Genomic DNA, 122,986 nt, shown 5'->3' on the forward strand with positions numbered 1-122,986 from the left:
TATATATATATATATAAACACTATCACCTCTATGCCTGTCGTATTCCTACATCAATCATACTGTTTCCAAGTGACAGAGTTGCCAGGGCTATAAGTGTAAAATATGTATGCTAGTGAGGGAGGTTCATATTCATTACGGTGTCAGGCCGATATCTCGTACAGCCGACTGCCAAAAGATGGTCCACCAACCGAAATCTACCAGAAGGACAAGTTGATGGTTTATAAAGGCGTTGCTTTTTCACATGAGAATGACAGGATCTGGTCACTAGAAGAATTATATGAACGCAGGTTTCTTCCAGTATGATAAAAACTTTGAAAATCGAACCAATGGATGCTAGTTGGTATTCATAGTTTTCTAAATTCACTAATCCGTTACATAAACACAGTTGGTAATATGAGGTTTCTTGGCAAGAAAAGAAATGAGTATTCGAACTTGCTGTCACATTTCATGACCCTCAAGGCAGGCAGGCTCGGATATCTTGAGTTAATGCCTAATTCGAATTTGGAAGGCCGGAAAATCAGTTTTTGTGTCATGCTGAACTTGTACAATTTTCTTCCAGATGATTGTTTTCTGTTGGGTGAATAATTGGGGACGACCATTCGACGGAAGCAAATTGATTTGTTCTTGTGTTTCGGAAAGCCTGAGTGAGTAGCGCATTATCTTTTATAGGCATTCCACGGTGTGCTGCTATATGAAGCACACACCCGAACAGTTAGGAGTGCCTCTATTAACTGTTTGGTCAGTCTGATAAGGTTGGTCAACACAACTGTCTTCCTGTGTGGTAAAATCCCAAACTTTCATGGGAATCCGGCGGTGGAATGAAACTCCATTAGCTAGATTTAGAATTTAGATACCACCCGACAGACAAAACACGATTCAAGTCCCATATATACCGATCTAGGTGTGCACCAGACAATGTTCAGCAAGGTGTTTTCTAAAATGTCTTTAAAAAATAGTAGTCTCTTGCTTCCTATGATTAGTGAATGACTGGTGCAACATGAACCCTCCTCGTGTCATTTTCATGTCAGATGCGATCCAGACATTATTACGCTCCAGACGCATCATTCCTCGGCTTTCTGGTTTATCCCGGTATTCTCCAGTGCGTGATATCACATATAAAAATGATCGCTCTCTCTTGTAGTCTTCCACATTCTATGACTTCAAGGTCGCGCTGGAGTGAAAAAAAGAGGAAACAAAGACTATTTGTTATTTAACTGACATTTGAATAAGCAACCCAGTCATTGTAGTGGTAAACCATATCTGTGGACGGATTGAATTTTTCACGCACAGACAGCCCAATAATAAATCAAACAGGCATCCAAATCTACAGTCTAATCGATGCTGTTGATTCAATTGTGTCCAATTACAGCTATTTTCCTTCTGGTCAATTACTTTCGCTCACCGATCTTAGATTGGATTAGGTCCGCATCACTCAAGTTCTTTAGATATGTTAGTATCAGCCCATGCATTAGTAAAGAAATGTAATAATCGAAGAGAGTTTCAAACGTTGCTCATTTTTAAAATGTCACTAAACCGCATAAGCAGTGCATATTAGCTATCAGCTGGAATTTCTTCAAAGATTGGAAATACTATCCCGGCCCTTATGGAAATAAGTTAACATTTTCGTTAGGTGCTATTTTTGCGGGACTAGAGCTGTTCTGTAGGGCAAATATTTGAGGTTAGACAGTGGGAAATATCATGTCAGTGGCTGGTAAAATTTGGCACTATTAAAAATGTCACGGCATGTCATGCAGTTGTGTTTTACAAGTTCGAGCGCCTAAATTTTCCGTCGTTCAACTTACATACCAAAATGCGCGTTCGGTATGTGCGGGCAAGGGGGCTACGTGAGGGAAAAAATTTTGTGAACGAGACTGGTTCGTCCGACACGTACACCAGAACAATATCGATTTGCGATACTGCTAAGATTGTGAATTAGAATTTTTCATGACCATTACTATCAGGATGGGCGTTTTGCATCTCTGCGACTGGCAACACACCTGAATTGAATTAACTTATTCGACTACAAGTAATAGTTTTCTGCCCCAGTTAGACACCTCTTTTGAAACAAATAAACAAATTATACAACCCAGGTGAAAATTCAATGAGGCCGAAAAGCTTTATGCTGAGGAGAGGAAGAACAGATTTTACTACAGCTTTTCTTAGATGTTTGATGTAACCTCCTATACAATCGATTGCCTCATAGTACGAGTGCTGTTTAGCACTTTTAGCTGTAATCAGTATAGTAAACGGTAAACTTTTGCGGTGGGAGTTCTGCATGTCCATCGTCCGCCTGTTGTGGAGACCCGAATATGCCTTACACCTTCGTTCAGTTGCAACCTCTTGTGATTCATGTGGTCGCGATGACAAAATCTTTAGTTGTCAGAGAGTGTGTACTCTTAAACCATAATTCATGATGCCAATCAAACCTTTGGCAGCAAGTGTTTCATTTGATGGTCCCAGTGTAGCCCGGTGTGCAGTCTTGCAACGTGCCAACTAACATAACTTTAATTTTAAAAGTAAGTGCAGACAGCCGAATGTCTTGGAAAAAATGCATCCATGTAGCCAAGTTGGGTTTTATTTCTTGTTTCTTTTCAGAGGACCAGAGCAATCTTAAGCACATTTGAGAGCAACGATAACTGCCATTCGTTTTACCCAATATTGTTGCTCAGTAAGTTGGCCATTTGAAGATTTACAATCAACTGATCTTGAGCGATCGATCACAATCCATAATGGGGCATGCATGGTTAGGAATTAAGGACCTTGAAATACACATTCTCTGTAGCAGCAAAGAGATGCATATAGTCTACATACTATGGTTACTTAACTGGTTTCAGGTTTTTACGAGAGATTGGAGACGTGAACATTCTTCTTGAGTACCTCACAGTGAACATAATAGCTGTGATGATGTAATGAAAGACGTTTCGGACCCTGAAGCAGTGGCTCGCCGCAAAGTTCGGCTACTCAAAGACACACTGATGATGTCACAGCGTACTTTAACGAAAAGTGTAGGACGAAAATACACAGCTCAGCGAACAGATCAATAGCTACCAACACAACCTGAGATGCTGACGTTCTCATCGATAGCAAAATCGAGAGAGACAAGAATACATCACATAGCAGTTAAGCCGAATGTCATTAGGGCGCAGTCTTGTGCATTTGTCAATGTAAAAGATCACGCGTTTGACTTTTATTTTCTTATTTGTATGGAGGGATTGATAAACAGCAGAATACTAGTGTGGATGATAGCATCAAATGGGAACTTAGAAGAATAGGGCGGTTTTTGTTTCGTTTTGGTAGTGAGCGATTAGAACAGTGGTTGAGCCGAGTGTGAATCCATTCACGTCTTGCTGCAGTCAGATAACCTTGATAGTCAAACCAGTCGGAATTACATTGTGAATATTTATGACAAATGGTGCTGCAATTTCTTTGTTCTTAAACGCTGAGGCTTCAAGATTCCACTCAACGGTATTCCATAGAACCCACGTGCTTGATATAAGTCACTTGAAGGATAAGGTGTCCGAAATGGAAAAACGGATTCCTCATTATTGAGATATCTTGTTGAAGTAGAGAATTCGTAAGAAACGTTCATCGCATCTTGTGTTTTTTGTAAATCCGCTTGACAGCCTATAACCAATTTTGTCATTCTTAGTGCCCATCACATAGGCAAAGACCCCAAGTTTGCGTGAAGTTTACGTTCTATCTTAACTTGAACTATACGGAGTGCGCGAAGTGCACTCAGTTGCATACCCCATCTGGTTGTAACGAGAGATTCAAACTAATTTTAACCCAATCTTTCGTTTTAATATTATTCAAAAGGGAATTCTTTATAAAGTCCTTTTCATGTTTTTATATCCGATAACCATCAACAAGAGGTTCAGAAGGGACTCAGTAAATCGAATAATGTGAAAATTAATGTAGTTACAGAAAATTCACTACGATTCTGTTTCACTCCAGAGACCCATACAGCTTCAAGCTGGTTACTAACTGGAATTGTTCGGGAGGCAAATCGGGTGAGACTCAGGCAAGTCTTATGCAACTTCCGTCTAAGCTGACTAACTAAAATCAGAGAACCTGAAAATTGCACCTCCGGGAGGGGTGGTTTGTGTCCATGCGTAGGCTTAGAAGTAGTTGGACAAGAAATAGTTTATCCTCTGTTTGCTTTTGTAAACGGAGATAGATGCTTTCTCATAGCCATAAACCTAACAACCTTGAGTACGATTGTCTAAATTGATTGATTAACGGGCTTAGGAATACCAGTTTTCACATAACACACCCAACAAAAGCCAGATAGACATTGTGATAAGCCTGTCTTGATGAACACACCAAGACTGTGCTCCACCCCTGTGCACGTCTGCAGTGCACGACTGTTTTAAATGGGACTGCGGTGGCGACGCATGTGTCTGGACTTATGAGATGTTTCTGATAAAAATGCAACTCCTCCGTCGGAATTTGTTGGCATCATCATACTCTAACGTCCAACATGCTGAGCTGAAGTGTAATAAAGGAATGTCTGAAGATGATCTTTTTTTAGCACGATAAATAAAGCGAAATTGCTTTCTGGGTCAAATTTCAAAAAATCACGGGCATAGCTTTCAATGGACTGAAGGCTAGAGACAACGGACTGTAGATGCTTCACACGCAAAGTGGTGGTTAGATCAGGGGAGGTTCGGAAAAATGAAATGAAATGCATCTTGAAAGAAATATGTGGAGCGATAAAAACGAAGGCCCGGTTGAACTGTTGTTCACTCAGAACCAGTGTAGCACTTCATCAAGTTACTGGTAAATTTGCTTCAGACCTTCGTGAGCTATAGGCTCAGCTGTACAGCACTAAAATCTGATACAAAAAGTTCGTTAGATATATGACCTACCTTCTGTATCAAATGAAAAATAAAAAATCTGTAAGCGAGCGAGAGTTTACGATGTGCTCTCCAAAAACTTCCCTACAAAAAGTAGTGTCAGACATGGATGAGCAATCTCCCCATTCTTGTCCAACTTCGTCAGTGATGAAATGCTGAGGCAAACACTTGATGGTCTTTCAAACCCCAGTGTTCAAGTCGTTGTTATTGAGAGTCTTATCGATCTAGAATACACAGATGACATCGCCATCAACTTTGAAGACCAAAGCGAAGCACAAGACATTTTGAGATGCGCCTTGCAACTTCAGGCTTCAGAACGTGTAGTCTGCGAAAATATCCACTACATGTCAAGGAGGATCGTTGGAGGTTGTGGAAAATTTTACATACCTCCTTAGTCGTATTGCATCTAACGGAAATGTGTCTGATGAAATCAGCGCAAGAATCCCAAAGGCTTGAAACACGTTTGCTTATTTGCATCACTTGTGACGTCAAAAGGCATGTCACTGGATCATAAGGGCACAGTAAAGGCTGTGTTTTTGTATGGGTGCGAGACAGCCTTTGCGGACGGATGAGATGAGGTGTCTTCAGGTTCTCGACCAGCGGTGCTTCAGAATCCTGGCTGGTTTTGGATGGCGTCAGCGTGTTAGTAACGAGGTGATTAGAAAACGGGTATTTGGTTTTGCTTCGTGTACTTCAATCGGAAATAGATTCAGCACCACCGGCTGTGATTGCTCGGTCATATGCCACGCACGCCGAGATACCGTCTATCGAGACGATTGTTGTTGTCCGTGCCTCTTTCAGGATGGCGCAAGCCATGAGGTGGACAACCCATGACTTAACAGAAAGGCATGAGACAGATCATAAAGAATTTGGGTGGTGTTATTGTTGTACGCCTCGTTACCCCACCCGTTACCCCGCCTGGACTTAGCTGGAGACCTTGCGAGAAATGGCGTCTAATCGATGTCGGTGGCTTTTGTGCTGTCAGTAACTTTCCAGATTGTCTGATTGGGCACCCCAGAACGCTTGACATACGGCAGCACTGTTTCCTCTCCCCACCCACTCTTCCCTGACGTTGCTGTCCATGATGATGATGATGACTATGCAGATCCATAAACGACCGGATTAGGGGCTGTTCATTTATCACTCAGGCGGTATCACACTCTGATTTTCGATACTTTAAGCCTCTATCAATCTTTGCTGTCGCAGCAAGCAGATAGTGATACCCTGAATATTTACCAGACGGTGTTAATTATTCCAGTGAAAAGCCGTTGTTGCCACCTTTTTGCAGCTGGTCTACCACTAACAAACAGATGTCTAAATAATTTTTAGTATCTTCTCTGCCCCGACTTTTCGCACGGAAGTGATAAAAATGTATGCTGCAACAAACATTTCATTATGAGCTGAGTACACGTGACCATGTGGTTTAAAGTAATTTAATGAATGAATTTGAAAAGAGTGTGGCAAATTTAGAAAATTAGGTCACGATATTTTGATCAACAGGCACACATATTTTCGACAGGTCTAAAGCATAAAGGGAATCGCAAAACACTGAAAATCCTCATCAGCTATACTATAATATACCCGCTGTGTGCAACACAATTAAAACTTTAAGAAAGCAAATAACTCTTGAATGTCACGGCGGAACATTACTGAGTACGGCTTTGTTTGTAAAAAAAAACCATAGAATAGGTAAAACATACAGATGTAGGAAAAAAGATCACAGAGGACGGTAGGGATAGGTGGTAGATATTGTAGGACTAGTTGTGACTTATTCTTGGTTTTGAAATGAATCTAATCTGTAAAGAGAGATTTAAGGATTGTTTCTTTCGACACTAAACCACTCACTGACAGAAACCATAATGTAACTTTTCCAACACAAAACGAAATACCCACATTGGTTTGGCAAAGTTTAACAACTGTTTTCGACGAGCCGGTAGCTGAGTGACAAGCGATGTGGTCGCAGACTTCTAACGTGTCATCTTAGCATTAGAACAAACCACTCCACGGACTGAGGTAATATGGTGGAGTTATGACAAATTACACACTGCAGACTGATTCGACAAGATACTTGCGGTTGACGGGAGTGGAGGTAGATGAACATTCCGTAAAATCGCACATCCCAATGTCTATGGGACGGTGAGCTTCCGTTAAACAATCTATGTATTTCAATGGCATATTCCTACGTCTCATCACAAAATTCAGCATCGAATAAAGATTTATTCACATCCTTTCTGTTTATCACAGAGATAGCCTTCTAGTTGCAGAAGTTAGGGACTTAGTTTACCATGAGCCAGGTTCTTTTGACTGACTGTTGAATTTATTGGCCACAACCCAATCGCTGCTTTCTGCGGCGCCAACTCAGCCCAGATATTTTATCCCTTATTTCTTTGTGTGAAAATGCTCCATAATATTGGATTGCACCTGTAATACAAGGCACCTTGGGCACAAAAACAGAAGATGGTCTGACTAGGATTCAGCAGCATGTCAAAGATTCTGGCCTCATAGGCACAGCAAATGTCGCCAGTGGTTTAGTCGTTTGACGTCAGACCCAAAGTGGCTGCCAAATGGTATTTTCGAAAGCATTTATTTTTTCTACCTCACGTGAAAAGGTAACACTAAAAGATTTCAACAAACTAAACCTCAGTCAACAACAATTTGTTCTTTTTCATAATTTATACACAATCGAAATGAAAAATAATAGGGTACGTCACCAATGGGTGTAACCCAGAAAAAAAACAAATACACGGAAGAATCAAGAGTGATACAATGTACAACAGGCCACATAGACATTACTTGAGCCTAAAAGCATAAGGGTAACTATTCATTTGTCATTTGAGTTAGGATAAAAACGGTACAGATCAGGCGACTCTACTCTCCCAATAATCTGTGCTGCTGCAGGTCGCAGAGTACACTCCTCCATTTAGGCAAAACGACAGTCTGCAACACAGCATAGTTTTCTCAGGTTTCATGGTTACACCTGGCATTCACACAAAGAAAGTCATTCGCGATGTGTATATCAGCGCTCCTGATCCAGGCGACTCTACTCTCCCAATAATCTGTGCTGCTGCAGGTCGCAGAGTACACTCCTCCATTTAGGCAAAACTGCCCTATCAAAAAGTGCGTAAATTCCGATTGTGATCAGTTGGTCGGCAGAAAAAATCCGAAAAAATTCATTAAAGTCACGTACAACCTGAACCGAAGGATGTCAACGGGTTCAAAAATACCAACGATTAGTTTTAAACACCCACCTCTAATGAGAGATGAATAAATATTTGACGAAATTATGACGTTAACCTTATTTTATATCTTTTCGGACTCAAACTGGGTTTCAGAAAATTTAAGAACAATTTCAAGTGATTGAAAAGTATTTTTATTTTTTTATAGTAACAACATGACTATAAAAAACAATAAGGCATTGGATTTTTTATAGTAACGACTATAAAAACAATAAGGCATTGGATTTTCTATCTGAACATACTTCTGACGAGACAAATCGGTGTTCCTATTCGAAAAGGAATGTAGCATAAGGCAAACTTATGGTTAACATTCTAAACAATAAAGAACATGGATACGTCGCTGCCGAATAATTATATAAATTTATGTAATTTAGGAAAAAACTGGGGAAGATAAAAAAGCTTGGGTGGTCTACCACAAAGGTGCGAGGTTCATACGTCTCCAGCAATCAGTCAGGCGATCTGGAAATAAGCTGACAACATAGACCTTTTTGACATCGTTTGCACGCCACAAATTCCGGGGTCTCCAGTGAAGCACAGGGGGAAGTAAGTATATCCCACCCTATGAGGAAAATATATCTTCTGCTTCTCCGACTCAGGCATAAAAAACAACAGCCTTCTCGGCAGACAGCAACCTGGTACGCGCAGATCACGGCTTGGGCGAATCTTGGGTGCGGTGCCCCCCATTCCATCAAAGCCTATTTTCTGATCACACTGTGAATTCGCTGATTTTTCTACTGGTGGAATATCAGTGTTCAGAGTGATCAACCAAATTTAGCACCCAAACGCGCCGCATAAGAAGTATGTATGTACTCCAATCTGATGTATATGGCACGCCTACGTTATACTACAGGTAGTGCAAATCAGATAATACATGTCTGCTCTCCTAGTATGTACGTTTACTTTTTCTCCTAGAGAGAAAATGTAAACTTTACGCTAACTATCACTGCTATTCTGTTAGACTTTTGTACCAAAGACTTCTGTTGGGAACCTCAGTTGTCCTTGTTCTGACGGATTTGCCAAGTACAATCACAAGTAGCACAACATACATTGCACCAGTTTTCATGGCATTATCTCTTTAAAACAAGGAAACCTATTCACTGTTTGGTTAGAATACCTTAAAGAATTTGCTCCGATAGCATCCTGGAAAGTAAATCCTATGCCATTATGGACGGCCTGGGAGAACTTTCTACATTAACAGGCCTCCCAGAAAACAAAAGTGACAGTCGAACCCAAGTGAATGTCCCAACAGTATATTTAAAAAGTGACCGAATAGGTAATACGTCAGCTAGAGAGATTTTTACAGCAGCGAGTTTCAATTGCAACCCCACCACGCTTCAGACAACCTTTTGTTCTTCGAAAACTATGAGATTGATGGCGTTTAAGGATTCATGACCTGCTTTACAAGGTGTCTAGGCGTTTATACTGTAAAATAGTAAAGAAGATGGGATAGCCTGACACCTAATTGTGATATCCGTGCGTAAGTGATAACTGCACAGCCAGTTCTCACACACTGTGCACGCATTCAAGTGGATGACATCAGGTCCATGGTGACAATCACATAACAAACTGCCTCATAACTACTCACTTCTGAGTTTTCAGTTCGGGTTCGCAACACACTAATGTGGCAGAACCATTCAGTTTTTCTCCAGAGCTCGAGGCATTTGAATTAAAAATTGCAATCATGCAGTGCTTTTTCACTATAGAACATGAAGAGTAACCTCAGTCTCTAGGAAACAACGGCCTACGGGGAGCCGAAGCGCGTGGCTGCGTTTTTGGACGGAAGCAAACGAGCATCTGTTCAACCGATACTAAGCTAATTTGCACTGAAAAGTCCTTTCCTTGCTCATGGTCTCAATACTGATTGTCAGCTTTTTCGTCCGCTTCACTATCACCATTAACGTTACCTTAATCGCCATTAGTACCAGTACCCTTGTTCTTATACCCGCCAACGTCATCACCAACATCGCAGTCACCATGATCAACACAGCTGTTATCGCCAACATCAGAAGCAGCATCGACAGCAACGACGTCAGCATGATTCTCTATGGATAGAATGATGGAGATCTAGCTCATTTTTGTGGCGATTTGAACTTAGACCACGCTAGTTTCTTGGCGCAATCGGAACGTGGCTTCTGCACCGGGGGTGTGAATGCTAGCATTACAATATCGCTGTGTTGTTTGCTTGTTATTTGATTTTCACCAAATTTACCTCCACAAAGGGCTTGCATTTTGTGCTGCGTGGTTCCATTACTAAGGCTGGGACCGAAATCCAAGTGGAGATTTCGGGAACAAACGGCACGGGCGGAAGATTCTTTGTTCCTATAGTATCAATGCAAATTTTAATAAAAACGTAGTTCAATGTAGGAGGTGTATCCACGTCGCGTAGAATATCCAGGAAGTGGGTACAGATACTCAAACAAACGTCACAGTAGGACTGGGAGTGATCAGTGATTAAGGCACACTGACTGACCACTGTACAGCTACATCTCTGGTGTCTGGCCAAATAACAGTCACGGTTTTTTTAAATCGATCACTTTTCGGATAAGTTCACGTGACACGAATACCCACCTTAAACTAACCTACGTGCTTCTAACTAAAATGTGCATTGATACTATCTCATCAAACAATACTTCACCAACGTCCTTTATTGAGTCAGTTCTGTCTGTTCCCACTGTCACTGCCTAGGATTCTCGAACCCTAGATAATCCTAGCATTGGAGCCATCAACAAAATGCGACACCTGAATATATGGATCAGGATAACCCGAAATTTGACCGGCAAAATTTCGTCTAAATGTGAAATGCATGGGGCTAAGAAACACGGTAAACCTTACTTTCGACAACGGAATGTCCTACAATTTGGTTGATCTACTACACTTTAGTCTACGTGGTTTTCAATGAATCCATATTTTATTCAATTGTTCCGCTGCAGTTAACTTTGTAGCCAAAAACAAGCTTAGCTTACTTCGGTGAACCAGGCAGGTTCCACTAAATGTGATGGTGTCTGTCTGTAAATTTGGAGATTTTTCATAACAGGACTAGTTTGAGATTCAAGTCTTTAAAATCCGTGCTCGCATAAATAGCTCTCTTGTTCCAGCTTACAAGCCGGGAAAATGAAACTTCCTATTAGTTTCTGGTTTGGAAAATACATAGGGAGCTCATATCCTGTTTTATTACGAAACAAACCTTTTACTGTATGAATGTGGGATCAACAAGTGTGGGATCATTTACATCACGTGGCGCTTCCGAAACACAGACTCTCAACCAAATAGCTCCTCAAATACTAGCATTTGAATTGCTCTTTAAACACCTCAAGTTCAACTTTTTTCATGTTTAGATGTACCAAGCAACTGTTGGTGTATTTTGGAACATGAGGTAGCCTTGGCTGGAAAGTAAAATTTCGGGAATTATTTTTTCGCTTTGTTATAGGTCTCTTACATAGGATGTCAACAAATGTTGAATAACTTCTATCTTACAATATTATACTGTGCTTTGGTCTGCAAATTATTTTCTAGGGCAAGGCAGGTCTCCAGAGCTAACAAAGAAAATATTGTGGAAAATTTTCAGACTGCCTCTGAGGGGCAATAAATTGATCAGAATGGGAAATAAGAGATGTGCAGTTTGCCAAACGGACAAAATTCATAACCAACTGATAACGAAGGCACTAAATGGATTATACAATTAAACTCACAAAGCTGCATCATTTTTGTGTCCATGAAAAAATGTAATTTCAGTTTGACCGATTCTTCTTTCCTCTGCAACTGATTTTACGCTTCTGGTTACGTTTAGTTTCATTGGGAATATCTTCAAAAGTCCTCAGAACAATTAGCATTACGACCAAGTTTGATTTTTATGATTTTTATCAGACCAAAACTACAAATTTATGCGAAAATCTGCAGAGATGACTACATCCTCATCATTTGCAAAGGTGTAGTGGGACCGGCTGTTGGTGTTGTTCAAATATCATTCTGACATCTCAATGCAGAGCTTCCAACGGCCTTCACAATCGACAAAATTCATAATCTCTGAATTGCATTTTAAATGCATCTACCAGATGACGTGAAGGCAATAGCTCTTTCTGTAAAAAAACGGTGTGAAGCGATAGCCCTTTTACTTACATTCTGTGTCTCACGCCTCAGTTGAATGTGCCTGTGAGGTCGTATTCTGTCAGAGGAACACCTTGCCGTACAACCAAAAACCGTGTTTGAAACAAACTATATGGAATGAATGAATGCGGGTGCCGATGACAGCTTGCCTTGCGTTGGGAAGTGATGGCAATGTTAGAAGTGAGACTTTTTCTTTGGTTAGCGGGTGAGGTAGAGAATAGTTTTGCAAATACAATATCAATTAAAATGGGGCAGTTCCAATGATAAATGTTGAAACTGAAAAATGATTAAGCTTTAAAAAAGAAGCACCTTTCTTTTCGTTTACTTTTACATGACTCCGTTGGAAAACAGAGTAGGTTGTAAGAAATGCAATACCGTTGAGGAACGTCTGAGAGTTTTTTTGTCCTACAGCTAAGAGAGCTGTTTGCTGTTTGAAAGCGAGGTAGAAAAAAGCAATGTTTGCCCTGAATGTGGGAGAAATCGGTGATTTGTCTGTTGAAGTAGCGGCTGAGTTTTACAAATGGAGTCATGCAAAAGGAAGTAGTGACTTGTGTCATTGTAGGATTCGCCATCTTAAGCCTACTCCGCATATCCACCATAACTAACGTTTGCAGCGTCATTATGTTTCTTTACCTTTCCTTGACCATGGTCTCAATACTGATCGTTAGCTTTTTCGTCCGCTTCACTATCACCATTAACGTTATCTTCATCGCCATTAGTACCATTACCCTTGTTCGTATTCTCGTCAACGTCATCACCAGTATCGCATTCATCATTATCAACACAGCTATTATCGCCAACATCAGAAGCAGCATCGACAGCAACGGCGTCAGCATAATTCAAATCGTTCTAATTATAAACAAATTCCGCCCAGTAACCGTCATTGCAATCATGATCAACATGGGGGGATCCAATAACATCCGCATATCTGCACACCGCCCGCACTCTCAACTATTTTTCATCGGTTTACAACGCTAGTAATGCGACGCTTCTGAGCGACATTTATCACCACAGAACAGAAGTGAGTTTGTCCCGGAAGAACACTCATCTTATGCGTTTCCTTATTTAATATTGTTTTTGAAATTTTTTGAATTAATATCAGTTTGAGATAAACCCCCACAAATGAACAAAGTTAAATATCATTGGATATTCTTAGCGCAAGGGTATGAACTAAAAAAATCAGAGCAGTTTCGAAAAGATCTACGATATTTCGTCCCATCATATGCTTTCAGCCGAATAAAACAAACAAATTTGTGAGGAGGTTACCAAGTCCAGTTATTACTCTGCAACTTACCACGTTTATACTCTGTAAAGCCGTATCCCTTATGCCGATTTGGCCTTTATTTCTAAATTTCGGCGGCCTCAGAATACTTCAGAATTCAATCTCTTATTGTACTGAAAATAATATCAAATGCAGTTGTTGGATCAATGTTGCACGTACCAGAGATGCAAATCCCGTCTTTACCAGATTCGCCTATTAGGTGAACGCCAATGAAAGGATGACACAAGTAACTGCATGAAATATATCAGAATAGGCCGAATAAAAGGCAATCAACTTAAGTGGTCTCGCTTTATATTCTATACTAAACAAACGTGTACAACGTTGGAATTCGTTGAACCTGGTTATATGGAAAGTTTCGGCCTTTCAGGTTTTTCTGCTTTTGCAACATACTAGTCGTATGTTGTTCATTTTCAGCTTTAGATATCGGGAAAAACATACTTGATCAGCTCCATAGTAAAAGGGATTTTTTGAAACCAACTACAAATATGATGAAATAATGGTGATAGCCTGAGCCATAATACAAACAGCTTTGCTAAACGAGCCATGAAACAGGGCAAAAATCCGATTATGCTAAATGGTGATGTATATTACACCGGTTGGACAAACCGACTTTGCTTTTGTTTTAGCCCCCGTGTAAATGGTATACCGAGATATGTTAATTAATCTTATATGCAGTTATATATATTACGCCAAATTCAGTGTGACGAAATAGTGCACTATTCTGTTACAGGTAGTTACATCCTTTAATGGAAAGCTGACTATGGTTTTTTGGGGAAAATCCCGCGTCACCGAAATACAGCAGAAATTACAATTAACGTCATTTTTGCTTTCCATGTCGAGTTAGTTAGGTTTGCCTATAAATGTGGCGATTTGGAGGCATGCAATCACTCAAGACATAATGGAGCTAATGTGCTTTTCCTACGCTTTGGTGGTAAGTCACATAATATTTCAGTTTGTTTAAATCCTAGATATTTAAAGAGGATTCGACGAAAACGACCAGATAACATCATGGCATTCAGCCTGTCACTCGGTCTATTGGGTCTAGTTCGAGTCACAACAACAGAGTGAATTTGCTATTTAACGGCTGGCTCACCCGAATACGTAGTGTAATCATATGACGCGGAATTCAGTTGACGTGGTGCTCTAACCCCGAATGTGAGTGATGTAGATTTTGACAGAATATTTTTACATATTTCACTCACGTCATGGTGCAGCGTCCACACTGAATTAGAGCCAAACTTGTGAAATGGCCGACTTATTGATACCTGCTGAATTGAACGACCGGGAGAACGTTTTTTCCTGTTCCTGTTTGTCTTTGTCCTATCAACGAATTTGTATCGGAGGATAAGAACAAGCTGATGGGTTATTTTCGATTGACGAACTGACGCACGGTTACAATCTCGGTGAGAGTGGGTTGCATGCAGCCTTTTTGAAAATCATACAGGTTGCAACACTGCGTTTAAGGTGTGTCCGGATATATTTCGCTTGGATGCACATAGAACGTAGCACAGATTTCTTTGAGACGGCTTATATCCAACCACATAATTCATTTTTCATGTACGCGGACATGCACCTTAGATCGGTTAAAGTTATTCCGATAAAATTACCGCTTAGCTGATTCGATCACTTGCTTTTCAATGCGCCTCTTAAACAGCTTGCTATATAGATTGAAATTTGCCAGCAAATTCGTACATTTTGCTCTTTGAGAGGAAATGATTTGTGTGTGTCCAAACATACTAGCTTGTGATATTGATCCAACTCTACCATTTTGAGATATCTCACAAATCATTAATGTTTCACACGCAATATTTTCCACACTTGTGAAAGCCACTCTCGACAGAAATCGTTTACGGTAACACTTCAAAAACAGCCTTTTTGGAGAACAGGCTGCCTTGCAGAACAAACCGCTTCTGATCAATAAATGGACGATCTTTCAAGAAGGGAATAAATTTTTGTCTCATTTCGATGAGGTTGGAGTAATAGGTCGTGATTAGTTTTTGTTTAGCAATGTAGACTATATAGTTGTCGTATAGCGTGATCTTACGTAAAACAGTTCTGGGGATCTCAATGTATCTTTGACAACAAGATGTCTTGCATTGCTTTGCAGCCTGTAGTAGTTCGGAATTAAAAACTTGCTTCACAAGCCATTGTGCAAAACAAGACACGATAGCAACCCTTTTTTAAAAATAGGTCGGGTTAACATATATATTCCATTGGGTTTCAACAGATTAATACTGATCTGTCCACCTATTTGTGATCTCTTTCGTACATCGCTTTGGAGCTTCAATGGATCCATTCGCTTGGCAGATCAATCCTAATTGATGGAAATCCATTGCGGCTTACATAGTGCTCTCCAGAGTTATGCACACACTGCTGGGGAAGTGATTCGTTGAGGTTCGCTTTTCAACACAATTATGAGGTTTCATCATCGTCCGAGGTGCTACTCAATAGATTTGGACCGTGAGTTGAGTATTGGTGCGCGTGTGTTCAACCATGTGTGATTGTGAAGGGCTTGGTCGTCGATTGGCCTTGGTTAATCCAGTGAGAAATTTTATCCATCGGACTTTCAGTGTATCTGTGATTGACCTTGGAAATTGATACTTCAGACCAGCGTCCTATGGTTTATGTGGTACTCCAATTGATCCCGTCATCCGGTCCGTTTGTCTGTTGCTCGCTGGCGTTTGTGTAGTTCCATTCAGTTTGGGTTCTCTTCCTCGTCAAGTTGCATAGATTTAATCCAGATCAACTTGTCGGTTGACTGAGTTAGTTGTGGAGTACTACTACTCCACAAATTTTTCTTTTGGGGGTCGGGTTAGAATTTACAATAAGCTAGCAGCACAGAAGCTGCTTTGGCTGCCTTCTACCTTATTTGATATAGTTTGAAGTAGATTTTCTTTTGTTTGAGCAGCTGTGTCCTGTTGTCTACTCTATTAGATAATGCTTGTAGTTTATCAAAAAATGCTTTGAAATAAGGTCTGATTGTTAGCTGTCTCTATTATGTGCTCGTAAGCGTTGCACATATTTAATGAAGTTACTGGTGAGCCGGTTCCAGACAGGTATAGTTACTTCCAACCACTTCTCATCGTTCAGAAAATAACTGACTGAAATTCGAACAAAGCGATACTAAAAACAACAGAGTGTGGTCAGATGGAAATTTGCAACGGTGCTATTGGGTGAAATGTTGAAAATCGCTGTTTGGAGAAAATACAGCGAAGGTTTGATCGAAGCATCAACGCCTCAATTATACGCTTATTTAGACGAATACATCATTTTTCAAATCACTGTGGTTTTAGGGACTCAGCTGAATTTCTCGTGACAGATTTTCGGCTGTCGAAGTGTTTTCAGCAACCTTGTGAGTAGTTTATTTTATGCGTTCATTCTGAACAAAACTCGGCAGTTGGTGTCACTCATTTGAACTTCCGGTTGGCCAGCCGGGGAGTCAACCCATATGAAGATAGAGAACTACGGAACTACTGCGGACCAGTAGTCGAAATGCAAGAAGAAAATTGGCAAGAGCAAGTTGCACATGTAGGCTGATATGCATGCTAAATCGTTTTGGATAGGTTTTGTACACCATCGGTGTCCATAGTTATTTATTCGCTCATCTGACATAAACATGGACAGCATGCAAAAACCGCTTAACTGGCCGTTCCGTCACAGAAATCAACCACATCTGCCGGCACGCAGAAACTGATTACTGAGTTGTTATGACTGACAAATATGCTACTGAACCTGACAAGGAAATTCAACCGTGGAGCTCTTGCTCAGACCTTATTCTGTCTTTTGTTCGGTGCATATTGTATCTTCACACTACGCACACAATACCTCAGTTTGGTCACACTTTTAAAACTGCATACTACCCTGCGATACCTGGTGATATTGATGCAAAGGCTGGTGAAATGTGCGGGATGGGATTTGTGCTCAGAGCATTATGCGGACACGCGCAGTTGTTCACCTTCCGTTGACGACCTACCGGCTGGTGCAAAGCTATTCAGTTCAGCACCTACTAAGCGTTTCTATGGCACAACAGCCTTACATTGAGTTGACTGATAAGCTTCCAGAACTGGACTGGTAATGTGGCCCCAGTGATGATCTTGACGACGGTTTGTGAGAGATAAAAGAACATATGCTGGCAGATTTTGAAACCGTCTGTCCGAGATCGCACGTAAACCCCAGCAAATGCTGGATCTTGTCATGTCCAGTTACTGTTTCTGAAACCAAAGAGACAACACAAGCAGCAAGCGAACCTAATGGGGAGCACAATTCACCCTAGCCTCGAACAGTAACGAGCCTATGGATTGACAGAGAGTGTTGATAGCTCGCAAATTCCAGGAAATAACGACTGAATTTGAAGGGTTGACAAGTACATTCCAATTCACATAATATTACCACATGGTTCTAGTTGGGTGGTTCTGATGGAACTATCTTAGAAATAAATCGGACCTCAATCCCTTCACATAAAGTCCTCTTGAACAAAGGGTCCACCATAAAGGAAACTACTCACAAGGTTGCTGAAAACTCTTCGACCTTGTGAGTAGTTTCGTTTATGAAAATATCGTGCCAACTGACAGATGAAGCGGCCTGTGTACAGCACATTCACTTGTAGAATATCATAAACGAGAGATTCAGCTGAGACTCTCGTGAAACCAAATTGATTTGCAAATGAGGGTATTTCTAGGAAAGGGTTCAAAACCTTAAAGTACAGTTCAGCAGACCAAATTAGCTCACTCTTGATACGGACTAATTTAGCCCTAATGGAATCTGGGTACAAGTTGGCCATCAATAATGGCAGTCTGGCGTGCCCTGTAATTATTTCTGCGTAACTCAACACCTTGACCAGACTAGGTTGCAGCTTGCACGTTTCAAAGCAAGTGGCTAGCCTCTTGTGGTTGTGCTAGCGAATTTACTCGATCATTTCTGAAAAACGGTAAATATTGCAACACATTGGAATGCCTCAGCGGTGATCTCCTAATTCGACTAGGATACAAGAAGCTTGTATGAAAACCAACGGGTTATCAGTTTGAAAGATGTAGCTTCCAATATTCTCTATAATGTCATCAAACGCAGGCTAACCCGCTTTCGGTGAACAATAGTGATGTAATTTTTTAAACCCGTCGTTTGTCAGAATCTGTGGTAGCGATCACTGGTGTTCCTTCCAGTTTATTGTTTCTGACACTGGCTCTACATGCCTCTTCTCGTGGATACGTAAGCCGCAAATTTTCTACCAAGTTCTGTGGTGTCGGAAAAGGATGTCCCTGTGTCCTTTTTCACTCTCCCTTTTCACAGTCCTCATCAGTGTGCTTCCTCAGTCTTCCTTGCTTAACTCTAACACATCAGGGATGACGATACTAGCTGACATTTACTCACGAACCTTGAGTACTCCACTCTTGTTCGAAAAGACCATTTAGAAATTCAACTGAATTCATGTAACCCAAATAATACTGCTGCACCTTTCGGTCGGCATTGTAAGGTGCTGCTGCGAGATTGTAGTGGATCAAACTCAAAACTCATCCTTGCAGGCGAACCGATCGATGTGGCAGAAAAGTTCGTATTCCTGATCAGCCCCACGAGTCCCTGAGGTTTGGCAAAAGAAGCAATCGCTTCGTAATTTCCAACGGCAGGCGCTTGCTAAACTACGATAGTTGCGGGGCTCACGTAACACCAGGCTGTTTGTCGGCGGTAGATTGTACAATGCCGCGGTCCGATATGTTCTACTTTATCGGTCAGTGACATGGAAGCTGCGTTTAGAAAACCCACGAAGGCTGTGTTTGTCAGTCGGTGCCTCCAAAACACTGCGCAAACACCAAATCAGTAATACTGAAGATAATTTCTCACTTGAAAGATCAGGTGGTCACACTCTACTGGTTACTCTGGGTAGGTTGTGTGCTTAGAATAACTAACGAGGGTTTGTCTTGTAGAGCTCATTTTTCCCAGCTTTGTTTCAGATGGAGAATACTCAGATGTAATAGCTTCGTGGCCTGGCAATAATGTATGGAATTTCTTACCACTCAGTTGATTTCGTTTGGAAATGTCATCCTCCCTGATGGGAACCGCGTGACAAGACAAGTCAGTTGTTCGTAACCCTGACAAATATGACTGTGCCACGCAATATGTGGCGAACTTGTATCAAAACAATCGCTTTCGCTGCGGAGGTGTCCATCCCAGCCACTCGGAACAAGAGGAATCTTTCGATGTCAATTGATTAATTAGATCATCGCCAACAACGGTGTCTGGTATTCACTCAGTCAGCGAATGTCTTCAATGAAAGAACCAATGGGTTTTGGTGCATGATTTGTGTGCAAGAAAACCGAACTAAACTGAAATGATTGTATAATACAGGCTTTTGATTGATTAATCTAATGGAATAAACTCAACTCTCTACGTGTGCGTTAGCATTTGTATGACCTGCTACGAGAGACGGATCTTGCTTTCATCAGCAGGTTATTTTTGCATGCTCCAAGCAGCCGAGGATTCGAAGTTGACTATCTTGTAAACGGTGTCTTCTGACTGTTTTTATGGCCTGTGGTCCTAAACGAAGATTTCGTGTGACTTGAAACCGAGGCCACAGAAGTCAATATTTTCCACAATCTGTCGTCCGATAAGGGTTCTCCATGAAATATCTCAACAGTGGCATTTTCGTCTCTCCACGTGTTCAAACAAGAAAAAAAAGGTCCTTAAAATTTGCTTCACCTGTTCATTTCAATGGGGAAACTACATCATTCGAAATGTTCTGCTTTGGCATTTAAAATTCATTCTGTTACACTCGCACAATTTAACATGTGTTTGCATATCTATCCCCTGGGACGAATAGATATTCACAAAGTAACAACAAAGCATGATTGGAACATAAATATTTTGATACACGCTGTGAAATTTCCTTCTTGTTGTCTATCCTTCGCGTCAGACGGGTGAGTTTTCAGAAAAAACAAACTTTATTGTAATCAGGATTCTTGATGCCAAGAGTTCAGTTTCTAGAGAAATCACCCAAAAGTCGATAGAAGATTTCAGGCCTTACTGAACCACAAGCTTCGAGTTAGCCCCTTTGGTTTCTGTGCGTATTATTCGTAAATTCATCTTTTTTGGGGGAAAGTTATCTACATGAGGGTTTCAAGAGATTGGGTGTTCCAATATTTCCGGTTGATGCCACCCACGAAGGCTGTGTTTGTCAGTCGGTGCCTCCAAAACACTGCGCAAACACCAAATCAGTAATACTGAAGATAATTTCTCACTTGAAAGATCAGGTGGTCACACTCTACTGGTTACTCTGGGTAGGTTGTGTGCTTAGAATAACTAACGAGGGTTTGTCTTGTAGAGCTCATTTTTCCCAGCTTTGTTTCAGATGGAGAATACTCAGATGTAATAGCTTCGTGGCCTGGCAATAATGTATGGAATTTCTTACCACTCAGTTGATTTCGTTTGGAAATGTCATCCTCCCTGATGGGAACCGCGTGACAAGACAAGTCAGTTGTTCGTAACCCTGACAAATATGACTGTGCCACGCAATATGTGGCGAACTTGTATCAAAACAATCGCTTTCGCTGCGGAGGTGTCCATCCCAGCCACTCGGAACAAGAGGAATCTTTCGATGTCAATTGATTAATTAGATCATCGCCAACAACGGTGTCTGGTATTCACTCAGTCAGCGAATGTCTTCAATGAAAGAACCAATGGGTTTTGGTGCATGATTTGTGTGCAAGAAAACCGAACTAAACTGAAATGATTGTATAATACAGGCTTTTGATTGATTAATCTAATGGAATAAACTCAACTCTCTACGTGTGCGTTAGCATTTGTATGACCTGCTACGAGAGACGGATCTTGCTTTCATCAGCAGGTTATTTTTGCATGCTCCAAGCAGCCGAGGATTCGAAGTTGACTATCTTGTAAACGGTGTCTTCTGACTGTTTTTATGGCCTGTGGTCCTAAACGAAGATTTCGTGTGACTTGAAACCGAGGCCACAGAAGTCAATATTTTCCACAATCTGTCGTCCGATAAGGGTTCTCCATGAAATATCTCAACAGTGGCATTTTCGTCTCTCCACGTGTTCAAACAAGAAAAAAAAGGTCCTTAAAATTTGCTTCACCTGTTCATTTCAATGGGGAAACTACATCATTCGAAATGTTCTGCTTTGGCATTTAAAATTCATTCTGTTACACTCGCACAATTTAACATGTGTTTGCATATCTATCCCCTGGGACGAATAGATATTCACAAAGTAACAACAAAGCATGATTGGAACATAAATATTTTGATACACGCTTTGAAATTTCCTTCTTGTTGTCTATCCTTCGCGTCAGACCGGTGAGTTTTCAGAAAAAACAAACTTTATTGTAATCAGGATTCTTGATGCCAAGAGTTCAGTTTCTAGAGAAATCACCCAAAAGTCGATAGAAGATTTCAGGCCTTACTGAACCACAAGCTTCGAGTTAGCCCCTTTGGTTTCTGTGCGTATTATTCGTAAATTCATCTTTTTTGGGGGAAAGTTATCTACATGAGGGTTTCAAGAGATTGGGTGTTCCAATATTTCCGGTTGATGCCACTGCGAAAATGAGACAAAATTCGTCGTCTGCTTTTGTGTAACAAGATATTTTTTGCCTTTCAACATGGGATTGCAAAGATATCGGAAGTATGTAAAATATGGTGCACTCAAACTGTTCTCTTTGGGGGAATACTGCGAAAGAATAATGGAGGAAATGTGTCTAATAAGTGATGGATTTGATTGCTACTCTCAATGTGGTAGAGAACATAAAAGTTGCAAATGCAGACGCAACTAAGTTGACAGCAGATTCCGATGGCATTGGGTCTGCGAAAGCACTGAAAGCACTTAACATCACATCACTTTAGAGATAAAAATTGAGATATGGACTAATGAACCGGCCTTAGGTTCAGTACTGTATGCCAGTTGGGAGAGCTCGTACAATTGGAAACTATTTCTGAAGCGAATTCACCCTCATCCGTGGAGAAACATTCAGTTGACGCGAAAGCGTCCAGCTGATAATTCAGGTGTCTTATGGTATGATGCTTCCGTAGCCTCCATTCACTAATTCTCCATCTTATTCATGCGGTTAGTTATTCCATCCCGACTACCTAAATAACTTTTGAGTTCGTTTCCTTATGTTACTCACCGATCATGAACCTAAAATTTAACAGCTGAATGAGGAGCTATTGCAGAAGAAGCAGTGCCCAGTTACAGCGTATTTGAGTTTGAAAGTGAGGTTTGAAACCAAATGCACAGGCTGTTACTCGAGAGCCCTAAATGGACAGCAGCATTTAGAATTATGTCCTGTCTGAGGTTTCATGGGTTTTTCTCATCTTAAACACTTGTACACACGTGTTTCTCTGCGAAACTCTACCAACGCGATCAATCAAACATGCTGTAATGAACGCTGTTCATAAATATTCATCGTTTGCCGCAAAAGTTGAAATATTTATTTGTCTAGTGTGGAATGAATCTCAGGCTCTGCCCTAGAGGTACCACACATGGGTAGATTAGTTTTCCAATTAGACGGCTTCAGTGCAGCCCCTGTTTTTATGCCAGCCATTCCACTTATCGTACAAATGATGGATACGAACACACCCGTAAAGTAACAGTTGTAGAGAGCCTTACAAATGGTGCAGAGCAAAACGTGGCGGCACTGAATGGGGCTAGGTGGAGAAGAACCTAGTTTTCACATTTTCTCAAATATTTGTCTGCAGATTATATACTTCCGTCACTTGAATTCCGTATTTGCCGAGGGAATTTTAGTCATTTTAATATAAGTTTCATTCCAAATATGAAGTTAATCTGCTATCGAATACCATTCATATGGAACCATCAAGGTGAAGAGAGCCCTGTCGAACATCGCTTTCACAATGTATGTAACTTCTAAGAAAATAAATATTCACATCCAAACTCATTTGGTTTTAAGACGGACAATAGGGTTCCTTACATTTTGATTGCGGGTCTGTGATGTGGAACCCATCGGCTACTGGAAATTTCGCCGCAATTTTCGCAACTTTTGTGCCCAAAAGCACCGTGCTACAGAAGCTATCATATATTTTCATCAAACAATTACAGTATTTCATCTCTCCAAATATTTTGGCCTTTTTAATGGTTCCCTCCATTCACGACGCATCATTGCGAGAACTGATGCGAAGAATTTCTAGGCCTCCTCAACAATCATTTCCAAATGAAAGTGCCTTTTGCTGGGTGGGCCAATTTTGTGATTCTGAGCGAGACGGCAACATGATGTTGAATATTGTCAAGTGTGGCGAACACTCGAAAAATAATACAACAGTCAAGTAGTGATTGAGACAACTGAATCAAAACAGAATGATTTCCATGATAAAATGTCTCTTCCTCGATGTTCAGACGAAAACACCTATGCGAGCTTTTCACGCTTGTTCATTTTCAGATTCATTTACGGCCTACTTCTGGCTGAAAAACTAATTTCGGAAAACTCATATGTTTTTACAAGAACCACTGAAATGCATACTCACATTGTATTTTATCTTTTTCTGGTACCCTTGGGCACTTAACACAAAGCGATGGCAGTGGTTCCAGTTCCGACCTTATTCGTATCGTTGACATGTTTTGCAACTTATCAACAGTACTTACTATTTTCAAGCTTGGCGGTAGCAATTATTTCTTTGCAATGATGACCAATGAGTTGGCATCTATTGATAGTCAAGGGTTTTTACTAACTACTACGTCCCTGATGCAACGAAAACTACACAGTACGTGTCCGCTTTGCTCACCAAATTATGAACGACAAATGCTGCAGTGGATGGAACCACTAGAATATGAACAGTATGATTTTTCATAAACAGCTTCCCGATATGACAGTGTAATTTAGAACTGCAAGCCTTTTTTGTAACTGAATTTCAAATGACGACAAGAAGCCGGTAATATAATGCACTGTGATTACAACCGGAAGGTTAAAACCTATTTGGATTTTAAACTTTCACTAGTTTATGCTTTATTCCTTCAAACCAATTTCAGGGGGTATCAAATGTCAGTATTTTGCTTAGATTGCACCCGTATTAGAACAACTCATTGTGGGAAACGAAGTTGTTAAATGGGATAAATCATTAAACAGACAGAGAGGTTTATAGAATTTTGAGGACTCGGCCATGTTTTAAAACTATATGTATGAACTGACTTATTTGTCAAAACCTAGTAGCTGAACGTTCCAAACAAATATTCCAATGAAGTCGCACATGTTAAATTTCTTTTAGTAGTGTATCAGTAAAGTCTGACACTGTTGGAGCATTAAATATTTGATGAAGGTGGCACAAGTTCCAGCGGATTCATGTGAATATCAAAGGACGAACTCCGAATGCACTTGGTTTTTACAGAAACTCTCAGGTTTAGCTTGAGCTAACCAGTATTCACACTTTTCGATCCTGTTATACTGAAAGAAGTGCCAAGTACGCTATCCGTCATCGCTTTACGAGATTTCATCTTCAGATGCCATTACTCTGACCAGTGGATTAAGACCCGATATCCAGCAGCGTCGTCTTTAGGGTTCTCCTGTAGAGATCTCATAAATCGGGCATTAATGTCGTCTAGATACCTATGTGCTCGGAAGAATTTTAGCCGATTACAGGATCGCTGGTTTGAACTCACTCTCGGGAATGCAGTTTTGTTCAGATTAGGTAAATTTCCTCGTTTAATTTGTGGTTTATTTTTGGCTTTGACGCAGACACTAACGTCTTTAAATTTGTTTGCGTTCAACGCGATCATCAAGGTAATTATTTGCAGTCTAAGGGCTGCACCAATCGTGTGGTACCGCGAACTTCTCGCACTGTTGGACTGTACATGTTTTTGATTATCCTTATACCCTAAATTGCACGTTTTATTGGATTGATCGAAGAATTGTGGTTACAGATATCAATGTGATAAACACAAGTTGTGCACATCCTGCATAATTTGGCTTCCTTTTGAATAGTCATCAGTTGATTATTAAATGCTATTTAATTTAAAACAGCACTCGTAAGTAATGAAGTTTCAGGTATAGTTTGCTGCTTAAAAATCAAGCGACGAAGAGACAAAACATCTAGCAAGTAACTCTGGTTCATTTTGTGCTCACGAAATTTTAAGCGTTGCCATTGTCTCGAAAAAAGTGCAGCAAGACGCGATATGAACTTATATCATCAGTAAATTCAAGCTTGGTCAAACCAAGAGGTTCTTGCGTCACAAGTTTGATGAACTTCGAGCGCATTTGCATGAATTTCAAACGAAGCCAATTTAATGAATTTTGCAATTACTTTAAATTAGTTTTAGGGGTGAGAAGTTGTGTTTGTTTTTTGTTTCAAATGAAAGCTTTCCAAACAACATTTCGACGTTTGTCATCAGCATAGCGGAGAGTAAAATACTTTTTTTAACAAGAAAGACAATGACTGGTTCGTAGGGTCGCACGCCCTCTAAAGTCTTCCCCGAATAATGAACAATATGGTCTGTGTTGTCTTTGCCGGTCACCGATGGTCTGATTCGATTACATTTTTTCCTTTTTAAGGAAAATGCACCGAGAAAGATTAGAGCGTGACTTGAATTTCAGTTCATACAAAACTACTCAAAAGGTTTAGCTGTTTTCTCAAATAGGGTGAACTACGGTCGAGTCAGATATAAGACCAGAATGGAGCTAAGTACGAATTCACAGCCGGGAAAATACCGGTTGCTGTACAGGAGTTTGACACCATTTTAAGATCAGGCAAGCGGACTAGACTGAATTTCCTCCAGGTTTTAGGTTTAAATCCAAGGGTGACGCAGGTAAACAATTCCAAGTAAGTTTGGGTCAGAAATGGCCCTAGTGGAACTAATACATAGAATGCACACAGCTCCTTGAAGGTCCCATTGCGTCCTGAAAATTTCCGTTTCACTCATATACCCATATTTTACGCAGCATCACAATCACCGATACCTTATAAAGGCCAGCGTATTTCCTTTTGTCTGTCCACTTCCAGTCAACTTAAAAATTTTCTACGTGCAAAAATGGCGAAGTGGAATTTTGGTTTACCACACTTAAGGTAAACTTTCAACATCGTACCGCTTTTGTTTTGATCATTGTTGACACTTTCCTTCAAACTTCTTATTGATTTGCACTTGCCTTGTCACATATTCTATGAAAACTTTCATGGCCAAACGTCCAGCGTTCTGGTATCTCATTCATCCAAATTTGTTGTTTTGGACTATGGTAAATTTTGATGATCTTTCTCTGATATATACCACCCCTATAGGCAAATTTGCATCCGTTCTTTAACAGGGAGGATTTGTCGTCATCGACTTGGACAGGTGATTACTTTCGGGGATTAGAATTTATAGGACATGACGTCTAAGCCAAGTCAAGCGTTGATGACGGAGACGGCCAAAAGCTGTCCAAAATGTTGTTGGTCCAATCAAACCAACTGACTGAACAGAACTCTCAGTGAAATTCAAGCGGTTCCTTAAACTTCCCGGAACATCTATAGCGGTTCAGGGAAGATAACCCCTTCATCCTCAAAGACTATATAAAAACAGTTGGTCTCGTGGCCTGTTTGCGTATCTCATAAAGATAATTTATCTCAGCGAAACACCCTCATTTTCAAACTGGTTTGGTTTTTTGAGCGATTCACCCAGAACCAGGCTGAGTCTCTCGGTTTTAATGTTTTCGGGCAACTGCATGTGCTACACCAGGCTGCATCACATTTCATTCGCTACGATATACGAGATATCGCGATACATGTATATTTGTAATGCACTGAAACATGAGGCGGCCTGGTGCAGCACATTCAGTTGCCTGAGAATATCACAAACTAGAGATTCAGCTTGGTTCCAGGTGAGTCTCTCGAAAAACCACATTAGTTTGCAAATGAGTGTATATTCGCCAATTTCGCGCAAATTTGGTTTCAAGTAGAACATAAGGTTGACGGAGACTTAAGACTGCGCCTACCTGGTGAGCCCCGAAAAGGGCGAAACCGGTCGTGGGTTGCCGAGGAGTTTTGAGTAGTGCATTACAAAAGTGGATAATTCGTCTTCCCAGTTTTCTTTGTTTTGAGGTGACGGAAGGTCTTCAAAATAAAAACGGAACAAACGATCTGAAAGCAGTGTTTGCTCAGGCAATGAAGATGAGTAATTTTGCGCTCATAAGCTGGAGAGCCTACACCCACGTGCCCTGGCAAGTTGGTTAAATAAGGGGTCACCTTAGGTGTCCAAATAAGCTAGAGGAAAGTGAAACAGCAAACTATGTACTTCCAACTAAGTCGGTATGATTCGCAGTAATTGATAAATTTAACAGAGCTTGAATTTGGCCCTACAAACACAACTTAACGTCACACCATCTGCGCAAAATTATACAGGCTCGCATTTACCAAGTGGCCTGGCAAGCGGTTCATCACCAGCAACTGTGAAATAATCAAATCAGATAGTCAAAATCACTTGGCAAATGAATATGGTAAAACAGAGAAGTGCACTGACCGTACAAAAAAGAAAGGATAGAGTTTGTTCCAGCAGCACTCATGGAACACGAATCTGGCTACAACCCAACTCTTAACCGATACAGCCATATTAGGAAAATGGCTGTTGTTGTGATCTAGGTGAACAATGGTCTTCCGGATTGCTTTCACGCTCGGACTCAGGCACAGATAGATGCAAACACAGAAGGCATTAGTTCGAATTTATTAAAGTAATCCCAATATCTTGATCTTTAAACTCACAGCACACAAGCTCATTGTACAGCCGCTGGAAAGATACACCTTACGGGTTGGATGAAACGACATGTCGATAAACATGGTAAAACTAGGGTCAGAGTCACTTTGGAATACGTCGGTACACACAAGCTTCCAAAGCATAGATGATGTCTAAGTTCATCATTGAATTATGTTGCTCAACAGGCATCTTAACAAACGGAGCAAAACTGAGCCTGACCACTCAGTACAATTGGCCATGCCACTATTGTCCATTTCTGTTATAGGATTTGCGGGCTTCAAGCGTCTGTACCTGACTGGTAAGCCCTGACAGGCAGGTCGATCGACCGTCACAACCAAAACTGTCACTGGATCGTCGTTTGATGATGAGTCGGGCACACCAATAACACTGCTCAACCGTAAACACGTTCACGGTCGGATGTGAAAATGCAGATGCGTGCGCCTTGCGCTGGTCGAGTAGTGGTAACAGGCTCGCCTAGCGTGTCAGGTCTCCGGCGTTCAAACCCTATCATGGGCATTGGATACGCACTGCTGTTCAGCTTTAACAAGCGTTTCCCCCTGTTTGGCGTGGACTTACCAGAATAATTACGTCGGGACACGAGGACGACTGTTCAGACGAGAATGATGTTACCGCACGCAAAAACGCTCATCATTGAAGGCTGACAATGCGCATCCGTACTGTGCTTCGGACTGTGTTCCCGGGTGATTGTTGCTTCGATTCTAGACAGTGCCTACTTTTCTGTGAAGGTCACCGTGGACATTGGGGAACGTTTTGCGCTGTTCTACATGTCTTGAATCGCGATGTGTAGTTAGGGCACAACGGAGATATATTTAAGGACTTCGCAATGAAATGATTTGCTTAATTGCTACAAGCGGACGTAACATTGTAAATTGGGGGCTTGGTTCAAATACACTTTGCTAAAAAATTCATATTCACGCTACTTTCGGGCTGCAGTGCGCAGATACTGAAGCGTTTTATGAATTTCAATCTACAAATCAGTATGTAAAAACAAGTACAATTTTGGACCAACTTTATTCATGGAATAGCGAAATGATAGTTATAGAGAGAGAAGCTATCCAACGTGCGTTTTGGCTATGTGGTGACTTGCTGCCCTTCGGAACCTGGTCGGTTTGAAGTCTGCGCCTGAAGATCTATGGGCGTTTAAAGAGAACTTATTTCCGTGAAAATTTGATTCTTGTCAACTAAACAATCTGTGGTTTTGGCCCCAATTTTCTTAAATCCGAGGTAGCTTAATGCTTTCATTTATATCTGAAACTAGTATCTAAATGATGCATGGTTTCAGGAGGGTAAATATTTCTGCCGGTAAGTTTGGAGGCTTTAGAACAAATGAGAACTCTTTCAGGCCTCGGGTTCCTTTTCTATGGAAACATACTCATTCTAAACTGAACGCATTATACCTTGCGAGAACAGATAAATATACACCATTAATCCGTTGACATACCTGTACTCATTGTAAATTTCTTGTCAAATTTTCAATGCTACCAGACAAAACACCAGAATCCTCTATAGCAAACTGGTAATTCATTGTCTCAGGAGGGATTGATAAACTATCGATAATTTCTCATTGGTAATTTATGCATAATCTATGTTTAAAAATATGGCAGTTCTTTTCGTACAAATCCGATTGGCTTATCTTCATCTCAACCAGGAGGGATTTACAAGGGCATATAAAACTTATAATCAAAGATTCTGGGTAAAAGTATCACGAGTTTGAAATATAAGTCGGCCATGTCAACGAGATGCAGGTGTATTGATCAACAGATACTAAAAGCCAATGTTGAAAGAAGCTGCTTAACACATCAGTCCTAATTAGGTTTGTTGGAAGCTGAAACTTGTAGAACCCTGGATAATCGTTGGAGAAAATCTCAGAAATCCCTTCAAAGACGAATTGAATAATAGTGAACGTGTACGAAGAAAACGGCCAAAGACAATAAAGTTACGCAAAAGCTAATCACAAAGACGGATTTACTGGTCGTGACGATCGAGTGACCCGCCTGTCAGGACTCCCAGTCAGGACTTCACCGGACAAAAGCGGTACTTCCCGCTTCGAAAGCTTTTTGACTGCCCCAATTATGCGCACTGAATTCCAATTTGCTGAACAGGGTAGGAGCAAGTCGTATTTGTGATTTTCAAATCACATCTCTAGCTTTCATATGGAACGAATTGAGACAAATGAACATCAGTCTTATACTGCTGGATTTCTTGCATCATCATCAGCGCTAAACATTAGATTTTAGTACCATTTCATTATATCATGTCTTTAATTTAAATTTTCTGAAACGAAGGACTCGGTTAAGTTAGTTGACATTTTGTATCTGATAGAGGACAAATTTCCACTCGACCAAGAAACCCGAAAAGCTGCCTGGTCGTACTTCATCGGATGCTCCCACAGGGTTGCGTTTCTGAAATTTCTTTGGATGGCAGGGGCATTTTTTCGTATAGCCCTTTCACTATTCTTGAAAAGAATTGTGCTTGGTCTCGTTCGAAAAATTAGATTTGTTTCTGTATTGTGAGAATCCCAGCTAAACGAATCGCCGTCCTCTCACTAAGCCGCTAATGCTTCATTTGATTTAGTGCAAAACAGTCAATCGCAGATAAAAATCAAACCTTGCTGGCCGGTCATTAAGGTTATATAGGCACCACAAGTCCTCAGCCTTACCCACAGGGATCTGTCAAACACTGAGGGCTTTCCTTTAAGCGCCCTCAAATATCAATCATAAAATGTTTACAGGAGAATTGCCATTCCTTAAATCCAACACAATCGCGCAGTCAATGCCAACATACGTTTTACTTAAACAAGTGTCAGAGCTACCAACAGTCACATCTCTGCGTTAAATGGGGTGCTTTCTAAGCTTAGGTGTTCAATCGTCACAATTTAGTTACCAGAACGCACTCGCATTTATGCATCTGCAAACTCACGAATCAAAAAAATAACCGGTCGCTACGAGGTCACTGCTTCTGCAAGTGAGCAATGCACCATCGAATGGAGTGACGATTCCCGGCCACTCGAAACATCGTTTGATATTGCTTGCTGCTGAAAGTTTTTCGGCAGCAAAAGGCTGATTAGTGTCCAGACCTGAGACTTGTTTCAGTTTCACTTGGAAATTAAGATAACAAGTAGGCGAAAATATTGAAACCCGAACGAGAAGTGAAAATAACTGGGTGGTTTCACTTAGTAGCTAAGCCTCTTGCTTTTTTCCACTAGAGCAGAGTATCACGCTCCCGCATTCATTCACTGGCGCATGTATAGAAGTCATCTAAACAGTGCTGTATATTCCAATGTCGTACGCTTAACTGAGGCGCGCAAGAGCCTACGCTTTGATGTCCTCTACATTTGGGCTAGAGATAGCATCACTTGGAATTTCGCGACAGGAAAAACAACTGATCTTAAGTGGAAAATTCTGGCGGGCCTATTCGACATGTTGGATTTGCAAGACTGCCACTTGATGTTTCGGGGCAGCCAAGTCAATTCAATTTTCCTACTTAGTCATTGGTTTCATTGAAGTCGCTCGTTCCTAAGTTCATTTTTGGGAGAAGTGAGAAATGCCGCGATAAATACGGAATATATTCACACTGAGACAGAAGATACTGAGCTTCGCGTAGTCTAACTAAATCAGTATGCTGGATAACTCTCCGACGGATCACCATATGGAAATCCTGAGAGTTGATTTCGTGGGATCTTGACAGATTCCTGATGAACCAGGAACCTCCCACGTATTGCTGTTTCTACCAGCTACTATTTCTTTCCACTGTCCTATCAGGTTACATTCAGTTTTTGAAATGTAAGAATCGGGAACACAAAATCCATTCTTTCAAGTAATATGAAGAGGATGAAGAAGGATATAACTGAGAAGATTTTGAAATGGTGCAGACTGGAAAACCTACTTGAAACACGAGGTCCTTCTCACTCTGCCTGTCTGTGTGCAAGCCACTTCAACACAGCAGCAGAGTGCGCATTGACTATTTCTGTTTTCATGACGAACTTTTATGATCCATTTGCCAAGCCAAAACAATTGTCACCAGCTAAATGACGCACCCGAGTCATGAATACTACGTTACATTGCCAATTATTACTTTCACATTTGACAATGTGGGCGAATGTGTTTCGTCACATAAATTTCGTCTTGTTGCTCTTTGCCACAGGATGAAAAATTTCTTCCAGGTAACACGTGTGGAGGGCGCAACTAGGTGGAAAAATGCAGTGAGTTATAAGGTTCTCCCTTAGAACTTGTCCACTAGACCGTGATTTTTTTCAGCTTACTTTGGCTGGAAGGACGGGACCGTAGACTATAAAATCATGACCATGTATTGATTCACATATTTTTAGGAGCGAGAAAGTCCACCACATACAGACTGTTTGCGCACACTTGTTGTCACATGGTGCGGACATCAAAAGATGTGATAAGTTGGCTTGTTCATTCTAGTTCCGGACTTCAACATGGTATTGCCAAAACTAATCCCCATGCGCTACATCTTTCAAGAAAAATGCACACAGGTCACCAATACATTAATACCTAAGTATTGTTTTATAGGACGTTCAAATGTGATTTTATCCACTTGTTCCATATCTCGTTTTACCAAATCATTTTGTGGTTCTACTGGTAAGTTCGGCTCGCTGTTATGCCAAACATGGATCGACAAAATACAGTTTATTGTGTACTACAACTAATTGCTTGGAAACCGGTTTGCAAACCAGTCGCAAAGCGTCAAATGTCAGGGCTGAATTGTTTGGTGGGAAAATAAATTTTCTAACATGAGGGGTAACGTGAAAATATATTATATTGTGCAGGCTTTATCCTTTTGAAATCCGATTACCAAACTTGATTGCACCGCGCAGTCATTCCCAATTTTATACGGATGAAAGCGCATGTGGACGTTAGGAATTCAAAGTCTCAATGTTTGTTGCAGTTTAACTGATTGGTCAAGGAAAAAGATCCTCTTGGGGGGCACAAGCGGTAGACGCGTACTTCTGAGAGAACTAATTTGTAGTCTGACCTTCAAGCCAGATTAGTTTATTGGTATTCAATCACGAGACAGTTATTAGGTTCACATTAAGTCCCTGAAGCTGACACGGTGAAATAAAAGTTTATGTGGTCGAATTGGCTGCATCTCTTCAGGTGTGTGCTAAAGGAACTGTGTTCTGTGCGGTGTAAAAGACTTTTATCTCGCTTTGAGAAATCATCATTTAATAGGAAATTGACTGAGATTACTGAGCATGCAATTTGAAGTTCCACACAGAACCATCCCTAGATGTTTTTTATTTGTTCACCGATTGGGCAGCTCATTTTCTGGTAGTTAATCAACAACTTAAAGGGAACCGTCTGGATATTTTAAGATACGTGTTTTAATAATACCTGGTTACTAGGTTGTAGACATAAACGTATAACTTTATCATTTTCGTCTTCTTCGTAAACTTTTGTTTTGAATGTGACTCCAGACGACAATTATTTTCTGACCCAACTTTTCTTAAGGGAGAAAATCTTGCGGAAGCTATCTCGTCTGAGGCACCGTGTAATTCAGCTACATTAGGTGCAAGACCGTATTAATGACTTGCACAATGTGGGCTATGTAAAAGATGGGGAGGTATAAGGCTACTTTGTCAAATTTATGAAATGAAAGATGAACAAAGTCAAATGAAAACCACTTTACTGTGATTGAGTCTTTTCAGCAATCTGTTTGACTCTGCAAATGGCCTCCTTTTCGCTAAGGAAACCGGTAGGGGTCTTTCTGAATAAACCGAATGGTTCAGTGGAGAGCAGTAACCCACACTATGGTAATTGGATTTGCGGTGGAACACAATGAAGTCTGTTCCATAGATCTTATTTGGCATGGGGATTGCTACTGAATAAATGACTTTCAAATGTCAGCTTGTATATCGCAGCTTACAGCGTGGAAGTGGTGTTAATGCCGTTTTCAATTATTAATTTCAGAATGTGTCACCTATCAAACTGGTTGGGAAGAAAGACCATGTGTACCATTAAACGTCATGTGTTGTTTTGTTCAGGATACATCACAGGCCACTTTCCACGTGATAACGGTGCTTGATGCTTGCATTCTCTTGGAACTGTTGTAAGAATTTCGTAGCTGAAAAAGGTTATCATCTAATTTGTTTTATTAATATGTGAAAAACGTTCATTTTCCACATTTAAATGTTGAAAATGCTTTTTTCCTAACCGCATTTTAAACAACCACATACAACCATTAGTATACAATCAGTGGTCTGTTCTACGAGCGTATCGTTTTCCCATTCGTCTCTCTGAGACAACGCTGGCACCAAAACCGGTACATAAAACAACCCAACGAAAGTTTTTATCCAGTTTTTAATTTTGGAACAGTAGAAAGTGACAGACGAATTAGCAATGGCAAATATCCATTGAAATCTGGATATAAGACGAGAAAGCAAAATCTTCACCCAAGCTACTCGCTGATAAGCGGGGAAAGCAATGAATTAGTGATAGAGTCCAAATTGTGTTCCCGTTGATGGTACAAAGCACATCTGGCTTACATTGGACAGACTGCAAGTGTGCGTTCCAGGCTTCTGTCTGGTTTTCACCTAGCAGATGTAACAGTAAGGAACAGAACCAAGTAGCAGGTTTCAAACCATCATCTTACAATCCGACAAACCCCGTCTCTTGACTGAAAATCAGTTTCCCTTTTTTGATCACATGTGTGATGAGGCTTTCAGCTTCGCCGAATTGATATATTATATTCTCCCACCTAAAACAGAAACCACATGGGGTACAAAGAATTCCACCTGAAACCGATACAATTTTCAGTGACAATATTCTGAGACATTTAAGGATGAATTCATTTAGTGGAACGAGATAAAAACATGATACACAAACGACTTTTGGTGTCCGAAGCCGTGTGCAAAATGTGTCCGTCAGACAAGCTAAATGAAAAAATATTAATCACACATCGAAGGTTTTGATTAGTTTCTGGTTTCTGTAACACTCTAAGCAATTATAAATAATGAGTTGGAGTTAAAAACCGGAGGCCTAACACTACAAATTATTCATCCAATTTTTACCAATAAAGTTGCTATTGAGATTTTATTACTACTAATTTCTCAATATATTCTTTAACAGGTAGGTTGATTAGTCAAGAGTATTTTGATCGCCTACTGTGCCCCAATCGAGGTATCACTCATTTAGGAATACATTTGGACTTGTGGTAGCTGTGAGTAAAAAATCTAAGCTCCCTGATATGCTGCTTTGGCGTTCTGACCCTCGTCAATATCTGCACGCTTATTTGGCAATTCGTATTGCACCATCTGGACTAAAACATATAACTTAAATGCAATAGCCCTTTTAAAGAGAGGTCGTCACCTAAACTGGAGCCTCTGTCCCCGCTGAGTTAACCGTTTTCAAATTTTAAGCTTTTTTCTAACCTCGCTACATTGAGTCACAAAATTGCACAATTTTTTAAATCATATCTACGTAGCACAATCTTCAGTCACGTGTCCTGGAACTTGCTCCCATGTAAGCCTATTACATGCAATATTAGAGAAAACCCTAACCGGGATCCGGCATTAGTCAGGAGCTCATTCACTGTATTCAGTCTCTATTAAAATGAGTGACCATACTGAATGTCTGGCGTATACAAATTACCTTTCACAGTCTAATCATCTGCAGTGCAGTTTTGGCAGATGGGCAAAGACAGAAAGAGGGTGAATCAGTAAGTCCATTTGAATGAAAACTTATAGGTTGATAGCAAACCAAAGTTTTCGTATGCAGCCACAAAAGCAGTCTGGATATGGATTAAATTAAACTGCCCAACGGTGTTTTGGAAGATTAAAAACCAGCGATGCGCAAGCTTGCTCAAATTAGTTATTCAATGAACAAATTATCCCGAAAAACGTAGATCGGAATCTACAGTGACGAGGCACATGGAAATCCTAATTTGGAACTTTTTTGTCATTTATCCAACGCAACGCCATGACTTTGGAAGAATCCATCTTGGAAATGTTAGGCTGATCATGGAGGAAGTAGAAGCATACCAAAGCTTTGTGGCTGTTATGTTAAGAGAACTAACCCAAATTTATGATCTCTACTAGAATAACCAACTCACAAAAACCGCCCTGTGAATCTCTAATTTTATTTTAAAAAAACAGAAGTTTGCACGTGTCCAATGGTGTTACAGAAAACTTTAATCAAATAGTAACACTTGCTTTTAGTAAAACGTGATCTCGGGTCAAATAGTTCTCAGTGAATTCTCAAGATTGTCTGACTGGCTGCATTATGCATCGATCATTTTCATCTAAAACCACTGAGACATGATAGGAATTTTTGCTTTTCACTCGACACCCTTCGGATAAAACCATGTGACCCTGGATAAACTTTAACACGTGCTTACAGAAATGATGATATCTGCGCCAGCAAATATCAAAAAGTGAATTCTCCTACATAGCTCAGCAGCCAGAAGAATTGTAATTGTACAGACGTACTGTAGTTGTACCGACGTTTTAGTCAGTGCACGCCAGGAATAAACGTTCGAATAAAACCTGTAATAGCCCCCAAGCACGCCTATGTATGTAAGACATAAAGACAAATTGCAATCTTCCTGAACGACAAGGCTTGAGTCAGCTGAAATAATACTGCGGCCCAAACCTAGTATATTCATACTGTGATGAATGAAATAACCCAGAAGACTACTGAAGTTCGCTACATCAAAAGGAGCGATTTCAAAATTTCCCATTAAATAAAGAAGAGGATAGAAAACTATGTTAATTTTACAGTAAGCGTGACATTCAATGACGATGAACCTATCAAGGATTAATTTATATTCGAGCTTGACTTGGACTCCATTGAGTCTCAGCCTACTTTTTGTGGTTTTCGTAAGAAGAAAACTGCCCCGTAGTCCATTTATCCATAATGGTCGGATGAAAAGTTATGATGTGTTAACATCTCAGATCACATTCGTCAATTGCACACACGAAGCATATTTGTACGAGTTCAATACGGCAAACCACAAACTGTTTCTTAGAAAGGAGTCCTTTGCCCATGTTCACTTGATTCACGGAAAGCCATTAATAACATATTTTGTTTCTATAAGGGTAAGATTGAAGGATCCACACTCTACGTTAGGTGGTCTGTTCGTGTACCACTTTCCACACAACGATTGCCAGTACAATCTGGCGTTGATTAGGTGTGCTTCATGGCTGTAGCAACTGATTCGGTCTACGTTCCAAAATAGTTCCAGAAAATCTTCGACAAGTTTTATATTTTTTGGTTGCACATTGTCCATAATTTTGTGACGCTTTATGTCCGAAAGCAATGCAAGCAATCTGAAATGTTGTTATCTTACAGCTTGTCCTCTGGCTTTTCTGATGAGTTTTTTATAATGTGCTCAAATATATCCATTGTGCACCTTATATTAACAAACATATTGGGGTAGTGTGAACATCCAAAACTCAATTGACCAAAACACATACACAACAGGTGAGTTTTATTAACTTTGTTGTATAATCACAACAATCGTTATCCTATTTCTAGGAATGGACGAGCGAGTAAGTGAACAGCTCGCATAAGTGCGGATCCTCGAGGATCGATTAACAATTACTCGCTGAATACTCCACGCCACAACATTGGCTGCAAACATCGAATACCACCACGAAATACGTCGCCTAAATATAAGTTCTACTAAGAATTATATGCTCCAATGCATTATAAACGCAAAACAGTTTTCATGTCCGTTTCCGTAAGATATCAGTAGATTTTAATTCGGAGCCACATAAATGAATGCACCATAAACGCAAATGAGGTTGTAGTTGAATGCCACCGAATTTTGGAGATCTCGAGATAGTACACACAAGGATCTATAGACTGATATAGTCAGTACCACAAACCGTGCTCTTCAGCCAAGTATCAGTAGCAAATTTAGCTGGAACAAACCTCTCAAAGGAATAGGCAGTTTCAGAGATTCTTCAGAGTTACTGTTGCCACGGATTCGGTGTGCATCAGGTTCTAACCTCCACGGTAAATGCATATAAATTAGGGATTCTGTTGCACCTAGTAGTTAGTAACGGCAGTAACCGTCTATAGAAGAACCAAGAAAAGTTCTGTAAGTCAGCATTCGATTGTAATGGTTTATTCACTTTGAAAATTTAAGTGGCAGTGTGGTAAACTGCTTTTTTTCAAAACTTGAATAAATTCTTTTTTTCCGTAATCTCTTGGACCATTTTTTTAATTTTTGCACAATAGTGGCCATACTGGTAAGTTGGGTGTTATGTTTTAACTCTCTTCCAGCTGTTTTTCAATCCAGAAAAAATTTATGAAATGGTAGAATGCTGCAAAGTAAGGACTCGGGAAACGGTCAGTGGAGCAAAGGGAGTTTATAGCATTGTTTTCCACCAAGACAACTTCAAGGGCGTGGGGGAATAAAATTCTGCCAAAAATAGTCGCAAAAGTGATCGTTTTGCACAATTTTGCTGTCACTGATAAATGACACTAAACAGATATAATGTATTTCTCTTTTAAGCGGCATCCATTACTTCCAATTATTTTGGCCCTGACCAACAATACTGGAAGTGCACTTAAACTTATCATCTCATGCACCATTGAAACCCGTTTTGCCTCTGCTTGATTAGTTCTATATCAGGTAATTTATTGCGACCAAAATAATAATTTCCCTCATTAGATTGCGAACACGTCAGCTACATCCAAAGTCATTGGTGGTACTTAAAATCTAACGGGCAAAATGTTCTCTGAATTTCCAGTTCTCACTCGTTAGGAACTCTTGTTAAGTCGTTCTGAGGTCACGGCTAGATGATGAGACGCGGTGGTCTAAATTTGATAAAGAAGTTAACCACGTTTGGAATGTATGCAAGTCTACCGTAGATATACAATTTGGTGCGACTACAACGGTCCTGTTACCTTTTCCGCCACTCCGCATTCCTACTTATGCACATTACGGAATATTTAGCAAAAATTAACTTTCTTCGTACACACTTAAGGTCAGTAATTTCCTGTTGCATGCTGAGCATAAGATAAATTTAACTGTTTTCCTCCCATAATTTGCAGATGTGTTTGTTGTTCGAATTATTGGCGAGCAATAATCCATCATTCATCTGAACTGTCAAAGAGTCTGCTCACAATTTTCACCTAAAGGTTTACCAAGCCACCAACCCTCCGTGAATTATCCGTTCAGACTTTTGCGTGACGAGCAGCCTAAATTGTTAGTTATCAGCTAAGATGACAACAACATTTGCTTTTACGGTATTTTAAACGGCATTTAGGGATAATTGTAGTCTTCTCAAGATTGCTTAACAATAAAAGGGTTTGTTATCTTGGCTAGTATGCATTTAACTCAGTTCATGCAAAAAAAACATTCGTTCAAGGTCTAGTTTTCCCAAAAATAAACAAGCCCCGTAAAATTTTATTTAGAGTCGTCCTGCTCTTAAAGCCCCATATTCGACCGTAAAACACGCTCGTACATTCGACTTCGCATAAACAACATTTAGGCACTTAGAGTCTTTTGTTGGTGAGGTTGCGTCCGCAGCGTCCAGAAATAACCTAAAAAAACTTACGCAAGCCGATAGCTTGCAAGTCTTAATCTGTTTGAGCATCAGAGAAGCACCGTTGGATACCTAATTCCATTGTCTAAAATCAGAGATCAACGTAGACGGTATACTGGTAGCACTTAAACATAGATTTTGAAAATCAACATATTTTCAGTTACCCTGTATTGCTGGACGTAAAGCGCATTTGGTTTCAATCAGTCTCAGTCAACTGGAGACGTTCCAGTTGCCTGATTGGCAGAGTGTTTCGAAAGCCTAGAGTCCAAACCTAAAGTTTGATGACAATTTGAATATGTTTAGGATTAAGGTGCTATCAATACAAAGCCAAAAGCCAAGATGGAGGCAAAAGTCGTGCCGTAATCAGTTCACACTACTAAATTAACGGTCACATTTGGTATACGAACAAGGATACATTCGCACTGTTTTAGTAAGTCTTGAAGTAAACACAACAACTCATTGACAATTATAGCTTGAATGGTTCTTTCGGTAAATGTACCGTGACCGATTATTTACCCTGAGGTAATTTCCTCTCCTCAGTTAGTCAGCATAGAAAATCCAATGTGTAAACAAATCGTGACCACTTTATTATTCATCACGTGAATGTTTACGACGGAAAGCAAAACCGCTGCATGACGGAGCAGCAAGCAAATTATGAGGAAATAACCGGTTGAGCCAATGGGTATTCCAGTTTGTTGTTTTCTTAAAAAGTTTCTGTAGTCATCCGCTGAGCAAAGTCACCGTCAGACAAAGGCCTTGAACACAATCCATACCTATAGACTGCTTGTGTGAGCAAATATCAGACCTTTTGAGGAACAAGTTACCTCTTCCTTCTCCCATGGACCTCGGTAACCGCCATTTGAAATCTGCTATTTTTTATCACCAAAATTTTACTATATTATTTTCACGACTAGCAGTCAGTTTTATATTTTCTTGTCTAATGTTTTTTCTTGTTTTACTGCGAAAAATGTGGACTCAAATAGCCCTAATGCCAAAATTATTGTCAGTCAAGCAAAACCTAATCTTGTATATTCAAACAGCAGAGTGACATTTTTTAGTTCTCGCAGGTCAGCCAAAATTTTCGTTATCATTGCTATCTCCTTTATGATATATAGTAAGTCCTGACGTGGTTGCTGTGACGACTACAGTGTAGCCAAAGGAAATCATTCCAGACAGTAGCCGGAATCGAGTAAGCGTGACCAATTTGATTTTTGCTTTCCGCAACACATCCGGCTCGAACAGACATAAAATCGTTCCTTTCGAAATTGCATCCAGAAATGTCAAAATTCTGGTTCTAAAGCCGTTTGAAACTGCTGGCAAAACGAGTCAGCATACTTGAGGAACATAGTCAAAACAAAAAATTAATAGTGTTATCTCTCGAGGAAGATTTTAGGCAGTGTCAAACTCTATTTGAACCAGCTATGTTTGTTTTGGTATACGTCTGTCCTATGACCGATAGACTCTACTGATCAATTTTCCGCTTAAATATGTACTGATGGAAACATTTCCAAATTTTCTGCATTGTTTTATCAGAGGTCAGCTGATAGTGGAATTGATTTTTGACAAACAGAGGATGTTTTGCGTCCGTATTTTATTAAGACAAATGTGGTAGAATCGCAATCGAACGGTACCTGGATTGACTTTGTGCAGTTGCTACATGTCTCAGGTTCTAAGCAATTTTCTATTCGAGGAAAACTAAATACAGTGCGAATTGAGAGCGTTTAACGCCGTCGAACAGATGTAGGGTACAATTCGATCGGGGGATCTTGGAAATGCATAACTGGGCTTCACGTTGACAGTACAGGTCAACTCAGATGCAGCGGTCATCGCCATTTCCCCGGATGGAGATACCCAGACCGTAGGCACCGATGTTCAGAGATGTCGACATATGTCTCAGTCACGCTTACGTAACTTGCTTGTATCCGTGTTCTTACCTTTAACATGTAGCTTCCTGTCCTAATGAATATTCCACAATAATCCCTGATCTACGCCTCCAGTGCACACCGTACCATGCCAGGTCATTGGCGAACGAAACTATGGTAGCTGCGCTTGTTTGTAGAAAGTAATAGGAAAACTTTGCTCTCGTTAGAATTATTCAGATGAGCAAAATATGACAGTTAATTGGGTACTGCATTGTATAATGGTCAATGGACGCTTGACCTGATTCCGTTCTTGGCACATTGTTTGCTCTTGTCCAGAATTGGGTTAGATTTGTAGCGTAAATGCATCACATTTTTCGCACTTATTCCAAATAAAAATGAAGATAAACCAAATAAAAAAATGAATACAGGGCTCTGTAAGTCTGGGTTTGTGACTATCTCATCAGTGACGCGCAGTGTGTCTCAGCGTATCGCATCATGCAGAAGAAATTCTTACCAAAGAAACTGTAAATAAAAACTCTCCACTAATCTCCAGAGAGTTATAAGTTGCGATCCTGCCCACTGAGTTCGACAGCCAGTGTAGAAATACCTCATCAGCTTTGGAAAAGAAACCATCAGTTGGCTGTTGAGCGTGCATAGACCACTTCCCTTTGCACGTTGACTTAGCCCCCACACACCTATTGCTAAGCTCGTTATACTTGGTGATCCAATCAGTAGTATCAATAATCTCCAATAACCGAACATGAAAGACAAAAGGGAGAGATTAGACAAATGCGCTATCACTTTTGCATTACAGCGTCACTGCGGTTACGGATGGTTTATTTAATTAATACCAATAAGTCTTCACTCAGTGCCCAATAATGTGACCGTAATAAGAATGATAGTAATTATTTATCTATATACCGAGTGCTACAGCAATGAATCTGCAGTCCAGTAGCAACATTAGATTTTTTACATTCTTTATTTTCATCAACGGTGTTGGGTGGTGTTGAGGAATGCTGATGGCTCTTGTGGATTCATTTGATTTAGACTGTTAGCCAGTGAAATCAGAAGGCGATCCCAACTCATGCGGCTACCCAAAACGGTATCATATCAACGGAGTCACCGCGAAGCCGGTCGTTGGCGTTCCTGTGAACTGTCAGAAAGAAGTGGATGTTATAGATTATGTGTCCGTATAACTTTGAATTTAAAAGTTTTATTTTGTGGGACGTTCGTGCGCCATACCAAATAAGTCACTGTATGTAAGAGATTCCTGAACAAAAATCACTCTATAGAACCATAAATTCAGTTACTTTAAGGAGTTTGGTAAATGAGTCTGTGAGGACAACCGCAATTATAGTAAGGTCGATCCATTTAGGCAACACGGCACTGGAAGTCAACTTACAAATGTCGGAGTCTAGGGTTGTTTATTTTTAACGGGTCATTTTTCAGAGAGTAAACCTATAATTTCTTCCACCTCCAGCTCCAAATAGTATTTTACCTGGTATAATCAGACTTTGTGCAAATTATGTTTCCACTAGTAATGTTCACTTAGGTGACGCGCTGAAAGAAGAACCCGTTTCCACAATGTGAGGAGTTGGTTTTATATAGATTATTGACAACTGTCAGCTTTGTGACCACGGTGATTTTGATTAAAGTGGATAGCACCACACTATATATACACAGATGATGGATACCTGTTGTGTAGTGTTGTTTGATGGTTATGTTACTTTAAAACGGTTTTATATTTGGTTTTTGTTTTAGAAGACCTACATCGTTGAGTGATAACCCAAGTTTAGGTTTGGAAAAATAAAGTCCATTTGTCTAGAAGGGGCTCCACAAGATCGTCCAATAAAGAACATCTGCGCGTGATTTATCATACTTGTGTCTTAACGGTCTACTGCAGGTGCTTTTTAAGAGCCTCACTTATGTCGCACTAAGAGGCAGATCTCAATACCGCCAGACCCTCCAAAGTAAATGACCTTAATTGGATGCTGTACTGATAGCTCACTTATCAGCAGGTATTTTTCTTATGTAAAGAATCATATGGGAAATACGAAGAGTAGTAACAGACTCATGATTATTGTCGGCTGCAGATCACCAATGGGTCGAAAATGGACCCGCCGAACGACAGCTGACACCACCTGTCCGCAGTTGGACAAGTGCAGCCAATGAAATTTATAAAATGCTTGTTTCTTTTCGACACCCAGTGGCAAATTAGATGAGACAGCTTGTAATTAGCCAGTTTATTTAGTCTGACTAATCGTGGATTCTTACTGAGACTTGATTATTGTCAAGCTGTATGACTGGGGTAGCACTGACTGTGAGTGCCAAAAACAGCTGATCAAATACAAAAATACTCTGTTTTAACGAGATACTGTAAGGTTGTTGTGATTCGGGGGTTCTGGTGATTTCTTATGAGCCTGGTAGCATTTGTTCTGAGTCCCTCAATTAACGTAAGATAGGCAGCCGAATCATCGTATTAAACAGTGCATTAAGAAGAATGACTTTATGATCATTCCTTGGGAACAGGTTCAAAGCATTCCGAGACGGGGACGACAGTGTATAATCTCATATCTATAAATAGAACACTGATATGTTTTCATCTGGCTTGTCAGTGGAAAACACTGTTGCAGAACTCAAGGTTACCTACTAATATCACATTCCCAGCTCATATGAAAACGCAACTAATCGTTTGGGAACTTGGGATTTATAACCCCTCTTTGGGCTTATACGTGATACGATTGGCACTACCTATTTATGCATACGGAAGCATTTACTTGTGTTTGTTGGGTCTGTTGTTTCAACAGATTAACTCGCCACTTCGTACAAAACAATTTTAGTCTTGGAATCATTATTTATAGGGCTTTACATGATAGCCAGATATCTGATGCTCCATATTAAAATGAGCTGATGGCCACTTAGAATATCTCCAACCATCAAGATACTCAGGATATTGTTAACCAAAAACATGTCCATAACAAACAGCAGATTAGCTGACTTAGTAATTCGCGAGCTGTTGACGGAAGTGCGTAGATTTAGCTCAAAACTGTCACCTGTAACTCCACAGTTTGTCTAGACAGACGGCTCAATGTTGAATGTCCCTTTCTACTGATATTTGAACTCTACGAGGTAGATTTGGTAAACAGGCTCTGTGCGGTGATCATGGATCAAAACGAGATGTCGACGCTAAACATCCTCTGACCTAATTAATATTTCCAATGGAACCGTAGTGAGATACTCCCTCTTGGAAACTAAAAATAAAGCTTGCTTCCGAGCCCTTATGCACATATAAAAGAAAGGATAAACAATTTTACCATTCTATACCGATAAACGCAAGCAAAAATAACGGGGACTGTAAACCATCGGTTGCCAACGCCTTATTCTTTGTGCGCCATAACGACAGTCAAGTGAACCTTGGTCGGTAGTCACATGCCACCTAAAACAACAGTTGTGCACTACCCGAATGGTTTTCTGCGGTACGAATGGTGACAACATGTTGTGTACACAAACAGACGATGGCACCAACTTTAAATTTCTCAACCGCTTATATATACCTGACCCACAAGTCCATTAAATTTGCGCATAATAATCACCTAAACCTGTACGTTGTGAATTCTTACAAGAAGCTTTTTAACATCGGCTGATTTTGGCTTATTTAAGGGTTGCACAGAGATAAAAAAAACCACTTATGTGATTCAAAACTGATCTGCAACACGCAAAGTGCATAAACGAATCAGCTGCATTTAGCGCTTTTAAAGAGCAGCAGATATTAATTGCTTTTATTGCTAATTCGTTTTACCTGGATACTGTCGAATAGATCAGTGATAAAGAATAATAAAGGGTCTACCCATTAAGTCTCCCGGGGATGATACTTATTTACTTCTTCACGCGGGGCTGAAATGAGCTTACAACAAATCAGCAATTATATTACTCGACTTAACATTTTGAGAAGTATTCTCGCAACTTTAATTAGACCGCATTAACACTTTCTGGGAACGCACACGATGGAAATGCACAAAACGTCAGGAATCCACCAGGTGAGTCATTCAGAGGAGGACACTCGTAGAGTAAGCACAAACTAATTGCTACAGAATGAAGCCTTACCGTGATGTCCAATCACAAATTGAACGATGGTTTGGTAATTGGTCATTCAATGTAATATATGCAAAAGTATTCATCTCTGGATCTTGCGGTATACGAAATGAATGCGTTTTTAAAGACTGTTTGACACAAAACTCAAAATGGCCTAGTCATTGTTGAAACTAGACTAAGCATTTATTCATTAGAAAAATCCGAGTTCGTTGTTCAGTCTGAAAAAGTGATTTATTCTGGTATGCACACAGTCAGCTGTTTATTTCAAAGGCTTGCTCTCATCTAGTTGGTGATATCAGGATTACTGTTGTAGTTAAGCATTCCACCAGTTAACATGTACACCGGCGACCTAATTCTCAAATCCATGTGAACACTACACCGTCAATCGACTGTCTGATTACCGCGATCTTAATCTGTCATTTCCGGTACATATCACTCCGGTCGACCGTGATCACCTACCTCGTGTAATTATGCCCAGTTATTTCGAAACCTAAAGTTTTTGCAGGACGCAACGACCTCTTGATCTTTAAGGAAAAAATTTAATGTTGAGTGGAATCAACATTAGGTCATAACTTAATGAGATATAATTTGAAAATGAACAATTCAAAACATCATCCGGAATGCGCAATAGTTCAAAAGTGTTTCAGTATGAACGTCACCCATCGGTAAGTTTGCTGCACGTCTGTTAATTGAAATACAATTGTGTTTTTGGTTAAAATCGTACAAACTCATCAGTACTGATACAGTGATTGACAACCCCAAATATCCTTCCCCCCATATTCTGTAGCTGGTAGATCCTATCGGGCACCTTTTAGTATGCCTTATTCTTGCAGTCAGTTGTAAACAAAGGAAGTGTGCTCCCGCCAAAGTGCCAATGAGGTCGGCACAAATACATGTGAACGGTATTTTAACCCCCATAACCCGCAGATATACATTTAAATATATATATATATAATGCATTATATTTTATGGGATATTTGTAGCCCCAAACCAGTCGGCACGTTATTGCTAGCAGGCAAAAGATGGTGATATGAATACCCTCAAAAGCGTCCTGAAGATGGCAGTTGGCAAAACGACAGAACGTTCCTATTTTGTTTCACCACAAAATGTCACTCTAATAGGGATATAATGACAGAGTTTTGGCTTCGAAAACGGAGACAAGCTAATTATAATCTTACGTTTGTTGTTTAGCATATCAAGGAAATCTCTACTCGACCTATTTTCCTGTACCCCTCACACACTAGAAATTGGTTATTTGCCGTATGTCTAATGGCTGCTTCAGCAATAGCCATCCCATTAACTCACGAAAACCACAAGTAATGTTATGTGTCACTAGTCAATCGTTACCAGCTTAATGGCACACTGTGACACCCATTCGGGTTGATGTGGTTTGATAACATTTCGCTTTTCCAGGACGACTAACTTGCCCATTTTATCATGTAGGTTTCGGTAATGGGAAAGTTTCCTCTAGAATTTTTGAAACGCTTAAAGTGTAATCTACTCACGTATTTCACAATTACTTATGACCGTCGAAAAAGGCCCGAAATGTTTCACAACAGATAGAATTTTGCGTATAAGAAAACAAGCAGAGCACTCCTGAAAACAGTACGTAAGATTTGCTATTGTTTTTGCTGTTTTTGAGGTTAATTTCAGTATAATTGCTGGACAAAAGGCCCACTTGCTTAATGAGTTTTACCCATAATTAGCGGTTGGAATTTTCACATGAACAGGTATGTCTTACCTTATTTTAATCATGTAGAGTTAAGAAATACTATTTTTAAAAATCGCAAGCTTCTTCATTCCTTTAAATACGTTGCACAGAAATGCTACTATATTCGGTCAGTACACTAGGGAAGACGCAAAAAGTTCACCGATTTCATGGCGATATGAATGGTCCGATTAGTCAGTAAGCTGGTACTGAAAAGCGCACGTCATCACAACCCGGAGCGTTAACTGAATGCTCTTTCCTGAGTGTGAAAACGTATGGACTCAGGCACTGAACAAAAGGACAGCTCAGTACATTAAATCTAATCCCTAGGGCCAATAAGTTGAAGAACATTGTTTCCAAAGTGCTTAGTCTGCGTTCGCGTAATTTAAACAGGGTATTTACAAATATCATCTTCCGGGTTAGTAAGCATGCCGCTACACACTAAGCCAGTGGGGGTACGCTGTCAGAAAAAATGGCGGCAACCGGTGCTATTACGTGCAGATTCTCTCACATATAATCCGTATAAACTTATTGGAACCCTTTGGGCTCATAACAAGTGGTGCAGAAGCAGTCAAATAATGGTACTTTAACAAGCATATCCAATTTTAACGGGGCATGTATACTGAATTGCGTGATTAGTTCTGCTGTAAGATGGATGTGCATTGTTCTGCACGAAGTCTTTGTCATCATATTTGTCCTGAGCACATATCACCCACTTAGTTCAGCTGTGGGCTGTTTGGTTAACAGACATGTTCGGAGGGATGGAGAGCTCCTATCGAGGACGTCCACAAATGTTTACTCTCATTGTACCTAATCCCGAACGTTCAAGTGAAACTTGACCGACTACTGCGGAGCATCAGATTGTCCACATAAATAAATTATTGATGTTGGTAGGGTAAGTGACGCATTTCGTTGACAAAATGAAAAGACTCATTTTTTGACGTAGGGGAGCATTTGGAATTCATTATTCTTGAGGTCGCAATCGGCCTAAAGCCACAAAGTGTTTCAGGATGGTTTTTAGGCCTGTAATATGCATTGATGAGTTTCAGGAACCCTACCGTTGGGCAACCCTCCTCAGGATCAGCTAGTTGTTACCGCCCTAACCTATTTGGCACTAACTTGTTAACGAACATGAGGCATCCCACAATGCAACTTTTCCATGAAACCACCTCCTATTTCGTCCACTGAACTAGTCGCTAGCCACATGAACATTTTCTCTAAGGCAGGTGAACTGAAAAAATGAAACTGATCTTTTCAATTATCGACACAGGTTTTCTAGTTAGTGGTTAGTCCAAACCAAAGATTTGATTGTGGAAGACGGAAGAAATCAATTTCTCATCACCCTAAACGTATGTGTTACATCTGCTGATTCGCATACCTGTTAACCTGCTTCAGTGCCTGATGCCGGAGAAAAGACTCACAGAAGGGAACTTAACCGCTATATTCCGAAACAGCTAGTGCGAGTGTGAGAGCAAAAGTTACAACAACTTAGAGGGGACTTTCTGACATTGATCCAGGCTCTCTGATAGGCGTTAGTGAACACCAGTCAACATCGATCGTGCCTCTATGAAATACCTGAACGCTGATCACATTCGGTCGTGCTTCTGTGGCATGCATGAGGACCCATTGGATTTTGCTGAATTGATTGATTGATTGATTGACTGGCCTGGATGCTTACCGGCTTTCCTGTTGAGATTTTGGTGGAGTAGTAGGTTTCGGGAGTTGTGAGGTTACTTTCAGGAATCTGACCTTCCTGATAATGTGCATCGGGGTGGCTTTGCCAGCATTTCAGAAATCATGGTTCAGCTATGATGAACCGAAAAGCTCAAGAGCCGTCCTCTAAAGCCATCAGCCATCCACACAGACCATTCAGTTATATTCAGATCGGATCGCTTATATAATCGTTTCAACGGCAACTGGTTAAATGGCGCTAATTACTAACAAATACAGTCCTTCGGCATATGACACAGAAAAACTTTAGTTTTGAGGGTGATTACGATGAAAAGTCACCCTCCACAATATCCACGTCTACGGACTGATTGCTGATATTTGCTCTGTCAGCTGAAACAAGGACCATAATATTGGGCACTGGAGCTTTAACATATCTTTCTAGAGTCATTAGGTCTACTTGCTCTTCATCAGCTGATGCCAAGATTTATGGGAATTTTGGATAAAGTGTTTCAATTTGCGAAACGGAAACCGGCAGATCATCCTTCAAAACGTTCCTCACAAAACCCACCTTACCATACCTAAGACACATCCGTTGAAGCATGTTTGTGATCTGCTGGAGCTAGTAAGTGGTGAAACTGTAGAGATAACAATTACATTGCATGGGTGGCCTACTGGGACCTCGATCGCAGATTAGATTCAGAAATTGATCGTCCATTCTCCACACAGCCCAAATATAAAGTTGTTGAATCCACTGTAACGAAGTTTACGTGGTTGAATTTCAACTTTTTTTTGTGCACGTAATAAAATCCTATTTTTTCGTGTCAGCTACAAAAACTGGACGCTGTAGGAATTTAGGTGAAACGTCATTTTGGCTTTCTGGTATTTTAAAGAAATTAAAGACGCAAAGCTTGGTATTCATTGACTTAGATTGATTAATTATCCCACTGGATTGGCGCACGCAGATTCGGTTGGGTGCGTAGGTCCCCGTTATTGTGGGTGTATAACCCCACAAAATTTGGAAACCAATGTGTCTCACATTTTGTAACTCATCGCAGTGGGTAACTGCTTTCTTATTGCATCTAGATCTTTTGGGGTAGACTTAATGGACCGCAGTGAGACGGTTAGGTTGGGACCAAATTCACCACTCCATTACAGCCTGTTTTGCAAACATTTATAGCAGTAGAACGATACATGTTAGTCCCAAAAAATTTACATTTTGTATACTTACGTCTGAGTTTGTTTTATTTGACCATGAGCGTTAGTGACTGGTGAGACTCGTTTGCTCTTTATCGAGTAACGGCCGATCAGACACAGACAAGAGTATATTTTCTCGTTGGTACATACGATTCCAGTTTGCATACGAAATTGTTGTTATTTTGATTAGACCGGAGCACAACATTCGTCAGCCGCGGGATGAGATGTTACGTTACTGATTGTTGAAAGCAACAATTGATTCTAACTCTGTTGTATGTGTGTCAAATCTCAAGTTTACTTGAAAAAGTTCGGTGTCGCCTCGAGCTATGCTATGTAATCATCTGCTGTCCACAGAAAAATGTATCCCCCGATGAAACCTTTACCTGGTTTCCTAAAATGTTTTTCTCATGCTTTATTTGTCACTAAATATGTGATAGTTTGAGCCATCACGACTAGCTTCTTCACCCGAATTCTACTCAGGCAGAGAGTCTGCTGGAATGCGTAGAAACAAACAGCTTGCTGCCGAATAGCCAAATGCAAGCTTGTAAACAATAAAGATTCAAGCAAGTTGTCTGGATGATACGTTGCTACAGAATGAGAAATACTGCTGGCTGTTTAGAGAGCGCTTACAACAACGACATCCTTTAGGTAAACGAAATGGCAGTTTAACATCTAGCCTATAGTAAACGATGCCTGTGCTTTTTGTCTCTCCTCTGAAGTACATCATTCCTTTCGTTAGAAAGCCGAGCAACCCATTTGACAATTCAAACCATGTTCTACTAAAAGGCAAAACCTAACTAGGGACCGTAGGTTACACCGTACACCATGCACACTGATTAGAACATTTCGACCACAAATCTAGAGCAATATGTTGTGGACGAAAACGGTCACGTCGTTATCCCATGAGATGGCTTTGAGGTAACTAGAATACGTGAAATCATTCGAGACATTATCGGAACCAGTCATCCATCAATTCGAATTGTAGCTAGAACTTCTGTCTTGTTTATGTTTCGGTGGGGCTGAGGGTCCCGTGAAAAAGTCAATATGTCATCTGGCCTTGTGAGCGGCAGTGTTTCCGAAATGCAGTATTTTATACGGTGTGGGATCCATAAGTATGAATTTTATTGGTTTTGTCTACGAACAAGTTTATCGTGGTAATTGTTTTGGGTGTGTGTGATGGAGCCTGAGAAAACGCGGCTTCCTCTATCCGACAAGCCGTCTGAACCATGATACTTCTCAGCGTATACTTATCTTTGTTGTTTTTGTTGCTGTTCAATGACTACTATCTCTAAATGGGCAACTAAACTGAGTCATAATTTAAAATGGGTCGGTGAAAAACCCGTCCTTCCACGAACAGACGAACCAGAGCGATGACCGTACAGTTAGTAATAAACAATATATTTCTAAACGATTTTTTGGTGAAAAGGATAGCATTAATATCGATTAAAACAATCGTCAAAAGCTACCAAATTGCACTGGTTTGAATGAAATCTTTTCAGTGGATCTTAGGGGTACAGTTGTCTGTGCTCCCCCAGAAAGAAATGTGCATGACAGCCCTTTAACAAGCGTTTTTTTTGCAAGTGTACTTATCCTAACCTGACAAGTCGTAGTCAACTTAGGGTGTTACTATTGAGTGGATTCGTTAAGTAATCGCTTGTCAGCTGATCAGAATAGAGTGAATTATGATTTTGTGATTAAATGCTCCAACTTCACACTGGGATTTTGGAAAACCTCAACAAGTAAGCTTCCCTTATGACTGTCTAATGTTAACGTTAATAATGAGTTTGTGTGCTGAAACAAGGGTTTCAGAGAATTGTAAAAAACATCAATTCTTACCTATCACAGTTGAGCACCACGATGTCTGCCTGCCGTCCGACAGTTATGGCTCCCACACGGTCAGACATGTTGAGGCTATAGGCTGCGTTGATCGTGGCCCCAGCCAAAGCCTCCTCTGGTGTCATGCCCAACGTTGTGCATGCCAAGTACATCACGATTGGCTGAAAACGTTTAAAAAAGAATAGTCTATGAAGGGCTTTAAAAATGCGTCTAAATTCCACCTGATAGGGTTAGGGCGAAGCGGTTTTAGATTTAACATATACGCCTAAAAGAATTATTAAATCATAGGACAGTGGAAGCAAGAGAGCCGAGGAGATGGTCTATTCGAGTTAATGTCAAAATACCAGAATCGTAGATGAGAGCTAATGAAAAAAGTGTGATCATTTATCGGAACTCTCATCCCATTAAGGAGCAGTTTTCTCTAGGGTACACCAGGTGGGTTTAAAAGGGTGGTCATTTAGTTGGTAGATCCGTTATTTTCGCCAGAATACCATTCACTCACCCATCACTTAAATTTGGCATGAATGTTGAGTTGGCCTGCTTCCTAGTTTCTTGGATAATGTAACTGCTGTCTAACAGTTGAATAACCCATCAAAACAGTGGAAAACTTCGTGTTCAAACTCAACTTAGGTACGCCTACCATAGGTCGCAATCATCAACTAAGACTACTTCAGTCCAATTCTGAGAGGCCTGGGTCAGGGCTGAAAGCTTCCAGGAAACCATTCTAAGATCTCAATATCCGCGAGGACCGATTTCCCTTCCCGCCAACGACCATGAGGCACAGTTCGTGTCTTGGGCTGTATCACGTTAAGGCAACAACTGTGCGCCAATAACAAGTTAGTTTTAACTTCCAAACATATTTTTTTCTACCTCCGTGAGCCTTTGGAGCAACGCTTACTACGTAAGACTCCCTACAAGGATAGGTACCTACCCTGAAGGCGATATACTACCATGTCTCGCGGTTCTCGATTCAGAATATCGAACATGGCCCATTACATTAGGCTATCTGATTCGGAAATCCTGATGACGTATACACTAATATCAAGCCGAACCTGACCTAGTAAAAATGTTTATCTACTTAGTGGCTCTCTTACATTAATAAGAGATTTCTTGAATTTTGTGCACTTCAGTGGTTCAGGAACACCAGCTGTACGCAGTAAAACGCTATCACACATTTTTGTATACAATGCGCATAACATAATATATATAATAATATCTAATACAACATTTCAGTATATTAGTAATATGTACGATCAGGGTGATTCAACGACTTCTTACATCTCACCCAACATCAACTACTACATATCTACGTCTTTAGACAGACTTTTCGAACATAGGCCAGTCCCCAAGACAGTGCATATCATTCTCCCAGACACGCTGTAGTATGGATGACCATATATAGTGCACTTCGTCAGATAGATTCAAAAACACTGGTTATTCCTGCTTAGCCAAATTCGACATGGATTACTCCTTTGATTATATTGTACTTAAGTGATGATGGTGATGCAGAAGTTTACCTCAGTGATTTGGTAGTGGAGATTTGAAAAAAATTAGACATTTTCAAATATCATAGAACACATTGGGAATCGCCTGAATTCAATGGGATGCTTGCAATACTTGCCGCTTTTGGAACCTTTTCACAGAAGCACGGTCAGCCTGTCAGCCGAGGGTATGTCCAAACGTCGGCTCAAGCGTTTGGACAACATGGTACTGCAGTATGAGAACGTCGTTCAGCATCGGAAACTGTGGGTCGGGTTTGATATCGCACTGGGCGATCTCAAGAATTTTAACAAATCCTACACTTGGTAAATGGAAATTTTTTCTCTGGTCTCTTGAAAGTAGCCCAGAACTTGATGATATCAGGACCCTGTCTTCCGATACCGAACGCTCCCAGAGTCGCCAGTGCACAGAAGACCATACCAACGAATGTGACAGCTGGTTTTTTGCACATTTCTACACATGTTAGGTTCTGTTTCTCTTTTTGGGTTCCACCTTTACGTACCTTCGTTAGATAAATTAAACAAGGCGAAGCAAACAGTCTGATCACGACGGAGATCAAATCAGTTCTTTTATAGCTGAAATACACTCTGAACGGTGTGGGTGAGAGTTCTCCAGGACCAACAGCTTGATAACACTTGAGGACAAATTTGTGTTCTCTTGTTTTTCCAGGGGTTCCAAGTCTCCAGTCGGGTGCCTCATTGCGGGTGGGGAATCTGGCTTGGCGCTGCAGATGGTCAGTTGAATTGTTGTTGAAAGTGTTCATACTCAACATTTCAGCTTTCTGGATCCAACAAGTTACTCGATCCGCTCAATTTTTCGCTTGAGGTATCCTATCTATTTCTATTGTGTTGTGACCCCCCAACCGCGGTAGTTCGTGTCCGAGAATCAGGTTCAATGCTTAAATCTACTTGGTGCAGCGACCCACGAGGCTCATCAGAACTGTTTCAAATCAGAGTCTGAGAACAGTTCACTCGGCAAGAGAGAGGCTCGTATCTTGCGCTCCGTTTTGAGCGCGACGAGAAATAACAACGAATAAGCGGGCGATATGAAGTCACATGGATGTTGCAGAACAAGAGGTAAACCAAGCCACCTATAGGCAATGGTAATGCGGTTTGTATGCATTGGAAGTTGGCTTGCATGCGTGGAGAGGGGCAATAAATAGCCTGGTGGCTCTAGGTGTTTTTGAAAGTGAACATTCTGCACAAAAATAGTGCGCGACTAATAAGTGACTGCGGCAAATGCTTTCCGTTTTTCGGGCGTTTTGGTTCCAGTCCAAGATGGCCACTTGATTGAGTCTCGAGCAGGGCCGTCTACCTTCCTGCGCATTCATATTTAGGGAACCAAAACAATATCTGAGCTATCAGCTCGCCGCTGAATGGTAATTTAATCCCCGTGGAACTCTTTACGTGATTATTGGATCTACAGTCTTTTGGGGTGTAAGAAGGTACGGTGAGCAGTCTACGTTTATCATCCCACTTACAGAGTACCCCGAAAACTCTGCCAAACTAACTGCTCAGAAGTATCCGTCAACTAGTGACTGTGCAAACGATCCGTTCAGCTCGGTAATTTAGAACATGGCCAACCTCAGCAGAAGCAGCCGCAGAAGTTTCTGAATCGCTAGGGCTACTCAACCAAAGGGAAGCGAAAATTGATGGGGAAGTAAGTTCACCATGGAAGAAAATGTTTATAGCTCAGGTAGGATAGATGGCCGTTGGCTTGTTCGCTGAGCTGAGCAATGCAACCAAATTGCCCAGCCCAGAGAACAAGCCAACGACTAGTACCTAGGTTTCTAATCCTAGTTGCAAAAAGATAACATACCAAGAGAAAGCGGAACGAGCGTACATGAATAGGCAGTCTGTTGCAACGGTTGGAAGGTACCAAATGAATTGAGCAATAGGGTCTGAAATAACCCAACATTTTCACCAGACATCAGCATTTACTTGAGGGATGGTTCTGGTGTTGCCGGAAAATTCTCACAATTAATAAGGTGAGCAGTAAGCGTAACACAGTCGTGAGCCGCTTTCTTGCATCAAAGAAGCGAGAAAACCACTACTGTTTGGCCTTTAGGATCACAAAAAATTTGCCACACAAAAAGCCCCATCCCGCCAAATTTTTCACGTGATGTTATTTTTTGCTTAATCCGCTCCGTATTGAACTTGGTTATGATTTCTTCAAGGACAGTTCCCTAACTTTCCCTAGCTGTCTGGCATTCTAGATATGACACTTATTTCGCTATCGATAAATGCGTTGCACTCATGCAGTCCTTTTGTTTTTCTCGTTAGCTGTCAGGCTACATGAAAAAATTGTCTTTCCACCCAGTTACGATCAACGCTCCATTGGCAACAATGAAAGGATCATATCTCAAAGTACGCCATAGATTAATTTGAATTGCCTTTGTATATTTTTATCGCCTTTTGAGACATCCACACCTGCATGTATATCGGAAGAAAAACATATTTTTCTCCGCACAGATGTATCCAAATAATCCCAGAAAGAGGAACAAGATGTAGTTTGTAGCTGGAAACGCTTTGCTTGGTGAATAGATAACATTAAGTGAGAGGCAAAGCACAAATAACCCTGGTACTTTCAACAAGTGTGCTCCAGTCCGTAACTTCTCTGACATTATTTTGTTGTGGTTTTTATCAGTTTCATTTCAACTGCAGTGATGTCTACATCACCGTTTTTAAGTTGGTTATTTATACTCATACCTTAGCGTTTAGTGATCCCTCACAGTAGGAGTCTCCAGTATGGCATGGTCGAATTGGCTCCCCCTGGAGTAGCTTCTTATTTAAGTAGATCGAACACATCTCATCTGTCATCTAGCAGCTGAATAGCCTTTGTGTCAAACATTTAACATGATAAAAAATATTTTTATTTATTTGGGTTCACTTCTGTCCTCCATACGTGAAATGTGGATCTCACACTGTAAGCAGTTAATATGGGATGCCACTAAGGACCCGAATATCAAGTTTACAAAGGCCTTTTACTTGAGGTATTTAGTCTGTTACTGTTCCGTGGTCCCAAAATCAGTCTGGGCGTAATTGCCATTCACAGTTATACTACCTATGATATCCTCAAACTACCCTTTCCAGAACTGTGGAAGTCATTATGTACAATAAGGTAGCAGATATACATTGCCCTGGAAAGGCTTTCCTGAATACTTGTCCCGAATCCGCAATCCGCCCTCATCCAACAATATGTAGACTGATTAATTTTTAGTGTAGGGTAAGAAAGCAAGTAATTAGTGCGTACGTGTTCTAAATGGTTCACAACTTTGTGGTTTCCAAAATTCTTGCTCTCACGGTATTCTCTACATTTTCCTAGCATGGACAGCGTACTAAGTAACCGGTCTTATAGTGAGTCTATCAACATGTGACGGAGCATGGTTAAGTAAAACGTTCACGAAGTGCACCCCGATAGAAACACAAACTAAGACTGGGTTAGTGCTGGAAATAAGACGTACGTGTTCTAAATGGTTCACAACTTTGTGGTTTCCCAAATTCTTTCTCTCACGGTATTCTCTACATTTTCCTAGCATGGACAGCGTACTAAGTAACCGGTCTTATAGTGAGTCTATCAACATGTGACGGAGCATGGTTAAGTAAAACGTTCATGAAGTGCACCCCGATAGAAACACAAACTAAGACTGGGTTTAGAAACGGAATAATCCAATCTGCACTACCCAGTGATACCGAGGAGTGCGAAAAAAGAAGCACATGGGACGCGAAAGCTCTTTAAGGCAAAATACAGTGAGAATTTAGATGGCACCATTATTATTGACGGTTATATAACGCTCGCAGTGACAGGCGGAAACCGCTTCATGCCAGGTAGGCAGTGCCAATAGTGTCATCTCAACAGAACTTGGCGGTCTTAATGGATAAGAAAAAGTTAACTCTTGGGGTGCTGACGTAAAATCTGCAATGGTCTGATGGATTACCAGCCAAACGAAAAAAAATTCCCCCAGTGCGAGTGAGCTCACAATATCCTGAGAGTTCCTTAGCTTTGATAAGATACATTACAACTTTTCCAGCACCCTCTCGTGTTCACACACTGCGCATTCTCAGACCAACAGTACGCATACACAAAATATCAGTTGATTGACATTCCAGTTTGGCCATCTCGGTTCGAATGTGCGACCGATTCAAGCAGTCTTCATATGTGAGCTCAGCATTTGGAGAAACCGCATCACACATTAAGGATAGTGAGAGTGTTGTAACCGCATTCTACCGAATGCGGTAGAACTAGCAGCCATGCAGTTTATGGGAGTTTGTAGAGGCCGAATTTCACAGTGGAACAAAGTCCACATCTCCAAGCTTGCGACTAGTTTTTTGGACCTACTGGACAGATAATTCAACTAGCTAACCCGTAGAACAGAGAAAGTTCGAACCAACTTGTTGTCCAGTTTTTCGCTCACCGTAGTTGAGACGTTAAATATCGTCTGGTGGAACGGAACATAGTCCTTTGATGGATGCCAGTGACCCACCCATGCGAAATTACGGTGTTTGGCCACTCAGTCTACCCCTTGAGGATACCACAAGCTCGGGATCGAGTGCCAGCAATCTTTACCTTAATTAACCACTTTCCGTGGGGTTACAGAAAAACAACTCATAGAGCCCGGTGTGGTGCATTTGCAATATTCCTTCTTGTTGGAAAAGTCGACTACTCCTGTGATGCTTCCAAACTGACTTTGTAAAACATCAAACGGTCTAAGAATATACTGTTTGAATCTAAAAACCAAAATACCCGAATAAGTGGAAATAAGTTAAAAAGGACATGCTGATCTATCACAGGGTTTTCATGTACCAAATGTTAACGTATGTAGGGGGAAGTTCATTGTTTAGCCTGCTGGGACAGAGTGCTGATATGTTTCATGGCTTCTGGATGGTAGTTGGCAGTAGTGAAAATACATCACACGTTTAATAAATTCCCGCCAACTTAGTGCAAAAAACGCGATGCTTATTGCTTTAGGTGGTGATCATCACGGTCATATCCTGCAATCGATTCCATAAAACTGTACATAATTTTAGAATTCACTGCATAACATTTCTTGGTTCTGAATCAGACAAGGCCAATCTTACGCCTCACCAAGGTAGAAACTTTGGGAAGATTTTATGTCACTAGAAAGAGTTGAAAATTTAGTGCGAATTTAGTGTGAATTGGGACGCCGAAGTACGCTCTATAGGCGCTGATCCACATGCATCCAAGTCTGCTTCCCCTCCCAGATGCAAATATGCCCCTCGGCTTTGATAAGGGAACTGTGCGCACGCCAGAATAAAAAATTTGAACGTAATGTAGTGTGAATGCGCATACCACTTTTCTTTCTGCAAAATTCAACCAGTTTGAATGAACCAGAACGAATCGCCCTAAGGTAAAATTAAATTGTCTGAATAAGTTTTTCACTGTGCTACGGACCATGCCGACTTACTATATCCATAGGTCTAAATCTGAAGTTCTCACCTCAATAAAGACGAAAAACCGATCGATTCGCACATGCTGTTGCGATTTTGTAAACAAATTAGTGGATCTGTTACTAGTACATTCATCGTGATATTGCATTTTGGTTCTCGGTACATCGTTATCCCTTGGCAGAAGGAGGGTTCACGTCAGTTGGACTGGTCCATATCCGTTTACCTGAATTTAAGCTCATTCAAATTCATACACAGCCAGCACGTTTGTAAGAGTGACCCTTTTGAGTTTTCCTGATCCCTTTAACGGGTCATTGAGAAAGCACTTTTGTTGAAACATTTCCCAGAAAAGGTGTTTCTTTGATTTAAGGTATGATTTCTGTGTTGCCGTCCGTTCTTGAGAATTGAGTCGTCTGCTATGAAGAGTTCTAGAAAATGCTTATTAGGAGAACATTTTGATGTCTTGTTTCGGCTTTCTTTAGTCAGCGATATAGTGGATAACGATTTGCACTTGAGTTGTTGGTAGACAAATCAATGCAGAAAAGGCATTAACTCATCAAAAATATCTAAGCAGAGCTTAGATGCCACATTTATCAGCTCAGGCATCACCGCTACCATGAGGTGAAAAAACTGTCCAACTTTCAAATGCATCACCACAGGTAGCCAGGAAATTCTTCGTGCCGATCATGCATTCGTTTTAGCTTGGAACCTCAATCTGGAGGTCTATTTCTCTGAAAGACCTCATGAATTTTTATTTCACATGCTTTGTGGATTTTATAATTTCATCGCAGTTTTCGCGATTCACGCAAACATAAATCAACAGTTTGGCTAATCGTCCAGTGCGATTGATCGGCAGTTAAATATGAACATATATCAGCAAGTTATTGGTCGATTTTCGTTCGCTAATTGATAACTAGCATCGGCAAGATAAATCTGAATACAACCAACTTGATTGCGAACGTTCTAAACTTCGGTTCCATTTTGGTGATTGCCCTACCAAGGGGTGGAAACTTCGCCGCACTCCTTGGCCAATACGAATGCAGATTTTGGGTCAGTCCTCTTTTCTAGCACATTCTTCCCTACAGGCTTTGAACGAGATTGTTCGAAATGGCAATAGTTTGTAGAGAATTATAACACGCAATGTTGCAGACATTTTTGAGGTTCATTGCAGATGAATTCAGTTTTTTGCACTCTCAAATTTCAATACACACAGAGATTTTTATCAGTTTACTATTACATTTTTCCGCCACCTGCTTTCAAATCAAACCAAAAACAATAAACTGAGGCCTGTTAAAAATGCCCACTAAAGTCATGAGTCAGTGGGAGTCCATAATGCAAAGTAGGCCATGGTATGAAAGAATAAAACTTCATGTTTACCTCACAACGCATAATGTCCCCCATGCACTGCCTTACAACCTGCCGAATTTTGCGATCAACATTGATGGTAAGGAACGAAATCAGTGACGTAAAAGTACGACCAAAATAAGTTTAAAATTAAATCAAACACATGCAGGGACAGTTCTTGCTGTAAGCAGTTTCCCCAAAAAAGTACTAACAGGAAGTAATTCAGAATGAATTAAAACCAGTATGAACGGAAATACATTTCTACACACTCGTATAGCATCATCCCAGTGAACTTAAGTGGATTCGCTTTTTCTTCTTGTTGTGACAGATGTTTTATGACAAACTTGCACCTACTTGAGGAAATCTCAGTCAGTCGACCGTTCTAAGACTTGCGTGAATTTACAAAATAGTAACATAATAAGATAATATTATCCTGCAAGTACCCACCGGGTCATAAATTGAGGCGTTTTATGCTTGCGAAACTCAAGCGGTGGTTGGTGATATTTAGCCCTAGTTCAAGAATTATACCCCGGATTCTGAGTGTTCTGCCTTTCTCTGACAGTTGTTTTGTTTCCAATTGAGTCTGACCACTTAAGTGTAGCCACTGAATAGTGGGCGATAGGCTGCGCTAGCTGTCGAAACTTCTGGGACTGTTAATTCGAATGGTGTGAATTCTCAAGAATCATCAGGTATTTAAAAGTATTTTTGGAGGGTGTCCCTAAGCTCACCACATCACATAATGGACTTTGTCACCACATAGCTTTCAGTATTCCTCCTTACTACTATGGACGTACATCCGATGTGCATTCGTCTGTCATAATTAGCCGGAAATTCGACATCCGTCTATTGGTGGATTTTACGGACGTCGGTGTTTTATTGCATGTTATTGGCAAACAATAACCGGCCTAAGGCTGATAATATGGAAATTAGCGCTAGCGTTCAATTAAACAATCAATTGCTGCTATCGTTCTACGTTTCACTACATCAGCAGTTTTCAAGAAAATATCTTGCCATCACCTCCTGCCGAGGACTGACCATTTCTGTTTTCAAGTATAAATAGGTGTTACAAGTGTAATGGTGGTACGCTTTCATCTGTTATGAAACAAAGCAAACACATTGAACTAAGCGTTGACAGGTATGGGATCGATGGTGTCCTGCGAGTGTGGTTTTACTCAAGTACATGCCTCAAAAAATTTTACTGCTTCATGAGTTTACATAGAGTGATGTTATTACGCTCACTACCTCACGCTTACGAATAAACGATCTGATTTCGATTAGCAAGGCAAGCTGAGTGTCGAATGCACCATCGGCATATACAAAATTGCCCCAGGCACTCGCATCCATTATTATATTTTTCCATGGTCAGAAACCAAAATTAGCCATTTTGAGCTTCCCTAGAGTCGTTCCCAATATCAGAGACTCGTTCCTCCTCGATCTCGGAAAAAATCTTCCTCCAGGGCATGTGTTTAGGAGTACGAGCAACTAAACCGAGGAATCAGGTATGACGTCAGTTTACCGTCCGCGACTCGTTGTCATAGAAGTGTGAACAATAACATAGCATGATATACCGCACGTTTTGGGTCTGTTCACAGACAGTGGCGGTTTTCAAGTTTTCCAGATGTAATACCTCCCACCGACATCTGTGGGTTCAACTTTTTGTCAGTGTTTCGTTCATTGATGATGATGAATTCTAGCCAATGGTTAGAGTGATTACATGGTATTAGAAATTTAAACTACTTTATCACGATTCATCCGTATGACTGAAACATTCTAGTGTCTCCAGGAGGCCCAAATTGACAGACAGTAGGGATTTCATAAATTTTTAGGTATGAGCCGAAACGGGATGCTACGGTCAAACTTTACTGCCGCAAACTGCGATTGGGTTCAAGAATGTGCCATTAAATTACAGTTACAAACTAAGTGCGAAATGCGTTTTATGATCCTGTAGGGCGCTTTCACGTACGCTGGGCTTTTGAACAATTGTTCAAAGACAGTGAACAGCTATTAGCTCTTCAGAATTTTTACATTGTTGCGAACATGCTAAAACCAGAGGAATGCTAAATAAGTCTGGAAACATAGCGCAACCTTTAGTCCCTGAGGAAGTCTGTAGACGTGGATTTCCAATTTTGAACGACCTTATCCCAGGGTGAGAGGAGCTGAAAAGTTTAACAAATTTGTTTTTACAGATTAACTTTCCAAGAACAATTCCCATTGCTCCACTGATCACAGAATCAAAAGCCGATATGGAGTCCACAAATAGGATGCATGAGGATTGATTGCGCTCTGGAGAAGTTTTCTGTGTGCCACCCTGGATGCGCACAGTTCACCTAAAATGACCCTATTCGGAATGTCCGAAATTAGGGAATCCGGAATTTTGCTATCACTACAATGTAAGCTGTATAGTAATGCTCTCTTTTGGGCTTAGCCAAAGGCATTAGCTTTCGGCTATTCAGTGTGAAACAGAAATTTTTTCGGGTGTTTCAACTCTACAATAAGCTTAAACGATCATTAATACGCTGAGAACAACAGTGTGCTCTCTTAATTAGCCGCAGGGAAATACGTCATGAAATAACTGAGTAAGCAAGTGAACTACTCGAAATTGGGTGAGCTTAAGGATAAACTGGCCAACCGAAAAATGACATATATAAATGAGCCTGGAAACGTTTGAGCGAACAAAAAATTGCAAATATGGGGAACCATTTTCGGCTTGCATTATCCAAATATCGGCCCTCCAAGCTCAACTCGAAACAGAAACGTTGAACTTGATATGCATTTATTGATTTGTCTAAAATAACTCTAAGTAGTACAAAATAAAACTAACTTTTTCGAAATACACCGGAATGCGCCATCTATTGCAGGAAAGTCTGTCCTTTAATCTTTTACAAGTGAAGGATAAGGGTTCCTAATAGCATTTCAGATAATGTTCATACAGCAGATATATATCTTAAAGAAGTGTGATTATTATATATTAACATAGGTCGTCACTTAGGGGGTTCTGGCCAAGTTAACCTTGGTTGAATAAACATTGTGTTTTGTTGGACATTCGTCCATAATTTTATCTTAGAGTACGTAAGGTTTCATTAAATGATTTGATTTGATGTAAATTTTTGTATATCGAAATGATGGGAATCACAAGAAAAACTCATTTGACGTTGCCTATTAAAAACTAAGCAGGCTATAATCCTCCGAAATGATCAGAAGATTGGGGTAAAATTTTTTAGACCACCACTAAAACCAGCTTTACTTGAGAAAATATTATATGACACACCTACACTGGAAGTTTAACAAAGGTATTGCTGTTGGGTGTAAAACTGTCTCAAGCCACAGAATTCAATACGTCTTAGCAGATATATAGATCTCGTGAACCAAAAACGGTAGATCCTTTTTTGTTATATGTAAAAAATGTTTTAATTTCGTTTATGAATATATTTGAAGATTCATTAAAATTTTTCATAAAACCCTTTCATCCAGGAACACTAGAAGCTTTGGATTCCTGTTTTAACAAACATAATAATGAAAGCAAAGCCATCCATATTCATTTTCTGTCAGGTCGGTGTCAGACTCTCAGGTAAGAAACACTGCTTGGTATCTATCATTCGTTTACTGCGGAATTGTTTGGTCGTTGATTAGAAGCAACCAGACGCAATGACAAGTATTCCCTGGATAAACTGAAAAGTGTTCGGAGCGGCTTAAGTTCCTTCTTACCCATTAATAGGAAATTCAATTTCATCATCTGTCTCCGGTAGTGCACTGTCAAAATTAAGTCAATTCAAGTTCTTTCCACGATTTTTCGTTAGCCTTTAACCGCCTTAAAATCATGGTCTATCATGAACGACCAATTTCAAAATACATGTACGTGAAGCTTCCGATGCACAGCTGCTTCCTATCAGGGTTCAGTTACCTTGGAATAAGTATCGACCATCATGACGGCCAGCTACCATTCAGACGGTACTTTCGCAACAAGAAGACATGTTTACTGCCATTTTCTGCTGGTAACGTTACTTTTTATGGAACTTCACCGTGCTGTACACAGTTTATCATCTTTGCACCATTAGTCAGTTAGCCAACCAAGCAGGGAAGGCATTACTTTTCGTACTTATGTGTTCCCACAAATCGGCTGTGCATCAGAATGCCACCAACACGAGGCAGCAGACCATTCACGAAGAGCCCGCCACCAGCTTCACCAGTTGCATGGCTCATCAGCTATACGAATTCCATGCGTTTTCGCTAGCCTTAAGTAAGGGGCTCCTTTAACAGAACACGCTTGATATCTCGCACAACTGAAATATGAGCTTTTGTATTTACTACAAATTCACTGGGTGAATATTATAAAGCAAAGAGTTTCTGAGCTTTTTCCGAGTCTACCGCAGGCGTCAAGTTCATTTACAAACGCTTGTATTTCATGAATTATTTATGAAAGCATTTTGGGCCTTATATAACTGCATTTGGGTGTCGCGCGTACCGTAGTGTATAGTGCTGACCAACACCCCAGAATTTAGATACATTGTTGGCTCAACAGACGTAAAAATAAATAATAAATTTACTACGAGTTTTGGTGGGTCGTAAAGCAGCCTTTAATTGCAGCAGTGTGTAAATATGGGTGAAATGGTTGTGCAATCTGGATGTGCGACTGCATGAGCCTAATTTATGACGTTTGTTCGGAAACCTACTTCGAAACGGAACGAATGGCTTCCTCGTTAGGCAGAAACAACTTTCTGACCATACGGTTCTTCTTTAAGTGAACCTTTTATCTTTCATTTGTTTACCCTTTCATCTGTCCACCTTCGTATCCATTGTTTTACACGTTACTTCATGAATGTTTGCCAAAGGGACCCTTGAATGTGACTTAAATGGTGATTAGATATATCGCCTTTTGGGATGAATGTGTCAACTTACCCGAGCTAACCGATGAATCGTGAGAGATTTCTATATTTTTGCCCTGTTTTTTCGGACACCGGCCAATGTCCAAAACTTCCGCATACCACAACAGTTAGCTCTTTACAGTTCAAGTATGCGTTGGCTTTCGGTATCTCACTCATACTTAACGGATGGTTCACTGCCGATGCCAGCCGTCCAATCTCGATGTGAGCGATCTTAATATCCTAAACGAACAGTAGTGCATCAATGAAGCAATTTGTGTACCACAAACTGAAACTATCACTGAGGCCTCACGTCTAAAATCCTAGAATCCTGTAACTTCATCCAGCTTATAAACTATTTTTCTTTATCCAGTTGTCCTGCGAAGCTTGTTGGTAATGACCGTCTTTAGTGAAATTATAAATGAGACTGGACAACCATATAACCAGAATAACTCGCCATTGAAAGACAGTATGCGTTTGGATTGAAATCCGTTCCCAAGGCCACAGGAACACCGGCTTGTATTATTGCTCGTGCAGATGGAGGTCGTAGCCGAAGTAAGTGGGCTGTGGTTGGCAACAAAACCGCAGCTGTACCACTGGCAGCCATTGCTGCAACACCAGCCGGGGATGCTTCCTCTAGGTGACTGGCAGCCCGAGCACCTAGCCGACCAGCAAGCTGCATTAGGAGAAAAACATTTTACTATTATTTTATGCGACATCCGTAATCAAAGGCAATAAAGAATGGATATTGGATGGACCTCTCCTAAGGAGTGTAACCAACATAACCTTTTTAGGTGCCTTCGGACCCCACAAAGGATAACCAAGTTTCGCAAATAAAGGTAACAGAATACTGGTGATATGGGAATTCCTGAAAAGTACACATATTAAGAGCGCCTTTAAACTATGCTAATTTTGTCGATTTTATATCAAAAGTGACTTCAAATGTGCCAGTTGAGTGCCCTCTTATCAGAAAACGTAGGTTACAAACACAATGGCGGAAATTTTGCATCACTTCTGAAACCACCAACGAAATGAGTATGACCCGTTTACATGATAAAGCTCATCGTAGCGATTATAATATCATAAAACATGCAATCTCCGATATGTACGTGTTTTCAAAGCCTACTCCTAGTGACACTTCAACAAAACAAAGGTGTCGTTTTGTGGTACAACGAAACCGTCACTGGTGCAGGTGAATTAATGGCACAGCCATGTGATTCTCGTTTAGCATACAGATAAAAATTCACATATACCAGTGAATATGTGGATGACCGATGAATCATTTATCAGTTATGACCAGTTGTAAACTATACTTCTTTCGAATCCTCATTAGATGGTTAGCGATGAAATGCGGACTATAGAAACAAAAACCTGACCATTTTCCGTTTACGTGAATCAGTTAGAACGACCATCTCATGGTAGAGCAGCTGTTTGAACGTGCTTGATTAGAGAAGTTGCCGACCGTTTGAAAAACACCGACATTCTTCGGTCACCACTAAATTAATATAGTAAAACAAAGCTAACTTCAGTTAATTAATTTGGCGGACCATCATGACGGCCAGCTACCATTCAGACGGTACTTTCGCAACAAGAAGACCTGTTTACTGCCATTTTCTGCTGGTAACGTTACTTTTTATGGAACTTCACCGTGCTGTACACAGTTTATCATCTTTGCACCATTAGTCAGTTAGCCAACCAAGCAGGGAAGGCATTACTTTTCGTACTTATGTGTTCCCACAAATCGGCTGTGCATCAGAATGCCACCAACACGAGGCAGCAGACCATTCACGAAGAGCCCGCCACCAGCTTCACCAGTTGCATGGCTCATCAGCTATACGAATTCCATGCGTTTTCGCTAGCCTTAAGTAAGGGGCTCCTTTAACAGAACACGCTTGATATCTCGCACAACTGAAATATGAGCTTTTGTATTTACTACAAATTCACTGGGTGAATATTATAAAGCAAAGAGTTTCTGAGCTTTTTCCGAGTCTACCGCAGGCGTCAAGTTCATTTACAAACGCTTGTATTTCATGAATTATTTATGAAAGCATTTTGGGCCTTATATAACTGCATTTGGGTGTCGCGCGTACCGTAGTGTATAGTGCTGACCAACACCCCAGAATTTAGATACATTGTTGGCTCAACAGACGTAAAAATAAATAATAAATTTACTACGAGTTTTGGTGGGTCGTAAAGCAGCCTTTAATTGCAGCAGTGTGTAAATATGGGTGAAATGGTTGTGCAATCTGGATGTGCGACTGCATGAGCCTAATTTATGACGTTTGTTCGGAAACCTACTTCAAAACGGAACGAATGGCTTCCTCGTTAGGCAGAAACAACTTTCTGACCATACGGTTCTTCTTTAAGTGAACCTTTTATCTTTCATTTGTTTACCCTTTCATCTGTCCACCTTCGTATCCATTGTTTTACACGTTACTTCATGAATGTTTGCCAAAGGGACCCTTGAATGTGACTTAAATGGTGATTAGATATATCGCCTTTTGGGATGAATGTGTCAACTTACCCGAGCTAACCGATGAATCGTGAGAGATTTCTATATTTTTGCCCTGTTTTTTCGGACACCGGCCAATGTCCAAAACTTCCGCATACCACAACAGTTAGCTCTTTACAGTTCAAGTATGCGTTGGCTTTCGGTATCTCACTCATACTTAACGGATGGTTCACTGCCGATGCCAGCCGTCCAATCTCGATGTGAGCGATCTTAATATCCTAAACGAACAGTAGTGCATCAATGAAGCAATTTGTGTACCACAAACTGAAACTATCACTGAGGCCTCACGTCTAAAATCCTAGAATCCTGTAACTTCATCCAGCTTATAAACTATTTTTCTTTATCCAGTTGTCCTGCGAAGCTTGTTGGTAATGACCGTCTTTAGTGAAATTATAAATGAGACTGGACAACCATATAACCAGAATAACTCGCCATTGAAAGACAGTATGCGTTTGGATTGAAATCCGTTCCCAAGGCCACAGGAACACCGGCTTGTATTATTGCTCGTGCAGATGGAGGTCGTAGCCGAAGTAAGTGGGCTGTGGTTGGCAACAAAACCGCAGCTGTACCACTGGCAGCCATTGCTGCAACACCAGCCGGGGATGCTTCCTCTAGGTGACTGGCAGCCCGAGCACCTAGCCGACCAGCAAGCTGCATTAGGAGAAAAACATTTTACTATTATTTTATGCGACATCCGTAATCAAAGGCAATAAAGAATGGATATTGGATGGACCTCTCCTAAGGAGTGTAACCAACATAACCTTTTTAGGTGCCTTCGGACCCCACAAAGGATAACCAAGTTTCGCAAATAAAGGTAACAGAATACTGGTGATATGGGAATTCCTGAAAAGTACACATATTAAGAGCGCCTTTAAACTATGCTAATTTTGTCGATTTTATATCAAAAGTGACTTCAAATGTGCCAGTTGAGTGCCCTCTTATCAGAAAACGTAGGTTACAAACACAATGGCGGAAATTTTGCATCACTTCTGAAACCACCAACGAAATGAGTATGACCCGTTTACATGATAAAGCTCATCGTAGCGATTATAATATCATAAAACATGCAATCTCCGATATGTACGTGTTTTCAAAGCCTACTCCTAGTGACACTTCAACAAAACAAAGGTGTCGTTTTGTGGTACAACGAAACCGTCACTGGTGCAGGTGAATTAATGGCACAGCCATGTGATTCTCGTTTAGCATACAGATATCACATAACATATACTAGTGAATATGTGGATGACCGATGAATCATTTATCAGTTATGACCAGTTGTAAACTATACTTCTTTCGAATCTAGATGGTTACCAGGTGCTGAACACCATTGCATTAAGACTTTTGATCCTTTCAATTGCGGTGCAAACGTGCTTGCCTGGAAATACTACTAAACAGTATCTTCATTAAATTCCATTTTTTATATTCTTCATCTTAAAACTTGTGTGAAAAATTAGTAGGGGTAAGCTAAATTCATCAGAGGCATTTGAAAATTAGTTGAGTCACTCAGTACCCAAATGGTGATTCGCGCTGCCAAGCTATCAAAGTACTATTGCAGTCTTGCTAGGGAAAGTGATTGCTCAGTTATTACCACATGGTATGATAGACATGGTATTTTAGATTTTTCGAAATGGAATCGGGGGTGGGGTTGTAATAAGTAATTTTATTCGAGACTCTGTTGGAGATAAAATTGCCTTGAACGGTAAGAACTGGTGTTTTTCTATTTTTCATTAAATTTGTTCTCTTTGGCAGGTTGGATAATGGCAGGAAACCTGGCATCTACCTTGCAAAACTCCAACTTATTACAGAATACAGGCGGTAGCTGAGAGTACCGAGCGGTAACTCATCAAAGTACAGGGTGGCTAGACTTGTCCCCCAACCTTGTGATTTTACCAGTGTTGACGGCTCTGTGAACCCTCAACCTTAGCCTCTTGGATGAACTGAGCAGAACAGGCTTAGGTAAACGTATTCGGCAAGGAAAACCGACAAAATGAGTTACCGTCATTTTGGATATTCATCACTATATGCGATGCCACTGTCACTGCAGAGGTCTGTTTTGCGTTTGCCAAATACTGCTGTCTGACAACTAACATCTTCAATATTACGGATCCCGAGCTGGCAACACTAAACGCTCCACTTAGACACATTAGGAGCACTGTTTCATCCACGAGTAAAATATAAGTTCCATATAATCGGACACGTCATTGTTAGGACTGCAAACGTCCTCCCCATATGTCGTGGTTTTCCCATTTGCCTTGTTTATTCGCGGAGAAAACCACGAAGATAAAATTTGGATGCGACAATGAGCCTCAAAGTAGACAGATATTTTAATCGCCGCAGATTATGTGATCTTTTGTGATTCCCGAGTATTTCAGGTCTAAAAACCTTGGGTAAAAACGTCGTATTTTAAGATGAACCTTCACTTGAATGAACTGTATTTGACACTATGCTATAAACTGCACTTAAATATAAAAAGGCATTTTAGCATAATCTCTTGGCATTCAAAATGAAAAATGAAACAGAATGGACCCTACAAACGTGCAATATGTTTTTAAATGTTCGGTAATACAATACATTCTCATTCACACCTATGCTGTACGGTAATGAAATCCCGACTAAATCGAAACGGGTTTCACTTTTAACATTAGCGTAAATGTTTGTACAAGGCAGAGTTGCCATATACCAACCTCCAAACGAGCCTATACAAAGAGAAGCTAATAATCAAATAAACACCAAGTAATATCAGTCAGCCAGTTCAAGAGCCAAGTGATGGGCGGTGGAGAACTTCATTCTTGTTGAATGAACACCAAGATCTTCTTGTTAGCGAATTGTGCATTATGGCTACACAAGCTGTATAATGATGCAAGTTTGGTCAATGAATGACCACTGCAACGTTCTGGGATGTTGAATTTAGTAAAGTACTATCGACGGTATAGAAATTCAAGCGATTTTAAATTTTCCGAACGCACGAGTTTCATCTTAGAATATAGCCGATGTTCACGTTGGTGAATGTGCTTTGATTTCGAAAGCCATCCGCGTTTGTGACCCCACCGGCCACATATCAGGAGCTGAGAGGAAGTCCTCTTGACTACCTTCAAAAGAGTTCAGTATCTTTCCTAATCTCGTTACCGGTGTGTTCCGAGCGATTCTAACAGGGGAATCAAACCGCGCTTGTACGCATTTTACCATACACTGGGTTTTCTATATGGAAACATAAATGTTCGTATCATTAAGACTAACTTTCGACTTCCGATTCCGTGAACATTGATTTATAACCCATTCGTTATCCAAGAAAGCTCAAAATAGAAAAGACCTTTAGTAAACTTCAATGGAATAATGACACGGCATCTGAGATATGAGCCGAAAAATTCCAGTTGCTCAACTCGAATTGCTAAAAAAAATTTTGGATGACCACTTCTTTCGTACAGCAACTGTTTCTGTATTATTCATTTATGTTTGGTCCATCGATATACAAGTTATGTGTAATATAAATGTCAATGTAGCGTCATTGCTGATGGCAAGTAACAGTAGTTTTTGTTCAAAACAAATGGTGTAGTAGATAGATGTCTTTGTCTTTTTGCTGTTTGGAAGTAGACCCTTGTATACTCTGAAACAACTTATCCAATGGCCAAATAACACTAAATACTATATTGTTGAAATCGGCAAACTTGTACGCGCTAGAGATAATCCAATTCTCTTACTGCAACAGCAAAGTGCAGACATCCTAGTATTGTCGGAAAATCCAGACATCCGAATACTTGGTAATGGCACTCATTGCAAGGAGTGGACAAGAACAGAAATAATGAGCAAGACAAGGCGGTATAAAACCAATCTCACAGCAGTATCGCCTGGTTTCGTTTCCTCCTGTGGAATATTTTTAGCTAACCAACATGTACCCTTGATTGTGGTTTTAGAATGAACATTCTATCAGTGTTCGCGGAGATGCAATCAACTACATCAATCCTGGTAATCTTAATATGGAAGCGCAGAAATGGCATTGAGTGTCATTAGTAAATACTAAAAATAAAGTAATTTATGACTATATGAGTAGAAGTGACCGGATAATATCAACAAGATTCTTCACGAAGTAAAACTATCGTAGGATTACCCTTTAATTTCTTGCTTCTGTTTTCCGTTTCGTTTTGGTTTTCTCATCGATCAGTTGCTCTGCAACCGTGTAAACTTGGAGATCGATTTCTGCTTGGATCTGTTATCGCTGATCGAGAACCATTCCATTCTACATATGGCTTACTATTTGTGACACAACTCATGACTAATATGACAATTCCGTTCTGATGTGTATATAAAGGCACAGTTTGTCTTTGAAGGACAGCACTTAACTGAGCGAGAAATTTAGCTGACGCCGATTTATCTTCACACTTTGAAGAAGGTGCACTCTTCTTGAATAAGTCACCCAGTTGTGAGTCTTATTTATGCGTGTAGCATATATGTAGACTAAAGGCTACACGCCTCGTTTTCCAAAAAGCATTAACTAGCATGCAACTAATAGTGCTTCAAACTGTTGATATGGCCGCATTAAACGGGATCCAAGTAAGTTAATGTGCTCCGCAATAAAAGCCTTTTCTCTCATAAAGCTGTCACAGTAATTTCAGGAGGTGAGCCTCACACAATTGTTCCGGAAGAGATTCTGAATCGTAAAACAATAACAAAACCGAGTTTGCTCCGGGGATCCTTGTAAATATCTGTGTAACCCTCTGATTTAGCAATTGTTTTGATTACCTTTAGACAGTAATTTCAAGGTTGGGAAAGATGGAAGGGATAGAATGGAAAATAAAAATGAAAAATTGATATGCTGGGTTCTGTAATTAGAAAACGTCGAATAAGCTACTTTTTTGCTGCAGTGAACAATTCTTTGTATATATGCCTCCAAAAGCTCGGTGTCTCGCCGTTTTAGGAATAACAAACGTCTTAAACTAACCGGATATTAAATGTCCACTGTCACAATAACCATGCGGACCTCCCACAAATAAACAGGCAAACAGCTAGTTCGTTGGATGCTAATTATCCGAACAGAGAAAGTAGGACGATGAAGTATTTTCCCATTTTTACTATTTTTGAACCTTTTTGCCCGGTTAAACCAGTCTCTCTCTTTCTCTCTCTCTCTCTCTATATATATATATATACATATATATATATATATATATTTATATTGAACCACACGTGACCGGTGCAATAAACTTTCGACAACCGAAAATTCCAGCCTGTTCACAAACTTGTGAAGACGTCATTGATTCCTCCTTATCCAACGGAAGGAAACGTTTCTTGAATTTTAATTCGCCCTACCTAGGCATGTTAACTTTGCATAAGGAAGCGAGGAATTCATTTCCATGGTCCTTTCAGCGAGCTATTGTCTACAATTGATATTATTGGCATGTGACTGACAAGGCAACCATAAAAGTTTAGCAAGTTTCTGCAGTGCGGCTTGCCCGCATGGCCTTAGGTTGAATCATGACTATTTCTAGCCACCCCAAAGTCAATTCCTAGTTTTTAGACGTTTTCCTCAAACAGCTAAGGAAGAATCTTCCTTTAGCTATAAAATCTTGCGTACCGAAACTCAAGCGCATAAGAATCCCATCTGAAGATGAGGGTAGGGAATCCTGTGGTGAGTGTTATTATTGTTGATAAAGCAATCCTCCACAAAAGGTCAGCTAGACTGTTCAGATCCCTCATCACATAATTCTTTGCATTTGAGATCTGTTTGAACAGAGTAAGGCGGGTTGAAATAAAAACGCGTAAGAATAAACCAATAGTGGTTTCAGTATCAGTTTAGAGAGGTACGCAAAGCAAAATTCTAAGCTCATTTCACATGACGGTGCAACTACTTTCTGAGATCTGTAAGGGTGTCAAGTGGTTTCCTTTAAAATCTCTATAGCATCGGCAAGTCCTTCAGAAAGAAAAAACGAAACTTTTAAGTAGCTCGTAATAAACTTCACCCGATGAGTAAAACTTCCTCTGAGAAGCCGTTGCTCGAGGAGCCAGTCAATACGTGTGACCGCGTGATGTGGATGCCGTGATTGAAGGATGAGCGGCGCTGTATCCTGTCTAAGTGCGAGTTAATCACACTGCTGATGAGCCGCCCGTAGCCGAACGGTTAAGTGTTCAAACTACTAACCAGGAGGTCGCGGGTTCGAGACTCTCCGGAGTTTCGTGAGATGCACATTGCTGATGATTCCCAATAAGGATGAAACAGCTGTACAGTGCTTCTGGGCTTTTCAGCATAGATTGGCTTCACTTACAGGACGAAATCTCTACACAAAAAGAAACTTTTAAGCTGTTCGTAAATCTTCTTTTATGAACGACTCCAATAATCACTGTCAGAAACTGGTTTCTTCTATTTCGCACGCTTGTTTGAACGACATATATGCACAAATCAACCACCAGCTATTTTTCCATCGGGATAAATATAAAAATGTTGCAGGAATTTTCATTCAAAATGTTGGAAACCCTGTCATAGTAATCTTAACGGAAGATCACGTCAATTCAATTGTCAAATTATCAAGAGGAAATGAAACTTGTCTGGCGAAACCCCTAAATTCCGTGTTGTGTTCAACATTTATATTTTGTAGTCTGATAACCTTTTTCAGAGTTTATCACAAGATTTGAGTGTGCGTGCTTTGTTCGTGACAATACCAGACATGGTTGTGTGACAACTACAAGTTCCCGTTGATTAATTAGGAGTAAAATGCTCCCTACTTTAGACGGGCAATCTATCATTCTGAGGGAAGCACTCAGTGAAATAACAAATAATCGGAGACATGAGACCACGTGTAAGAGTACAATTTAAACTACCGCAGACAATTCTACTTATGTTCACTGGCAAAAAGAGAAACATCCTTCAAAGCTATTTGCTAGCAAACACCAAAATAACCGGTTACAAGATATCATCCGCACTGAGTTTTTGAAAAGTGAACAATGCCAAGCGTCCTTCTGAACTTTCTTGGACTTTCGCTGAATATTAAACAAGAGTGAACCAACAGTACAAACCTGTTCCATAATGTTAGTTAAAAAACTACACCTCCCATCGGATGCAAGAGCGGAGTTTGGAAACGAGAGCAGATGCTACTCACGTGAATAATCAGTAACATAATTTAGTTCATTCATCTGATTGACCACAAGAAGATTCAAATACGTTCGTAGTGATGTTTTCCAAACATCAGCATTTTGAAGTCGTTTTCACCATCTCACCTTTGTGTTTTGTGTTTCAGATTTTTATACTTGTGCACGAAGTGAAGCTGTTTTGCAATGAATCCGCGACATGGCTAAGACTGTGTTAACGTAAGCCAAAACTCTTTTCAGAAATCTAAGATTAAGGTCGCTTGTATCAGGTAGCCTGACTTGAAAAATCAACAGCCAAAGCCCACGCTTATCTTGCTTAATTTTACGCACTTTGAGGCGCAGTAGGTAACAAGAGTACGTACTAGCCATTAAATCGTCACGCAGATTCACCTAAACAGTATTCAGTGAAGAATATTCTTAAACTGATTATAGATTTACGTATCGCATGGGTGTAGCCCAGAGCAGAGATGACTTTAGTAAAGGTTTTAATGTAGGCGTATGTTTATTCACGTTGGCCGGTAGTCAGATTTGCTAATTTCTAAGGAGACGCTCCCTTCTGTAAGCCACATTCATCGGCGTAAACATTACGGTAAAACGTGATAGGATACCTCAAAATCGAAAGTGATTACGGCTCAGCAAATATGTTTGAGCATTCAAAAAACCTTCCTACTTCGTGCTATACAGTGAACTGTGCCACCAGCCCTAATTCCAGTATGTTACAGAGATCATAAGATTCTACTAAATACAAGCTGTTACGCTTTCGTTTTTAAAGAGTGTTTCGATCAAGGATGTCGTTATCCGCTACCTTACGCAGAACTTTCGGTCAGTAACAACAGATAGGTTACCCAGCCTATTTACACATCTGAGTTCCCATTCTACCTGTAAATCACTAAATACTAAAACGTTTGATGGTCAAATACTGGTTTGCCGCATTCCGTTTTGGAATATCTGCCTAAAAATTAACCCAGTTTAGAATAGATTACAAGATGGACCTTGGTATAAACTGCCAAAAAAACGCGACGCTAGTGGATCTATCTACAAACGTGTAAATAAAACTAAGAGGGTATCTGTTTGAATGTTGACAGCAGGTGAATTGTGCGGGGCAGTGTCACTCCAGACGAACTTCAAACCTAACATATGTCAAGCACTCAACTTCCGGGCCCACCTGCAAAAAGACAGTTAAAATTCTACACAAAAGATAGTAGCTACCCGAGCCACAGTTAGCTCAGTCACTTCATTGTTATTCCGTGACGAAGTACAGAGATAATATTCTCAACCCGAAACATCCCACTACATCATCTTCCAAAAGAAAACATTAGTCCAAACACTCGAAAATAACACTTGAATAGTGGAAAAAAAAGAATTTTGCTATGTTCACCAACTTACTAAGGTTTTACGAGTTAAGTTTGGAAAAAACATAGACGCCTCAACAGCGTTCTAGGAGCTTTGCAAATCTACTCGTGTGCGCTGGGTTTTCAACAACCGCAGATACTAATGATTTAGTTAAATCTTAATTTGTTCGGTTGTTGGAAACCCTTACATACACAAATCACAATACTGTGCAGCTCTAGTTGTGTTACTTTGAGATAAAAATATTCCAGTTCTGCCATTCGAAATCTACGCTTACCAAACAATCAAGTGCCGTATGGCTAGAGTTACTCATGAAAGGTCCCTTGGGTAGCGCCATATTTTGTCTACATCCGAATCAATCACACTGCTTGTCAGCCACTTGCGATCAAACAGTTTAATGTACAAACTACTAGCCGGAATTTCACCGACTTTAAACACTCCACTGGAATTTCGTAAGATTCATACTGCTGATTACCCATAAGGATTACTTTGCCCTCGTCTTCTCAACATACATTGGTTTGACTTACAAAACAGAATCCCACGTCTTCTCATACTACCAAAATTCAAGACATGCTGGCAAATATACAGCAGTTACAATCACTGTGTCGAACCAGCAGTGTCTTTTTTCCTGATGATACTGAAAAATACTTAATAGATCTTCTGCAAAACAGCTCCTCTGTACAAAATTTGCTAAAGCTTACTGAATTTTGCGGGTGTTTGATGAAACAATACCTAATCACGCCATCGTTTTCAGTCGATTGATATACTAGTCAATAAATAATTATGTGCACCCGTTGTAGTGAAGATTACATATTATTTAAATAAGCCCTCCAGCGACGATAAATACCGAAGCACGCTAGTTGTGGTAACGTGCGGTGAAGTAAATACTGATAAGTTAGGTGAAGCAGAATTAGAGCATTCTTGATACACGAAATACTCCCGGCATAATAAAATTCAGCACGGTCTTAACAAAAACTCTATGTGAAAACGATTGGCCTTCATTTTGTTTATTATTGTATTCAAGGGGCCTATACCGGTCCTGTTGGTAAGGTGACAATGGTCAAGGAAAGGCTGCAACCTTTTTTGGTACTGAGACCCTTCAACTCCTGATTACCAATTCACGGCTTTGTACTATGCTGTGTTCGTTGCGCAGTACCACAATCTCTCCCCCTGCTTCTGAAATAACTGTGTTTCGTAAAACATTCATCGTCAATACCGCTGTCCTCATGTTTTTTAAGCTTTTCGGGTGGCTTGTCATGACGTCAGTGTGTTTCATTTTATAGAGAGATGTTAGTGGAAGCTTATGATAAAAATAGCAATGTCACTAATAAAAAGCTAGCACGCATGAATGAGCTTTGGGTGGGTTGTGCATTATATCGAATGTGGCATCGAATGCATGTCACATAAATTCCAATGAACTGGGTTTTTGGCAAAGATCGCCCTTGGGAATTTGTTGCATAACTTCATTCCCAGTGTTCGAAACATTGCTAGACCGACCAGTGTATTATAACATGTATATTTGTTTTCTCAGGGAGATGTTATTTTGCGTATTTTGCCCAAACTATTACCTGATCCTTTCTCTAGAACTCTACGACAACCAGCTTAGGACACTTCCTGAACAACCTGGTTTTTGGCATCTTCCATTTGTTCGCTTTCTCGAATTTAACACATCATCATAGAGAGGTTCGCCGGCTTTTATAAGTGAACCCTACTCATAAGTTTACAATTTTATCTCACCATCTGCATCCCCAAAGTTTGCGCTCAGAGTATTTTATGCTGAAAACCAGTAATACATTCTTCGTGATTTCACTCAGCTACTTCAGTGAGTTGATAACCAAAGTTTCTTCGTTCTTTTATGTCTGACGATCCCCCATTGAAGCCATTATATTTTAATATATATATTATTTTATATCACAAATGAAAATGTTGTTTTTTGTGAAGTTAATTTTGGATTTATATCACAATAAAGACTGCCTAATTTCAATACTATCCCGATCATAAACAAAACCACAGATGTGACGTTCTAAAAAGCACTTGAGCGGCATATAAAACCCACCCAACTCGACGTAATTCAAAGAAATGCTCCCCTCATGGCGCGAACCAGACAGTGAAAACTTAGTAATCATGCTCCATAGATTGCAACTTGTTCAACATAAAGCTTGCTGTGCCAGCTCATGATGCTGATTTGGGTAGAGAAGAATGCAGATTCCCGTTTATTCGGAATTTCAATAAATTAATCGTCGGGTCGTTCAGTCCCTAGTAGACATAGGGATATGTTGTCTGCATACATGGTAAATTGAGCTTATGTTTCATTACTTTTTTCACCCGGTAAGAAATTGACGCTCCAAGAAGCATGTGCGTTTTCATCACGACTAAGACTGTCAAATCGGGATGTCGTTCCTGTATCCAGGATGAAGGAATTTCAGCATGCCAAATAAGAGGTGGTTTTCTGGTTAATACACATTTGTTTGTTTTGTTCTTCTAATGTTGACTGCCATTTTCCAGGAACCGGAACACCAGAGGAGCTTGCAACAGAGATAGAAGGCAAATCATTATGTAGACACCTGCATCATACTGCATCAATAGTGAGCCAACTGATTCTCATAGCTCCGCTCCCGAGGTGGACAATCTTAGATAACATAAGGAGAATCCATGCGTGTTCCAGCAGATGGATTATTTTTCGTGGCGTTTACCGACAGACTTTTGTATAAAGTACTTGAGGCTTAACGACTCACTTCGTCGGTCAAATTGACCCCAGCAGTGAAGTACAGAGAGCGGCAAATCGGTGAGCACCTCAACAAATCCGATATCTTACGCCGCATACGGCGTAAGTAAGTGGATTTTGCGAAAAATCTAGGCTTAGAAATTCTGGCCAGGTCGTTTGACCTAAACTGATACACGAAGCACACTTAAACGATTGATTGTAGCACACCACGGAGGGATTTTGGTGGACAACAGTCTAAAAACAGTGCGTTATGTAAGGCTGACTTTACAGAATATCCTCAGTTGAATGACCGGATGAAATGCGTGGAAAATTTTGGACCTCTATCCGAACGCGCAGATTGGCTGCTAAAGGTTTCACGTGCCTGACTAGTTTTCTCATGAAAAGGTAAGTTTGAAAAGGTTGGTCTGTTTAGGAGCCCGAAACAGCCTATCCACCTGAGTAAGACATTTGCGGGATACACAAATGCTACCTAAAATCTTTCTTCTATCAAACGTGAGAGGAATATCTAGTAAGTTACCCACTAACGACTACCAGCTTAATTTGTAAGCGACAAGAAAATAGACTTTCTAATGAACTCATTAATAGATACCAATTTCACCGTAATAATTTATCCCACAACTGCATTACGCGAGGTAGCAAAAGTAGGCCAAAAAATAGGCGATTAGGCTAATGGATTTAGTAACTGCTAATGGAACTGGCAGTATACCATCGGAACGATTGCGACTAGCAACCAAACGCATCGGGTGAATGTGGTCGCCTGTCGAACACAATATGCAGGTGTATATGAAAGTCGGTTGAAAAAAGCACATAAACGTTCAGCACATGTTTATAACACGTTCACCGGTTGACAGTTTTGCCGATCAGTGCAACAGGCTGTAAGTAAACTCGATCGGTTAGCCTATCTAATATAAACACCATATTTGGTACCTGATGCCCCGAATGATTGGACGCATTAACCCCTGAACATTCGGGTACATTGTAAATAGCGACTCTGATATTGTCGATTCTTTACCAGGTCTAATGGACTGAAAATAACCGAAACACTTCTCAACTCATTGCTGATGGTTTAGCTGATTTTGTCTTGCATGAATATCCTTGGGTGAATTTCACCCCTACTCGATATGGAATAGCCTGGCACAGCTTCGTGCAGTTCGACAGTAATAACACCTTTTGAGTTGGGATAAATTAACAGATCGTGAAGAAGCCCAGAAAAATTTCAGGCATGCAGCATAGCAGTATTATAATCCACCAGCAGCTCAAAGCTGGTACCTACATATTAACTAAAAACTTAATCAGTCCTGTGTGCACTGAGTGATCACACTTGATTTTTATCTGTTGGTTCATTTCTGTTGCACTTCACTTTCCACTACTTCTGAGCTTGGATTTCAAATTTCCATTTCTAAAATCTGAGCAAAATTTAGCCTTTGTTGGAAACCTAATCAATTTCAAAATTCCTCACTAATGCCCTAGTGTCCCAAAAACAGGGTGCAACATTGTAAACATTTTGCTAGCTTGTCCTTCAAAACAGCACATCCGAATACGACGCTACCTTGAATTTCAGGAAAGCTGCTATATAGATTTTCTTCACATGTAACAGACCTTGACATCTCAAGATGAGAAAGCGGTTGGGATCTCAGCTTAGTAAACAAGCTGAATTTGAAAACATTCCGACTACTGGGTGCCATTTACTTTCCTGCGCAATATATATGTGCATTCTGTTATGAAATGATCATAGCGTCCATAGATTTCCAAACTAATTTAAAGTTTTGGAACCGATGCAGCAAAACCTTTGACTTTGCTTTGCAGTTATTTACTTAATTTAAAAGTTACTAACAAGGACCGGCAAATTTGCTGCAACGTCTTTAAAGTATTCACTCAAACTAGCTAACATTTGAACTAAAGGTGGGCACGTCGTTTATCTGTTAGGATGTAAAGAGCTGACATCACAAAAGGTCCTCTGATAATTGTGGTATTAACTGGGGTAATTGGGTTCTCTCCATCACAATCGTTTTCCTAATCAGTTTATTTTGTTCCTTTATCCTATGTTCTGGTCAAAAACACACTTTGCACAACATATCTCAATCCCATTATAGACCTTTCTAAACTTGACTATGTCTGGATTTCATCTGATGGATTCAACTATAAATACCCTTAACTTAATGAGGATCAGGTAGGCAGAGATGAAACTTTGGCTCAGAACTCTGACCGCGCTCACATGCAGGCCATGTTTGCGGGTCCCTTGATTACGAAGCAGCCTAAATAGCCTTGTTAAGCTAATACACATATTATGTAAACAGAAGGGTACCTTAATGTGTGCGAAATGCTCCCTTAGACTTCGCACAAGTAACCTAAGTTTCCAGTAAGTTTGACAGGAAATTGTCTGAGGTTGGTCGGGTTTGAATAACTGTCTCTGCCCGCTTTTTGAACTAAAAACAAACTACCACACCAGCTACTGTTTCCAAAGTCCACAATTATTCCGATTATCTTCATTTCTTTCCAAACATTTCTATCCACAGTTTGATGTACTTAAAGTTGCTGCTGATATATTGATACTTTCAACCAAGTTTCCTCCCCAAAGAAAAACAGTCTACGCAAAAACAACAAGAAACACTCTAAAACTGTTTCACGCCCGTTGGGAATTATCAGCAATGTGCATCTCACAAAGTACAGAGGGGTATCAGATACGATACGAAAACAGCTGTAGTGAAATAGTTTCTCGATCTTTTAGCCTTTTGATACGGAAGACTGCCGCTTACAAGACGATATCTCAGTTGGAAAATTTTAAAACCTCACACTGTCAACAAGCTTAGCTCAGAACAGAAGGACAAATACTCATGTAGCNTGTAGCGAGAGGTTCATCCAGTTAAAATGTCATTACTATGTTACCTCGTGATATGCATCGCGTAACTGAATAACGCTACACTCTGCCTAAATAGAGTGAATCAAAAGACTAGCCAAGCGCTCACGACTGGAAAGTTTAGTCCCTGCCAACTAGGCTGGAGTTCGCACTGCCGGGTTTCCCAGTAAGGACACAATAACTTTTTCGATATTGGATCTTACCGTATTTGTTAGATTCATTCGGGGAATTCAACAATAATAAAGCCCAAAATGAACTGGTCACTACTGCATGCTGACCCCGAAAATTGTTTCACCCTCCTGAAGTTCCTCGTCAAATCGATGTGGCTGATATACGGTCTATTAGTACAAAGAAAGCTACGGCGCCGAGAGAGGTGAGGTAGCTTTGTTTGACGCGGTAACGAAGAATCGTAGCTCGGTCATTGTACCCAGCTTTCAGGTTTATCTTTTTACTAAGCTTCATATGATATAGAGTATCTCAAGCAAAACACGGTGGCGTACGATAGTTAGCAGAATGATTTTTATGTTTTACCAAATTCACATTATTAAATGCCGTATTTGTTATCATACTTATCTCTTAGAATAGCTTGCAGTTACTATGTAAATTGACTGAATGTCTGGCTATTAGAATAAAGGTAATATTTTTATGTAAAAACCGTGTAATTTTTCATGAGGGGTTGCAATGATCCCAATGGACAAGTTAATTTGATTTGTAGCGCAACTCAGCGCTCAAAACACTCAAAATCCCATTGTGTGCGGTTATTGAATTTAGACAAACGACACTGTTGTATACAAAAGATCACTCCACAAGACTAAAAGGTGACTAATCTATCAAGTCGGTGACTCAAAAATTGGGACAAATGTGATCAAACCTTTTTAGTTTTGTTTTCTATCCAGTCATAACGAACAAAAATATTTTTCTCGCCACTTAGTATTTGGTTAGTTACGGACCCTGTAACTTCTACGTCATTTTTATTTGCACCTCATTTTTGGACTTTTTTGTTTTGTTCCTGATTCTGTTAAGGTCAAACAATGAGATCAAATGGAATTGACCGAGACGCACTTAACTAAATCTTGACCGAAAGCCGCTACTCATTCGTAGTGACCACAATTGTGTAATTTGTCGATCTAGAGATTTCGGCTTCCAAAATAAAGGATATGGATAATATCTATCCAGATAGTTGTAAAACAGGCACTATCGATCGGAGTTTACGTAAATCTGAATCTCCGTAGGACTGTAACATTCCATGGTCATAATCTAAGACAGACAACGAAATAAAGTACAAAAGGACAGTGTTAATACGAATTCCGAACATTAGCGTCGGCAACTGCGTCGAGAATGTGATGTCACTTCCACAATCGGGGCATATGTAGGATTCATCAGTGTGCACAGTGGTTGGTTGTCTCGCGAGATGCGGGTGTTTTGATGTAAGTAAAATGCGAATGAGTCCAGCGTATATTATTTCGCTGTTTTCTCTATGGGTGGAGTATGTGGGTTATAACGATTACCTTCCTTGGATGAAGCAAATGATTATATTTCATCGTACTGCCAAAAGATTACACTGGATACATGGCTCATTTATTTTCCTGGAAGTCAGCGCGCCCAAGGTTTCAGGTTTATGAAGGTTTTTGAAGTTTCCGACTTTCTGTATTTTCAATCACTATCGAAAGTTACAAGCAGTTTGGATATCCCTGAACCTAGGACGACTCAGATCCTGTGAATTTCTGGTTACCGTGCATTGGTTCACATAAAATTGGTTCATAAAATTAATGGGTGCCTAGAAATGCAATTTTACTATTCATTATCATAGAACGGAGGAAAGCCTGGACGGTAGATCAAGGAACCCCCTTGGTTATCTTCAAGATCTCTGGAAACCTCTGATGCACTCATCATAAGTGTACGTAACCTAAATGGGCCAAGACAGCACTGATGCTATTTAATTACAATTCCTTCTGACATAAAAGACTGCTCACGTTCTAAAGCCATTGCATATTCTGCAATCAACTAACTTAATAGGTAGTATATTCCATCTTGCGAACTGGTGTGATGAGATGTTGGACTGTCCTGGCCTAAAACTTCGACGTAACCATCCAAAGTCATGCCTAAAATGTTTGTATCCTCTTCACTTGACAGGATTGGTGAGCCTTCAGAGGCAGACATACTAATAGGAATATTCTTCAAAGTGCTTAATTGACAAGCATGAACTAGCACTGTTATCCATCATCACATCATTGCTCCGATGCAGTAGATTCAACGTAACATCTGGCAGTTCGAAACGTTGGCAACTTTGATGCATTGGTTTGTTGCTGATTAGATGACCATTGACCTATTCATCAAGTCAGACAACTTGCATGCAAGCCACCACTTGAGGGCTATCGTCAGTGTGGGATTTGACGCGCGTTAGTTCACTAACTACACACAACACTCAAGATGTTTTACTGCACCAGATACAGTTAAGTAGTATAATAACTAAACATAACGTGCTATTTAACAGACTCGTCAGCGAATGCTCCTACGAAACTATGATATTGTACACTTACCTAACTGTTGGTCTACACTGATTTATGTGATCTATTGTTTGTGAATAAAATGTGAACCCTTCCAGATGAGCACACCGTCAACGACAAGAGTACACACTTCGCTAAAATAACAATACGAGTATGAAAGGCAGCTATACCATGTTCCGCCATCGGTTCGCATCAGTTACTGCGCATCCGGATGGCTTATACAAACTCGGTGTTTGAACACCCAACTAGCTTATTATCCGGCATAAGCAAGCACTTTTGGTCAGGTGCACAGAGTACTTCCTCAGCTGAAAAGTTCCACAATAATCCAGCGCATTTATCCCCAAAAGAGTTGTGTAGATAATCAAAGAAAAATGAAGGATCACTTCTAGCTCGCAATGGCGGCCGATCGGCTCTCCGTTGGCAGCAAGCTTTGTTCAAAAACACTTAATGTATTATTGGTAAAGGTGAAATAACAGAACCTATAACAACAATGTTTTTGGAAATACAGACAGGACTGGAATAAGATGCAATATGGGGCTTAGTTGTCTACAAAGATAAGGTTATTGGAGATGCTTGGCGGAAACTAACATCACAGAGAGCCTGCTAAAAATGTGAAGGCCAAAGATTTTGCCTTTGGATAAATCTGAAGGACTCTAGTGTATGTGGAAAGAGGACCTGACACTTGACAAAAAGGCAGGGTGATCAGCTATCTATGCGAATTTAAACTATTACGAGATAAGACACTTGCACGGGACAGATTTAATAGAATTTTGCTAGGATTTCCACTGTCTGACCAACTGTGCACTAACAAACACTTTTATTTGTATGCAAAAACAAGCAAGAAAACAACAGTAAACCAAAGAGGAACTAACGCAGTTTGTCAAGATCGCGATTATAGAATGGTACCGTCACACATTTTCCTATCACAAGGCTTGGTCAACGGATGGCCCATAGCATGTTCTTGCATTTTCGCCTTAAGTTTTTGAATCTATAGCCACATCGAAAATAATCGCACGTGACTTAAAAAATGTACACGTGCGAAGTGGTTCGACCACTAATAACCGGAGGGTAAAACCATGACACAAGCATGTCGTTATTCTGATACAGATGGTTGTGTAATCCATTTGTGTTACGGCTTAGTTTTCCCAATAGCATCAGGGTGTTATGAGACCTTTTAATCGAGATATTGGTCCATAAGTAAAGTCGGTCTGTGTGTAAAACTCCAGGAATGCTCGTAACTAGTTAATTCGACTTGAGAGGCATCTCCATGATTAAGTGATTGCATGAATTGCCTAGACGTGGTCAAGGGAGCACGCAAAACTCTTGTGAATGATGGCAATCAAACAACTGCATTTTATGATCAGAATGTGGAGATCTTTTAAGCTGAAATCTTTTATCACAGCTAAAAATATTCGTTGGTTATGCGCTTGAATTAAATTTTGTATTGGTGATGATGCAAAGTTTCAGATACAATCGACGTTGGATTATCAAAACAATAAGGTGAATTGCTGTTAGCCCTTTTGGGTTGTTGAAAAACCCTCTCGGTTAAAATTAAAGAATAATTTTCTCGTTAGACCAAATTGCTAAAAGATGTCGTTCCTAAAAAACTAACCCCCTGTCAAAAAACACTTGTGATGGATACTAAAATGGCTTCTCCATATTAGTGCTTCTTTACGAAATTGGCTACGAATGTGTCGCGCACAAGAATGGCACTAGCTCCATTTTGGGCGGACTTTAACGAACTTTTGTGATTTCTTGATGGTTTTTTCCTTATTTGGAATGGAGGCGATAACTAACCTGGTAACCATGTACACCCGACACGGAGACTCAATCACAACGTGAGGTCAATTAACGTTGCTACCATCAGCTCCTGCTGATGGTAGTTGTTGTTCATGATTAAGTGTGTCTCAACACAAATCTTCTTTCCCTACGCTCAAAATATATTACACTGGTATGTATTTTTATATTGTGCCAGATATCCTAAACAACCTCACTCCGCGTTGCTATGCACAAGCCATCGACCAAAGAGAGGAGATCAGCTGAAATACTAAATAAATGTAGCTGTAGTGCTTAAACCAGTAGCTTTTCAGCATAACAGTCCATGACTGAATCTGTCACCAGCACTTTTACAGTTATTTTTTTCTGATTACACGAAAGATCCTTAAGAAACTACCAAGTAGCTTTTATTCGGTTCTGAAGTTGTTCTCACTCGAGGAAATGATATTCTGCTGGCCTAATTTGCGTGGAATATTCGCATCCTCTTAAGGGACAGAAGAGTAACCTATTAGGACTTCTTAAAAACATCCACCAAACCTTGGGAAAAAACAATAAATGGTCCAAACGATCGGTTAAATAAGACATACTGAGTCCTGATTTGTAATGGTGGACCTTTGAAATTTACAATATTGAGCAGTTGGCCGGTTTTAAAGTACGTTTGAGGTAGTGGAGCTATACCAGATTGAAAATGGTTTCCTTACCACTAGTGCGACTTTGCACATTCAATCATACTCGTTTGGTCATAAAACGTTTTGAGCGAGTGGATTACATTTATAGCGTTATTCCACTTTTTTTATCTATTCAATCAGATAATCAAAAAATGGAACATATAACTAACATTGTATGCGTGCCGCGTTTTGCGCTGATGGGCTCCGAACGGCAAGTTCACTTATAAACTTCAAATATATTTTGTTCAGACCATGTAATACGTGACAGTTTATGAATGAACATGCACTAAAATTGTCATACTTAAAATTTTTTCGCGAGCATATGATCACCGCTTGTTATTCTGACGCCTTCAACCCATAAGCAAAGTGGTTTAACACTAAACTTCATTGCTTCTCTTGCTTTTTTCCAATCCTCACTGGACTGACCGTAAACTAAGTAGCACCACATCTTGTGGTGCATAAGCTTTTTTGTTTTGATACTTTCCTGACTGAGGGTGATCTCTCTGGTTCATATTCCACCACAAATAGCATCACTCAATCCGTTATTCTTCTTGGTTCCCTTCATTTACTTCATAAAGATGTCTCTTACCATTCTGGATGGGTATTTTAGCTTTTGACTAGTGCATCTCCTTTCTTCTTAAAGTCCCTGAACCAAATATTTCATGAAGGTTTGATATCTTGGCTGGGTTTAAATGTACGGTTCATCAAGTTGTTTAATTCTTTCATGATCTTTTAGCTGTCGAGCCTGATAACTTTCTCCCCAATTTGCTCAAAACTCACTTATCAACGCCGTCAATGTTTTCTAAGTAAGTGTTCATATGAATGCCTTTATGTCAGGATACCAATGCCCAGGCTGGTCGCCAAAAAGTGACAGCTTTGAACATTCACTATATATTATGATAAATAAAAAACCTACCTTTGTGTTTCTAAGTGTCCGTTTTCTGATGTTTTTAAAATTATTTGTAGTGTTGCCCAATACTTATATCCAAATATACCGGACCTAATTGCACGGAAGCGTATCTTAACTTTATAATCAGTGGTAACCGTGTTCTTGGTTCACATGTTTAGTCATTTTGTCAGCAGTCTCAGGTGTAAAATTTCGTTGTTGGAGTGCATACTTCTTCAAACTTGTGTACACCGATATATTCAGCCTGCCATTTCAAAAGCAAATTGATGCCTTACTAAATATTTGTTCCTCCGCAAACGCCGTTGTTGCCGTAGACTTTCCCTTTAACTCTGCACAAGAATAGGCATATGACAAATTTCTCAAGTGTAAATCAATAAATCGACGCAAAAATGGACTTTTTGGGGGAAAAACTTTGTCCTTGCCTAGACTCACAAAGTTACGTGACGTAACCAGTTGTAAGCCAACCGTTATCTCAAAGTCATAATGAACATCTACATTACAGCATAGGTTGAATTGGTGCAAACAAACTGATGCGCAAGAGCCAGTGCGTCTGCTTTCACATGGAATGTTTACACGACATGATGCAATACTGTGAGACCAAGCAATATTTTCCACTGAAGTTTTGTTATCTTGATTAGCTTTTTGGCAGAAAAACAAAGTAATCCTGATGCAGCCGTCCCAACTGACTCAGTGATGTATTTTGTGGTCATGATGTCGACGATCAAGATGCCACTACTGATCACGGCCCCCCGCTCAGACAGGCTTGACCATGTCATGTTTTTGACGTCTCAAAAATAGAGTCATAAGCGCGGGACATATAAGTGAAGCAGCGGGTAAAAATGATATCATATCATATTCCTGGTACAAACTGAGCCGAATTTCAGTGTGCTTTTAGATTTTTTGGCCGAATACATATAAATTGCATCCTTTCTAGAATAGATACCCGCAGATGATGATGTCACTGCAGGAATGCTTATTGAGAGGCACGCTGCTCAACTGTGACCTAGATGTTTTAAAAAATAAACAATCTTCTGTGCTGCTGTACCATCATTTTGGTGCCTACGATATTAACCTAACAACAGGAGATTTTTTCTGGTTGTTACGAAAATCTGATCTTAAGTTACACTAATCCCTCCATGAGATTTTTAATCATTGGATTGAGTTCAAAAGTCACATACCTCTAATTCAACATCTAAAAGGTCTCTGGGGATTCATCTACGAACACCGTGTAGAGAAAAACATTTGTCTCTAAAAGTAAAAAATATAATCAAACTTTAGGAAAATATTAATGGATTACACATTATCCTAGGTTTACCTTGCAATGGGTGTAAGGGTTTTGGAACTGGTTCAAACTAAAATGACCCGACCCAAAAAGGACATCATCGTTTACAATGCGCTAGATACTTATCCAAAATATCCACGATTTATTGTGCCACAGAATAAGAGCTGACATGTGATTTTGCAAAAAGTAATCGCAGCTATACATATTGTGCTTGATAGTAACTTGTACTTCTAGTTGTGCACCCAATCCATCGTGTTTTATGTGATGACTTTAAGTTCAAGTGTGCTTTCTATGCTGCTGCGTTGTATCACGAGTGCATTGCATGGAAAACTGTAAAAACACGAATATATTTTGTTACGAGGTCCACTTTTCACATATAACTGCTTCAACTACATCAACTTGGTAAAATGTAGCTGCCAAGTGCAAACATAACAACGGCAGAAGGAACAAAAATATCAAAAAAGGAATCCCTATGGTGTAACAAAATAAAATGATTTAAATTTATTTCGCGTGTCTATTAGAAACAAGTATGATATGGAATGATTTGTCAACGTGATATATGCTTTATTCGTCCCTGTTATAAAATAAAAAACAACATACATTTTGAAAATTTTCTTTGGATATTCTCCATTTAAAGCACCCCTCTACAGCGATCCTGTAGCTCACTCGCTCCTACAGCCAAAATGTTACTCAACATCTTTAAGTAATTCGGACTCAACACTTTGCAGTCGCATTCTCGGAGGGAGAATCACTTGTTTTCAGTCAAACTTTTACCAACTGATGACTCCAGCAAAGCAAAAATGGTTTGTGACCCAAATCCAACAGAATGTTCGTTCATAGCTCACGCGAGTTTGTGAATTTTATGTAAATATAGCGTTGTAACTCATTCTATTGTCGCTGTTTGGCTTGGAGCGCACTTTTTGGCTTGTTTGAAAGTTTTATACCAATCACAATGGCAGTTGTCCAGCACCTGCTCTCCCTGGCTGCAGCATATTTGGGTTAGAAAATTTTAAAAACGTGGTCTTGTTGCATCTGTTGTTTAGACGGATTAAGGGCGTAAATCTTTCAACCAAACCGCTTGTGGCCATTTCGACCAGAAACTTCGGCATACTGCATGGTTGTAAGCGTAATAAACGACTTCTTATTACACACTGAATAATTGTGGTACCAGATTAAAAATGGGTAGCTGATACCATACCAATTTATATTGACTACTTTTCTGAAAAATTTAGCACGTGGGAAACCGAATATTTACTACAATTCTTAAATATTTTATTGTCTGACTCGCTCCCGCGTCGCAATCTCAAAACTTTATGAATTCTCAGACTTGAAATCTTGTTCCAGCCGTACAAGTTTAGCGGGATGATATATCTTGTGACAGCAAAAAGCGAAAAAACTGCAGACTGAGTTGAAGGCGTAAAGAAATAATAGCACATAATTATTAAGCTCGTTTAGTGGCCATGATACTGAGTACGTTTGATTCCAATCCTATTTTGTTGGAGAGTTTACGTTGTTGAAGAATTTACGTAGGGTGTTTAGTCAACAGCTGATAGATAAGCTGACTTGTCTACAAAAAGACATTTCAAGAATTATAACAAATGTTAACCTGAGACACTTGCGCTCTAGTTCTTTTGATTGAAAACTGCTGACAACAATGGTTAGAAAGGAACTTTCTGGACAGACAACTTGTGGATGAACTAAATGATTTTGTTTAAGGAAGGAATTGACCATTCATTCAGGATGTAACGCCGTTTGGTATTCGGGAGCCTGTGTAGGAGTGACAGAGTAAATAGTTGCAACTGATTTAACCCTACAATCATAAGAGAAGTTCACGTTGATTCTGAAACTGAAACCCTGATGAAAGCGCTTTAGGGCTTCTTAAATTTAGCTATTGTGAAATCCACCCCTCATTACAAAATAAGCAGACTTTATGGCCCTTCTATAATTAGCCGCCTCCAACCTTGAGTAGATTACACCCTCATTTTTTAGGAAGTGCCATGTTACTCTGCTATTTAAGCACCAACGAAATATCAGATACCCTGATGAGCTTGGAGATTCCAGTTTTTGACCTGAGAACATTACATCCCTCGGAGTGTTTCTTACAGTAAGGTGGTAAAGCTCAAAATAATAACGACGTGAACTGTTGTAGCAGGTGTAACAAACCGATACGGGAACTAATAACTAATACGATGCTTGGACGTTTCAACAGGTGGAACACTAATGTACGTTCTTCTCTGCCTAAATTTGTTGTATGACAAAACATTTGCACTACCGCCCAGATAGAATCTGCCAGAAAATTCACTAAACAAATCTAGACAAATTAATTTACCTCTGCTCCTCCTGTATCCGAAAGCTCATCGGCATGAAAGTTGAGGTTGAGTCCAATCGATTTACCGGCTCGAAGTATTTTGGCGCTTTGTTCGATGTCATACACGCCTGTGAAAGTTATCACACTCACGGATGCGAAAATTATTCACCTTTTTCGCAAAACACGTCAATGTTGTCCACGGATATATTTTGTTGAATTAGGTTCTTTAGTTTTGGTATCTGTTCAGAAACAATATGCTCAGTGAACTCAGATGCATTTGAGTCCCTGAAAATGTTACACAGGCCAACTCTACGTACTTGGGAACTGAATGTGCTGATAGAAAGGTTATTGATATGTCCATAGGTAACTCCATTTTCGCTCTGTTCAGAACCCTCAGTAGTTTTTCTTCGACACTCCAGTGCAAGCCGTAACCCGTTTTACACTCAACTGTTGTTGTACCTTTACGAATCATCCCCTGGAAAAGTTGAAACCAAATGTGTTGTATACCAAAAGCCGTTGCCTGAGAAGATTGTACAGAGTGGCTTCATCCGCAGCCGACGTTTTGGATACTGTATAATTAATTCCACCACCTGATTCATGGATCTCCATATAAGAAGCACCTTTTAACTGAAATCGCTGTTAGGTATCGGAAGGAGACAACTTTCAGTGTAAATTCATGCAGGCGATCACCAGCCCATACGGGATGAGTATGGGCATCTATAAGACCAGGGATCACACATCCGCCATTACAGTCAATTATATCATCTGGATTCAGGGTCCTACTAAGCATGCATTCTTCTTCCCCGAAGTCAGAAATTATGCCACTGCAAATCCTGAACAAACAACTTGAAACAGAAATTACTTTTCCGTTAAAATTGCAAGCCTTGAACCACTTCCACTAGTGGTGATCTCAACTTGATCTGTTTCATCGAATCTTTTCTTCTCACTTCTGTCACAAAGAATGTTAACAATCGTTTTGATATTTCGAACCACCGTGCGCATTATCGGCTCGATCAATTGTGTTTCGCTCCATTGTCAAGGTCACCTGAAGGACACAGCACACTCATGGTTTAATTGATTAATACCCGAGATTTAGGGTTACGCCTTTCGCGTTTCCTGGGAGGAAACCTGGGTTCGAATATTCAGGGATCAGTTTGGCTTAGGCCCTATAGTGTGTTTGGATGTCCATGCGAGTAACACTGGAGAAGGTGCACCGAATCATCCGTACAGCGGCGAACGCCTTTTGGCCCGATTTCTCACGGTGCAGTGATAAGGACAACTCTGAGGAGAGCGAGATACCCAAAGCCTTTGGACATCTATCTTCCTGATGTATTCTGGTCTTTTCTCACCATTCACGATAAAGGCATTCACTGAGTCTCCTCCAAATAACATATGGAGGCACTTTTAGTCGTTGAGAAGAGGGTGCCAGTCCAACGATCACTGATTCGCAGCGTCTACATCCATTTGGAGGGCGCTGGCACTGGAACTACAGGGTTTCGAGTCGTCCACAAAAAGTGGACATGGGATTATGAGAACATCTGGAAGGCCGTCGTCGTGTAACAGAAACAGCAGTGGTCCCGAAACGGGGCCTCAAGGAATTCCGTGGAAGCCGGCATTGGAGGAGAGTAGGTTGGGCCTACTTTCACCCGGAATGATCTGTCTGATAAGGTCGCCCAGATTCAGTGTAGGACTTCACCTTGAATCCCACAATACTCAAGTTTTTGGAGCAGCGGGACGTGTGGGTACTGTTCAAATGCTTTTGAGAAGTCGAAAAATATGTTATTCGATATTAGTCTGTCGCCCCTGGCCTGGGTTAAGCTGTCCATAACCACGAGCATGTTTGTCACGCAAGAAAGGCTTTGAAGGAATCCGTGTTGACCTGGAGACATCAAGTTGTTGAAAGTAAGGTCGTCTAAGATATCTCGCTTCAGATTGCAGGGCACGCTAATGAGGTTTATAGTCCTATGGCTTTCGGGCGATAGTCTGTCAACAGTTTTGTAGATTGACGTAAACATAACTTTCTTCCAAGCAGAGGGTAGGCGAATTTCGTCAGTTGACTGACAAAACTCCAGATAGAAATTATTCGCCAGGATGAACGAGGTTTCCCCCAGGATCCTTGCATGGACTTCGTTCGGCCTCAACGCGCGAGCCTCAAGGCCTTGGCACACCTCTTTTCGCACGGACAGCCATTTCGCCCACATCCGTTGTGGAATGTCGACGCCTGCGGGGAGGTACCTGCATTGGTTAGCGTCATGATGGGGACCGGGTGCGAACTAACTACTGAGTGCAAAATAACAGAGGTTATCACGTAAACGTTATGTTAGGGTTGGAAAATTCAACAATTGACACGTGCCTAAACCAGTGCAAGAGCTGACAATCGTCCTCCAACTTGGGGACCAATTTGGTTCATATGTAAACCTTGACAAGAATGGATGTGGCAAGGAAGCTGGGGCTGAACATAGACCTGCGCAGTATTCTCTGTAGACCTATCACTACTGAGTCACTCGTAAATTCCCCCTTCGGGTGCCTCAATTGAAACGCGGTTAGTTTATTTCCTTGGGGGTGTCATATGTATTTAAACATCGCATTCCTGTTTTCTCCGGGAGCGTTCTGTAATGGTGGCTTGTCCTCCTATGCTCCGCTGGCGGATTTCTGGTTTAGAGCGGTTACGCATTTTGCAAAATTCTGGCACATCTATATCTCCTGTAGGCAGCTTTTTGAAAAATTGCGCAGACCTCTTTTCCAGAAGGCACCGAATTTTTTTATGTAGCTTCTGGTTCATCCGACTACGTGCAAGTTTTTTTGGGGCGAACATCGCGCCAGCCTCGTGAATCTTCTGGACAATGGTCCTGTGTAAATCTTCCACTGGACTGGTCCCAATTTACCTCGCTCAACGATAATGCGCATTCCTGAGAAGTATTCTCGGCGGAAGATTCGTATCTACGTTTGGGATTCGGGATTTCTTTCCCAACAGCAAGTGACATCAAAGATTAGCACATAGTGGTCACTGTGTCACAGTGAAACTTTGATTATCACCTGCTCGACGAAGTTTCTTTCGCTTGTGAGGACCGAATCCAGAAGGGATGGTAGTTGTCCTGCGCGGTATCTGGTGGGTGCGACGACATGTGTCCAGGTGCTCTACTGGAAGACTATTCAGTACCGATGCAGAAATCTCACTTGATCCGGCGAGCTGGCGCTCCTTTCAGGTTTTGGAGCGGTAAAATCACCTGCCAGAAAGAGATGAGTGATGAAGTAGCTATAGGAGAGTTGCTAGGGGGTTGTATGACGAAGTGGTCATCTTCCTTAGGACCGAGATGATAGCTGTAGTCCACGCCGAGAAATGAAGAATCTTGTCCGCGCAGCGGGACTTTAATCCGCAAGGCATCGCAAAAAGGTCCAGGAGTGGTATCAGAGTGGATAATCGGGATGGGCAGGGCCGTATGTGTGTGAAAAGCAACTCCACTAGTCCTCCCTTTTTGAGTCAACTCGAAAAAAGGAGTAGCCATGTATCGAGATCTCCGCGTCAGAGTCTTCTGGCAAGGACCAGGTCTCCGTGCGTGCGGCTATGGACCACTATTTAGGGCAGTATGTTGAAAAGGGTGCTGTATTTTGTGTATAATCATTTCAACACTTTCTCTGCTGCCTCCGAAAGTGAACAGCCGAGAATTACGTAACCGGAGAAGTTAGCGGACGTAATATCTGTGGGCCGGATTAGAGTTCAAGGTTCTTAAGGGGCCTATGAGGCATACATGTCTGCCTTCTGTCTTGGTGGTCTAGAGGGCTACTTTCCATTTGCTCGGATTTTTCGCCCCGTGCGAGACCAAGACGACCCAAAGCCTTTGGACATCTATCTTCCTGATGTATTCTGGTCTTTTCTCACCATTCACGATAAAGGCATTCACTGAGTCTCCTCCAAATAACATATGGAGGCACTTTTAGTCGTTGAGAAGAGGGTGCCAGTCCAACGATCACTGATTCGCAGCGTCTACATCCATTTGGAGGGCGCTGGCACTGGAACTACAGGGTTTCGAGTCGTCCACAAAAAGTGGACATGGGATTATGAGAACATCTGGAAGGCCGTCGTCGTGTAACAGAAACAGCAGTGGTCCCGAAACGGGGCCTCAAGGAATTCCGTGGAAGCCGGCTTGGGAGGAGAGTAGGTTGGGCCTACTTTCACCCGGAATGATCTGTCTGATAAGGTCGCCCAGATTCAGTGTAGGACTTCACCTGAATCCCACCAATACTCAAGTTTTTGGAGCAGCGGGACGTGTGGGTACTGTTCAAATGCTTTTGAGAAGTCGAAAAATATGTTATTCGATATTAGTCTGTCGCCCTTGGCCTGGGTTAAGCTGTCCATAACCACGAGCATGTTTGTCACGCAAGAAAGGCTTTGAAGGAATCCGTGTTGACCTGGAGACATCAAGTTGTTGAAAGTAAGGTCGTCTAAGATATCCGCTTCAGATTGCAGAAGAAAGGCTTTGAAGGAATCCGTGTTGACCTGGAGACATCAAGTTGTTGAAAGTAAGGTCGTCTAAGATATCTCGCTTCAGATTGCAGGGCACGCTAATGAGGTTTATAGTCCTATGGCTTTCGGGCGATAGTCTGTCAACAGTTTTGTAGATTGACGTAAACATAACTTTCTTCCAAGCAGAGGGTAGGCGAATTTCGTCAGTTGACTGACAAAACTCCAGATAGAAATTATTCGCCAGGATGAACGAGGTTTCCCCCAGGATCCTTGCATGGACTTCGTTCGGCCTCAACGCGCGAGCCTCAAGGCCTTGGCACACCTCTTTTCGCACGGACAGCCATTTCGCCCACATCCGTTGTGGAATGTCGACGCCTGCGGGGAGGTACCTGCATTGGTTAGCGTCATGATGGGGACCGGGTGCGAACTAACTACTGAGTGCAAAATAACAGAGGTTATCACGTAAACGTTATGTTAGGGTTGGAAAATTCAACAATTGACACGTGCCTAAACCAGTGCAAGAGCTGACAATCGTCCTCCAACTTGGGGACCAATTTGGTTCATATGTAAACCTTGACAAGAATGGATGTGGCAAGGAAGCTGGGGCTGAACATAGACCTGCGCAGTATTCTCTGTAGACCTATCACTACTGAGTCACTCGTAAATTCCCCCTTCGGGTGCCTCAATTGAAACGCGGTTAGTTTATTTCCTTGGGGGTGTCATATGTATTTAAACATCGCATTCCTGTTTTCTCCGGGAGCGTTCTGTAATGGTGGCTTGTCCTCCTATGCTCCGCTGGCGGATTTCTGGTTTAGAGCGGTTACGCATTTTGCAAAATTCTGGCACATCTATATCTCCTGTAGGCAGCTTTTTGAAAAATTGCGCAGACCTCTTTTCCAGAAGGCACCGAATTTTTTTATGTAGCTTCTGGTTCATCCGACTACGTGCAAGTTTTTTTGGGGCGAACATCGCGCCAGCCTCGTGAATCTTCTGGACAATGGTCCTGTGTAAATCTTCCACTGGACTGGTCCCAATTTACCTCGCTCAACGATAATGCGCATTCCTGAGAAGTATTCTCGGCGGAAGATTCGTATCTACGTTTGGGATTCGGGATTTCTTTCCCAACAGCAAGTGACATCAAAGATTAGCACATAGTGGTCACTGTGTCACAGTGAAACTTTGATTATCACCTGCTCGACGAAGTTTCTTTCGCTTGTGAGGACCGAATCCAGAAGGGATGGTAGTTGTCCTGCGCGGTATCTGGTGGGTGCGACGACATGTGTCCAGGTGCTCTACTGGAAGACTATTCAGTACCGATGCAGAAATCTCACTTGATCCGGCGAGCTGGCGCTCCTTTCAGGTTTTGGAGCGGTAAAATCACCTGCCAGAAAGAGATGAGTGATGAAGTAGCTATAGGAGAGTTGCTAGGGGGTTGTATGACGAAGTGGTCATCTTCCTTAGGACCGAGATGATAGCTGTAGTCCACGCCGAGAAATGAAGAATCTTGTCCGCGCAGCGGGACTTTAATCCGCAAGGCATCGCAAAAAGGTCCAGGAGTGGTATCAGAGTGGATAATCGGGATGGGCAGGGCCGTATGTGTGTGAAAAGCAACTCCACTAGTCCTCCCTTTTTGAGTCAACTCGAAAAAAGGAGTAGCCATGTATCGAGATCTCCGCGTCAGAGTCTTCTGGCAAGGACCAGGTCTCCGTGCGTGCGGCTATGGACCACTATTTAGGGCAGTATGTTGAAAAGGGTGCTGTATTTTGTGTATAATCATTTCAACACTTTCTCTGCTGCCTCCGAAAGTGAACAGCCGAGAATTACGTAACCGGAGAAGTTAGCGGACGTAATATCTGTGGGCCGGATTAGAGTTCAAGGTTCTTAAGGGGCCTATGAGGCATACATGTCTGCCTTCTGTCTTGGTGGTCTAGAGGGCTACTTTCCATTTGCTCGGATTTTTCGCCCCGTGCGAGACCAAGACGCGTGTGGTTCCCCCCCCGCTCTGCCTTCTGTCTTGGTGGTCTAGAGGGCTACTTTCCATTTGCTCGGATTTTTCGCCCCGTGCGAGACCAAGACGCGTGTGGTCCCCCCCCCCGTAACTGAAAATTTCGACCGCTGCTACGTGTAGGCCTTTCAACACCACATTTTGTTCAAAGATTTGGGGTAAACTTGTGTTTGTTTAGTGTCTTGTGCATTTAGGCACTTTTTGACCGGAAAGCTGTCTTTGTGAGGCCCTGAGCACAGCAAATCTGATGTAGCTTGGTTTGCATTTCTTTCGTGGTCGCCGAAAGCGCGGCCAACTGAGTGAATGAGGACTTTTCCGGTTCATTGTGATCTGGTTTGTGACTCAGTCTGTCGGAGTCTTGTGCGACGACTGTGTCCACAATTAAAGAAGCCAGTTTTCACTGAGTGAATCTGGAGATAGACAGTTCCACTATGTTAGTGGCTGCACGGTTCTCCCAGCCTTCCGCGGTATTGAGGTGAACGCATGTGGCAGATTTTCAGTGAGCTTCTCCGCCTGTATCCACACTTCCGGCTAATTATGGCTCACAAATGTGACTTAGGTGTGGAGGTCGCTGCTGCGTGTTAGTCATATGTTACGCAGAGAAGCGCTGATGGCTGCCTGCCTCGTTGGAGTGGCTTTTATGAAGAACGGCTGCTGAATAATCAGTGTGAGGCCCTTCTTCGCAGCCAGAGGGCCCATGATGAATTGCGCAAGGTTCGCTTTCAGAGGACAAAGTACCTAATCAACTTTCGTCCAGGTCGCAGCGTTTTTTGTGTTAGTATCCTCCGTAGCTCTAAAAAGAGGTTCCAGTTAGGCTAAGAGTATCCTGATCAAAGCGGAACATCTGCACTGGTCTTTCCGATATACCAGTTTCCACTTGGTTTCGTTGGGATGGCTCTCTTTTAAGTGACGAAATGCATTGCACCCTAGATATAGAAACACCTGCGCAGACAAAAGGGTCTGGAGGGCTAGCTAGTTGGCTTAACCTGTTGTCCTGTAAACGTGTGTACTTACAATGGTGATGGGCCTTCAAGATGTGGCATTGCATATCATGTCTTGTTACTTGAATAATTTTCAAGGAATATCCTACCATGGGGCAATGAAAATGAATAAACCAGGATATTTAAGACGAGAAGAGAGATAAGAGGCAGTGAACTGGCAAAAACGACAAGTTACAAAACAACTTAACGAATTTGAACCACTGGTGAAATCAGCGTGCGTCTCTTGATAAGTCAAGTTTATCTAAGATTTGGTAGGTTTTTATCGGTGGTCAATAGTACTGCAATAACAAAAGAGTCGGCTCATAATTAGGAACTTGGAATCAAATAATTGGTGTCCGAGGACAGAAACACTGTTTAGTGAGTTGCAGCGCGATTAATTATGAGAATGTTCAAAGTTATGGTGAGGATTACAGTGCAACCGCTTCTAAGCTTCAAGGTACCACCTCCAAGAATTATAAGGGGAGTGGCGTTTTAAACCGGGTGCTCCATTTTTGCGACAGGTCTCGTGTGAATAGTATCTGTAAGCCCCTAGCGAAAACGCTCAATTACATATGGGAATTTAGATGGCCTGAAGGCTAAACATTGGACATCTTCAAGTTTGCAACTACTGGTTCCTCCTCTTTGTGATCTGCAAGTAAGGACTTACTGACACGCATTTGGAGATATTTTACTGGCAATATACGTAATAACTAGACAAAGTTCTTTTGGTGAAAATTGTTCAAACCCAGCCAAATTCTCCTTTGGGTAAAGAAGATGCATTTCCCGGTGTCCATTGCTCGGCGTTGTCGGCTTAGGTCTGTAAAGAGTCGGCCTCCGTGCGCTCTGTCTCCCTCCTTGCGTTTTGGAATGCTTTGAAATAGCAAATGACTACTGAATACACCATTTTGCATATTATATGCATACACTCAATAAGGATAGAGCATTTGCTCGTTATGTACGAAAGTGCTTTCCATGTTTGCAACATGGACTTTGGTCAAATGAAGTCAGGCCCAAGGAATTCCTTATGCATGGTTAATCTACTGGATTGTAGTAAAAAGCATATGTCACACCGGATGTCCCGCAAGATTTCAAAATCATCGTCCCATTACTTGGTTGTAAATACAGTCTGCCAGTATCTATCATCCCATAATATCCAACGGACAACAAACAGATTGACGGCAGCAAATGCAAGTATTTTCATCTAAAGTGTGTTTCTATTCTGGCATCATCGTCGACAGCATGATATCAGTGTTAAAGACAGATGCATCAATGCCGTAAAACCGTAATTTATTCCATGGTTTTATTGTGAAGAAAAGAATAAAGTTGGCCTGGAAAGGGAACTGGTGCTAGCTTACTACAATTATTGCGAGGTTCCCACGCCTGTAGACACTCACTCAGGTAACCTCGATAAAATTTGATATCAAGAACGCCACTGAAACCGATTGGCAACCATATAACAATAATGTTTATTCCTAACCTCTGAATGGCATGCAATCAGGCATGATTATCTATTTACAGTCAGAATAAAGAATGACTGGGGGAGTTGCGAGAACTGGCGAAAGAGGACTACGTCACATACAGCGGGTATTATTCGATGAAATAAAAGTGATAGGTTTATTTTTCGACTTGAAGGGAACGTGGCGATTGAAGCATGATTAGGTGGTAGCAACCCCAGCACGGCAGGCAATAGATACATCATGTAGGGAGGTACAAATGACATGAAAAGTCATCGTAATTGCGGGAACCAAAAAATCTAGGACAATCGGCATGAAGTTCGACAGATCAAAGGTGAAGCCGGCTGACATGAACTAAAATTGAGAACGATTGCTGGCCATGACTGACCACGGTCGGTTGAGTAAATGGCTGTAGTCACAACAAGCAGCACTCAAACGTTTCGTAGTTTCCTTCATGCCCCTCTGCAATGTCAAGAGTTGGCCACATCTCTGTTTACGTCACCTTGAGTTGACACTCTCTTCGACAAACGATGGTGCGGCGTACGTGAAACATGTCCCAAGCAACGCAGCTCCTTTCGTGGACACGTTCATTTACTGAAGTTTCAGCTGCGCAACCAAAAACTTGCTTTCTAATTGCCTCATTACGGACTCGCTGACACCAACCCATACGATCCGAGAATACCTGAAAACGTCTTAGTTCCGCTGCTCAAAAATCACAAGTCCCACAGCCATACCACAAAACCGTCTGTACTGTAGCCTGACACACCCGTCTTTTGGGGTCTAGGAATGCACCATTTGACGCCGTAGGTGTATCAATTTGGGAAACTCTACCCAGGCCTTGCAGATTTGTTCACTGAACTCATCTATCACACTACTTTCAGAACTAATACGAATTCCAACATAAGTGAAACGCACCACAATTTCCAGTACTTCTCCTTGGATAGTACGTAGCGTGTTTAGTGACCACGTGTCCGCGAGCCTGGCCTTACACTTTGTGGGAGCAAAGTGCATCCGATAGAAGTGTATGACTTTGCACAATTCATTCAAAAGCACCTGCGTGTTCTCCTCCTCGAAGATAACAATGTCGTCCGCATAATCCAAGTGAACAAAGTTCCCGTCACTGGCTATTTGAACATCGAGGCTTTGGAAACATTCCAGTGTTCGTTTCATGATTTCATTTATCACGAAGTTAAATGGGAATTAGGAGAGTAATCATCTCTGGAGGAAACACTGCTGCGTGTACGGCAGCTTTTGGACAGCTAACCATACACTCGCACGTCCGGGGGTTCAAGAATACAAAAAGCCTGTGCCCATTAATTCTTACTAATGTCACCAGGCCGGATACGTGAATGCAAAACACTGAGAAATGAAAATCCACTCACGCAACCTTTCCAAATCCCCGCATTTTAACGTGCAGCTCATAAGAAGCTGGTTTAATTCTGATTGCCCGCCTGTCCGCTGTCTTCCCTCTGCTACCAACGATGAATACGCCTCGGAAGATAACTGGTTATACAAACTTCTGCAAATTACGTCTCAATTATCAAGTACAATCGCCTTGTGCACATCCTTCTAAAGCCACTTGCCCCAAGAGTTGCGCGTGAGCGTTCAATCTCAACATCACCAGTGTTGACCACAATCCTTCAATTTGGACAGTGGGAATCACACACAAATTTCGTAATTTGGCCTTTAAAACACTGAGCGATCTCAAAACATGTGCCCTGCCGGTACGCAATGTTGAATGGTCTTTTACATGCCAAAATCGTGTTCGAGTAGGAAACGGAGTGACTGGTTCACCACCCATTATATTTGTTCCGATGCAACAAAAAGCCCAACAAAAGGCCAACAAAAGACCAAGAACAGTCGTTAAAAATCAAGCTGAATTGTTCCGATGCAACAAAAAGCCCAACAAAAGGCCAACAAAAGGCCAACAAAAGACCAAGAACAGTCGTTAAAAATTCAAGCTGAAACAGCAAGAAGAGTTGATGGTGGGTTGATATGGGGCAGCTAAAGGCCCATTTTTAAAATAGAGTTGCGGAGCGTTGTCAAAATTGCATAGTGCGTAAATTCCTCTCTGCAAATTATATTCCAAGCAAGGAGAGCGGGAAGGTGTCAGGTTTGACTTCTGTGAATCAGCTAATATGCCACGCTAAACCCAGAAAACGGGTGGAAACCCCATTAAACTATCTATCTCAGTGAGTGTCACTTTTAAAACTATATACAAGTTATCCCCGATTTTATTAGTGACAATGTCTGTTTAGTCCCTCAAAACTCTAGATTTATGGATTGTCGTTAAACCGGCATTCATGCGCTAGTCGTGGATGCTCATCGGTTGCTGGTTGATACAAGCGTTTCTCGTAAATATATCACTGAAACGCGCAAGAGGATAAAAAAGCCATACAGTAAAGTTTTTCCGCGTAAACTCTTACAACCATCATCAAAAGCACGATAACGGTGTGTCAACAAAGATGCATTACCACCGTACAACCAAGACTCAATCGAAAGCACTGTTGTAACATAAAGAATAATAGTAGTTAAACAGAGAACTTAGCGCCTTCGCCCCAAACTCTCTGAGATAATTTCGACAGAAGTAAACACAAAAAAGCCAGTGATATTGACTGGCAGCCACATGTTTCATGCGCTCCGCAGATCACGTATTCACTATCGTGGAATGCGAGCAGCACCGACAACACCCAAATTTTTCATATCCTATCTTTGATGCCCTTCTACTAGCTCACCGATCGACTACACCTCTGCTTCTGCTACTATAAACTGGGCATGGAAAACGGCAATCTCCTCGGCAAACGATCGTTCAGCATACGTAGTATACAGCCTAAACAGCGCAGCGTTTATTGCTGAATACATTATTTAATGGAAGTCCTTTATGTATGAAAGAGAACTATATGTATATTTGCCTCGTTACGGATTAGATGATACCAACTCACACGAGCTAAGTTTCTGACAGTGGTTGTCGAAGACTTCAAGACGCCTCAGTTCCACTGCTCAAACAGGCCAAGTCTCAGCCATGCAGTAAAACAACACGTAGAAATTTCCATACACAGGTTCTTCAGTTTACAGTGATCTAGTGCTCTGATGCTAAAGGTGTCCCAAATTAACAAAAGTGATCCGAGCCTTACACATTCGTACGTCGGCCTCAACTGTTCACAGCAAAAAAACTAACACCACTTTAAATATACGTTAAACGCTCCACAACGTTGGGTGCTTCTTACTGAGTATTAAGTGGCATGTTTAAAAACCACATGTAAAGAGCGTGGGTGGAGAGTGCATATCGAAACACAGGATAACATATCTGAGCTCATCCCAAGATCTACGCCCTTGATTCTTTTTGAAGACGAGAATGATGCTATCTGCACATTCCACATCGACGACGTTCTCGTCATGGTCTTTCTCAATGCCGGGTTTTAGGGATCTTCTTGCGTTGTAAGATGAACTCATTGATCACGAAATAGAATGGGATCGGCGATGCTGCGCCAACTTAAAGGGCCCCGATTTGTGTACGAAGGCTTTTGCATAGCCCTGTGTATGTCTTCACACGCCCACGAGTCTGATAGTACAACAAACTCATTATGTTTAGGAAACAACTGGGTCTTTCTTTGGGGGGGGGCAAACTTGTCAAGAAGAAGAGACAGTCAGCCCATTTGCATGCGTCTTGCAAGTCCGGGATCGTCCCTCAATGCTTCTGTAGTCTTATCGAATACTATTCTGTTCGTACATAAAAATAAGCTCATGTACCACGGCAACAAGACGGACTTAACGACAGCGTCTTTCCGAATTGAGTCAGTTTCCATACCGTCAGGTTTATCTGCAGTAACAAGACAATCCAACGTTAATCAGCAAAACACACGTTTGCCAAAGAATAATTCTGAGTAAGTTCTATTCCAACCGGCATATAACGCCCAATTAAGGATCACTACATATTTTTTCAAAAGCTCCAACCACTGAAAATTTTGGACGTCCACCGTACGCCAGATCGCGCAACACCTTACAACTTCTGCTTGACGTTGAGTAACGAAGGCTTGCTACAATGGGCCTATGTGATAGTTACCGACGTTTAGCATTAAGCACTCAAATCATTTATTAATCTGTGAGAAATCTGACTAATAAAACCGGAATCCCTGGACCAATTAGTAGTGCATTACAAAGTGGTGTATTCTTGAGCCACGACGAGGTACGGATTTTTGACACTTAACGTTGTGACGAGCACAAGGACATCTATGAAGTGTTCTGCAAGGTAAGTAGCCATTACAGTCACACCATGGTTGGCCAGAATACTGACGGACTACAATCTTGTGTCTTCCCCACACTCTAAATCCCGCCAATTGCCCATGGGCTGAGTGCCTTGACGAATTCCGTGGCTGTTCAACCGGTGCGAAAATAGTATTGATTCTTTTTCCCTCATAAACCGTTGTATCCAGTTATCTCGCCCATCTACTAGTTTCCTGCTGCGATTTTGGCTTGCCTCTTTGACAAGTTCGATTTTGTATACTATGTTTGGTTGGCCTTATGTATTAGCACCACTTTCCCATCCAAACTATCCCCTGCGCCTGACTTCCCTGCAACAGTGCAACCAACATGTCTACATAGTTTCAGATTAAACCACATTTTTGAGACTAACCTGCCATGTGCTCCCGATTCGAGTTATTACCTCTCTTCCAGTTTTGCTCTTTCGGCAAGACCTTATGCGTCCAGCGTTAGAGGAACTCAAGATACCTTCGATTTCAGCCATTTGTTTGTTTTCCACCCGAATGGCAACTCCGGGGAAGACCTGTCGTGAAACTACAAGTTCAGCACAGATACGGTTGCAATAGTGTTTGTACACTTGAAGCAAATTTTTGTTAAAATTAGCCTCCTTGTCTTTTAGAGCGATCATATGCGCAAATTCCTAATAGCCCATGATTTCCTCATTACAAGCAGTCAAAGCTGTTCTATGCCGTGCACCATTCGTTTTCTGTAGTTGACAGCGTTAACTCGAGGACTGGTGATCCTTAATCTTACTGTCCTGTTAGGTTGATGTAGTAGACCTCAGTTAAGCCTCCCTGCTAGCAACCTCGCCGACAAAATTTTACCTTCCTAAATCTAGGCATCTACTCTGTCCCAACCAGTACTTGGCTTCTAGATCAGCAAACGCATTCGGCATTCTTGGGTCCTTTTAGCTTGCTGTCACCCCCTTTTAGATTTTTTTTATATCGCCGCCGTTGAATCTTATGCAGCCCAACACCCGCCACACGCTACTGCTTTCATTCTATTTCATTCTCGTCGCGCCTCTTCCCAAGCTTCAATCCTCGCCTGCAGTTGCCCAAACGCCCCTTAGAACTGTTATTCATTCAAACTGGCTGATGCCCTGTCTACGCTCACACGTCCTCCAACAAAAGGGGAATTATCCGTGAGCCTACATCCGCATGATTCCCTGTGCTAATCTACGTCTCACCCAGAACCTGCTGCCACGGAAATGCGAATCCCTTCTCCGACCCTTGACGATCGTTACGGGGCTGTCCATAAACCGAAGCATTTCAGTGCGATTATGGCATGACATTGTCATACCCAGTGAGATGACTCTCCCGCAACTATTATCTCCAGAATCTCGACCGCAACCCCTCACCCACTCAAGCCTGTAGCCACAACTTCGAGCAGTTCTCATCCGGCCCCTTCTCTGGGCGGAGGTCTTCCGTACCCAATGAATTTTCGATCAGATTGGGCTAGCCTGGCTTTTCTGACGTAATTTCGGCTTGCCTCTTGCACAAGTTCAAATCCGCATACGGAGTTCCGGTCGCCCTATGTTTTAGCAATTTGCCTCCATCCAACCTATTCCCCTGCACCTGACTTCCCCACAAGAGTGCAACCACCGAATCATCTCAGATGTGAAGTCCGTCACGGGGCTGTCCAAAAACTGAAGCGTGTCAGTCCAATGATGGCACGGCATTGCCATACTCATTTCGATAGCACACCCGCAACTGCTCCGTTCCTCCTCTCAATCGAGCCTTCTTGACTACTCGTTTCACTGACCCCGACTGCCACCATGACATTCATTTCAACCTGTTGGACTACTCGTTTGAATTCAACCACCTGTGTGTCCCCATTCAACGAAACCCCAGCACCTGACTTACCTACAACAGTGAAACCAGTGAGTCTGCTTGTTCTCAGATTGCACCACATTTTTGAGACTAAACTTGCAATGTTCTTTCAGTTCGAATTATCCCATCTCCAACTCCACTTTTGCCCGTTGCAACTACAGCCATCTACTCAACCGCCAAAGGTCGCTCATGGCCAGAAATGGTTTTCCAGTTTTAGTTCATATCAGCCAACTGAGTCTTGGAATTGGTCGGACATCATGCCTATTGTTCCCCACAAGTTGCAAAAGAAACATTATTATTATTTAATCGAGTACTTCCCACTATTTATGGCATTTTCCCCTTTTCGCCAATCCCAAACTACCCGCAAATCCCCCTGTCATATCCCAGCCTGACTGTAAACGTATGATCATGCCAGACCGTGTGCCACCCACAAGTTGGAAATATATATTATTATTACTATTATTATTATTATTATTAAATCAATTGATCGAAAAGAACAGGCCAGTCTACCCAGAATCTTACCTGAAAGCTTTCGAATATATCCTTCGGGCACGACCCATAAATGCCCAGAGAAGCTTACTGCTTTGGTGCGAAGGCTGATACAAATACCAAGTTCAATTTCATTTGACTGAGAATGAACCACTGATCTTGCGTTAAACGTTTCTCAACAGATACATATCGGAAAGAACAGCCTCAAATCGATTAAACAGAAATTCCACAGTCAGAAGCTGTGCAGTGGAGCCCATTGTGCAGAGGAGACTCAGGTATCCGTCGTACAAGAGCGCACGTGTCAAATGGCTCCCAGTGCAGGTTCTTTACAGTTGGTTTGAAGCTCCTTGAAAAATTTCGCTGTTCTCCATGAACAACTCGCTCCCGACTGCCTTTTGTAAGTGATTTACTTGAAGCTCGGGGACGAGGGGATAGATATCAGACGCGATATGACATATACCGGTTGAAATGTTTTGATACGTCTGCCGCCGGTCAAGATTGGTATTGCATCCTTCGTCTGGTAAACCCTAAAGAACAGGTGCGAGTAATTTAAAAATCCATAGTTTTGTGGGTTGATGGTAACAAACGACTTCCTGTGATGATCAATTCGGTTCCCGAAACCATGGCTAATTCAAAGAAAGAGAGCACGATTTGATCGCCAAATGACGTGTGCTATCAGACGGACCTTGGGCCCGCGGGACCATTCTGCATTCAATCCGTGCGCCAATCGTAGCAAAGACAACATACTACATCCACTAATCTTTCAAAGCTTCCACAGTTGAGGAGAAAAGGGACTTCAGATATTCGAACTCATTAATATTGAGCCTAACTAAAACGGTTGAAATCCCCCTCCTGCCGTACGGGCGACATACATGGAAGGCACTGAATAATATTCAAAAATATTTTCTCAGTAGCCAGTGAAACTACCGCAAGTAGGTTTTATACACAGCTCTACAAGGCTAGAAGGCCGTACAACTTTGTTGGTAACTTTGTCCACGTAAGTGGCCAGCGCGTAAACATGCCGAGCGCGGTCTTCATGGGGTAGGTTTTATACCATGAACTGACGATTTTATAGGATAAAATACCAACGGTAGCTGTCCCATTTGTGAATTGGCGGCATCCTCGCAAAACCCCACTATGGTGCGTAAAGCAGCCTTGAGCAATTTACTTTTGAATTCATGAGTTACTCTGCTTTTTGCTCCTGACCAGTAAAATCTCTATAGTAATGCCATTAAACCCTGGATTGCACTCCGACGGAATCTACGGGCCAGTGACCATGGCCGAACACAAATGAATTTCACGGAAAGGAAGGTCATGTGTCTCAGTTCTCCATTCACAATACGCTATTCTGTTCCATTTAACGTTCCTTATTAAAATGTAATATACGTAGACAAAGCATTACCCTGCCGTCTCGGAAATTTGATGCAAAATACATATCTAAAGCAACCACGCATGAGAGTGGGGATTGTCCCACCAAGAGGTGCTGAATCTGACAGGACATTGTCTCTTCATCATTGAAGGGTTTTTTAATGGGCAGGTGGCTGAAATGCAATGAGAGAACCATGGCAAAGATCAAAAGAGGTTTTCCGTTTACCCATCCGTAGCTGACGCGGTTCATTATATACTACCTCAAAAATTTCGCACCCTTTCAATTGCATAACCTGCGTGTTTTACATCTCAAGGGAACGAAGCCTCAACCAGACTAAATTTACTGAGCACAAACGCGATGAGCAGGAGAAGCGAGTAATCAGGTCCTCTGGGTGTATTGAACCCATTTTTCCAGGTCGCAGACGGGTGTATCCAGAAAAACACCACAAAATTAATCACTGAATATTGGTACCACAGAGTGGGTGTGTGACAAGCATGATGCACTCTTGACTCCAGAGCTCACCAACCATTAGTGAGGCACCTGGCACCATCTGCAGATTTGCCTATTTTCTCGGTAACACTGACCATTTAGTGCCCTCGCAGACCAGGAAGCACTGCAATGGACTGCAATCTGCTACAACAGCAATCTCTAAAACCTCGGGATTCCTGTTTCAATCTCTAGTAACCGAAATCTATACAAACCCTCTTAATATTACTACTCAAGGAACAACCATCTGGCATTAGTTCGTCTAACTTCGGTTAATCCCCAGAGGGGGCCTATCTTTTTGAACGGCTTGCCCAATTCTCAGACTCCGTGTTTGTGCATGATCCAGAAGCTGCGAATCTCCCCTCATCAACGCTGATCAAACATCACTTTATTCTGGTGTGGGGCCTAGCGAGCTCCTTAGAAAACGAAGTTACCGAAAATTCGAACTATGCCTTCTAATCTTACTTCGTTATTTAGTTACCATGCAGATGTTACTGAATTCCGGGTGGACTCTTAGGTCTGGGTATCCTATTTCCCTAAGCCTGAAATGCATCAGCACAAAAGTTGCCTCTGAACTCATCATCATTGCTGACAACAACGTATGCCGTCGCTCCACTGTGATGCAGGCAGGAAGAAGTTTGAGACCATTACCGATATTCCTTTCAAAGTATTTTGTGCAAGCAATCAATCATTAAACAAAATGGTCTCCGCGTAGTGGAAGTTCATTATTTTTTTCCGGATAAGTATTTGATACTTAGCTTTGGGGTTTCTTGGAATGGGCACCCCATGACATCGCTGTTGGCATCATAGAGCAAGCATAAATTGGGAGAGAAGTATCGTGATACCGGGCCCGGCCGAAGTTTTGCGAATCAAGAGCATCACTAATGGCTAGAAGTTCCGACGGCTTTCAATTTTCGCCAAGAATAACTAGAACTGTTGATCTATCACCAGAGCCAAAGGAATCCATGAAATCAGGGTAGACAACAACTTGATTGTTGATGTGCTCGATGATATCCAAGCACCCACTACGACGGGGTTGAAATCTTATTCGGTCTCCACATCTCATGTATGACTGCGCATTTCAACAAAAAGGAAGGCATTAGCCACGGCACAATAGTCGTGGGAATTATAGCTTTGTGATTGGAATAATCGGGCAGACACCTTTTAAAAGAAATGGTTTTACTAACAAATGGTCCCAATTATACGGAATATGTCCATTTTCCGTAATAATTGGGAATGACGTAGCCAGGGCAGATCATAAAGTTCTGCTCCAGTTTCGACGACGCCGAGGAAGTTTGTATGCCCAGACATCTCTCCAAGGTAGCAGGGGGCGTCAGATATTGCACTTGCTGCAGAACAGACAACAAGTGGTACCTTTCCAGGTCCATTTACAAGGAACAAAACTCCGGTTCCTGAGATAAAATTACCACGCACGATAATCCACATGGTCCGGAGACTGCGGTCTTAGGTCTTTGGACTCAATTTTAGGCTAATAGTAGATCAGCGATGCAAAATTAAACATGGAAATGAGGTTGAAAACAGGCAGGTAGAATGATGTGGGGTTCAATTATGGGCCTCGCACTTTCATGTGGTCTACTTGCAGGAAAGTGATAATCTTCCCGATAGCACGCGAAATCTGTTCTTCCGTTAGAAAAGCCCTTGCGAGTTTCAAAAATTAAAGGGCCTTTCTAGCCTCTTCAGTCTCGCACTTTTCTGCGATGTTCTGTCCACCTTTGAACTGCTGTTTTTGGCGGGTTGAAGCCTTTTTTGTTCAAGGCACGTCAATATGATAAAAACTACTCGGCTCTTCAAACAATCCAGCTCATTTTAAGGAACCCTTTTTCGTCACCCAGCCGAATCATTTGCTCGCTTAAACTTATTGACAGGTATTTGCGCCTCCAGCTTGCTTTCACACGCTTTCCAAAACGACCGTCCACTGTTTCGTTAAACCTTTTACCAAACAATGCACCGTTACGTATCCGTTCGGACAACCATCCTTCGTTTTTGCCCTAAAGACAGCGGATTAAAAGTACCCATTGGGCGGATATTTACAAGCAAATATCTTCGTGATATGCCGGCCGAAAACGGACAGGTGGCTCTGTAAAATATTCAGCGCTCAACCCGGCCAATATGTGTCCATCAATATACAACAATACATGAAAACCTAAAAAACCCTGGCGTCTACCTCTATGATTGCAATATAGGCCAATATGTGTCCATCAATATACAACAATACATGAAAACCTAAAAAACCCTGGCGTCTACCTCTATGATTGATCTCAATATAGGCCTGACGAAACGCCAAATCCGAGCATCTGTGCAAGAACCGGTCGTCGACGAAATAGTACTTTTACAATGCAGCACACAGAATGTTGACGTTCGAATTCCAAATGGTTGCTGAGACACCATGTTGCTGTACCAGTGGACCAGAAGGCCGTGTTCAGATGATACTCCTCATACAAGATGTCCCGGTCACCCGCACAATAACAGGCGGAAGGCGAATTCTTGTCGAGCTTGTTAACAGACCCATTATGGCCTATACTACACAGCGATAACATACCTTCCTTGTAGAAGCTACTCATTTTTTGCGAACATGGAGGAACTGTCTAAAAAGAATAAAGCACTTCTGCGAAAGTGTCGGACGCCATCCTGAACCAAAGCCGCCTTGCAATAACTTCTACGCCAGCAAACCCAACCCGCCTGTGATTGGTCAGAAGAACGGGACGCTTGCAAGTTCAGCATCAATCTGAGCTCTGTTAGACCCAAATTCACGCCCCACAACCAATCACATTCCAGTACCATTGACTCCCAATTCGAGAACTCCCGATCAGACGGCGTGGAGCCTTATTTAACACTTTATCAACGAGGTGTCTTTCTTTGGTGATAGCCAAATCCAACAGGAATGGCAGTTGGGTTGCGCGGTATCTGGCGGGTGCGGCGGCGTGCTGAGCCCAAGCGTTTTTTGAGCGACTTCGATCAAGGCTTATGCGAAGTGTCTACTAGACCTGATGCGCTGGAGTCCCATCCAGGAGGCCTTTGGATAGTTAAACTTGCCTACCGGCAAGATATTTGTGAAGCGGTAGCTGGAGGAGAGCTGCCCAAGGAGCTCGTTTTCCTCCGGTAGAAGTCTACCTCGAGCTCGAGGTGCAACGGTAGACCACGTCGAGAAGAGTATCGGTCTCACACGTAGCGGGATTTGAATCCACAGTTCATTACAAAAAGGTACAGGTGTCGGACAGGGCAATCGGGATGGGCAGGGCGGCTTGTAAGTATAAAGCAACCCCACTTGCTCTCCCGCGTTTCGAGTCAGCTCGGATAACGAAGTAGCTTTCTGTCGAGATATCCGCGTCAGAAACATCTTATGTAAGCCAGGGATCGAGATGCTCCCGGGACGTCCGGCCACAGACATCAGGTGCGTTTACGACATAGCTCCTTTTGGGTCAGACCCCTTAAACATTCATTCCATTCTACCGTACGGTTCAATATGCCCTTCGCAAGTGTCAAGTGATGGTGCTAGATTCGGTCGTGTCAAACCTAGGCCTCATGCTTACTGGTTGAACGATCGTTGTGGCAGATAGCTTTTTCTGCCTGGGTAACCGCAGAAGTCTTAGTGAACTAGCGAAAGACCGAATCACTTCCCGAATCGGGAAGGCCAGGAGGGTGTTTGCCAACCTTCGACTGGTCATAATGTGACAGCTTTACTTTCACTGATTCAGCGTGCAATGTCGCGATCCGATCGGTCCTACTTTATGAACCAAAGACATGGATGCTGCGTTTTGAGGACCTCCGAAGAACACCTGTGTTTGAACATTGGTACCTTCGAAGTGTTGCACTGGTTTGGTGGGAACATCGGATCAGTAATGTCGATGTACAGCAGATGATTTTCGGGAAAGTCCACTCTCCGATAGATCGGCTGGTCCCACTCCACAGGTTGCTCTGTTTAGGCCATGTTCTCAGCATGCCAGAGTACCACCCGCCGCGCAGAACCCTTTCGCCTAGCCTTGTGTCGGATGGAGAGGGTGGTTAGTCCATTATCTGGCAACGAAACATGGTACTGTTATCAGTAAACTCAGTCGCGTCTCTCCCGATTGGGTCTGCGGGGCTTGACAGGCGAATGTTTAGTGACCCTGACAGATATGACAGTCAGTGGTGGCTCCACTGCGTTGCTGTCACTCTCTTCCAGTCATTCGGTTTCTTTCAACTGATCGGGCAATCGCTTTGGTGGACTAGCTCGTAACACTGCACTTCGGCACACGGTTGTTTTTTGCTGAAAAGCGAACTGAACTGAGCCTCCTTTTGTATTATATCACTCTTTCAATCGTGACACTCGCCGTTGTCTTTCAAGCCATGCGTACCAAATCACGCTACCTCATTGTTACTCATGTTTTCACCTGCCTCCCTTGAGCTGTCTAACGTTGGAGTTTTCTACCACCCTCGGTATCCCCGTTTCCCTATTGTCCAACGTTTCAAGACCCGTGTTAACAAGAATCTGAACAAACTTCCTCAGATGAATCGCGTTTTCTGCAGTTTTACTTTAGTTGGCAATTTGTGCAGGGAGTCTTCGATAGTGTTTTTCCCTCCATATGTGTAAAAAGCTGATGTTGGCGAAGTGGTTGGGTAGTTTCACGATTGTCTTGCTTCAGAAGCCACTTGAACTCGCGTGTTGTCACCATCCTCTGCAGTTAAATTACTCAAGTAGAAATATGTCCGTTTCGGGACATTCTAATTACCTGTGGCCTAGTTGTCTGTGAGTTTTGCTTTATTGGAAGGATGTATATGGAAAGCGCCAGTGCTATATGTGCACGAGACGTTTTTGAACGGGTTCAACCGCCGAGAAAGCATATACCTGATGCGAGAGAACCAATGTCAGTTGATTTGCCCTGCATACGTCACACCTTGTCTGGAACCGCGAGCTTGACCTATTGAAAAACATCGATCAGAACTCTGATGACCATCATTCAGAAGGGGGATACTCGGAAGTATTCATGTCCCAAAATGCTTAGCCTAGCTTTTGCGATTACAAACCAATGAAGACAGCAAGCAAAAACAAAAAAAATGTGCATCAGGGAACTACGCTGGTGAATTAGTGCTTTCTGGCAGCGTAAGGGAGACCTTTGTCGTTGGTTGATAGATCAGCGACCGGTTCAATCGAGTTAATGGATTAGTCGGGTCTGCACACACATAGTTGGATCCATTCATTTTCTGGGGTTTAAGTTGAACGTCCTCAACTTCAGCTCCCGTCGATTACTTGGAACCCGTCAAATGGCTCAGGACCTTAATGTTTCCTGTATTCCTAATGCCATCCCGAGGAATTTCATGTAGCACTTTGACTGTAAATACCCGACTGCTGTAGCTTGTGGAGCTCTATTAAGCATGTAAGTGATTCGACGGCGGCCTATAGAGAACGGGCGACTTATCTCTGACGTTCCCACTGAGCACTGGTGATCTGTAGAGGTCTCATTCGGCAACATTAAGCGTTCTCGTGAGTGGCTCTTCCAGTTTGTACTGTACCTCAATACATCGTTTCCGCGATATTTGTGGTTTCCTCCTAAAGCTTCAGGCCATATTCACTTAGATTCTGTTTTATGAATTGCCGACGAAAATGTTAAATTTCCTGCATTGGACAGCATTTGTCTATTTTATACAGACTTCTCATTCCAGTTGTCATCGACCCTTCTTCTGACACCTACGTATGGAAATTGAAAGTAGTTTTTAGACGCCTGTTCTGCAACAAGTTATACGGGTAGCTTTGAGTTCTTTGACGTGTCAATAGTTGATTGAAAAATAATAACTACAAATGTGAAATCAACACTGTCGCTAAAATTGTATGTCTAGAGGATTCTTGAATTGGCATACGTAGCCTTGTAACCATTTTTATTTATCTTTCCTGATCTGTAAATCTCTATACTACCGTTCCAGGCGATCCGTATTCCCTTCAAACCAAAGTGATGGGATCTTGTGATAATGGCAGATATGTCTAACACCATAACAGCATTCTTGTCCTTGAAGTCTGCGATATCCAGCTCCAGCTCTTCACTGAGCCCTTCATGCTTCGAGGATGCTGTGGGTTAGTGAACACCTGCTATCTCTATTACACTTGAAGCCATTTTGAGAACGGATTTACGCGGCATATCTCTCAGCGTGCTTGAGGATAAGGTTATTGACCCAATACGACTTGCAGTCGAGTCCTCTGATGAACAAATTGGGTGTCAGGCGCTTAAATGTCTTCAGGTGAGCCACTATCTGCCGCTGAATCAACCAAATTTCCAATAGTGTCTTCTCCATGATTCCTCCTTCCTTTCATCGAATGCGGACAAAAAGTGGCTTATTTCACAGTTTTTGTGTGCTATTAGCTCATGTGCTACCTTACCAGAGCAAAGTCAGTTTTCTATCCTGAAGGTATTTGATTTTCTGTTTGATACATTATCCCCCGAAGTTAATTTTAGATATGTGCCTCACTTGCGAATCGGCTTTGTCAGCCAATGTGATTATCCGTGTGATTGAGGTAGGTTAGTGGGATGCTCAGGTATGTTAATTTGACTGGTTTTGGGAGGCATAGTCTCACTGCCTCTTTCTCCAGAGGCGCAAGGCCTTTTGTAATCAGTCCTCACTCCACCCGCATTTGTTTTTATTTCTTACTAGGACCTTCTTACTCCTGGTTGTATGACAGTGACGCATTTGTTTGATTGGATTTTGAATCGGATAGTGGTGGTGGTGTTATATGCACCGTCTACGGAGTGTGAGCATTGGACTGAAGCTGAGGGGACGAGATGGCTCGAGTGGTTAGAGCGCGAATTTACTGACAGGAAGGTCCGTGGTTCGAACCGACCCCTGCCTCTCGACTTTTCCTGTCTAGGCTTGGGCAACCTGGCAGCATCCAAGCCCTCCTGCTTCCTTCGGGTGGCACGGCAGTTAGGCACCGGAAGCGTGTTACAGCTGAACTATTAAAATGGATCGAACGAACACTAGATCTCTGTTGCGAACCTGTTCAATGCCAGACCTTTTGGTGCCGGACGTCGGCTCATTCTAGCTGACTAGGTATAGCGAACTGTTAACTAATTCAGACAACCACGTGACTACGGACTATTTTGTAACTAGTTGTCTATACTCAGGGAGGAATTGATTGCTATCAAACCTGAGGGCTTGAAATCCTACCGAATATTTAGTGTAAAGAAATGGTCGGATCCGGCCGCAAGTTTTTGTGAAGAGAGTCAAATATATTAATTTACTTGTGCTCGTACTTCACAGGTATGCATTGAGGTTTGCAGCAGTCCCACGACCTCACCCGACTCCATGGTGATACGTGTTTCACAGTGCACCGTTAAGCAGATTCTGGAAACGGCTACACTTCTATTCTCTCGGTCAGAACCTGAACAGGTTGGTCTATTTTCATTGCACTATACATGCTCTTTCTCAGATCCCTAGGAGTATCTACGATCGAGAACAGTTTATGTGCCAGTTTTTTGTTTGAAACGGAATTGGTCTCACCATTTCTTTGCTTGGGATCGGTGTTTTGTGGCAAAAATGTAACCACCCTTTGGTTATCTTCGATCTCAGATCGCCCCGCTGTGTAAGTCTAACATTGCATGCTAAGTCACAGCGTTACTGTGTAATTGCTGATAGAAGCGTACGACGGTGTGCAAAACCGTCAATGAACTACAGGTAATCAAAGCCGGCGCATGACTATTTCGAGGTGGTATGCGTGACAGTCAGCGCATCTGTAATCGAATAGACGTGTATTGAATACAGATTTTCAAGGAATAAGACTGCTGAAGTTGTGCGTCTGCTGTATCTTTCAGTTTGACTCGCCTGCACACATGCTATTTTTGTCAAATTGTTTTTCGCTCCCTTGTCCACATTTACTTGGTATCGCTTTTTTGACAGCTTCAGTCACTTGCTTCGACCGGTCCTGCATTGAATCATCCAGCGTGCCTGCCTGATTTACTGTTGTCACCAACCATCGAGCCAGGGTCTTCTGCTGTTCTACGTGACGAAATTCCGAAGGATAGTGATGCCAGTCACTTAACAGCATTGTCAAGACGACGCAGTTTGTTTCTGGTCGTCGGTTACCTCATTGACAGGTTGCGACTGGAGGTTGCGAAGGATAAATCGTCAAGCACTACACTTATTTTATTACTTGACTCACTGTTGGCCGTCCTAAAAGTCTTGCCTTCGGGAACCGTGAGGTATCAGCACTTCACCGATCTAATATGGTAAGGTTCTTTGTGGCTGAATTATGTTTGTAATTGGTTCCTCCAAAATTCTGAACGGCTTTCGAGTCTCTCCACGTGTGTGAATAAAATCTGTCACCTCTGATGTGTAGCACCACAAACGCCATAACTTGCCTTACTAGTGACAGGCGCAGGTTTGGGCGCAGATTCGTGACTGGGCTGAGTAATTTGGTAGAAAACGTTTCATCGTCAGTGGAACTGATGCTTGTTCTTTATAGGTAGAAATGCGTGGTTGTTTCGCTTGTACATGTTTGTACGTAGTAAACAACGCGCATGAACATTTCCGTGTGATACTTGAGGAAGGATATTCAAAAGCATGGAATTCAAAAGAATGGATATTCAAAGATGGAACTCTCCAGACTAAGCTACATCTGTAACCACCCACGTTTGATTTCTGTTCAGGGGGCGGTGGCGCACTGCGCGCGGCGATAGTCAGATAAGAGGAAAACACCTTTACCTTGTATTTTTGGGCAACGGATACTCACGAGATTTTCTACCGGAATAAATTTAAGTAAAATGCAACCTGACAGCAGCAACACCAAACAACTGAACGGACGAGTTCTGTCAGTAGCCTATCGGAATGCATACAATTACAGCTACAGCCGAAAGGAATTAAAGTAGTCCACAAACCAGCTACTACATTAAGAGCATCGGTCTCAGCGCCGAACGATAACGCCTACGAAGGTGGAGAAAATATAATCGTGTACAGACTCACACCAGACGATCTACAAGGTAACTTTACTCGGATGGAATAACATTGGGTACCTATTAAAAGAGTTTCCACTGTTCCAAATTTTCATACTTGAAGATGAAGAATACACAACTATGAGCGTATGACTGAGTCAAAGTGATGGAGTCACAACTGGCCATGCGGCCAATCGACTCGCTGTGCAGATGAGCGAAAAACAATTGACGGAAGAACCGCTGTCAAGTCTCAAGACCTATCGGGAGACAGGTCACTCGACAAATCGATAGAGATGCTCGTCTCAGTCTCCATAGATAACCTGAGGTCCAGCTAGGCCAGTGTTGCATACACACCAAGCACACGCTTCTCCGTTCAAAATGAGGCCATATTAACTGCAAAATGTTTACAACCTAATCTTCTACTTCAATGATCGAATCAACTATCAGATGCCAGTGCTCTCAATTGACAGCTAAGGCATACTAGACGAAACGGTGCTAGTTACGGTCATCAGTTCCCAGGTAATACTCCTAAGCCGGATTGAATTGGTGATAACTACATTATGTGTGTGGTTCACCACTCCAATTTTCCGATTCGCGTTGCCAGTCATCAAACAGTCGTGACAATTCGACATAGTGTGGCCACTCGCCCCCTCTCGTTGTCAATGCTCGGTTGTGTTGTGTTGGTTGTGTGGCTTTCGGTCCTGTTTCTAGTCGAGGCGCGAATCTCCTGAACGGGCTACATAACTCATTTTCGCTTTATAACTTCTCCATTTGACCATTGTTGTGCTAATAGAGGTTTGCTTTCACACTCACTTTGTCTGTTGTCCACGTATTCTCGCTGGGTCCATCTATATCCATTTTTCAGTTTTTTCACTAATTTCATCCTTTTCATGAAGTAATACTTTCATCGCCTTGACGGCTTTTTCAGCTGTAATGTTCCCTCTTGAATGTCGCCTGTGAACGCACTTTCCACTCCGCCTGCACTGCCGAACTTTGCACTTTTGACGATTTAAGCGTTTATAACTTCTAATGGTCTGTTTTCTCAGGTAGCACCTATCAGGTCGACCACGAGGCAGCGTTTTTTTTCATTGTTAATTGTTTTCCCAGCTTGCGGCTTTTCGTACTTGTATCTCACACCGTCTTGGCAACGTCCCTAAACTCTGGACCTCAATATTACTTCCGCTCCCTGTACTGTCTTCGCCTTAAAGTTCTCCACGTACAGCCTGCTTCCATTTTTCACCTCACTATGCCTACAAGATCGTCTTTACCCTCTGTGCTTCCTGGCGATGTTCTCCCATCAACGGGGGAATCTTCCCTTCCCTTTCCAAAGGGTTCATGGAAATCCTCTAAACCCGTTAGACGTTTCCTTTCGAAATGGTTTAACCATGCTTCTCCGTAATTGTCCGCCGACTCTGATGAATCGTCTTCCCGAAACCTCTACATAGATGCTATTACTTGAATCCAATAAAAGGCACTCCTTTGTCTCTTTTCGTTTCCATTAAACAAGCAAAAGCTGATATCTTCGTGGATCGTTTTGTTCATTATTCCGACTTTCACTTTACTTCCACGGTGAACCCGTTTGAGTGTCACACATCTTAGATCTTCCGAGTTGAATAAGTTTTCCGAAACAGACACAATATCGCCCGGTTTCTCTGAGACTTTTGTTCCGGTGCGGTACACTTCCCTTTTCTGTAGCCTACCGATGTGTCGGGTTTTTCAGCAACCGACCAATGTTAGTACACCATTGAAGGTTTGTTCCCATAGCTTGGAGCATCAAAACGAGATCCTTGAGGTCGTGTTCGTTTTTCACCCAATTTCTATTGTAAATCTACGGCATCAGTGTTGAACACTGATATTGTGCCGTCGATGGTATTATTATTATTATTATTATTATTATTATTATTAATCAACAATCTCTTCTGTGATTTGATCCAGCATTAGCTAAAGATGCTACTGTTCACCAATCCTACCTCCCTTATTTTAAGTGAAGATGTACGCACAATCAGTACCACGAACTATGGTCTCGCCAAAATTTGCACTCGGGTTTCTCGATTGCTGTGACATCCGGCTCCTTTAGATATTTATGTCCCTCGTAGTCCATTTGTCATCCTTAGACCTCCCAATTTCTACAGACGCCAACCGTGTTCCCCGTTCTTCCTCTTTCACGGTTCTATGTTCGGCCTTTTTTCAGCTGCTGTTTGTCCGCTGACGTCAAACTGATTTTTACAGGTGCATCCATCCGCGCCAGCAGCTAGTCCATAGCCACCAACTTATATTGTATACAAATCGTTCGTCTCAACCTAGAATACTGCTTTCAAATGTTAGGTGGCTCCCTATCCAATGAGATATCATTCACCTTTTTTCCTCGTCTACCGTACCGATGGTCTCCAACCTCCTTATTCCCAGATGTAGCACCTCTTATTCAAATGGTTATCAACTTAGCGGGTGTTCTTTGGTCGTGTTTCTCTCACAAATTTTCAATCATTTTATTAGTCCATATTCTTTCAATCACCCAGTCACCCTGACAACCTCGAGTCTTGCCGATGAACCAAACCCTTGAACTGTCGGCCGCCCACTTTAGCCTCATCGTATAACACTTCCAACTTTCTAAGACTAAGGGCAGCCCATTTCTTCGGGCGCCACGTTTACTTCGGTTTCGTTCACTTGATTTATGTGCCTACGTCTCAGTGAACTGTTCATTGTGCAACAGAACTGTGTTAACATTTTGTGTTCGATTTTTTCACATTCCTGTAGTTGCGATATGTAACTATTGTGTTGCAATTTTACCGTTTTTTTGTTTGAGGGTCTGAAAATCACATAACAACAAGTGACTTTGTGGATACTGGGCTGAATATTCGACCAAACTATTGATTTTCCATAGCATTTATAGATGATGAACAAGGTTTAGAGCAATCTCTGTGAGTCATAAAGAGGGAAAGGTTTCAAGACCTCAAGTAGAGAAATGGACACACCCATTTCAGTTTATGTGGTAGTGAGTCTGTCACATCGTGCATGAGTTATTTAACATCCTTGTGGATCAGGAGAACAGGGAATCATATGTTGAAAATGGTTTTGGTGACCACCTGGATTATATTCGTATCCACCTCAGCTGTTATCTCCTATTTCACCTGGTCATGTTCCTCTTCTTTAGGCTGCATGGACGGTAGTTTACGTTTGCGCTGGAACTACTGACAATCGACTGTGACTCCGTATCCTACATACTGTTATCTTTTCACCGTCTAGCCAACTGATTTGGTATTTTGATCTGTGTTTGTTTCCAAGTACAACTTGGGCACGGATTAGTTGTATTTCGGTCATTTTTTTCGGCAGCACTTATTCGTTTTTTGCAACTCGCATTCCATTCAAATAACAACCTTGAACCGGAAGTCTTGACATGAACAGACATTTCTAATGGTAATCCTGGTCTTTCTTCTATTTCTGAGCATCAGTGCAGTTTCCTTCCCATTTTCTCAAACATTTTCTAGGAGGGATCTCTGCCCGTCTCTTGTGTCCATCATGCAGTCAAAGTCTCTTGGCTGTCATCCTCTCCAGCCTTCTAACGGCTCGCTTGAAGTTGGCCGTGGGTCAGGGGCTGAGAGCCTGACAAGCCCCTTTCCCTGCACTGTGCTGGTCATGTGTTACAAGTACGTGCTTATATTTGGTGCCGTTGGTTCTTCGCTTGCGTGGACATTTTATTATGTTAATTTAGTTATATTAATTGTGTTACTTAGTGTTTGCGTGTTTTTGTGGTGCGTTAAATTCATTCATGTTCACTGTCGATTCTCGCCTCAACCGGTGTTCCAACTGATGGAATCTCAAACGGACAGTGTTTGTCAGGCATTGAGAGACACGTATCCAAAAATTGTATCAGTCGCGAAGGACTATCTGTCCTAAAGGGGAAATTTGTCCATTTTGGAGCATCTATGGCCCACTGAGTTCTAATGGGGTTTCATTGTGTCTAAATATTGGTTGCTCGGGTTGACTGATTACCCGTTGATAAGGCGGCAGCTGATCTACTTTCCAAGCCTGGCAATTGACTCGCAGATTTTTCATCGCCGTGTGAGAAGATATCATCACTCAGGATACATTTACGAGCCATTTACCAAGTTCGACGAATAGACTGGCTGCCACCTGGTCAACAGTGACTTAGACACCCACTGGGTTTCTCATACGAGGTTGGTGAATGGACAGAGCTCTAACCCCAAACCGAATGCTTCAGGTCTGGGGTTGAAACATGTACATCAGCGTGCCACTGAAAAACTTGTACTGCTGCGATAGTGTGCCAGCCAGGTGGGTACTGGGTCACGCTCTCTTCCGAAGCCGCTTCTGATTGCGCTTTTCAGATCTATATGAAAGGTAAATGCACCGCTTGATATTTGGAGCTACTTCATAAGCGGCTGCTGGGTTTATGAGTGTGCTTAAGAGGCTCTCCATACCCCATTCCACTACAAAACGTAGTCTTTCAAGGATAACTGCTACCTTTTTGTTCGTTTTCGATGAAACCGACATCAAATGAGGCGGACACCGATGGGTTTCCAATACCCCAGTGTCCGTAGCGCTGCTGGTGCGAACATTGTCGATCCGTAGCATGTAGACGACATCTTTATGGATAAACGGAAAACACAGGTGCTTTTGGATGAAGTAACTACTAACGTACCATCTTTCTCCATGCGGCTAGCTCGTAAAAAGTGCTAAGTCATGCTTATGAATTTGCAGGCTGTGGGGATTTCCTGTGTATTTCAGGGGAAGCATTATAGTTTGTACAGTTTTACATTCCTTGCTTATCTTATTAGCTCTTAACGAAGTGTGTCTGATGAAGTCAGTGCATGAATCTCGTAGGCCCGAATCACGTTTGTCAATTTGCATCAAGGGTGATGTCAATAAAGCTTACCACTAGGTTTCAGGAGTCATGTGCACCAGGCCACAATGGAGACTGTTTTGTTTGCATGATAAAATTGACCGCCGCGGGCAGATTGTATGGTGCTTCTTCAGGCTCTTGATCACAGGTTGGTGGTATCGTATAGCGTGGATAAATTAATAGCGACGTAATTGGAAGGCGAATGCTTGTGTCTGCAGCAAGTACTTCGCTTGAGCGGAACATTCATCACCATAAACTGGGGCAGCTCGCATGGCGAGTCATCGTTTTGGCAGACGAGTGTTAAGCTCAGCGGGGCAATAAAAAGATGGAGGAAATTCAGTTTAGCCTTATCGATCTTCACTATCGATTTTACTGTATCAATGGATCGTATGAACTTAAGATGTAAAGAGACTTTAATCTGGTTATCGTCGATCACCTCAACGTAATGGCTGAATCCGAATGGTGGAAAGAAAGGAGAATCAAAACAAGCTAATGAATGGGATTCTATCATTTCGTTCATATACCTCACTTTGATGCGTATGACAAAGGTAGTTCGTTTAGTTACACAAGAAAATGTGTCGCCTGTATTCTTCAAGTGACACCTGTCGCAAACACACGGTCATCATCGTCATCATCATCGACAGCATGACATCGGTGTTCAACACCGATGCTTCACTGCCGTACAACCATGACTTATTTGAAAGCCTTATTGTAAAGAAAAGAGTAAAGGTGGACGGGGGAGGGACTTAGTGCTAGCT

At 41.5% G+C, this 122,986-nt stretch overlaps 4 protein-coding genes across 4 annotated transcripts in view; 1 reads left to right on the forward strand and 3 right to left on the reverse strand.

The window, feature by feature from the left end:
- Window positions 1-34,780: 34,780 nt before the first annotated feature.
- On the reverse strand, window positions 34,781-53,219 carry T265_13226 (hypothetical protein; the record flags this gene model as incomplete). Its single annotated transcript, XM_009167832.1, has 5 exons — window positions 34,781-35,058; window positions 47,156-47,231; window positions 48,475-48,574; window positions 52,045-52,205; window positions 53,139-53,219. Coding segments are annotated over 5 exons (696 nt in total), but the record flags the coding sequence as incomplete, so codon positions are not given.
- A 12,348-nt stretch (window positions 53,220-65,567) lies between these two features.
- Window positions 65,568-65,834, reverse strand: T265_03348 (hypothetical protein; the record flags this gene model as incomplete). The annotated part of the gene is made up of 1 exon (XM_009167809.1): window positions 65,568-65,834. A coding segment is annotated over one exon (267 nt), but the record flags the coding sequence as incomplete, so codon positions are not given.
- Window positions 65,835-68,054: 2,220 nt separating this feature from the next.
- Window positions 68,055-91,727, reverse strand: T265_03349 (hypothetical protein; the record flags this gene model as incomplete). Its single annotated transcript, XM_009167810.1, has 5 exons — window positions 68,055-68,315; window positions 91,140-91,246; window positions 91,288-91,403; window positions 91,436-91,593; window positions 91,626-91,727. The coding sequence occupies 5 exons, from the start codon at window positions 91,725-91,727 to the stop codon at window positions 68,055-68,057; spliced, it is 744 nt and encodes a 247-aa protein (XP_009166074.1).
- Window positions 91,728-111,835: 20,108 nt separating this feature from the next.
- The window catches only part of T265_03350 (hypothetical protein), a gene marked incomplete at both ends in the record, with an annotated part of 45,399 nt that continues 34,248 nt past the window's right edge, over window positions 111,836-122,986 (forward strand). Inside the window, 6 exons of the mRNA XM_009167811.1 lie at window positions 111,836-111,867; window positions 112,152-112,477; window positions 114,559-114,686; window positions 115,704-115,832; window positions 116,340-116,668; window positions 120,856-121,014. Coding sequence (XP_009166075.1) covers window positions 111,836-111,867; window positions 112,152-112,477; window positions 114,559-114,686; window positions 115,704-115,832; window positions 116,340-116,668; window positions 120,856-121,014 — 1,103 coding nt within the window. The remainder of the gene's footprint in view (window positions 111,868-112,151; window positions 112,478-114,558; window positions 114,687-115,703; window positions 115,833-116,339; window positions 116,669-120,855; window positions 121,015-122,986) is intronic.

The sequence above is a fragment of the Opisthorchis viverrini genome (assembly GCF_000715545.1).
Source record: "Opisthorchis viverrini unplaced genomic scaffold opera_v5_46, whole genome shotgun sequence".
NCBI classification, from domain to species: Eukaryota; Metazoa; Platyhelminthes; class Trematoda; order Opisthorchiida; family Opisthorchiidae; genus Opisthorchis; species Opisthorchis viverrini.